Source organism: Mirounga angustirostris, unplaced genomic scaffold, assembly GCF_029215605.1.
Source record: "Mirounga angustirostris isolate CCGP_5_RB_7025 unplaced genomic scaffold, mMirAng1.0.hap1 SCAF_4, whole genome shotgun sequence".
Lineage (NCBI taxonomy): Eukaryota > Metazoa > Chordata > Mammalia > Carnivora > Phocidae > Mirounga > Mirounga angustirostris.
In genome coordinates this window covers 135555159-135660456 of record NW_026991712.1, presented here as the reverse complement: position 1 = coordinate 135660456, position 105298 = coordinate 135555159, and the positions used below count along the sequence as shown (strand labels likewise).

At 38.1% G+C, this 105298-nt stretch overlaps 2 protein-coding genes and 1 non-coding gene across 3 annotated transcripts; 2 read left to right on the top strand and 1 right to left on the bottom strand.

Annotated features, from left to right (window-relative positions):
* Positions 1-46669: 46669 nt before the first annotated feature.
* Positions 46670-104654, top strand: IL23R (interleukin 23 receptor). The gene is made up of 11 exons (XM_045897448.3): positions 46670-46845; positions 48163-48265; positions 51241-51537; positions 56453-56576; positions 69759-69919; positions 74409-74554; positions 81081-81237; positions 93486-93575; positions 96462-96567; positions 99295-99385; positions 103098-104654. The coding sequence occupies exons 2-11, from the start codon at positions 48196-48198 to the stop codon at positions 103749-103751; spliced, it is 1896 nt and encodes a 631-aa protein (XP_045753404.1). The 5' UTR covers positions 46670-46845; positions 48163-48195; the 3' UTR covers positions 103752-104654.
* LOC123859507 (large ribosomal subunit protein eL42-like) lies at positions 64496-64955 on the bottom strand. Its single transcript, XM_045897447.3, has one exon. It carries the CDS (start codon positions 64838-64840, stop codon positions 64496-64498), a length of 345 nt encoding a protein of 114 aa, XP_045753403.2. The 5' UTR covers positions 64841-64955.
* Positions 66576-66686, top strand: LOC123860675 (U6 spliceosomal RNA). Its single transcript, XR_006794793.1, has one exon. It is a non-coding gene; the product is annotated as a U6 spliceosomal RNA (small nuclear RNA).
* Positions 104655-105298: the final 644 nt, after the last annotated feature.

Genomic DNA, 105298 nt, shown 5'->3' with positions numbered 1-105298 from the left:
GAACCTTAATCCATTTGACTGGTGGTATGTAAGAAGGGATTAGGACACAGACATCATGCACAGAGGAAAGCCCATGTGAGAACACAGCAAGGCAGGCATTCCCAAGCCAAAGAAAGTGGCCTAAGCAGAAGCCAACCCTGTAGACACCTTGATCTTGACCTTCTAGCCTCCAGAACTGAAAGAAATAAATTTCTGTTGTTTAAGCCCCCCTAGTCTGTGGCATTTTGTTATGGCAGACCCAGTAAACTAATAAAGCCCACAAATCATGAGTACTAATTTAAAAGCTCACTATCAGAAGATTTAAGTATTAAATCTGGCCCATGTGCTTAGATCTATACCACACATTTTCTTGTCTTTTTGTTATGAGAGAGGGAGAGAAACTTCACTCTTCATTTTGAAACTTTACTAAAATTTGCCTATCACCAACTTGATGTTGGGTAGGAGGCTTCTAAGGAAAAATATCAAGGATGTTTAAAAAATTAAGAACAAGGCAGAGGATCATAGGGAAAGAGAGGAAAAAATGAAACAAGATGAAACCAGAGAGGGAGACAAACCATAAGAGACTCTTAATCTCAGGAAACAAACTGAGGGTTGCTGGAGTGGAGGCGGGGGGGGGTGGTGGATGGGGTGGCTGGCTGGTGGACATTGGGGAGGGTATGTGCTATGGTGAGCGCCGTGCATTGTGTAAGACTGATGACTCACAGACCTGTACCTCTGAAACAAATAATACATTATATGTTAATAAAAAATAATAATAAAAAAAGAGCCTCAAAAAAAAAAGACTCATGAATCAATGAATCACAGACCTGTACTCCTGAAAAAAATAATACATTATATGTTAATTGAATTTAAATTAAAAATAAATAGTTACCAAAATAAATAAATTAATTAATTAAATAAAAGTCTGGAAAAAATATGTTGTACAGGATCTGGGGAGTATTATTGTGAGCAACCAATCAGATAACACTTGGGAGAAGCTCAAAATTCTACAAGTATTGCAAGAGTGATCAATTCTCACCATCCCATTCCAGGTAGTTTCTGTCTGGCAAGTTTGGAATGAACCAATTAGGTCCCCTCAAGCGGGCTCACACCTTGTGCCCACCTCACCCCCACCTCGTGCCCACCTCACCCCCACCTCCGACCCCCTCCCCAGGTTCACCTTCCAGGTGGCTCCTCCACCCCCAACTGGCCTGCACAGGGGGGGAGGGCGTGGCTAGAACATAGGGAGCCCAACTAAAACACTCTATGCCTTTGTCCTTTAATGGAAAGTCAAAACTAGGAGCAAAAGAGGAAGATCCTTAATACTAAGTACAGAAGATGCAAAGGTTGTTTTCAAAGAACCTGGAAGAGCCCCAGACCAACCTCCCTCCTCCATCCTACACTCACGTGAGAAACCATGGTGGGGGGAACCCAGGAGCCCAGCTTTATACATGCCACTTTTCACATCTGCTCAATCTCTCTCTCTCCCCAACTAGATCCGGCTGGAGATAGTTCCACTGACTGGGGGGACAAAAAGGGCCTAAGATTTAATAAAACTATGTGTTTCCTAGCTCATCTCCCATCTCCACACAAATTTTAATTTCTGGCCTTCCAATACCACTGTCTCTACTTCCTTTTTTTCTCTTCTGGCTCTAGTAGTCCTTCTCTCCCCACCCTGCCACCTCCAGCCCTGTTAAACACATCCTGTGTCCATCGAAAGTTTCCAGAACTTTCCCTACCTTGAAAAGATCAGCTTTCTCTCCCCAGGGAGAGGTTTCACCCATAAACTTAAGTCACTAAAAGCTAAAGTGACTCACCACATATTATAGATATAGAAACAATTATGCTGAAAGAGTAGAAGAATAAAGAGGTTAAAGAAAAGATCAAGTACAAAAGGACTGGGAGTAGTGACTTCGCTTTTCTTTATTTCTTTCTTCTTTTTGTACTTTCCTGGAAACGCAGAATTCTGAAAAGAAGCTTAAAACTTCTTCCATGCAGCCTGCAGGTCTGAGTGGAAGTCAACAGCCTGTATTTGAGTATTTGTTGAAAGGTTGCTTTCATGACTTAGGACATAAAAAGCAATACAACAACAACAAAATTCTTATTCCTAATATCAAGAAGTTGCCCATGTAATTAGTAAGATCACCCTCGTATTTTATTAGTCAGATAGCAGGATTGGGCACCACCACCACACATACACATACCATTCATATACACCACAGAATCATAATTAAAAAATGACTGACTTGAAAATGTTCTTGGTTTGAGAACGGTGGAGCATTTCTACATTAATTAAGCTGTTAGTCAGGAGTCATGTTGGTAAGCATTTCAGGAATTCACCTCATCATACAAAGCAAAATAGAAATAAAAGTTTTTAAAAACAGCATTAACATCCCAACACAAGTCCATGCCAGTGGCAATGGGAGAACTTTTGCAAAAAATGTGCTTTTACTATGTAGTAATCAAAATTTGGCTAGACATTGTTATTCATAGTCTGCATGAAAACATTGGAATCAATTTATTTCACACACTTAAAATATGAGAAATACAATAATAAAAAGTATACAGTAGTTTAATTCTATCACATTTTAAAACCATGTACATTCAAGTACATGATTTGTAGGGAATTGGTAACTAGAATCTAGTTGATTGTGGAGTTTTGCCTAAGATTATTATAATGCTTTCAGCTCATAAATTTGCACAAAGGTAACATTATCTTAAATAAAGGGGAACTGAATTCAGAAATGTTAGCTACTCACCAATTTATAAACAATAAAATTTATAAAGCATGAATCTTATATAAAATTCTTAGAATATTACCATTATCTCAGTTAATATTTATGGGATGCATACTATGTGCCAGATGCTACACTAGAAATTTTTAATGACATATCTCATTTCATCCTTCATCTTTCATTAATCTATAATCTTTAATTAGTATCTATGGGAAAGGTATTATCTTCAGTTTTAGAAATGATAAGACTCAAAGAAATTACATGATTTCCCCAACATCATACAATTAGTAATTATTAATATAATAAAAAATATTTTCTCTTTACTAAAAAACATTTGGTAAAATGTACCCTAAAACAATCAGCAGGAAATTACTGAATGAGATCATGAAACTATTATAGATAAATATTGAGTAAAAGAGCTTAATGAATGTTTTATTTTAAAAGTATACAATTTCTTGGGGCACTTGGGTGGTTCTAAGCACCTGACTCTTGATTTCAGTTCAGGTCATGATCTCAGGGTCCTGAGCTCCAGCCCCGTGATGGGCTCTGCACTGAGCATGGAGCCTGCTTCAGATTCTCTCTCTCCCTCTCCCTCTGTCCCACCCCCTGTGCACTCTCTCACTAAAAAAAGGAAAAAAAGGCAAAAGTATACAATTTCTTAAAATATAAACTGAATTCTATAAGAAAACAAGGAAAGTAATATCTGCAGTCTTTTTCCTGCAAAGAGTTTAGACCAACCACAAAGTTAGAGGGTACATTCCCAAGACCACTCTCACTTCTGACACCAAGTTCAAACCCCTGGTTCAATAATTAGCTAGGACTTAAAGAACTCACTGAAAGCTATTATACTCAGGATTATGGTTTATTACAGGGAAACTATACAGATTAGAATAAGCCAAGGGAAAAAGTACATAGGGCAGAGTCTAGGAGAAGGACTAAATGCAGAGCTTCTGCTGTCTCTTCTAATGGAGTGAGGACAGGTTACTCTCCTGGTATGGTTGTATAACAATACATAAGGAGTACTGCCAACAAGGGAAGCTCACCTAAGCTTCATGTCCAGAGTTTTTAATGGGGCTTCATCACATAGGGATGTTTGACTGATTGCCTGCATGGTTAATCTCAGCCATGTTGACCTAAAGCACCCACCTTAAGTCACATTGTTGGTCTTTCTAGAGTGGCCAGCCCCCACCTTAACACATATGGGTGTGGCCAGCCCTCCATCCTAAACCACACTGTTAGACTATTCAGTATGACCCAAGGCCCTTGAGCAAACAAAGACATTCTATCAGGCACAACATCCCTAGGATCCAAAGATTACCCCCTAGAATAGCCGAGGGCAAAGGCCAGAACTTCTCTTTGGGCAAGAGATTCTTTACTATAAATTCTTTCCTACACACTTACTTTATTTGGTTTAGCAAGTATCTAAATTTTTATTTACCCATTCTGAAATGGTGAAAAGCCTGTGATTGTCCACTTCCATCTTCTGTCCCCTCACACAAACCATGAGGTCTGGGAGACGTGTCAATATTCTTCAGCCTTCTTATTGTCCCTCTCATACCATTATTATTCCTCTTCCTTCGGAGAGGCCTCCTTTTATGAGGTTCATGTCAATCATCTCTCCACACCTACTTACTAACAAATTTCTAGCCATTTCCCACTTGTACTAATTTAGGAATGTTCTCAGTCTTCCTTTCCATATTAAATCCATGAAGACAAAAGTTTTGCCTCTAAACTCATTAACTTCCCATATTAAAGCTACCTTTAGGGGCGCCTGGGTGGCTTAGTCATTAAGCGTCTGCCTTCGGCTCAGGTCATGATCCCAGGGTCCTGGGATCGAATCCCACATCGGGCTCCCTGCTCCGCGGGAGGCCTGCTTCTCCCTCTCCCACTCCCCCTGCTTGTGTTCCCTCTCTCGCTCTATCTCTCTGTCAAATAAATAAACAAAATCTTTAAAAAAAAAAAAAAGCTACCTTTACTTCTTTATCCTCTAAAACTATGAGTCTAAAATCTTGAGCTCTGATAGATCATCTCTGATCACAACCTCTTATCCCTTTAGTTCATTACCTCTTTTCTTCCAGATAATAGGCTCTTTGGTCCCTTAATCACCCCTTAATTCCATCTCTTTCATTTGCAAACCCAATGGACGTCTTTCAGACCCTATATTATTTGATCTCTGTTTTGAAATTGACACTTTAATTCTGGTTCTTTGAAACGTTCCCATCCCTTGGTTTCAAGGATCCCACTCTCTCCTACTTCTCCTGCCTTACTGACAATTTCCTTCTTACCCTCCCTTATGAACTCCTAGTTCTCTGCTCACTCCCTGAGATTCTTTCTTGTTTTCTTCTCCCTTCATTCCCTTCCTGGGCTTGACGTTGCCTTCAGAATACGGTCAAAATTACACAGCATAGAATATGGACCCTTGTATCATCCGAGTCTTGTCTATGTTGAACTGAGTTCTGATTTCCTTTCCAGCTTTGCCTCAACCCACCTACTATACACAAAGTGACAACCTCATCAGTTAATGTAAATTCTTCCGATGTTCCAGGTCTTTCCTGTCCCTCTGTCCTTGTTCATGCTGCTCCCCCTGCACAGGCACTTTAAAAGAACTAATTCAACACTGTGGCTCCAGGGAGGAGCACTTCATCTGTGCAATGCCCGTGAGACCCCGGGGCACGACTCTCTGACCACAGTGGTTGGCTCAGCAAGAGGCACATGGCTCAGGGCAGGCCAGTTAGGACCCAGAAAGTTCAATTCCGGGACATGGAGCCTCCAGGAAAGCAGATTCTCCCTCTTCTCCTAGTCTGTTTTTGGCTTTGGGGGCCACCATAAATAGTCTGAGGATGGAGCTGATCCAGAGGAAACAGACTGACAGATGGATACTGGTGGTATCATCTGAGCCCAGGCTAAAGCTACCACTGATGCTAGAGCTACTGCTAGCCTTTGTCAGCTCACGTGATGAAATAAATTCTCCTTGTGCGTATGAAGAGGAAAATTACCCAGAGCAGGCCCAGGCCAGCAGGCCCTAGAGGATGGAAAGTTGCTAGCTCAGTCAGTAGAGCAAGGGATAACCAGAAGCCCCACTGGGAGCAAGAGATAACCAGCCGTTTCTGCTTCTGTGAACAGGCTTCCCACCACAATCTCCCTGACCACTGCTCCTGCCTAAAGCAGCCTCCCCTCCCGTGGGGGACCCAGTTTAAACCCACCTACCTGCAGTCAGCATGGCCCTTGGCCCTTGGAACCTGACTGCCTGCGCTCCCCTATAAAAGCCCTGCAACCCCGCTGCCTGGGGCTCAGAATTTCCAGTGCGAGCTCATCTGCGTCCGCTGGCTTAAAATAAACCCGAGTTCTCCTACTTCTCTGAGTGTCACTTGGTTTCTCACCAGTCTGATTATTTTTCCGCAACACATAAACTAGTTTGGATTTATTTATTTATTTTTTACTTTCTATAAGAGGAAGTCTAAAAACTGATACTGTGCTCAACAAATACTTGTCAAATAAAGGGAAATGGTAAAGTTAGGAGATTAATGATCTCATAGGACTAAGCTGAGAATTAAGTAATTTACCAATCTGAAGCACCAAGCACAGCACCTAGCAAAAGGCAGATACTTAAAACTTTTTGTTTCTGTGCCCTTAGCCCTCTCCCTTTCCCCACAAAGTCCACACAACACAATTCAAAATTGCTACCAGCACTTGATTTTATAGTGCTAAGAAAATACATATTCTCAAACATTTCAATTATCAAATCCTAGACCTTTTTCTCCATAAATCCTTTCCTCCTATTAAAAACCACAACTGTAACAGCATCTTAAAATGTTTTTCCTGCTTTCCATGCAAAAACATAATATTTAAAGTAAAAGATTGCTAGATCTGACTTTATATTTAAAATTTCTGCATGTTAAAAAACATCATAACAAAATTTTAAAACATATTGAACTTGGGAAACTGCCCAATATATGTAAACACAGAGTATCTTAAAAATCTTACAAATCATTAAGAAAAGGACCCATAATGAAAGCAAAATATGTGTTGGATATAAACTGTCCATTTGCAAAAGAATAACTACAAATGACCATTAATTATATGTTTAATATCAACAAAGTATTCAAAGGCATATATATGCATTAAACCAACAAGATATGAATTTCTCCCTTATATTGGTAAGTTGGAGAAAGGAGCAGAGAAATATGTATACATATGTTCCCCTGGCACAAGAGTAAATTGTTAGGGTGGTAACTTACAATTTACAGAAACCCTTTAAAAATATATAATCTATGACCCCACAATTCCACTTCCAAAAATTTGTATTTAGAAATTAATCATAGAAATCCACAAAGAATTAGAAATGATATAAATGTAACAATAGTCTTTATAACAGTGTGAAAAATTAAAACTAGAATAATGGCATCTATTATTTGTTTACTTATTGTCAAATCTCAATTTCACACACATTGACTTATTCCTTATTCTATAGATTTAAAAATTGGATTCAGAGACGTTAAGCATCTTGGTCAAAATCATAAAACTATTAAGTGACAGATTCAGAATTGAAGCCCAGTTATATTTGTTTCCAAAACCTAGATCTTTACTACTATTTTTAGATTTTCTTGTCTAAATTCTTGTCTAGCCATACGATGTTATATATAATGCATCTATTAAAAGTGATATAAAGGATATTAATGACATAGGAAAATGTTTATGGTATTTGTGTTAGTTGAAAAAAACATATTGTAAGACTTTACATATAGAATTATTTTCTTCTTAACAAAATAAAGTATGGGTCTCTGTTCACACAAGATCTGTGATAAAACGTCTTAAAAGATGGTTATCTTAGGTTGGTAAAATTGTATCTTGGAATATTTTTACTGCTTTATACTCTTGTATTTTCTAAATGCACAAAGACTAACACATAGAGAATATATAGGAATATGTACTATTTTTGCAGCCAAAAAGTTATTTAAAAACTTCAATGTGGCCAATATGGCCTCTTCTTGTGAGATTTGAAAAGTCAAAAGCCTTTTTAAAATAAAAAAATTAAAATGTCTTTCCATTTAACACCCAAAAAAGTTTTTACAAAAGTACATAAAGCTAAATACAATAATAACTTAATGATTTCAAAAGTTAAGGATAAACCAGGGAAAAATAGAAAAGCTGAAAGTAGACAAAAGAAAGATTGTTGATAATTTTCGAGCAAACCCCTTTAAAATCCTTCTGTTCTCTTCTTTCAGGCTGAGGCACTTTTTCCAGAGGGAGGGGCCAAGACATGCTTCTGTGAATAAGAGCTGGAGCCTCTCCAATTAGCCTGCTCTCTAAGATGGTTTACAAATACAATACCATCTGTTTTAATCCTAAAGCAGGAAAAATCTGAAATGAGCAAGACATTTTAATCTTGACTTCAAGACTCCTGGGGCGCCTGGGTGGCTCAGTTGGTTAAGCGACTGCCTTCAGCTCAGGTCATGATCCTGGAGTCCCGGGATCGAGTCCCGCATCGGGCTCCCTGCTCGGCAGGGAGTCTGCTTCTCCCTCTGACCTTCCTCCTTCTCATGCTCTCTGTCTCTCATTCTCTCTCTCTCAAATAAATAAATAAAATCTTAAAAAAAAAAAAAGACTCCTAAGTACAGATTGTATCTCAGAGTGGAAATAATAGATTAGTTGTTCCTATGACTCAAAATCAGATATAAATATTTTTATTGTAATAACTAGTGAGGATTCAACCAACTGAATTAACATAGAATCTCTAATGCTGAATTAAACATAGAATTCCTGCTTAGATTAACTTAGTGTTGGGAACCTTATTATAACTCCAAAATCAGTTTTCAACTTTTGTAGAACAGTAATAGAAAGCGAGTTTAACATGATTTTGAAATATTTCTATATTCTTGGGTCACCTGAGTAGCTCAGTCATCAAGTGTCTGCCTTCGGCTCAGGTCATGATTCCAGGGTCCCGGGATCAAGCCTGGCATTTGGGTCCCTGCTCGGGGGGGGGGGGGGGGGCATGCTTCTCCTTCTCCCTCTGATACTCCCCCTGCTCATGCTCTTTCTCTCTCTGTCAAATAAATAAAATCTTAAAAATATATATATTTATACATTTTCTTTGAAATTTTGCAAAGGGATTCAGTTACTTTTTTAAAAAGTTCTCAGAAATCTGTCTTAGTATCTTAAACTACTTAAAAAAATACTTTAAAACTCAGGCACCTGGGTGGCTCAGTCGTTAAGCATCTGCCTTCGGCTCAGGTCATGATCCCAGGGTCCTGGGATCGAGTCCCACATCGGGCTCCCTGCTCCGCGGGAAGCCTGCTTCTCCCTCTCCCACTCCCCCTGCTTGTGTTCCTGCTCTCACTATGTCTCTCTCTGTCAAATAAATAAATAAAATCTTTAAAAAAAAATAAAAAAAATACTTTAAAACTAAATGAGAAAAATATTATTATTATAGTCCTTACAAACAAGGGACAAACCACAATCAAAGGTGCGCAGAGGAGTGTAGGTAGGAAAGGTAGAAAGAAGAGAAGAAAGAGAGAGAGAAATCAGAATGAATTGAATGGGAGGGGGAGGGGATTAAAGAGCAAATAAATTATTTATAAATAAAAAATAATCATGAAAGGTTTTATTATACAAATAAGAATATGTTGTAGATATCTCTTTTATTTTCTTTTTGGTACCATGTAGAGAAAGAAGGTAAAACTTTAAGAGAAAGGCGGTAGGGAGAAAGAGCAAAGACACATGTGTGAGGTATGTTGCTAGATGTTTTATCTCCATTATTTCATTAAGGAATAAACCACTTTTAATGGGACTGTGTTAGGGCATAACCTCATTCAATCTTCCCCACAGGCTTAAGAAAGAGGTATTATTATCCCCATTTTATAAATGAAAAAAAACTGACACTCAGATAGATTAAGTAATTTGACAAAGTTCCTTAGGTAGTGAGAGGTTAATTTTTCTTTTCCTTTCAAAGCCAGGATCTTTCTACTGCCCCTCAGAGCATAACAAAATCAAAAGCTATACATGTGCTTCATGGGGAGAACCCAAGCAGAGTGAATATCATGTCTGTGATTCAAGACAAATTTGACAGTCTGCTAAGAGATAAACAATCTTTAGATTGTTTGAAAATGAGTAACATAACTTAGGATACAGTGCTGGGAAGAATTTTTGCTTCAAAAGTAAAATTAAAAGTGAATAGATAAGGGGGCGGAGCAAGATGGCGGAGGAGTAGGAGACCTGGATTTCGTCTCCTCTCAGGAATTCAGCTGGATAGGGATCAAACCATTCTGAACACCTACAAACTCAACAGGAGATTGAAAAAAGAAGAGCAACAACTCACTCATCAGAAAAGCGACCACTTTCTGGAAGGTAGGACGAGCGGAGAAGTGAATCCGAGGCGATATTCGGGAGGATAGACGGCGGGGGAGGGGCCTCCGTCGGCCGCTTCTGGCAAGTGATAGAGCCGCGGAGCACAAAATCGGAACTTTTAAAAGTCGGCTCCGCTGAGGGACGTCACTCTGGTGGCTAAGTGGGGGGTGGAACCCTCCGGGACAGTGTGGTCTCAGGACCCTCGGGGTCACAGAAAGACCGGGGGTGCCTGAGTGCGGCAGAGCTCCCAGGTATCGGAGCGGGGAAGCCGGCTGCAGAGGCGGAGCCCAGGCGCGGGCTCTCAGCTCGGGGTGGCCATGAACCGTGATCCGCGGCACAGTCGGGCCCCTGCTCCTCCGGCAGGGACCCAACAAGCGGCAGATCCGGGGACACTCACCTTCCTCCCCCGGGAGGAGCCGCGCGGGAGTGCACAGCAGGGATCTGCTGGGTTTGGAGACTCCACCCCGGGTCGGGTACCGGAGATAGAAACGCGTGGTCACAGGCCGGTTGAGCACGGAGTGCAGCTGCAGACCGGGGAGACGGGAGTGACTGGCGGCTTTTCTCTGGGGGCTCACTGAGGAGCAGGGCCCCGAGTTCTCAGCTCCTCCGGGGCGGAGATTGGGAGGCCGCCATCTTCACTCTCCGCCTCCAAAGCTGTACGGAAAGCTCGCAGGGAACAAAAGCCCCGGAGACCAAACCCGAGCAGATTACTTAGCCAGGAGGGGGCAAGGGCGGGGCAATTCCGCCTCCGGCAGAGACATTTGGAAACCACGGCAACAGGCCCCTCCCCAGAAGACCAGCGAGAACAGCCAGCCAAGACCAAGTTTACCGATCAATGAGAACAGCAGAACTCCAGCGCTAGGGGAATACTGCACATAGAATTCATGGCTTTTTTACCATGATTCCTTAGTCTTTTAAAGTTAATTTTTTTTTAACTGTCTTTTTGTCTTTTTATTTCTTTTTGAATTTTTCTTTTTCCCTTTTTCAAACAACATCTTATCAATCCCTTTTTTAAAAAAAAAACATTTCTATTTTTCATTTTTAGAGTCATATTCTATCCCTTCATAGTAGTTTCCCGTATTTTTGGCTTATATATATAAGTTGTTCTCTCTTTAAAATTTTGAGATAGTTTCTTCTAACAGATTAAAATATACCCTAAATCTCTAGTATATGGTGTTTTCTATTCCCCTGCCTGATCCATCCTCTCCCTTTTTTTTTCTTTTTCTTTTTTCTTTTTTTAAATCCTCTTCTTTCTTTTTTCAAACAACTTCTTATCAATTCCTTTTATAAAATTTTTTATAATTTCCATTTTTACAGTCATTTTCCATCCCTTCATCATATCAACCCTTATTTTTGTACATATATAAGTTTTTCTTTCTTTAAAATTTTGGGAGACACTTTCTTCTAAAAGACCAAAATACACCCCAAATCTAGTGTGTGGCACTGATCTATATACCATATAGATCATATTTGATCACATTCTGGTTTTTCTTTTGTTGTTGTTGTTTTGTTTTGTTTGTTTTTGTTTTTATCTTTATCTTTTTCTTTTTTTTTCTTTTTCTTTTTTCTCTCTTTCCCCTTCTTATCCCACTGCTTCAGGTCTTTTCTGATTTGTTTAGAGTATATTTTCTGGGGACGTGGTTACTCTGCTAGCATTTTGTTCTCTCATTAATCTATTCTCCTCTGCACAAAATGACGAGACGGAAAAAATCACCTCAACAAAAAGAACAAGAGGCAGTACCGACTGCCAGGGACCTACTCAATACGGACATTAGTACGATGTCAGATCTAGAGTTCAGAATCATCACTTTAAAGATACTAGCTGGGCTTGAAAAAAATATGGAAGTTATTAGAGAAACTCTTTCTGGAGAAGTAAAAGAGCTAAAATCCAACCAAGTAGAAATCAAAAAGGCTATTAATGAGGTGCAATCAAAAATGGGGGCGCTAACTGCTAGAATAAATGAGGCAGAAGAGAGAATCAGTAATATAGAAGATGAAATGATGGAAAATAAAGAAGCTGAGAAAAAGAGAGATAAACAACTACTGGATCATGAGGGCAGAATTCGAGAGATAAGCGATACCATAAGACGAAACAACATTAGAATAATTGGGATCCCAGAAGAAGAAGAAAGAGAGAGAGGGGCAGAAGGTATAATGGAGCAAATTATAGCAGAGAACTTCCCTAATTTGGGGAAAGAAACAGGCATGAAAATCCAGGAAGCACAGAGAACCCCTCTCAAAATCAATAAAAATAGGTCAACTCCCCGACATCTAATAGTAAAACTTACGAGTCTCATAGACAAAGAGAAAATCCTGAAAGCAGCTCGGGAGAAGAGATATGTAACCTACAATGGTAGAAACATTAGATTGGCAACAGACCTATCCACAGAGACCTGGCAGGCCAGAAAGGACTGGCAGGATATATTCAGAGCACTAAATGAGAAAAATATGCAGCCAAGAATACTCTATCCAGCTAGGCTGTCATTGAAAATTGAAGGAGAGATAAAAAGCTTCCAGGACAAACAAAAACTAAAGGAATTTGCAAACACAAAACCAGCCCTACAGGAAATCTTGAAAGGGGTCCTCTAAGCAAAGAGAGACCCTAAAAGCAACATAGACCAGAAAGGAACACAGACAATATATGGTAACAGTCACCTTACAGGCAATACAATGGCACTAAATTCCTATCTTTCAATAGTTACCTTGAATGTAAATGGGCTAAATGCCCCAATCAAAAGACACAGGCTAACAGACTGGATTAAAAAACAAGATCCATCGATATGCTGTCTGCAAGAGACTCATTTTAGACCCAAAGACACCCCCAGATTGAAAGTGAGGGGGTGGAAAACCATTTACCATGCTAATGGACACCAAAAGAAAGCTGGGGTGGCAATCCTTATATCAGACAAATTAGATTTTAAACCAAAGACTATAATAAGAGATGAGGAAGGACACTATATCCTACTTAAAGGATCTATCCAACAAGAAGATCTAACAATTGTAAATATCTATGCCCCTAACATGGGAGCAGCCAATTATATAAGGCAATTAATAACAAAAGCAAAGAAACACATCGACAACAATACAATAATAGTGGGGGACTTTAACATCCCCCTCACTGAAATGGACAGATCATCTAAGCAAAAGATCAACAAGGAAATAAAGACTTTAAATGACACACTGGACCAAATGGACTTCACAGACATATTCAGAACATTCCACCCCAAAGCAACGGAATACACATTCTTCTCTAGTGCCCATGGAACATTCTCCAGAATCGATCACATCCTAGGTCATAAATCAGGTCTCAACCGGTACCAAAAGATTGGGATCATTCCCTGCCTATTTTCAGACCACAATGCTTTGAAACTAGAACTCAATCACAAGAGGAAAGTCGGAAAGAACTCAAATACATGGAGGCTAAAGAGCATCCTACTGAAGAATGAATGGGTCAACCAGGAAATTAAAGAAGAATTAAAAAAATACATGGAAACCAATGAAAATGAAAACACAACTGTTCAAAATCTTTGGGATGCAGCAAAGGCAGTCCTAAGAGGAAAGTATATAGCAATACAAGCCTTTCTCAAGAAACAAGAAAGGTCTCAAGTACACAACCTAACCCTACACCTAAAGGAGCTGGAGAAAGAACAGCAAATAAAGCCTAAACCCAGCAGGAGAAGAGAAATCATAAAAATCAGAGCAGAAATCAATGAAATAGAAACTAAAAGAACAGTAGAACAGATCAACGAAACTAGGAGCTGGTTCTTTGAAAGAATTAACAAGATTGATAAACCCCTGGCCAGACTTATCAAAAAGAGAAGAGAAATGACCCAAATCAACAAAATCATGAATGAAAGAGGAGAGATCACAACCAACACCAAAGAAATACAAACAATTATAAGAACATATTATGAGCAACTCTATGCCAGCAAATTAGATAACCTGGAAGAGATGGATGCATTCCTAGAGATGTATCAACTACCAAAACTGAACCAGGAAGAAATAGAAAACCTGAACAGACCTATAACCACTAAGGAAATGGAAGCAGTCATCAAAAATCTCCCAAAAAACAAAAGCCCAGGGCCAGATGGCTTCCCAGGGGAATTCTACCAAACATTTCAAGAAGAATTAATACCTATTCTTCTGAAACTGTTCCAAAAAATAGAAATGGAAGGAAAACTTCCAAACTCATTTTATGAGGCCAGCATTACCTTGATCCCAAAACCAGACAAAGACCCCATCAAAAAGGAGAATTACAGACCAATATCCCTGATGAACATGGATGCAAAAATTCTCACCAAAATACTAGCCAATAGGATCCAACAGTACATTAAAAGGATTATTCACCATGACCAAGTGGGATTTATCCCTGGGCTGCAAGGTTGGTTCAACATCCGCAAATCAATCAATGTGATACAGTACATTAACAAAGGAAAGAACAAGAATCATATGATCCTCTCAATAGATGCAGAAAAAGCATTTGACAAAGTACAGCATCCTTTCTTGATCAAAACTCTTCAGAGTATAGGGATAGAGGGTACATACCTCAATATCATAAAAGCCATCTATGAAAAACCTACAGCAAATATTATTCTCAATGGGGAAAAACTGAGAGCTTTCCCCCTAAGGTCAGGAACGCGGCAGGGATGTCCACTATCACCACTGCTATTCAACATAGTATTGGAAGTCCTAGCCACAGCAATCAGACAACAAAAAGAAATCAAAGGCATCCAAATTGGAAAAGAAGAAGTCAAACTCTCACTCTTTGCAGATGATATGATACTTTATGTGGAAAACCCAAAAGACTCCACCCCAAAACTGCTAGAACTCATACAGGAATTCAGTCAAGTGGCAGGATATAAAATCAATGCACAGAAGTCAGTGGCATTCCTATACACCAACAACAAGACAGAAGAAAGAGAAATTAAGGAGTCGATCCCATTTACAATTGCACCCAAAACCATAAGATACCTAGGAATAAATCTAACCAAAGAGACAAAGGATCTGTACTCAGAAAACTATAAAATACTCATGAAAGAAATGGAGGAAGACACAAAGAAATGGAAAAACGTTCCATGCTCATGGATTGGAAGAACAAATATTGTGAAGATGTCAATGCTACCTAGAGCAATCTACACATTCAATGCAATCCCCATCAAAATACCATCCACTTTTTTCAAAGAAATGGAACAAATAATCCTAAAATTTGTATGGAACCAGAAAAGACCCCGCATAGCCAGAGGAATATTGAAAAAGAAAAGCAAAGCCGGTGGCATCACAATTCCGGACTTCAAGCTCTATTACAAAGCTGTCATCATCAAGACAGCATGGTACTGGCACAAAAACAGACACATAGATCAATGGAACAGAATAGAGAGCCCAGAAATGGACCCTCAACTCTATGGTCAACTAATCTTCGACAAAGCAGGAAAGAATTTCCAATGGAACAAAGACAGTCTCTTCAACAAATGGTGTTGGGAAAATTGGACAGCCACATGCAGAAGAATGAAACTGGACCACTTCCTTACACCACACACAAAAATAGACTCCAAATGGTTGAAAGACCTCAATGTGAGACAGGAGTCCATCAAAATCCTAAAGGAGAACACAGGCAGCAACCTCTTTGACCTCAGCCGAAGCAACTTCTTCCTAGAAACATCGCCAAAGGCAACGGAAGCAAGGGCAAAAATGAACTATTGGGACTTCATCAAGATAAAAAGCTTTTGCAAAGCAAAGGAAACAGTTAACAAAACCAAAAGACAACCGACAGAATGGGAGAAGATATTTGCAAATGACATATCAGATAAAGGGCTAGTATCCAAAATCTATAAAGAACTCATCAAACTCAACACCCAAAGAACAAAGAATCCAATCAAGAAATGGGCAGAAGACATGAACAGACATTTTTCCAAAGAAGACATCCAAATGGCCAACAGACACATGAAAAAGTGCTCAATATCGCTCGGCATCAGGGAAATCCAAATCAAAACCTCCATGAGATACCACCTCACACCAGTCAGAATGGCTAAAATGGACAAGTCAGGAAACGACAGATGTTGGCGGGGATGCGGAGAAAGGGGAACCCTCCTACACTGTTGGTGGGAATGCAAACTGGTGCAGCCACTCTGGAAAACTGTATGGAGGTTCCTCAAAAAGTTGAAAATAGAGCTACCATATGATCCAGCAATTGCACTACTGGGTATTTACCCCAAAGATACAAAAGTAGGGATCCGAAGGGGTACGTGCACCCCGATGTTTATAGCAGCAATGTCCACAATAGCCAAACTGTGGAAAGAGCCAAGATGTCCATCGACAGATGAATGGATAAAGAAGATGTGGTATATATACACAATGGAATATTATGCAGCCATCAAAAGGAATGAGATCTTGCCATTTGCAACGACGTGGATGGAACTGGAGGGTATTATGTTGAGTGAAATAAGTCAAACAGAGAAAGACATGTATCATATGATCTCACTGATATGAGGAATTCTTAATCGCAGGAAACAAACTGAGTGTTGTTGGAGTGGGGGTTGGGGTGGGAGGGATGGGGGGACTGGGTGATAGACACTGGGGAGGGTATGTGCTCTGTTAAGCGCTGTGAATTGTGCAAGACTGTTGAATCTCAGATCTGTACCTCTGAAACAAATAATGCAATATATGTTAAGGAAAAAAAAAAGAAGAAGAAGAAGGTAGCGGGAGGGGAAGAATGAAGCGGGGGAAATAGGAGGGGTAGACGAACCATGAGAGACAATGGACTCTGAAAAACAAACAGGGTTCTAGAGGGGAGGGGGGTGGGAGGATGGGTTAGCCTGGTGGTGGGTATTGAGGAGGGCACATTCTGCATGGAGCACTGGGTGTTATGCACAAACAATGAATCATGGAACACTTCATCTAAAACTAATGTTGTAATGTATGGGGATTAACATAAGAATAAAAAAATGAAAAAAAAAAAAAAGTGAATAGATAATGAAAATATAAAGATCATTATAAAGGGTTCCACTGTCTTATTTGGATTCTTCCAAAAGCAGAACAAGCAAAGACAAGGGTTTTGGTACAAGGAGTTTATTCAGCAAGTTATCTTATAAAGTGTGATGAGGAAGTAAAGCAAGAAAAGATGAAAATTTAGTATGTTAATGAGTGGGTCACTGCTCCTGGCAACTGGAGCTCAGTTCCCATGGGTAGCTCTGAGAGTTGATGGAATTGATGTAGAACACACAACAGAATTTTCTCTTCCATGGGTAAGGAAGCTAGGGTATTTATCTGCAACACCCATCCCTCATCGATTAATGGTTATTCTGTGTCATTATATCCCTGGCACTTCCATTCTGCCCACAAATGGGCTAAGCTCACTCTTGAAACCAGAGAAAGTCTCCAGGCAGAGAGCACAAATGCTTGAGGTAAGATGCCATTGACATAGAAAGGAATTCTCCATGAAGCTGCAGGTGACCTAAAGAGTGGACTGAGGGAATATAGGCAGGACATCAACAGAGTTGGCCATAAGGACCAATAAATAATACCATGTGTGTCTGTGCATGTGTGTGTAACTTTGGTAAATAAAACACAGTTTCAGAAATAGATTCAATAGAATAAAATGAAGAGAAAAGTATAGTCTCTTACTTGTATACATCCTCCTACAACTTGGTGGCAGTATACCAAAGTTTAGATGGAAGACAAAGGAAAAGAAAAGAAGAAAGAAAGAAAGAAAGAAAGAAGAAAGAAAGAAAGAAAGAAAGAAAGAAAGAAAGAAAGAAAGAAAGAAAGAAAGAAAGAAAGAAAGAAAGAAAGGCTTAAAAAGAAAGAAAGACTGACTTGAAATGACACCAAATATCCCATGATAATGGCTGCTAAACAACTTCCTCAAAATGTGCCCTTGGAGATTAAGCTACTACTATATTGTAGGGTTTTCAGAAAGGTTTTCTCCAATGCTTCCCTTCTGCCCCTGGCCCTGACCATTTCTACACCTATTACAGTCATGAAATTACTATTACAGTCCAGTGAAACTATTGAATTAATACTTAAATGACTTTCTTTGTATGTCTCTTTACTCTTTGCTGCTATTTGAGGTCTGATTTGTTTCTTTATATTGGCATTCTTTATTATAGAAACAGAAAGATCTTTCTTAGTAAAAGAGGAGCTGTTTTCCTAACAAAATTCTGGCCAAGAATAATTATAAATGCTGATAAAATAACCATTTTTTAATTCACTTCTTGTGTTATACTCACATTTCTTCTTAAGCTAATTACAATGATTCATTTAAAAACCTAAATAAATGTAATTAAAAGCTTGTATAAAATACCATCATTATTTTTGAACTAAATGCAAAATTAAATATTGGTAAATTGTTATTAGTCCTAAAAGGATTGCATACTCTCACACTCCCCTTCTACTTTCTTTTTGGTTTCCTCCTACTGATTAGATTGTTTCTATAGTGGGCTCTTCTTTCTCTCCTCACTTTTTAAATGTTGATATTATCCAGGGTTTTGTGTTCAAACTTCTATTTTCCCTCAACCTAGTCACTTCCCCTAAGCAATCTTACTCATGACTAATGTTCATCATCTTCCACTTACTGACAATTCCTAGACTTATATTCCTAGCCCCATCACTCCCCAAAGCTCCAGTTTTATTTTCTGATTGCCTATTAAACATCTCCACTGGAGGTCCCACACACTGCAAATTCAACATGTCCAGAAGTTATTTTTTTTAAAGATTTTATTTACTTATTTGAGAGAGAGAGAGATAGCGAGAGAGAGCACGAGCAAGGTGTGCGAGGAAAGGGAGAAGCAAGCTCCCCACTGAGCAGGGAGCCCGATGCGGGGCTCAATCCCAGGACCCTGGGATCATGACCTGAGCTGAAGGTAGACGCTTAACTGACTGAGCCACTGAGGTGCCACCAGAAGGTAACGTATATCCCTTCCCAAACTTGTTCCATCCCACAGCCTTTTCCCTTTCACCTGGTCATTGAGAATGAAATATTGAAATCATTTTAATGTGAATAATCATATTACTAATTGAGTTCCTACCTTGTCCCAGGCACTGAGTCTTTTATGTGCATCACCTTATTTAATGCTCAAAACAAGCCTATGAGGTAAGTACTATTGTTAATATCATTTTACAAACGAGGAAACAGAGACTTGTCCACAGCAACATGGCTAGTAGGTAGAAGAACTGGGATTTAAACTCAGGCAGTACGTTTTCAGAATCCATACTACTAATCCACACTGGTAATGATAACAGCACCAAATATCCATATGTGCCTAACCCTTTTCCCACCTCCCTCACAGTTAGGTTGGGGCCATCCATCTAGTTCTGGCCAGTGAAATAAGAATGGAAGTGATGCATGTGTCTTCCAGGCCAATGTATTTAAGAAATGGTAGTCCTCTCAATGTCTTTTTTCCTTAGCTATGGCAACCTTAGAGGCCATGAATTGCAGATGGCATAGCTACAAGATGAAGGAGACTCCATATGAGTAAGGATAAAACCTCTGCCGTAAGCTCTGGAGGTTTCAGGGTTTGTTGTGAGCATAGTGTATCCTAGCCTATCCTTACTAATACAGGTAATATGCCAATAAATTTCTCCCTCTCCTTTACTTTCCACATTCAATCAATCAGCAAATCTCATTCCTCCCTAATTCTTCTTCCTCTCTGTTCTTTGCACAGTGCCTAAGGCTAAGCCCTCATTGTCTCTCTAGTTGGGACAGCTACCACAGTCTCCTAAATAACTGATCTTCTTGCCCCCATCCTCAGCCATCTCCAATCCATACTCCACAGTGCAGCCCAGAGTGCCCCTTCTAAAATAATATTATATTAATGCCCTGTTCTCCCTTGAAATTTTTAAATGGCTTCCCATGCCCCAGTAGATAAGGCCTTAATTCTGCAGTATGGGCTACAGGATCCTTGGCCACTAACCTCAACTTATATTCAGGTTCCCAAAGGTACCTTATTCTGCTTTTCTAATATGCTTCTCCTCCTGGGAATGCCTCTTCTATGCATCTTTAGAAATTCAACTTAGGGGCGCCGGGGTGGCTCAGTCGTTAAGCGTCTGCCTTCGGCTCAGGTCATGATCCCAGGGTCCTGGGATCGAGTCCCACATCGGGCTCCCTGCTCGGCAGGAAGCCTGCTTCTCCCTCTCCCACTCCCCCTGCTTGTGTTCCTGCTCTCGCTGTCTCTCTCTCTCTGTCAAATAAATAAATAAAATCTTAAAAAAAAAAAGAAAGAAAGAAATTCAACTTAGGCGGCACTTGGGTGGCTCAGTTGGTTAGGTGTCTAGTTCTTGATTTCGCCTCAAGTCATGATCTCAAGGTTGTGGGATCAAGCCCCGTGTTGGGCTCCACGCACAGCACAGAATCTGTTTGTCCCCTTCCCTCCCCCACACTTGTGCTCTTTCTATCTAAAACAAATAAATAAAATCTTAAAAAAAAAATAAATTCAACTTAATTGTTGCCTTTTAGGAAGAAATCCTCCCTGACACTTTGTTCCATCTCTTTTTTTGTGTGTTCCCATGGCCCTCTTTTTTCTAGCCCTTATGCACTGCGTGTAGCTTTTTATTCCCATGTCTGTGTTCATCTCACTAACTGTCCGATTCATGTTAATGCCTTCACTACCATGCACAAGGTCTGGCACATATTAGATCATTAAACATCTGTTGAATGAAATAATGAATATGTGAATAAGTGAATAATACTTTTAGCTATAATGTATTTCTTACATAGCTTGTAGGAAAAGCAAGATCATTAAAAAAGCCATAAAATTGCATTCTCTGGCTGTGGTATAGTTTGCCGAAATAGCCCCTAATGAACTATACCTCCCAGTACTCACACTTTATGTAAACCATTCCCACATTGAATCTGGACTGGCCTTGTGGTTAGTTTTAGTTAATAGAATGTGGAAGAAGTGATGCTGTGCAGGTTTTAAGATTGGGCTTAAAATATCTGCAGTTTCTAACTTCTCTGCTTCAGAGACTCCTCTTTGGAAACCAGGCAACATGCTCTGAGCAGCCCAAGCCGTGGAGAACATACAAGGAGGAAAACTGAGGCACTCTGTTTAGCAGTCCCAGCTGATTTCCCAAATGCCAGCCAGCACAAGCTACGAGCTCCATGCATGAGCCATTTTGATATTCCAAATAAGATGACTGCATGCCCCATCAATATCATGTGGGACAGAAGAACGTCTCAGCTTAGCCTAATCAACAGCTTCTCTCCTATTCTGGCTTAATATGGTCATGTCTTCTATGCATGTAATGACCAAAGTAATGATTCTGCTGCCTTGCAAGTCCTTACCATGCCAGGCTGATTACCAGTGCCTGCCAATGTCTTTGCTAATGCTGGTGGTACTTAATGCTGAGAGTGCGGATGTCTACACTGGGGTGTGTTCTCAGGTCACTACAGAAATTTTGTCATGGATACTGCTGACTTCTTGCACTTCAGTGTCCCACAGAGATCATTGTAAAACAGCTCTTCTGATTGACTCACATTTTTATTATACTCCTTTCACTCTAGGACTCAGGCATGAATCTATGGGGTCGTGGCCAAAAACCAATCTGAGAGATAGACAGAAATAGTGCTACATTCATAATCATTTCTGTCCTTTATCCTGGACATTGTCCTTAAACCATACTTCTCTGCCATGACATTCCCTTCCCTTGGATTGAAATCTTTCCAAACAGGCACCAAGGTCCTTGATGGAAACAAATCCTAGGATGGAAGCTCACCAGACCTTCAGACATATCTAGAGAAGGCCAAAACCAAGAGGTTCAACATGCTCAGATTCTAGTGAATTAAGACCGAAGACTGTTTGTTTGTTTGTTTAATCAGTGTGGAGTACCTCTACTCATCTTCGTTTACTAACAGCTACCCTTCTGCTTGGGGAAACTGCCCTTCCCTCTTCCCAATTAGCTGTGGTTGGACTGTCAATTATAGTACAGGGATACTAGCCCACAGGGATAGGAACACCACCCTGTTCTGGTCAATCATAGTACTTCATCTCTCTAGGCAAAGGGATTATTCTAAAGGATGAGTAAAGGCCCCATGATAGGGCAATCAGAGTCCTTCTTCGAGATTTTTTTCAGGAAGACCACTCCTTCATTCTTGAGGCATAAAATAAGGTAATCTGGGCTTCTATGTGAAAGATATTTGGAGAGAGCAAAGTCTAAAAGAATTAAGCATATGAGAGATGAATGATATGAAAAAGAATGAGTCCTGGTCATGTCAAGTTAGAAGTCCTCTCCCTGAGATACCTGAAATGATCTGCTCCCCATAGAAGTTTCATTAGTTCTATAACATGCCCCATTCTTTCCCCATTCTCATTTTTTACTTAGGTAGTTTGAGTTGGATTTCTATCAGGTATAGTAAAAAAAATTCTGACTATTGCAAATACAAGTATGCCAAAGTGATAAAAATATCTTTTTTTTGTTTTTAAGGGATTTGCCTTTTATTCATAATGGGAAAATGACTTAAAGTAAAAAGAGCTGAAGTTGCACATATTTAGAGTTATCTAATAAGAAATCAATGTGCCATATATAACGTGGTTACTATGATCTACTGTGGTTCACAGACTGTTCAAGAAAAGGGAATTAGATTTTCAGAGTTTTTTGTAATGGAAAAATTTATGGAAAATATACGCTTTGTTGGAATAAAATAACAAAGTTACTGAGCTTTACTATTTTCTCTTGTAATTCCAATTTGAAATTTTGTTTCTTTTTTTTTAAAAAAAGGAATGTATCTATAATTTTGCCATCCAGAAAATAAGAGATATAATATACAATATGAAATATTGAAACTCTTTGAGAGTTCTTTACCACTGAAAAATACTATGCTCTGGATTTAATAGTTTTCTATTGGCTTTAGAGTGAAACATGAACAAAGATTTAACTTTAACACAGTGAATCATTCTTTTTTTTAACAACTGATCAGTATTAAGTGAAGAAGGATATCTCAGCCAAATATAAAGGTTCTTATAAACAAGGCTGTATGAAATGTGTAAAGTATAAAGATGTCTAAAGAAGACAAATTACTTAAATTCATCAGCCAAGATTTAGTCTCTCAAATGAGAAAGTAAAAATTTGACAACTTAATTTATACTAGACATAGCCTTTTTAAATGTGTTTACAAGTGTGAACACTTTGACTTCCCAATACCAGGAGGAAAAGGAAGCACTATGCTGGTGACTTTGTCTCTCAGACATAAAGCTAGATCAAGGCACGATCTACTCCTAAAGAAGCAGCAACTGGAAAAAGAGACATTAACTCAGAATCCTCAAGGATGCTTTCTTTAGAACCTAAGAGAGTTTATAGGCAAAATGACATTGTTTCAGGTTAAATATATCTTTTGTGTTTCTTCTTTGAGATTCTATCTGTAAAATTCTTAGTATAGTACTTGTTATGTTGTAAGACTAACTAGTTCGCTTCTAATTGCTCTCTACTTTAGCATTTTGGGATTGATAAAATCTACTACTTGGTTTTATTATGTTTGTATCTATGTAATAATACTATATGGGATACCTATTGTATCCAGTCTTTCTCTGAGAGCTGTTTCTCACATTTACCCCCTATGGTGGATGAAATGATTCAGCCTCATCCTTCCCAATCCTCTGCATCCCACTCTGACTATAGCTTCACCATGGGCAGAAAGTATTTTTCTGCCCCTTGACTTATTGTTTAGCTGTGTGATTTACATTGACCAATGGCATGAGAGTAGGAGTGGCAGCATTAAGATGGTTCTCAGTCTAAACTTCAGAGGCCTCCCACGAGCTCTGGCTAGCTTACTGGCCCCAGGGAGGATGACCAAGGTGTGGAATACAGATATCCTGGTCACCACAGTCTGAAGTAGAGCTGCACCAGCCAATCAGCACATCATGGAAATAAATGACAGTTGTTTTAAGCCACTAGTTTGGGATGTTTGTTATACAGCATTAAAGTGATAATAGCTAGCTGATATACCTGTCACCCCACTCCATTCCCAATCATATGGTTCCCAAAGGACTTACCAACTTCTTATAAGATCTGTAATATCTTCTTACAAGATCCTGTCATCAGTTGGTCCAGAGGCTGACTGGGCTACTTAGAACTCCTCTCAATGTTTTGAACTTGGAGGGAGAATGTCAGGCACTCTTTCTATGGCAGAACGTCTAAGGTGTAAAACTTGGGAGTTATCATCAGCCTGTAGAGAAAGTACGTTTGCAGAAAGAAGAGTCAGGAGGCAAAGAGCGACACCTAGTGGCTTTTTAGAGTCCCTGGTTGGCAGTTTTTATTAAGGCTTTGCTGCATCCTTACCCTTCCTTATGTTCTCTGAACCAATAAATTCTCCTTTGTTTGACTAAGCTATTTGGGTTGGGTTTAATTACAGTCAAAGGAGTATGGGCACATTCACATTTTTTTTTATTGTGGTAAAAAACACATAGCATAAAATTTACCATCTTAACCATTTTTAAGAATGGAGTGCAGTAGTGTTAACCAAATGCATGTTATTATACAATAGATCTCTCAAACATTTTTGTCTTGCAAAATTGAAATGCTATATCCATGAAACAACAATTCTTCTTTTCCATCTCCTCTCTACCCCTGGCACTACCATTCTTTCAGTTTCTGTGAAACTTTAGATACCTCATAGAAATGGAATCATTCAGGGGCACCTGGGTGGCTCAGTCGTTAAGCATCTGCCTTCGGCTCAGGTCATGATCCCGGGGTCCTGGGATCGAGCCCCGCATCGAGCCCCGCATCGAGCCCCGCATCGAGCCCCGCATCGAGCCCCGCATCGGGCTCCCTGCTCTGCGGGAAGCCTGCTTCTCCCTCTCCCGCTCCCCCTGCTTGTGTTCCCTCTCGCTGTGTCTCTCTCTGTCAAATATATAAATAAAATCTTTAAAAAAAAAAAAAGAAATGGAATCATTCAGTATCTGTCTTTTTGTGACCAGTTTATTTCATTTAGCATAATGTCCTCAAAGTTCATCCATGTTGTAACATCTGATGGAATTTTCTTCTCTTTAGACTGCAAAATGTCCCATTACATGTATATGCCACAATTTCCTTATTCATTCATCCACTGATGGCCATTTAGATTGCTTCTACCTCTTGGCTATTGTGAATAATGCTGCATTGAACATAAGTGTGCAAATATACACTTATTTTCTTAGTGGATTCAAGCTAATAATTATTTATACAATCTTTTCTTTTGTTCTTTGGAAGGAAAAAAATGAATGGATAATAATAACAGTGGTTTGGGGACACGACTACCTACCAGTGAAACATACTCCTGAACTTTCCCACCTCAGGGCCTTTGCTCATACCATATCTTCTACCTGTCAATATCCCATTCTACCCATATTTTAGGGGCTATCTTAAATGCCATGTCCTCTATGGAGCTTCTAAGATGCACCCAATGGAGAAGCACCTTCTTAAGCTTGAACCTCCATGAGATGTGCTTGCCTCTCTATATCTCTTACCATGTTTTACTTAGCTCATTGTCCATTTTTCTGTTGGAATCTTTCTGAAGAAATAGTGTCTAATTTAAATTATCTGTATTTCCCCAATTACCCTTTCAAGTGATAACACGCACTGAATAAATATTTGTGAAATTGTGTGGTTCCTCATCCAAACCCTTGAGTTAAAACTAGATCTCTTTTATTTTTTTGTTCAAGTAAGCCCATTTATTCTAATTCACCTACTTTAGACAGGAAGTTCATATTTCAATCATTGCCCATCATTTGACTGAAATTAAACCCCTAAGTTAGAATTTGATTAATGACTCAGCTAGTTTTTTTAAAGGTCAACGTATTTGTTGCCAAAAGGTCAACAGGTTGAACGTCATCATCCCTTAGGTTAAGGTCTATGTTAGCATCAAGATTCTTTAGCTTTGTGATATAGGCAGTTAATTATTTTTCCAATCATAAATAAATGCATTCCCTAATAACCTTCTTTGAATAGTTGGTAGAAAATTTGCCCTGGTTTATTTTTCCTGATATCTTTGCAGAGCAATGTTCTGGGCACTGTCCTAGGGCTTCTCCCCATTTCGATCTCTAGTTTATATCTACTTTCTTGGTAATCTCAGTCATATTTGTGGCTTTAAATTCCATCTGTGTGCAGGTGACACTCAAAATTTTATATCCCACCTGTTTCTCTCTCCTCTGAATTTCAGCCTGATGTGACCAGCTGCCTACTGAACATCTCTGTCTGGAGGCATATTAGGCACTCTAAACTTAACATGTCCCAAAACAAATTTCTAATTCCCTTCCCCATTCCATTGCAAAATATTTTCCTCTTCAAGTTTTACCCCATCTCAAGTTTTACCCCAACCTTACTATTTGCTTAGGCCAGAATCACTGGAGTCAAATCATTGTCATTCCTCTATTTAGACCCTCCAATGGAGGTTGGGTCCAAGACGGCAGAGGAGTAGGAGACCTTAGTTTTGTCTGGTCCCAGGAATTCAGCTAGATAGCTATCAAATCATTCTGAACACCTGTGAACTCAACCAGAGATTGAAGAAAAGAATTGCTGCAATTCTACAAATAGTGACCACTTTCTGTAAGGTAGGAGGTGTGGAGAAGTGAATCCGAGATGACATCTTAAAAGATAAACCACAGGGGGAGGGAGCTTCCATCAGCGGGCTACCGGAAAGTGATATAGCAGTGGAGCACAAAATCAGAATTTTTAGAAGTCTGCTCTGGTGAGGGACTTCTCTGCCTGAAAGACACTCAGGTGGCATAGTGGGGCAGAAACCTAGGTGGGACAGTGTGGTCTCAGGATCCCCAGGGTATCAGGAAGACCGGGGGTGCCTGAGTGCAGCAGAGTTCCCAAGCATCGGAATGGGGAAGCTGGCTGTAATCAGTGAGCCCAGGAGTGGGCTCTCAGCTTGGTGTTGCCATAAACCATGAACCAGGTCGGTTGGGCAACCACTCTCTGAGCAGGGGCCCAGCAGGCAGCAGGACTGTGGCTAGATTCCCCTCCCTCTCCCCAGGAGGAGTGGTGTGGGGACAGGCCACAAGAGTCTGCAGGGTTTGGAGACTCAAAGCAGGGTCACATGCCTGAGATAGAAATGGTCACAGGCTGGGTGAACCTGGAGTGCAGACTGCAGACGGAGACCAGGGAGATAGGAGTGATTGACTGCTTTTCCCTGAGGGTGCACTGAGGAGTGGGGCCTGGAGCTTTCGGCTCCAGGGCTAGAGATTGGGAGGCTGCCATTTTCATTTTCATTTTCATCCTCTAAAAGCAGTGTGGAAAACCTTCAGGGAACAAAAGCCACACTGAGCAATCCAGAACTGCTTACTTGGCCCGGCCCCCTGGCAAGGGCGGAGCAGTTCTGCCTGGGGCAAAGACACCTGAGAATTAGCAACAGGCCCCTCCCCCAGAAAATAAGCAAGAACATCTGGCTAAGACCAAGTTTACCAATCATACAGAACTGCAAAACTCTAGCACTAAGGGAAAATAGTATAAAGAATACACAGTTTTTTGTTCATGATTCTTTACTCTTTCAATTTTAATTTTTTTTCTCTTTCCTTTTCAACCAATTATTTATTTTATCAACTTTTTTTAAGTCTTTTTTAATTTTCATCTTTACGGTTACATTCTATCCTTTCACTGTATTTAATTTTACTTTTGTGTGTATATATACAAGTTTTCCTTTCTTTATAATTTTGGGATGTAGTTTCTTCTAGCAAGCAGACCAAAACACACCCAAGATATAGGGTATTGCTCTGTTCTTTTCACCTATTTGTTTATATTCTTTCTTTTTTTTTGTCTTTTAATTTTCATTTTTACAGTTACATTCTATCATTTCATTGTATTTAATTTTATTTTTGTATATATACAAGTTTTTCTTTCTTTACAATTTTGGGATGTAGTTTCTTCTAACAAACAGACCAAAATACAGGTAGGATCCAGTGCATTGCTCTGTTCTGTTCACCTCTCTGATTATATTCTTCCTTTTTTTTTTTTTGCCTTTTAATTTTCATTTTTAAAGTTACATTCTATCCTGTCAATGTATTTAATTTTATTTTTTTGTATGTGTATATATATATATACATACATACATATGTTTTTCTTTCCTCACAATTTTGCAATCTAGTTTTCTAACAAAAAGACCAAAATACACACAGGGTCCAGTGTATTGCTCTGTTCCATTCACCTATCTGATTATATTCTCTTCTTTTCTTTCTTTTTTTACTTTTTACTTTTTACTTTTTTTTTTTTGGTTTCAGGTCTCTTCTGATTTGTTTAGTGTATATTTACCTGGGGGCATTGTTACCCTTTTAGTATTTTGTCCTCTCGTTCATCTATTTTTCTCTGGACAGAATGACAAGATGGAAAAACTCACCTCAAAAAAGAAAACAAAAGGCAGTAGTACTGGCTGCTAGGGACCTAATCAGTATGGATATAAGTAAGATGTTGGAACTAGAGTTTAGAATAACTATTATAAAGATATTAACTAGGCTTGAAAAAAGCATGGAAGATGCTAGAGTATCCCTTTCTGGAGAAATAAAAGAACTAAAATCTAATCAAGTCGAAATCAAAAAGCTTTTAATGAGATGCAACCAAAAATGGAGGCTCTAGGGATGCCTGGGGGCTCAGTCGGTTAAATGTCTGCCTTTGGCTCAGGTCATGAGCCCAGGGTCCTGGGATCAAGTTCTGCATCAGGCTCCTTGCTCAGTAGGGAGCCTGCTTCTCCCTCTGCCTGCCACTCTCTCTCTCTCTAACAAATAAATAAATAAAGTCTTTAAAAAAAAATGGAGGCTCTAACTGCTAGGATAAATGAGGCAGAAGAGAGAATTAGTGATATAGAAGACAAAATGATGGAGAATAAGGAAGCTGAGAAAAAGAGAGATAAACAACTACTGGATCATGAGGGGAGAATTCAAGAGATGAGTGATACCATAAAGTGAAATAATATTAGAATAATTGGAATCTGAAAAGAAGAGGAAAGGGAGAGAGAGGGGTAGAAGGTATATTGGAGGAAATTATAGCAGAGAACTTCCCTAAACTGGGGAAGGAAACAGGCATTTGAGTCCAGGAGGAACAGAGAACCCCCCTCAAAATCAATAAAAATATGTCAACACCTCGACATTTAATAGTGAGGCTTGCAAATCTCAGAGACAAAGAGAAAATCCTGAAAGAAGCTTGGGACAAGAGGTCCATAACCTATAAGGGTAGAAACATTAGACTGGCAACAGACCTATCCACAGAGATCTGGAAGGCCAGAAAGGCCTGGCATGATATATTCAGGGTGCTAAATGACAAAAATATGCAGCCAAGAATATTTTATCCATCAAGGCTGTCATTCAACATAGAAAGAGAGATAAAAAGCTTCCAGTACAAACAGAAACTAAAAGAATTTGTGATCACTAAACCAGCCCTGCAAGAAATATTAAACGGGATCCTTTAAGGAAAGAGCCCAAAAGTAACATAGACCAGAAAGGAACAGAGACAATATACAGAAACAGTGACTGTACAGGTAATATAATGGCACTAAATTCTTATCTTTCAATAGTTACTCTGAATGTAAATGGGCTAAATGCTCCAATCAAAAGATACAAAGTATCAGATTAGATAAAAAAGCAAGACAGATCAATATGCTATATGCAAGAGACTCATTTTAGACCTAAAGACACCTCCAGATTGAAAGGGAACTATGGAAAACTATTTATGCTAATGGATATCAAAAGAAAGCTGGGGTAGCAATCCTTATATCAGACAAATTAGATTTCAAACCAAACATTGTAATAAAAGATAAGGAAGGACACTATATCATAATTAAAGGGTCTATCCAACAAGACGATCTAACAGTTGTAAATATTTATGCCCCTAACATGGGAGCAGCCAATTATATAAACCAGTTAATAACAAAATTAAAGAGACACATCAATAATAATACAATAATAGTAGGGGACTTTAACACCCCACTCACTGGAATGGACAGATCATCTAAAGAGAAGATCAACAAGGAAACAAGGACTTTGAATGACACACTGGACCAGATGGACTTCACAGATATATTCAGAACATTTCATCCTAAAGCAACAGAATACACATTCTTCTCACATGCACATGGAACATTCTCCAGAATAGATCACATACTGGGTCACAAATCAGGTCTCAACTGGTACCAAAAGATTGGGATTGTTCCCTGCATATTTTCAGACCACAATGCCTTGAAACTGGAAATCAATCACAAGAGAAAATTTGGAAAGAACTCAAATACATGGAGGCTAAAGAGCATCTTACTGAAGGATGAATGGGTGAATGGTTCAACCAGGAAATTAAAGAATTTAAAAAATTCATGGAAACAAATGAAAATGAAAACACAGCTGTTCAAAATCTTTAGGATGCAGCAAAGGCGGTCCTAAGAGGGAAGTATATAGCAATACAAGTCTTTCTTAAGAAACAAGAAAGGTCTCAAATATACAACCTAATCTTACATCTAAAGGAGCTGGAAAAAGAACAGCAAATAAAACCTAAACCAAGCAGGAGAAGAGAAATAATAAAGATTAGTGCAGAAATCAATGAAATAGAAACCAAAGAACAGTAGAACAGATCAACGAAACTAGGAGCTTGTTCTTTGAAAGAATTAATAAAGTCGATAATCCCCTGGTCAGACTTATCAAAAAAAAAAGAGAAAGGACCCAAATAAATAAAATCATGAATGAAAGAGGAGAGATCACAACTAACAATGAAGAAATACAAATTATAGGAACATATTATGAGCAACTATATGCTGACAAATTAGGCAATCTGGAAGAAATGGATGCATTCCTAAAGACTATGAACTACCAAAATGGAAACAGGAAGAAATAGAAAACCTGAACAGACCCATAACCAGCAAGGAAATTGAAGCAGTAATCAAAAATCTCCCAACAGACAAGAGCCCAGGGCTGGATGGTTTTCCAGGGGAATTCTACCAAACATTTAAAGAAGAATTAATACCTATTCTTTTGAAGCTGTTTCAAAAAATAGAAATGGAAGGAAAACTTCCAAACTCATTCTATGAGACCAGCATTGCCTTGATCCCCAAACCAGACAAAGACCCCACCAAAAAGGAGAATTACAGACCAATATTCCTGATGAACATGGATGCAAAAATTCTTACCAAAATATTAGCCAATAGGATTCACCATGACCAAATGGGATTTATTCCTGGGCTGCAAGGTCAGTTCAACATCCACAAATCAATCAATGTGATACACTACATTAATTAAAGAAAGTACAAGAACCAAATGATCCTCTCACTAGATGCAGAAAAAGCATTTGACAAAGTACAGCCTCCTTTCTTGATTAAAATTCTTCTCAGTGTAGGGATAGAGGGAACATACCTCAATATCATAAAAGCCATCTATGAGAAACCCACAGCAAATATCATTCTCAATAGGGAAAAACTGAGAGCTTTTCCCCTAAGGCCAGGAACACGACAGGGATGTCCACTCTCACCACAGTTGTTCAACATAGTACTAGAAGTCCTACCCTCAGAATCAGACAAAAAGAAATTAAAGGTATCCAAATCGGCGAAGGAGTCAAACTCTCACTCTTTGCAGATGACAGGATAGTCTATGTGGAAAACCCAAAAGACTTCACCCCAAAATTGCTAGAACTCATACAGGAATTCAGCAAAGTGGCAGGATATAAAAATCAATGCACAGAAATCAGTTGCATTTCTATACACTAACAATGAGACAGAAGAAAGAGAAATTAAAGAATCTATCTCATTTACAATTGCACCTAAAACCATAAGATTCCTAGGAATAAACCTAAACAAAGAGGCAAAGGATCTGTACTCAGAAAACTATAGAACATTCATGAAAGAAATTGAGGAAGACACAAAGAAATTGAAAAACACTCCATGCTCCTGAATTGGAAGAACAAATATTGTAAAAATGTCTATGCTACCTTGAGCAATCTATACATTCAATGTAATCCCTATCAACATAACATAATAAAAAAAAAAATACCCTGCTCTGTGGGGAGCCTGCTTCTCCTTCTCTCTCTGTCTGGGCTCCCCCTGCTTGTGCTCCTTCTGTCAAAAAATAAATAAAGCCTTAAAAAGAGAGAGAAAGAAACAAAACCGGATCATAGGGGAAAGGAGGGAAAAATAAAACAAGAGGAAATTGGAGAGGGAGACACACCATAAGAGACTCTTAACCACAGGAAACAAACTGAGGGTTGCTGGAAGGGAAAGAGGTAGGGGATCGGATAACTGGGTGATGGACATTAAGAAGGGCACGTGATGTAATGACACTGGGTATTATATGAGACTGATGAATCACTGAACTCTACCTCTAAAACTAGTAATACACTATATGTTAATTAATTGAATTAAAAAAAAAACTCCAATGACTTCTCATCTCAATCATCAGAAGAGTTGAAGGCCCTATGGAGCCATACACTATTGCCCATCACCCCTCACTGCAGTTACTTCAACTTCATTTCCTCCTGTTTTCATCTCTCACTGTTCTTCCCCTTGCTTACTTTGCTCCTTCCACACTGACCTCCTTCCTGGTCCTTGAATGCATCCCAGAGCTGCTTTTTCTCCCCACCTCCCCCGTCTCCTACTGTTCTTTCTGTTCTTCTTCAAATTAACTCCATAGCCTCTCCCTCATTTCTACTAGATCTTTGCTCGAGTGATATATTCTAGCAAGATCTTTGAGCACATTGAACTCTGTCTGCCTTTCCTACTTTATTTCTCACCAAACGCTATCATCATCTAAAACTATACTTTATTTATTTTACTTACCATCTGTCTCCTTACACTAGAATGTAAGTAAGCTCCATGAGGACGATTTTTTTTTTCTGTTTTGTTTACCCGTTTATTCTCAGGAGTAGAATAATTACTGGAATATAGGAAACACTCAATAAATATCTCTTCAATAAATGAATGTTCTAGAAATAGATAAGTACAGAAGGTCAGAACAAAATGAAGAATAAGAATTTTCTTTTCCCTTGAATTATACCTCTCAATGCATTTATAAGGCAAGAATGATTCCATAGTATATTTTACATTGTTAATAAAAAACACTCTCATTCAGTTATTTTAAAATATATATGGGTAGAATAGCAGAGAAAGGGGCACCTGGGTGGCTCAGTTGGTTGAACAACTGCCTTTGGCTCAGGTCATGATCCCGGAGTCCCGGGATTGAGTCCTGCACTGGGCTCCCTGCTCAGCAGGGAGTCTGCTTCTCCCTCTGACCCTCCCCCCTCTCATGTGCTCTCTCTCTCTCTCATTCTTGCTCTCTCAAATAAATAAATAAATAAAATCTTAAAAAAAAAAAAGAATGGCAGAGAAAATATGCCAAAATAAAGCAATTTAAAAAGAAAAATCTTTTTGGTGCTCTAAAAAAAATCAGCTTGTTATAGGGATACTCTAAAAAAGTTTCTTTAGTGCAGTGTGTGTATTTCTGGTGATAAATGAGTAATTTTAAATTGTACACAAACATTTCCATTTAATAGCCATGTGCTTATTTTAATGTGTATTAGGAAAAATAAAACTAGCATAACAGAAATGTGATTTTTCTGGATGTGACTTCTCCAGATAAAGCTAAAGCAAGTAGAGCAGTGCTAATCTGAACACTACATGAACACAGGAGTGGGATTCAGGCCGCCCATGATTGCTGTGAACCTCCATGACTGAATTTTCTCCCTAGAGCTGTTCATGGAATGTGTAACTTGGATGATGATGTTCACTAGTATGTTTTCTTACATACTGAATTTTCAAGCCCATTTCTGAACTCTTTTTAGCACTTAACTGACTTGTCACTTTGAGAAGCTCATGAGTGGTGCACTGAAATGGTTGCCCTGAAAGCATAATCTAGTCACTGTTTAGATGTACCAGCAAAACAAACAAACAACGCTGAGCACACATTTGCAAACTGAAGATGAGTATTTAAATGATTCTTTTCAAGTGTTAATTGTATCATCCAAAGTCCTCTTAAGTCTTAGATTTTTCCTTTCATGGAGATGAGCAGAGGCAATGAAAATCACTGAAGATCATTAGCTTTCATGTAGTGGGGTCCTCACTCTTTCATTTGAGTTGATAGGGCTCTAAATCTTACTGGAGGAAACTTCAATTTTCAAAACTGTTTTTATGAATGGATTTGAACATTAAAATATCTTATTGATATCTCTGATAATTTGAACAGCCTAAAGTCACCCTTACAATGTGAGCCTCTATCAGAATTACATGTGAAAACCAGGGGAAGGAGGGGGTCTGATTCTGCAAAACAGAGTAATGAATGTGTGCTTTGATCATGCTGAGTTATATTTTTATCTATCTGAAAAATTCTCTAAAAATATCTTGAACATCATGAAAGAATTCATAAATATTTTTCCCATCAATTGACAGTAGTGAATGGATAAGGAAAACTATTTTCTTCTAATAACTTCTATGTTTTTAGCAAATGATATAAATTTTCCATCAAAGCCAATATAATTATAATAATAATCAATGATAAGTTTCATTGTTCAAATTATTATTATAGCAATAAGCACCTACATTAGGAAAAAGGACAGATCACAAGTAAATAATCTAACTTTACGTTTGAAGGACCTAGAAAAGAAAACAAACTAAGAGCAAGGTTAGTAGAAGGAAGGAAATAACAAAGATCAAAATAGAAATAAATGAAACAGTCTAGAAAAACAATAGAAAAGATCAAAAGTGAAACTAAGAGCTGATTTTTGAGAGATAAACAAAATAGACAAACCTTTAGCTAGATAAAGAAAAAAGAAACTCAAATATATAAAATCAGAAATGAAGGCGGAAACATTTTAACTGATATTGCAGAAATACAAAGGATCGTGAAAGACTACTATGAACAATTATATGCCAACAAATTAGATAACCTAGAAAAAATAAATTCCTAGAAACATACAACCTACCAGGACTAAATCATGAAGAAATAGAAAATACGAATGACCTAAAAGTAGTAAGGAGATTGAATCAGTAATCTAAAATCTTCTAACAAAGAAAAGACAAGAAGGCTTCACTTGTGAATTCTACCAAACATTTGGAGAATTAATGCTAATCTTTCTCAAATTCTTTCCACAAAAGTGGAAAAGACTCATTTTATGAGGGTAGCATTATCATGATAACAAAGCCAGACAAGAATACAAGAAAAGAAAATTACAGGCCAATATCCCTGATGAACAGAGAAGCACAAGTCCTCAACAAAATACTAGCAAACTGAATTCAACAGCACACTAAAAAGATCATATACCATAATCAAGTGGGGTTTATCCCTGGAATGCAAGGATGGTTCCAAACACACACATTAATAAATGTAACAGAATGAAGAATAACTGAAGAAACAGTAACAGAATGAAGAATAAAAATCATATGATCATCTCAATAGATGTAGAAATAGCATTTGGCAAAATTCAACATTCTTTCATGATAAAAACTCTCAACAAATTAGGTATAAAAGAAATGTATCTCAACATAATAAAAGCCACAGGTAACATCATCCTCAAGAGTGAAAAGCTTTATAAAATAAGATGAAAACAGAGAGGAAGACAAACCATAAGAGACTCTTAACTATAGGAAACAAACTGAGGGTTGCTGGAAGGGAGGTGGGGGGGATGGGGTAATTGGGTGATGGGTATTAAGGAGGGCACTTGATGTAATGAGCACTGGCTGTTATATACAAGTGATGAATCACTAAATTCCTCCCCTGAAACTAATAATGTACTATGTTAACTAAATTGAATTTAAATAAAAAATTTTAAAAAACAAACAAAAAACAGTGAAAAGCTTTTCCTCTAAGTTCAGGAATAAGACAAGGATGCCTGTTATTGTCACTTCTAGCCAAAAAGCCAGAGCAATTAGGCCAGAAAAAGAAATCACAGGTATACAAATTGGAAAACAAGAAGTAAAATGGTCTCTGTTTGCAAATTTCATGATATTTTTTGATCCCAGAGTCCTGGGATCGAGCCCCACACCGGGCTCCCTGCTCAGCGGGGAGCCTGCTTCTTCCTTTCCCTCTGCCTGCCACTCTGCCTACTTGTGCTCTCTATTTCTCTGTCAAATAAATACATTAAAAAAATATATCTTAAAAAGAAAACCCTAAAGGCACCACCAAAAAACAATTAGAACTAACAAATTCAGTAGTTTCAGGATACAAAAATCAATATACAAAACTGAGTTGCATTTTATATAGTAAACTATCTAAAGGAGAAATTAAGAAAACAATTCCATTTATAATAACATCAAAAATAATAAAATACTTAGGAATAAATTTAACCAAGAAGGCAAAAGATCTGTACACTAAAAACTAGAAGACACTGATGAAAGAGATTGAAGATACAAATAAATGGAAAGATGTCTTGTGTTCTTGGATTAGAAGAATTAATATTGTGAAAATGTCCATACTACCTGAAGCAATCTACAGAATCAGTGCAATCCCTATCAAAATTTCAATGGCATTTTTTCACAGAAATAGAAAAAAGAATCCTAAAATTTGTATGGAACCAAAGAGGATTCCAAATAGGCAAAACAATCTTGAGAAAGAACAAAGCTGAGAGCACCACACTTCCTGATTTCAGACTACAGGATAAAGCTATACTAATCAAAACTATATGATACTGGCTTAAAAACAGACACACAGGGACACCTGTGGCTCAGTCGTTAAGTGTCTGCCTTTGGCTCAGGTCATGATCCCAGAGTCCTGGGATCGAGCCCCACATTGGGCTCTCCCCTCAGTGGGAGGCTGCTTCTCCCTCTCCCACTCCCCCTGCTTGTGTTCCCTCTCTCTCTGTCTGTCAAATAAATAAAATCTTAAAAAAAAAAAAAGAAGCCATACGGATCAATGGAACAGAATAAAGAGCCCAGAATTAAACTTATGTGTATATTAATCTTTGACAAAGGTGCTAATAACACACAATGGGAAAAGGATAGTCTCTTTAATAAATGGTGGTGGGAAAACTAGATATCTACATGCAAAAGAATGAAACTGGACCCCTATTTTGCACAGTCACAAAAACTAACTTGAATTAAAGAGTTAGATGTAAGACTCCAAACCCTAAAACTCCTGGAAGAAAACATGGAGGACAAATTCAACATTGACCTTGGCAATGATCCTTTGGATATGACAACAAAAGCACAGGCAACAAAAGCAAAAGTAAGCAAGTGGGACTACATCAAACTGAAAAGCTTCTTCACAGCAAGGAAACAGTAAAAAGAATGGAAAGGCAACCTATGGGATGGGAGAAAATATCAGCAAACCATGTATTTGATAATGGGTTAATATCTAAAATGTATAGAGAACTCCTGCAACTCCATAGCAGCAAAACACATAATCTGATCTTAAAAATAGTCAAAGGAACTGAATAAATATTTTTCCAGAAAAGATATACAAATGGCAACAGGTACATGAAAAGGTGTTCAATGTCACTAATTGTCAACAAAATGCAACTCGAAACCACAATGAGCTATCACCTCACACCTGTTAGAATGGCTTTTATAAAAAGACAACAGATAACAAATGTTATGGATATGGAGAAAAGGGATCCCTTATATACTGTTAGTGGGAATGTAAAATGGGACAGCCATTACGGAAAACATTATGAAGTATCCTCAAAAAATTAAAAATTGAGCTGCCATATAATCCAGCAATCCTACTCCTGGGTATAAATCCAAAGGAACTGAAATCACTGTCTTGAAAAGATACCTATAACCATGTTCACTGCAGCATTATATACAATAAGCAAGATATGGAACCTAAGTGTCTGATGAGATGAGTAAAGAAGATATGATACACACGTGCATGCACACACACACACACACACACCAGAATATTATTCAGCCATGAGAAAGAAGGAAATTCTGTTCTTTGCATCATAGATGAATCAGAGAACATTATGCTAAATGAGATAAGCCAGAAAGAGAAAGACTAATACTGTGTGGTATCACTTATATGGGCAATCCAAAAAAAAGTCAAACTCATAGAAAAAGAGAATGGTATTTGCCAGGGACTATGGGGTGGAGGAAATGGGGAGATGTTGGTTAAAGGGTGAAAACTTTTAGTTATAAGACGAATAAATTTTGAGGATTGAATGTACAGCATGGAGATTATAGTTAATAATAATGTATTACACACTTGAAATTTAGGGACACCTGGGTGGCCTCAGTCAGTTAAGCGTCTGCCTTCAGCTCAGGTCATGATCCCAGGGTCCTGGGATTAAGCCCTGTGTCCAGCTCCCTGCTCAGCGGGGAGCCTGGTTCTCCCTCTCGTCCCCGCTCATGCTCTCTTTCGCTATCTCTGTCCCTATCTTTCTCTGTCTCTCTCAAATAAATAAAATCTTAAAAAAAAAAAAAAGAAATTGCTAAGAGGGTAGATCTGAAGTGTTCTCACCAAAAAAAAAAGTATGTGTTAATTAACTTGATTTTTGTAATCATTTCATATATATGCATATGTATATACATATGTATATACAGCAAATCATCATGTTGTACACTTGAAACATATATAATTTTATTTGTTGATTTTACTTCAATTTAAAAAATAATTATTGTTGCATTTTTCATTGGCCTTCTTTTCTTTGAGTCATAAAGGCTTAAGGTCTATATTAAAAGGTGTGAAAGAATTCATTTTTCTTCTATAGGAAGAAAAACTCTTCTCATTCCTGCCCCTTATAATTAAGTTTGCATAAATGAAATGCATACATCAGTAGACTATCAATAATTCCCTCCAGCTGTCACATATTTTAGAATCAACTAGGAAGGAAACTTCCCTTTACATCCCTTCATTTAAAGTTTTCCTTGTCCTTAATGTATTTAGAATTTTTTCTTTGGGGTGTGTGTGTGTGTGTGAATAAAGTGATAAAAGTTTATTAAGTGAAGACACAGAAAAAGCTCTCAAGAGTGAGGGGTCCTGACAGGGTTGCCCGTATTTAGTATTTTTTCAATGTTTTAAAATTATCATATATAATATATTCATCCTAAAAAATGGAGAGTTACAGAAAAGCAAAAGGAAGAAAAAATAACCATAATTCAATAATCCAAAGAAACCACTATTGATATTTTGATATGTTTTTTTCCACCATGATTTTTGATTGGCTTGTATAGTTGATCTCTAGTACAGTGGTCTTCCAAATATTTTCCTTAAATACTCTTAGAAGAAGCTTTTAAAAATATGTACCCACTGGCATATTTTTAATTAATATCTAAAATATTAAACATAAGTCTAAAAAAGTTTATTTTCTTTTATATAGACAATAGAAATTATTAAACATTTTAGATGATGAAACAGGTTCAACTAAACTATAATAGGAACAAATATGCCATGAACTACCTTATGGAATGAAGTACATTAAATCTGAAAAAAATCAAGTAAAATTTTAACACATGAATTTTATACAATGTGTCTAGAAAAACTGCGATAGTCTATCAAAAATTTCATTTACATTTCAGAAAATAACTGGGGTGCCTGGGTGGCTTAGTTGGTTAAGCATCAGACTCTTGATTTTGGCTCAGGTCATGATCTCGGGGTCGTGAGACTGAGCCCTGCGCCAGGCTCTGAGCTCAGTGCAGAGTCTGCTTGAGTTTCTGCCTTTCCCCCGCTCACTCTCTCTCTCTAAAGTAAATAAATAACATTTAAAAAAAAAAAAAAAGAAAAAGAAAAAAGGGAACCATAAGTCCCCATATTGCTTCTGATGCCTGGCACTCAAGATTTATTCCAAAATGGATTCAAATATCCCCAAATTGGCTAACGTTCAGAGAGCTCAACATGGGCCGAAATACAAGTATTTTGGTAAGCTTCACATTTCTAAAAATACATATAAAATGCAGGCAAAGACTAGAGAAGACTTAAGTGTTTACAGCACCTGCAGCTATTTATACCCAGACTCATTCTCAGAGGCATCAAATTTAGGAAAGGGCACGTGATGGAAATCGAGACTCAGGAAATTGACCTCCTTAAGTGTACATGTGTCCAAGAGCTAGAAATAAGGTTTTGAAATCATCTCCACTTCTAAGCATTCTTAAGTCTCTAACACACTCATAGGAAATAAGGTAAAGCTGACTTTTAATGCACACCTCACAGGAGATAGCGATGATTCAGCCTGTGCATATGTCAACCTCCAACATAGCTGAACGTGCCACTGGGCGTTTGATGCTGAGAGGAATCGGGCAGCTGCATGTAGGTACCATCCTCTGGATGAGTCATAAGATTTATGGTATTTATTTCTCTGCAAAGAGTCTACATATCTCTTTATGAATGATGGGGTTATTAATTCAGTGGTTGAGAAAATTAACAAAATGACACCTCATTTATCCGGCATAGTTGAAGAATGAGTTCTTCCAGGTAAAACTACCCTCAAGATAATTAAAACATAACTTCAAGGCCATGTAGTTAGAAACAGAAGTTCAGTACTTCTGATAAAAAGCTTTCTGAAATGAATAACATTTTCTGTTACCTTCTTAAATAAAGGCTGCAAACCTAAAATTGTACTTTTCATAATTACTCAGAGTTGTGAGTGTTGAGAAGCAAGGCAGGCCCAGATGCTGAGTTGCACACCACTGGTGAAGCAAAGTGGGCACGGCATGGTGCACACCCACTGAAGGATGATGGGGGCAGCAGGAGAGGCAGTTGGAAGAGATATGCTGATACCATAAAATCAAGTTCAGAGGCACAAGGATGATCAAACCGGAGGGAACATGCAAGAAGCAGCCTGAGTCCTTGACCCAGGTCAGGTAAATTTTATCCTACAGGAGTTGGCATTCAGGCCTGAAGCTTGCAAAAGTGTGGACCTGAGGCTGCTGTATATTCCTCTCTGCTCCCTCAACTGTTTTCATATCTTCCCATTAGCATTTTATTCTTTTGCATTTTAATTTTTAAATACAATCTTCTTTCCCACTGAAGGGTCCTTGAAAGCCATTAGCATCCTCTCTCTAGTCACAGCCCCAAGTACCGTGTATGCTGGTACATGGAAGGCACTCAGGAATATGCAGCCCTTTCATTGGGCCTATAACAACAGAAAGGCAGGATGTCACAATATATTAGCAAAATAAGTCTTCACTTCAATTACACATACGGTCTATAGTATATAGGAGAGCGCAGAAGAGTTCTTTACCCCAGGATCAAGCCCCTTAATGCAGTATATACAGAAATGATCTTAACTAGGCTATGAAGGGTGACTCACTGTACATGTCCATCCACAGTTCACAGTGGGCTTTTCTGCTTTTTTCCTCAATTTCTGGGGACCCACCCATGCAGATGCAGTCACACTTTACCCATTATAGTACTGTAAGCCTTCTCAAACGGGGATCCCTATTTTTCACCCAGGTATAGAGACAGCCTAGGCTGTACCACTGCACCCTCCCTACCAAGAATTGGGCAGATATGTACAAAGTATCTTACCCCAGCATACCCATATATCAAGGGACTTCTTCTGGCCCCTATGAGTAGCTGTTGCCATCTTCTCTGCTTCAAAAACCAACTCATCCAACCACCCATCACCATCAGTTTCCCTACCCTTCCATGATATTGATTTCTTTATTTCTTACAGAATTACTGGATCACTCTACAAAATCTTTTTTTTTTTAAAGAGTTTATTTATTTGATAGAGAGAGACACAGCGAGAGAGGGAACCACAAGCAGAGGGAGTGGGAGAGGGAGAAGCAGGCTTCCCGCCGAGCAGGGAGCCCGATGCGGGGCTCGATCCCAGGACCCTGGGATCATGACCTGAGCCGAAGGCAGACGCTTAACGACTGAGCCACCCAGGTGCCCCTAGATCACTCTACAAAATCTTAAGCCTCCCAAATTAAGTTTATCTAATGGGATCTGCTAATTTACTGGTGCCTCCAATGGAATGTCTGAGGAGCTTTACACAACGATAATATTCAGGGGTGAGAGACTGAATTATCGTGTGTAAACACTCCTACTAAAGCTACCACAAAGAAATGCTGTAATCTAAGTAAAAACAGTGTACCCTCTATGCAAGCACAAACTCAGGACTAGTTTCCTACTCCCCTTCTCTAACCAGATTACCAGCCCTATTAAAAACGTGAGGGCTGCTGTATCACTTCCCCATATAGAGGTGGCAGGTTTTCCATCTCTCTTCAGGGTCAAAAGTCACTAGGTTCCCATTTCAGGGGTCAACAGTCCACTCCCTGTTCTGCTCATTCCCACCAACATACGACATCTGTGTCCTGAGGCGAGGTAGAGCCCTCTAGGCCTGCTCCTCAGTGGGAAGATCAGCGTTGCTGGGCAACCAGCTTAACATTCCAAGTCTTGGTCCAGCTATACTACTTAAACTGGGAGATCCTAACTACTTCAAGGAGTTCCTTCTAGTAGCCAGTTAGTTTATGACAATGTTTGTTGCCTCTGGATAGGGAAACTGGAGATATTTTCAATCCACAATAGGCAGGTCAATTTATAGAAAAGCACAATTACGTAAGTACTACAGTTCTAGCTGTTTTCTTCGGTTCTAGCCTTAAGTGCCCTAAAGAGGATTTTTTAAAATTTGGGAAAAAATCTTAAATGTTCCATTATGATGTATTTGCCTTGATGATGTGCTAACTCAAAATATGATTACTAATTTAATATGATGTTTTCAGGATCATGCATTTTATACTCAATCGCCCTTTTCATTCCCCTCAGCCAACAACTATTCCAAACTTTTACCAAATACCAGAGAAAACTCAAAATAGTTTTAGGAAACAAAGTCTATTACTTGTAGGCCTATAAAAGAGTGACAATATATCTTCTAAACTAGAATAATTTTGAAAATAAAATGGAGTGTTCTTTATAATAACCTGGGACACGTTTAAATTAAACTGTCCTGGTATGCCCAGATGGCAATCTTGTCTATGGTGAAAAAGCCAAGACAGTGGGTCTTTGATTAGCAAATGAAGTCAAACCACTTACATATGAGATTTGATATAGTTGATCCTCATCATTCCCTGATTCCACATTTGTTAATTCTTTGACCAGCTAAAATTTACTTGTAACCCCCAAATCAATACTTGTAGCATTTGTCAGTAATTTGCAGACATGTGTAGAGTGGTGAAAAATTTGAGTCACCCAATGTGCAAGTTCCCAGCTAATAATACTTGTTTCAGCTCTCGTACTATAAACAAGTGTCTTTTGGGAGGTCTTCTTAGTGCCACATTTCCCCCCATTTTGTACTTTTTTGGTGATTTCACTGTTCAAAATGACCCCCAAGCATAGTCCTGAAGTACCATCTAGTGTTCATAAGTACAATAAGGCCACAATGTACATTACAAAGAAACTTCATGTGTTAGATGAGCTTTGTTCAGGCATGAATTATAGTGTTGTTGGCCCTGAGTTCAATGTTAATCAACAATATAGATTAAGTAAGGTGTCTTTAAACAGAAACATACATAAGACAAAATTATGTATTAATCCGTTGATGAAAATGTAAGCAGGACAAAACAAATGAAACAATAAAATAATGAATTAGACTTGATCAAAATTAAAAAATTTCTGATATCAAAAGACATTGGTGGGGCGCCTGGATGGCTCAGATGGTTAAACATCTGCCTTCGGCTCAGGTCATGATCCCAGGGTCCTGGGATAGAGCCCCACATCGGGCTCCTGGCTCAGCGGGGAGCCTGCTTCTCCTTCTCCCTCTGCCTCTCTCCCTGTTCATGCTCTCTTTCTCTGTATCTCTGTGTCTCAAATGAACAAAATAAAATCTTTAAAAAAAATACATTGGTAAGAAAATGAAAAGATAAGCCACAGACTAGGACAAAATATTTGTAAAATATATATGATAAAGGAATGGTTTCCAAACCGTGTAAAGAACTCTCAAAACTCAATAGTAAGAAAAACAACCAACCAATGAAACGGATTAAAGATGAGAACAGACTGCTCACCAAAGAAGAACCACCACCACTGGTCCCCACTAAAAAAATAAATGAATCCTCATTTGCATTGAGCTCTCTATCAATCTCATCTTCACTGTTCAAATTCCCGAAAGATTAGCCAATATCCTCTTTATTTTTTATTCTAACTCACTTCAATCCCCTTTCTACCTCCATTTCTTTTCTGAAACTGTTCTAAGGGAAGACTACTGTCAAATCCAATACTTTCTTTTAGTTCTTATCATATTTAATCTCTGGCCATTTGATGTTGGCCACACACTCCTTGTATCTCTCCTTGTCCTTTGGTAAGATTTTCTGGTTCTCGTCACCTATTTCCTTCCCTTATCATTCTGGATGTCCTCTCTCAGTTTTCTTATTCTAATCTTAGTTTTAATACCACTGACATGCTGAAATCTTCCAAATTTAGATCTCCAGCTCAAACTTCTCTCCCAAGTTTATCTGTATCTACAATGGCCCACCAGACAGTTCTCTCTGAACATATTGTAAGCTCCTCCAAATCAACATAACCAGAATCAAACTCATCACTTCCCCACGACTCCTCCATTTGCATGCTCAGTTAACGTTGTTATCTACTGGGTCAACAAAAATCACCACCAGAGTCACTCTTCATGCTCCTGAATTCTTACCCCCCCATACACACATGTGTTTTCACTACATAACTCCAGGGGTTTCCATTCCCTTACTCGTCACAATGGCCTGTCCAATCTTCCTCCACATAGCTCTCAGTTCCATTTTTCCTCTCAGTTCTGGCTGCCTCGGCTTTGCTTTGGACCCGCATTAGCTTTTGCTTTTTTTTTTTTTTTTTTTTTAAGATTTTTTATTTATTTATTTGACAGAGAGAGACACAGCGAGAGAGGGAACACAAGCAGGGGGAGTGGGAGAGGGAGAAGCAGGCTTCCTGCGGAGCGGAGAGCCCGACGCGGGGGCTCGATCCCAGGACCCTGGGATCATGACCTGAGCCGAAGGCAGACGCTTAACGACTGAGCCACCCAGGCGCCCCTAGCTTTTGCTTTTCAGTAGCCTCCTAACTGGGCTCTTCATCTTCATTCAATTCTCCACACAATAATTAGAATTATCTTCTAAAAATCCAATCTGATTATGTTATTTCTCTGCTTACCAATCTTGGCTATCTCTGACTGACTTCAAGACAAAGGTTAAACTACTTAGCAGGAATACAAGGCCCAGTAATTAATTACATTCTGCCACTGACCTTAGTTTTCCAGCTCATATCCTACTCCCTTCAACCTGAAGAAACAACTAGCCAGTCCCAAAACTTCTCTATTACTTGCACATTCTGTTCCTGTATGTGAAATGTTTCCCACACCCTCTCCTTTACAGCTTGGAAAATTGTTACTAATCATTAAAACCCAGGTGACAGTCCTTTTTTCTGTGTGGTCTTCAAAGACACTCTTATTCTTATATTCCAGTAGTTCTCTACCCTGACTCTTCATTATAATCACTTAGGATTAAAAAAATTGATGTCCAGGGCGCCTGGGTGGCTCAGTTGGTTGGGCGACTGCCTTCGGCTCAGGTCATGATCCTGGAGTCCCGGGATCGAGTCCCGCATCGGGCTCCCTGCTCGGCGGGGAGTCTGCTTCTCCCTCTCCCACTCCCCGTTTGTGTTCCCTCTCTCGCTGTCCTTCTCTGTCAAATAAATAAATAAAATCTTTAAAAAAAAAATCGATGCCCAGCCTTCACCCACAAAAATTTTAATTTTCATTGTCTAGAATAAATCTGAGCATAGAAATGTTTCAGATGTTTCCCCAGAGTATTCTAATGTGCTGGATACCAAAGATATAAACATTTAAAAGGCAGGATGGAGTTTCTGGTTTTAAGAATTTCATTGATGGAACAGGAGGGGATTATGCTAAGTGAAATAAGTCAAGCAGAGAAAGACAATTATCATATGGTTTCACTCATATGTGAAACATAAGGAATAGCACAGAGGACATTAGGGGAAGGAAGGGAAAATTGAAGGGGGGGAAATCAGAGGGGGAGATGAACCATGAGAGACTGTGGATTCTGGGAAACAATCTGAGGGTTACAGAAGCGAGGGGGGTGAGGGGATGGGGTAACCAGGTGATGGGTATTAAGGAAGGCACATGTTGTAATGAGCACTGGGTGTTATATGCAAATAATGAATCATGGAACACTATATCAAACACTCATGATGTACTGTATGGTGACTAACATAACATAATAAAAAAATTTTTTTAAAAAGAATTTCATTGAAACAAGTAACTTAACTGTCATTTACAGTAAAAAGAAATAGAGTAAAAAGAGATTCACATAGAAGCAATAAAGGATGTGGGAGGAAAGAGTAGGCTGGGAAAAGCCTTTGGTGATGCCGACTATAAACACACCAAATATTTGGTAATTTTTTATTTGCTTGTAGAATCCTGTTAAAGCATGGGTGATAGTTAAACAATACAACAAAAGAGCTGTTCAGTAATTAATCACCATTATATCTTTAATGTCCAGAACAATACCTGACACATATTAGATACTCAAAACGCTTGGTAAATAAATAAATGGTCAACAGTAGCATTTAAACTGCCTTAAGAAACTGGTTCCTAATAAATATCTATGTTAATTGCAAATTAAAACTAAGCATTATATTTTTGTATATTTTGGTGTTATATTTTGACAGAGCCTACGTATGTGCTCTACTTCTTGGATGAGACAGATCATTTTAAATTAAAATGAGAAAAAAAGTACTGACAAAGCAGTACTTTCAGTAATCTGGGTTTTCCCAAATACTGACATGTGAGCCAGTCATTTCAAACTGGACAGTTTTTGAGTTCCTCTTCAAGAATCTGAAATGTAGGTCAGGGTTTTGCTGACATTTCCATTTGCCTCGTTGCTGAAAATCTGAAGTGATTATTGGCAAGCAGGCAGTGGGGAAGGAGGACATGACGCAGGCCACAAGATAGCAACCTGGCTCTGAAGTGGAATTATGTGCTTCCAGCAAGTTGAAAGGTAAAGAGACAATGATCACCCAAATACTTAAAAACAGCTATATTTTCTTTTGGAAATATATGGGCCAGGTTGTTTTTTCTTATAGGTTCTTGTGATATTTCATATAGTGGTTACTGATGAAAGTTGAATCTAAAATACTGTCTGATAGCACATCACTTTAAATAATAATTATTGCATATATTCTCTTGGATGAGTAGTTAACTTCTAACCAGGAACATTTTAGGCTTTTTTTAATTATTATTATTTATAAAAAGAAGGCCTAATATTGCTAACAAATTATGAAAGGGATTCCTATATTCATGGGGGTCATGGGGACCCTAGTTTTTAAAAATGTTATCACATATGGGGTGCCTGGGTGGCTCAGTCTGTTGAGCACCTGACTCTTGATTTCGGCTCAGGTTGTGATCTCAGGGTCCTGGGATCGAGCCCCATGTTGGGCTCTGTGCTCTGCATGGAGTCTGCTTCTCCCTCTCCCTCTGCTCCTCCCCCTGCTCGTGCTCTCTCTCTCAAATAAATAAATAAAATCTTTAAGAAAAAAGTGTTATCAGATATTTTATGCTGTAAGATGAGTCATGATTTTGTTTTGCTGTTTTATATGAAAAGTTCAGGTTTTATTAAACAGATAAAAATTAACTAGATAATGTTGGTCATTGAGTAACTGATTACTCAATAATGTCGGTAACCAATTAAATAATGCAACTTTAACTGTAAACTTATGGCAATACTGTTTGGAATTTATATAATGTGTTTCTTTTGAACTGTCTACCGATGAAAAGGCTTTTTTATAAATTTAACTGGTGAGAGCACCTATGACTTTGTCTCACTTCATCTTTCGTCATTTTGAATGCTTTCTGGAAGTTCTGCAATTTTTGGCTTTTCCCAAGTTTAACTCATCAAAGACTGATACTTCTGGAGCTTCTTAGGGACAGAAATCTGGCCAGGAGAATTTATCATCAGGAGTTAGAGCAGAGGTTTCTGATGAGAGAGACAAGATTAAAAGAAAGTGTATTTTATCAAGGGTCAAAATGTCCTACTAAGGTAATTCATAGTGATTTGAAGGGTATAAAAGGCCATTCTTTCACTTTATTTCTCCATCTGTATTATACCTCTTCACACACCACTGACTTTTCTTTGCCCTGTTTCCTCTTCCCTTCTGTTCTCCCCTTCTTTTTTTCCTTCCCTTCTTCCTTAGTTTCTTCATATTGAAATGGTCTCATTAAAGGCAATAACTGTTAGGAAAAAATGGAATGCCTTTTATTATTGTTATTTTATTAAAATATTATAATTTAAACAATTTTCATATTTTTTTTTTCCTAGAGGGCAACAAAGAGCTTTTTCTTGCTTTCAGGAATGAATCAGGTCACAATTCAATGGGATGTGGTAATTGCTCTTTACATATTCTTCAATTGGTGTCATGGAGGTATAGTATTTTTAGTACCTATTGTTATCTTTTATTCAAAAAAATGTTGAGTGTTCATTATTTTCAAGGCATTATTCTAAGATCGCTGAAGAATCAAAAATTATTAGATTGGGAAAAACTATATGCACATAAAAATTATATGCATGAATGAAATAAAAGAATCCAACCTCCCTCTTAATGGCAGGATTCCTTTCTCAAGCATCCCTAAGGAACAAACCTCTAACTCATATATGAACATTTCCATGAAGAAGCTAATTATTCTGAGTTGGCATGTTCTATCTTTGAACTGTTATAACTGTTACATGATAATCCATCAAACATTTGAATTTAATTCAACTCCACAAACCATTTGTTGACAGTTACTATGTATCAGGCACTGTGCTAAGCCTTTTATTCTTCACAACTTTGTGCAATGGTATTGTGCTATTATTCTTCCCATCTTATAATTCACACAAACATCTGGCACTATTACAGATACAGGCATAAGCAGCTTTGAGGAATCCAGGAGGGGGATCATCAGAAATTCAGGCAGGATAACTTTGGCATTTGAGAGTTTCGACTGGGTTTTGTGTCCTGGGCAGGTGGCAGAAATTCATTTATTGGGAGACAAGCAACACCAAGGTAGGCTTCTAGACCTTGAAGAAAGCTTTGCAAATCATGCAAGTTACTCAGAATAATGACAAAAGGAAACTGTCTTCTGCAGGTTGAAACACGATTATATTGGAGATGTAGAGGTAGCCCTATCATCAGAACTAGAATCCCTCCAGCAGGTATCAGACACTCCCAGAGTCAGACCACAGCTATCCAAGAAGATTTAGAAGAAACAGGTCACTAGCTAACTTTTTCCAGCTTCTTGAAATATGCAAATAAGTAGGACTTGTGTTTATACATTCAAGTAACTAATATAGAGTGTAGAGAAATGAGTCAATCCCCTCTGATATGGCATTAGAGACCCTCAAGCTGTTCCTTAGAAATTATTTTATAGGGACACCAGGGTGGCTCAGTTGGTTAAGCATCTGCCTTCAGCTCAGGTCATAATCCCAGAGTCCTGGGATTGAGCCCTGCATCGGGCTCCCCGCTCAGGAGGGAGTCTGCTTCTCCCTCTGCCCTTCATCCTGCTTGTGTGCTCTCTCTCTCTCTCTCAAATAAATAAAAAAAAAACTTTAAAAAAGAGAAAAGAAATTATTTTATGTATTGTTCAATCTATGAATAGTTTTAATATCATCCAGACTACATTTTTTTCAAGTTCCCCCTTTTCAATATCTCTGCTGAAATTAAAAAAAAAATTTTTTTAAAGTTTAACATTCCTCTGATCAATCTACTAATCCTATTAAAAAAAAGAAATTAACATATTTGTATAACTTATTCTTACACAATCTGTGTTGATTCCCACTGACTACTGATTTTTTTTAGGTACTGAGAAATCATTGACTTACTAATTTTTTCCTGAATGTAGTAAAGCTCAGTGGTCCAAAGTTTCTGGGGTTCTTCTTTATTCTATTTTTGAAAACCAGGACACCATTTGTCCAAATCTGAAGTCTTCTGACATTTTTCATATTTTCTATTTTTTTCAAACACTACTCATAATAATTCCATCATAGTATTCACATATTTTTTTAAAGTCCTGAGGATTCAGTTTGTCTAAAATTGAATTGTTGACCTTATTTAAAGCAGTCGGATGCTTTCATAAAACTTCCTTTTCATGTCTTTGGCTTCAATATCCTCTTAATAATGATGGAATTATTTTATCAGTACTTCAGTATTTAAATACTTATAATTTATACATAATGTTCATTATGTAAATGGAAATATTCAATTACATTTGTATTATACAACAAGTTAATTCTTTAAGTATTGAAGTCTAAAGATAGGACCTTTTAAAATCAAATACTTACCTTTATCACTATTTTGATAAGATTTTAAGATATTTTAATGCAAGTATTTCCAGAAAAAGACAGTGATAAATTTTCCTTAATGTGAATTTAATTTAACTGATACTGCATTGCACTGTCATTTGAGCTTATGAAAATGACTTTAAATTATTATTCTGGGTTATAAAAGTAATTACATTCACTATATAATTTTTAAAACACAGAAAAATGAAATTAAAAATGAAAAAAATAGTCTAACACACAGAGATTATCAATGTTAATATCTTAGTGTATTTCTTTTCATTCATTCTTCTATTTCTGATATTGAGCCTATATTAAATATGTTGTTCTGCAATTTGCTTTTTAACAAAATATATTCTGAACATTTTCCCATATTATTCAATTAATGATGAATTTTAAGTGGTTATCAAGCAATAGATTTTTGTCATTAGTAAGAGTATGATTTTATTCATTAAACTCATAATTTTCTTTTTTTTAAGATTCTATTTGAGAGAGGGAGAGAGCACAGGCAGGGGGAGCAGCAGAGGGAGAGGGAGAAGCAGGCTCCCCACTGAGCAGGAGCCTCATTGGGGAATCTATCCCAGGACCCTGAGATCATGACCTGAGCTGAAGGCAGACACTTAACCAATTGAACCACCCAGGCTCCCCTAAACTCCTAATTTTCTGATAAAGTAGCCATTATCTACAGAACAATGAAAGATTGATTGAGTAGCTTGAGAATGGGGTTTGGATTCTGCAGTGCCAAGTGTTATTTCTAATCTTACCTTTGAAAAATGGCATAGCCTCATAATGCCTCAGCTCTCTACTTTAAAATAGGAGAGCTAATTATATTTGCTCTTTAGACAGAGTAGCTTAAAGGCTCACTCTAGTTTTGTATGATGTTGCTGAGCATCAACAGAAGCATGGTAAAAAGCACATTATAATAAACTAATCAGTTAATAGATACAGTTAACCCTAAAACTTTTTTCCAATGAAAATCATTTAGTTAATAGAAAAGAATAAATTTAAATGCAACAGTATATTCTTTTGAATCTCTTGTTTTAATGTTTTACATGGAATTTTTAAAATTTTATCTGTTTCCAGGAATTACAAATATAAATTGCTCTGGCCACATCTGGGTAGAACCAGCCACAATTTTTAAGATGGGTATGAATATCTCTATATACTGTCAAGCAGCAATTAAGAACTGCCAACCAAGGAAACTTTATTTTTATAAAAATGGCATTAAAGAAAGATTTCAAATCACAAGAATTAATAAAACGACAGCTCGGCTTTGGTATAACAACTTTCTGGAGCCACATGCCTCTATGTACTGCACTGCTGAATGTCCTGGATATTTTCAAGAGACACTGATATGTGGAAAAGACATTTCTTCTGGATGTAAGTGTTGGGGTGCATTCAAAATTCAAATGAAAGCTCATCTAGCAAACTAGCCTAAAATCTAGTGCCTGGGGTGCCTGGGTGGCTCAGTTGGTTGGTTGGGTGTCTGCCTTTGGCTCAGGTCATTATCCCAGGGTCCTGGGATTGAGCCCCTCATCAGGCTCCCTGATCAGCTGGGCTCCCTGCTCAGCGGGGAGGTTAGGTTCCCTGCTCAGCGGGGGGCCTGCTTCTTCCTCTTTCTCTGCCTGCCTCTCCGCCTGCTTGTGCACACTCTCTCTGTCAAATAAACAAATAAATAAATAAAATCTTAAAAAATAATAAAAAAATAAAATCTTGTCTAAAATTAGAGACAAATTAATATAGTTTACTTCTTTCATTAGTTTAATATAGGAATAGCAAACCCAAATGCTTCCAGGGGCTAGGTTGGTAAAATACGAGTCAAGGAGGCTAATGGGATCTATGCAGAGAGGAAAGCACATAGATGGTCTACTGGGCACAGCCACTGCCCAACTCCATCATTTATGAGGATCTTGTATTCCTAAATCTTTTGAGTCTTTGAAAGAAGACAGAAATATAAACTTTCAATATCAACTCTACTAACTTTTAAATGTTGCTGATGCATTCAAAAAACAGAATTTTAACACTAGCCTGTCCAAACAGCATACATGATTTTAAGTGTTGTACTTTTCATCGGCTCTACACTTATATTTTTTGTTTATTTGCTTTCCAAACTAACATCATCTGCCTTGAAGCAGATCCCATCAAGAAATTTTGAGGCTAAGATTTAGGGAGAAAAAAATAGTTGCAAAACTAGCTTTGTGTTCCTGCTATACTTCTTACGAGCTGTGTGACCTTGGGACGGTTAATCTGTCTGAGCCTTGATTCCATGTCTGTAAAATGAGGCCAATTATTCCAGCTGTAGTAAGCACCAAATTTTAATAAACTATTTGAAAGCATATTATACACTTTAAAGTACAACACCAGTGTGTTAAATGCACTTAAAATTGCATGCTTTTGATAAAACATGAAGAGATTCTGATATAATTCCCTGCTCCTAGTCCCACTGCCTCAAATGTGAATCATTTTTTGTAACTGTGATTATTGAAAAAAAAATTAGGGGGCGCCTGGGTGGTTCAGTCGGTTAAGCGGCTGCCTTCGGCTCAGGTCATGATCTCAGGGTCCTGGGACAGAGCCCTTGCATCAGACTCCCTGCTCAGCGGGGAATCTGCTTCTCCCTCTCCTTCTGCCCCTCCCCCTGCTCCAGTATGTACATGCACACAGGCTTTCTCTCTCTTTCTCAAATAAATAAATAAAATCTTTAAAAAAAAAGAAAAAAATCACGTTCATCTTAAAAATAATTGCTAAATTCAATTTGTATTTATAGTATTCTGAAAATGTGTAAGTTATCATAGTAATATGAGCTCACTTGTATAGTTATATACTTAATTCTTGGTTCTAGTATTATGAGAAATAGATCAATACATTCAGCACTGTTTTAACCCAGAGATTCATTCCCTAGAGCATCTGGACCCAACTTCAGTGAAGAACGATAGAGGGCTTTGGGGTCTTTGTCATGTTCCCTTCATCCATACTTTTGACAATCAAACATGAGTTCTTATTCTTCCTCATCTCCAGACCTTAACTAGCAAGAGCAAGACCACCTGGTGGTCACCACTTGCCCCTAGAGTGAACACCTGAGAAGCAAGAGGCTTCCTTGTTCTAAATAAGGCCATTGTTGTACTTAATTCTGGGAACCTGATCTTGCATGATTTTCAAAAGAAAGAAGAGCTATGGGAGGTGGTAGAGGTGAACTGAGGAAGGACCGCAGTAACTTCTGGGGTCAAAGAATAAAGTTGGCCAACTCATGACTTACACTGATAATAGCATACTAAACTTGCCCTAAATTGTGGGAATTGAAGGCATAGGCGGACATCTTATCTGATGTATGAGGACTCCTTAGCTTGTCCACATCCTCAGGAAACATAAACACTTAATGCTTAAATATTTTACTATTTATCCTTTGGTGGGTGGAGGTGGGGTGTTGAGAGAAGATACAATTTCTTTGGAGGGCAAAGCAATTTTCACAGTTATGGGCAAAGGTTAGCTTTTAATTTGAGCCAGAGGAAGAAAGGAGGCAAAAGAAGTATGGCCTCCTTCCTTAAGTTGCAATTTGAGTGACAAATTACCCCCAACAGCTTCTTCTAGTGTTGCCCCCAAACACAACCACCAGGCCATGTTTAGGGTCAGGGAACAGCCTTTGCTCCCCTTCTGGGACGACATCATAGAAGAATTTAGATTCTCTGCTGCTGGCTGCTTAGAAAGAACATCACTCTTTCCATTTATTTACTTTGTGAGTTGTAACTTCTTACATAGGGCTCTGGTTATGAGTGTGACATTGTAACTGCCAGGTAAGAATTTACTCTAACTCTTGGACCCAAGAGCCCCTATGTTCTTGGGCTCTGCATTCTTAGCAAACAAAACTTCCTATTTAAGTAAGTCAAAAAAAGGTTTTTGAGGGTTTTTGTGGTACTCTAGAAATCACATTGCTTTCACTGGGTTACTTTGATCACAGGATATTTGTCCTGTGAGCTTTACTATGCTAACTTATCATCACTGTTTTGAATAAAATGATTCTGTGTATTTTTTTTAGACTGGAAACAAAGCATAAAAGAGAGAGAAAATAAATGAGTCAGTGCTTTCCCTGAAAAGAAATCCAAATATATTTAAAAGCTTCTGTACTTTAATATGTAATCTGTGAAATATAAACTATTACTATCACAATTTCCATTTTTAGTCATCATTTTAAACACTTCCGAGAATCTCATCTGTGATTAAATGCACAAATATTATGGGAATTTTGTTTTATCAGTTTCACACCAATCATGGGATAAAATATTATAAGATGTCTTTATTCATTTAAAAATACCAAATTAAAGTAAACCATACATGGAACAATCTGTTTCCACTTAATCATTTATTTAAAAGTTTAAATATCTTTGACTTAAATTTTGACCATCTTTGATTTCTACTTATTGTGAGGAAAGCATACTTTTTATCCAATAAAAGTCCCTGAATATTTGTCTTTAACATTGCTATCTAGTATCATTCCTGGCACAATTAGGCTGGCCTGTGCTCTCCTTGGGAAAAGAATTGCAGTGATCTTTGCCAGAAGCACTGTGCCTCTGTTCATTTTAAATTCTCTTCATTATCATTTTATTAATCAAGCCAATCAAATTATGAGAAAAACTTTACTGAGTGGTTGCCATGCACCAAAAATGTCTTAAATGCTAGAAATTCAAAGAAGAGGAATTCTACCTTCAAGAAACTCTCAGTAGAAAATGATCCTTGGCTAGACTCTGAATTAACAAGAAATCTGCCCTGTGATTAGTAAGTGCTCCAATAATAGGGGAGGGGTGGGATTGGCAGAAAAAAACAAACACATAAGCCTCATCCTTGTATATTTCAGAGTATTCTCTGATACCTGGCTGGATAGCGGGTTTTTCTCCTTGACGTTGGATAAACTGGCAATGAGATTAACAACAACCCGGTCTTACTCTCATAACTAATCATACTCCCATCTTTATATATTTCACATTAACAAATATTGCACTTATTCGCATGTGAGTATATAATCTATTTGATCTTTTGCAAAGTTAATTAACCACGAGTCATTTATAACCCTGAGCATTCACTTTATATAGAATGCTGTGGAATAACATAGCCCAAAAGATTGACCATTGTCTTTTATGATGGCCAAATCAATTGTACTCTGTCTAAAACCAGAAGGGAAAAATAACTTTAGCACAAATCACTGTAATCAGTGAGGGACCACAACTCAATCAATATTCAAAATGACTTAAATTTATGTTTCCAGACCTACCTCCTTTAAGACTCAAATAAAACTTAAGTATTTCTTTTCAATTATTTGGAGTCCAGTTTCTCCCCATTGTAACACAATGCTACAACTCATCAAAATGTTTTAAAGTACTTTAGTATGTTCTTACTGCTTGAAATTGTTTTTTAATTATAAAATCAAATTGCATACAACATAGAAAGTTTTTAAAAATTTAGACCAGCAGAAAGGAAATACCCATTATCTCTATAATCCCATAATCTCACTACTAACAACCCTGCTTTAATATTTTGAAATATGTCCTTCAAGTTTTAGTTTCTCTCTCTCTTCCCTTTCTCCCTCTCTCTCCTCCTTCCCAACCCCTCTCTCTCTGTCTCTCTCTCGAATGAGATCACTATATTACACTATTTTGCAACCTGCATTTTTCACTTTATCATATGGCCAGAACTTCCTTAATTAAACATATTTCTAGTGCTTTCCAGAGGCTAGATACTTAAATTATCATCTACAACTTTTGGGGGGGATGTATTTTAAGAGTGTATTATAGTTTACTTACATATGCTGCAGAAGTCAAGCTCAATGGTGATTGCACAGATATCTTGGAATTCATTGATTAGAAAGTCATTAATGACCTTAGCAACAGGGTTTTGATGGAATTGTAGGTCTGAATCTTGATTGCCTGGGGTTGAAGAGCAAATGGGAGATGAAGTAAAAGACCAGTATAATATAGGACCCTTAGTTTAGCTGTTAAGAAAAGGAGATACAGTGGTAGATGAGGATAGAGGATTTGAGGAGTGATTTTTTTTTGTGGGGGGGATGGGAGAAACTTGATCATATTAGTATCCCCAGAGGCGTGGAGAATATAGTAAAGTATTACAAAGGACAGTAGCGATGCCAGATGGCAAAGTAGGTAGTAAGGTGAGGTGAACGGGATGGAATGAGGGAGGTGCTGAGTGCTGACTGGGCTGGTTTCCTAAATAAAATGGAAAGTTTATCAACTAACTACTTGATAAAGAACTTTATGTTTCTAGGGTGGCTTCTAAGTGATACATTTTGTTGCAGATCCACCAGATGTTCCTGACAAGGTAACCTGTGTCATTTATGAATACTCAGGCAACATGACTTGTACCTGGAATTCCGGGAAGCCCACCTACATAGGCACAAAGTATGTGGTGTATGTGAAGAGGTAGGTTCCTACAACGGTTTAACATGAGCAATTCTATTCCAGTCCAGCCAGTGTTCTGCCTCCAGCAGGGATCCAAAAAAACGAACCATAAACAGTAAATGTACACACTGATTTCCCCCAATTCCCTACTTATCATCAGTGAAGCTACCCAAACCCTTTTAGGGCCACTCATATTTTCACTCTCTGGGACAATGCGTTCTATAAACTTTCTGTCCTTTGATTCATTGGTATGTAACTGGGGGCAGAAACCTAATGGGAATATAGCACAGAATAGTTTTAAAAGGACCTTTGCTTTCATCTCAGCTCTATCCTCTTTCTAGGGTTTAGGCAACTTAGTCAACCTCTCCAAATTGCCTTTCTTTTATCTTGAAAACGGGCATAAGAATAGAACCTAAGGACAGATTTATTCTAATTATTTCAGTGGAATTTGGTTTTTAAAGTATGTAGCACAGGGAAGCCTGGGTGGCTCAGTTGGTTGGGCAACTGCCTTCGGCTCAGGTCATGATCCTGGAGTCCCGGGATCGAGTCCCACATCGGGCTCCCTGCTCAGCAGGGAGTCTGCTTCTCCCTCTGACCCTCCTCCCTCTCATGCTCTCTCTCTCTCATTCTCTCTCTCAAATAAATAAATAAAAATATTAAAAAAAAAACTATTAAAGTATGTAGCACAGCGCCACGTCCACCATTAGCACGAAATTCATGGAATCCATTAGTTATTAATAATGATCTCGAAATCTTAAATTTGGTGTCTGTACAGACTGACCATCTCTTCTGGTTTGTCTGAGACTAAAGGAAGTTCCCAGGACACAGGACTTTCGGTTTTAAAAGTGAAAGTAATAACTGAGTGAAAATGATAATTTTCTACTTGGAGTCCAGAAGGGCTTTGAGGAAATACTCTTTTGTCACATTCTTACAATAACCAGACTTCAGGATGACCACACAGCCAAAATCTCTTAAGTTTTATGCTTACAGAAAAATCGTTGGTCATCAAAGTTGTACTACTTTGTACTAAATTAAATTGGGAAAACATGTATACTTGTTCAGAAACAGCAAAATTGGAAGAGGTTGATATGAAAAAATCCCCTTCCCTCCAATGTACATAGCTGAATTCTTTCTTTGTTACATTTAAACTATTCTCACATATATTAGTCTGTTTTGGAATCCTCTTTTAGTGTTAAAGTTGGAAATAAAACCGTCAATTAAAAAAAAAAAAGGTTAAGTTGGTCACCCATCCATGTTTCTCATTTTGTTTAGTTTATTTTTTTTTTTAAGAATGCTTTCAATGGTGTATTTGAAGTATACTTTTTTCTGTTTGTAACTCTCAAAAAATTTCCCAAACTACTTATTTTTTAAAAAGCATGTATGGGACCCTTACTATTTGCCAAGTATTCAGCCAAAAGCTTTATATGTGTTACTTCATTTAATCCCTTACACAATCTTGTGAGGTATATATGATTATTTTTCTGATTTTTGTAGACAAAGTGACTGAGGCTCGATGGGGTTAGGCGATACGTCCAGGGCCACATAGCTACAGAGAGGGTGAGGTGGGATTTGAAATTGGGCTGGCCTGACTGCCTTCTTCCCAATTTAGTTATTTTTTGCTGATGTGGCATGGGAACCAGATCACAGAGCATGTTTGAAAGACGATAACCAGGTCTCATCACAGTAGAAGAGAATAATCTTCCAATCGTGCTCTCTCTCTCCACCTGTGGCATACTCAGAATAATTTTGATTGAAATATAAAAGGTAACACTTCTCCATTCAAGAAATTCTGTGTAAAAACGGGGCAGATTTTACGAATACATTGCTAAGCCTGCAGTCACCAGCTATATGCCATGGGCAAGACGCTCACACCTTTCATTCTAAGCAGGGGTTACACGGAGGCAAGGTCGGGTATCAAAGAGATGATGGAAACATGGAGATTAGGCATAGGTTATGTTGTCATGTGCACTACAGCTTCAGTCCTCAACTCCACCTTGTGAAATAACTATCATTACTGTCCCCATTTTACAGTGCTCATATTACCTCTCCCAAGTGACTTAGCTAAGATGGTAAGGAAGCCCCGGTTCTAACACAGGTCAGAGACTTAACCTTTACCCTCTGCTTCTAGGGCAAAGTAGTCCTTTTGAGATGAAAAGGGGACAAGAAAACTTAAAGAGTCTCCTTATAAAGTCAACTTTAGTTTTGAAAATGAAAGCAGTATGGAAGCAACTCCCACAATGGAAGCTCACAGAAAAGCTAGATAGTGCCAGATAGACAGAGAAAGCATGGTACCTTGAGGATTTTACTATCTCCTGGAACTTTTACTACCTCATGGGCCCACTGATCCTCACTGGTTGGTTTTTTTCTTTCTTTTTAATATAACAGCTTTATAGAGTATAATTCACATACCATACGATTCGCCTTATTTGAAGTATAGCATTCAATGATTTTAGTATATTCACAGAGTTGTGCAACCAACACCACAATTTTAGAACATTTTCTTATGCCAAAAGTAAATTGTATCCATTAGGAATAACTCCATTTGCCTCAACTTTCCCATCCCGAGGCATCCTCTGGGCATTTGCCTGCTCTGGACACTTCTTATAAAAGGAGTCATATAATACGTGGTCTCTTGTGACTGTCTCTTTCACTTAGAACAAGGATTTCAAGTTTCATCCTTAGTCTAGCATGTATAAGTACTTCATTCCTTTTTATGGCCAAATAATGTATGAATGTATCACATTTACTTTATCCATTCATTAGCTGATGGACATTCGGGTTGTTTCTACTTTTTGGTTATTATGAGTAATGCCTCTGAGATATTCATGTACAAGATCTTCGGTAGACACAGGTTTTCATTTCTCTTGGGCATATACTTAGGAATAGAATTGCTGGGTCATACGTAATTCTGTTTAACCTTTTGAGGAACTACCATACTGTTTTCTAAAACAACTGCACTATTTTACATTCCTACCAGAAGTATATGAAGATTCCAACTTCTCCACGTTCTTGCCAACACTTATTATTATCTTATTGGTTATTGCCAATCTAGTGGATATGAGTTAATTCTTTCAGGTGCCACTTACTTGCTGTCTCAAGTTCCTGACAATAAAATTGCATTATAAATTTGGAACAGGCATACCACAATTTGAGAAGATATATTTGTTAAACAAAAACTTGCCAACCACCACCTAATTTCCTATTTAGTATCATAAAAAAAAATGTTCTCCAAGTATTTTGCCTATTTATTATAGATTTTTCTTAAAATCCATTAATGCATTTAGTTACATATGTTTAAATTATTTACACGTGGCTTTTTTGAGAAATACATCTAGCTTATAAAGTGAGAAATACCTGTAGTAGTTATGAGTGTTGAGATTGTTCTCAGTACTCAAAAAGTCACCTTGAAAGTATTAAGAATACATTTATAAAAGAGCATGCTTCCAGAACTATCCATTGGAAAGAATGGGGGGGGGGGCTGTGTTGAGTTTTACTTTTGATTTCCAGTTCTGAAATTTATCCGTTAGGTGTTTTTATCATGCAAATATCAGAAAACCTAAGTGCAGTGACTTAAACAGATGGGGCTTTACTTGTATCAAGCCATAGTGGTAGGAATTACAGAGCTGGCATGATTACTCACTGATATCCCAAAGGCTTTTTCCACCTTTCCCCTCTATAAGCTTTAGTGTGTTGGCCTTAATCCTCAGAAGCTGCACCTCTAGGCTTCTCATCCAAGTCCCAGGCAGGAAAAGTGGTGAAGGAAAAAGAACGTCCCCCCTCGGACTTCCACTGGCATCTCATTGGCCAGAACCGGGTTACATGTCTACTCTATCTGGATGGGAACCTAGGAGAAGGGCATTGTTGATAGAATCTAGCACTGTCATCTAACAGTATCTGGCATAATTTCTACCTGTGTGATGTTGGAAAAGTTATTTAGCTTTGCCAAGCCGTAGCTTCCTGTGAAATGAGGATAATACCATACTGGGTGTTCCAAAGCTTATACGACATAAGCTATAAAAAATGACTTGCAAATAGGAAATGTTTAAAAACAACAACAAAAAGGCAGAGTATTATGGTGACACTCAAGGCTGACATCCTAGGCTTGTTTGATTTTGATTTGTTCTTACATCAAAACCTGACTGATTTGGGTGAGGAGATTAACATAAGGCCATTAAAAAATGATCATTTACAGGATATTATAAACAATAATTTTACTACATTATTTTCAAGTAACAGTAACTTTAAGCAGATGACTATCTAGAAAGAGATGTTAAATGTGCTCTAAAAGCAAGACTTTCCTGGAGAAAAATAAACTAAAAAAATACAAATAAGACTAATTTTTTAGCAGTGGTGCATCTGTCAATAGTAAACTCATTCATTCAGACTAGAAATGTAAACTCAATATGGGCAAGAATTTTTATTTTGTTCACTGCTGTATCACTTGAGCCTAGAATGAGGCCTGGTGCATTATAACTGCTCAATTAATATTTATTGAGTAATTACTCTGATAAGTAGAAATAGACATTTCCCACATTCTCCCTTCACAGTCTAGTTAAATAATAATAATACAAAGTCTTACCCATTAGAAAAACGTTTTCACTGTATTTTCTAAGATCCAACAGTAAATTATAGTCAAACTCAGACAAACCTAACTCAAATTCTGAATTAAGTCCAGATTAATGGAATTTTATCATATTTTAAAAAGGACCTAAAAGTTGTGAAGGATTAGCATAAAAGCGAATGTTCTCCTGTAGCAAATTCAAATGAGCTCATAGAGGCACAAATTGGAAAAGGGAATAAACATCTGTTCATCTTAAAATTAATTAAAAACACACAATGAGTTGAAAAAAGTAGAGAAAAGAAAGTTAATTTTTCTAACTATCAAAAAGGTCTTTCCCCCCCAGGAAAAAGTTTGTGGTTGAGGTAGTTTAAAAAGGTTATTCTGGATCCTTGGCTCTCAGGGTATTTTCCACTTTGGCAGATAGGTATAGAGATCAGCATTTGCAAGGTTTCACTTACAACCCATGTGGTTCTGTTTTCCAGTAAAATCACATATACAGGAGAGGTATTTTACCTCATTCCACCCACTTGTTCCACTAGTGACAGAAAGGTGGCATTCCCTCTATTGCAGCCTACAGATCATCAGGGCTTCCCTTCTGGTGTTGGGTTAAAGTTGTAAAACAGAGGAATTTATCTGTGTTAAGAGCTTTCTTTCCCCCTAGTATCTTGTGGTGACCCCACCAGCAGAGCTACATGGCCATTCACATACCTTCCTCTACCCTCTGTATTTTGCTATATATATATATATATACTTATACAATAAGTGGTGATAGGAGAAACCAAAGAAGAAGAAACTCTGCTAATAAACATCTACTGACTATTGTCTATTACCTCAACAGCTTCATGTAAATATGTTCTTTCTTAGAAATTCTTGCAATGTCTGTTGTAGTGTCTTCTACTCAATAAATACTTGCTGGATAAAAATGAATGCATGATGGCCCTTCATTCTATTCCATTCAAGCCAATTTAGCAAATATTTATTTAACATTTTGTGCCTTCTTGTTACTATGTTAAACTCTAGAGATTTTTTTGTGGATAGGCACCATCTCTGTGCATGACAAGGTCATAAAGTTATTAGAATAACACCAATGATGGGATTTTCAGGCACTGTGAAAGGCCAGTAGGGCAATTATTTTTAGATGAGATATCATTTTAGACCCCCTAGGGTCAATTGCCTATTCTGTCAATTCATATGACCTGTTTGTTTTTGCCATTTCTTCTTCTCCTCTATATGCATATTCCTAATAATCAGAAAGAGTTCTTTGGCATGATTCCAAATATTTTTAAGGCTGTGATGTTATATTTCAATAATTCTTCTAGGACTTAAGCAGTTCATATTTTTAAATCCATGTCCTCACTGATTCTGCACCTATACTAGGAAAGCTAATTCTGGCTGGGGACAAACATAGACTTACTAACTGATGCGACTTTATATCCATAACCATTAATCTCACTGGGGCCCAGATAGCCACCCAGTATCCTGCCACCTATCACTGGCCAAGTCATTCCTCCACTAAGCCAATAATTATTTCATTACTTGTTCTCTCATTTCTGGTCTCCTGCGGGCTTTTCTCCCTCCTCATTCTCTATTGATGACCTGCTTTCTAATTTCACTGAGAAAACAGAAGCAGTAAGACCATAAGCCTCCCCCATCTACTGATGCATTGATATCTGTACCCTTATACTTGGTCTTCCTTTCTGCTACTGTGGATGAACTACAGTTGCCCTGAGGCCAACTCTCTGCTTTGTGTGCTAGATCTTACCCCTCCTGTCTCCTGGAGAAAATTGCTCCAACAATGCTCCTCTCTTTTCTGCATGATCACCTCTTCTATCTTTACTGGATCATTCCCACCAACTTTCAAACAACCTGCAGCATCTGCCCTCTTGAAAAATGCAAAATCCCTTCGTCCTTCCTCTCTCCACTATCCTATTTCTCTGCTCCTCTTTATGGCAAAACTCAAGAGTTGTCTGTGCTTTTTGTCTCTACTTCCTCTCTCATCTTTTCTTGAATCTAGTTTAGTCAATTTTTTGCTGTACACTGAGACAGGTCTTATCAGTGTCACTGACGACTTCCCCATTAGCAAATTCAGTGGTTTCTCTCAGTCCTTATCTTCCTATCAGGAGCATTTAATTAAGCTTTTCACTTCCTTCTTTTGGCTTGGAGGACACCACTCCTCCAACTTTCCTGGATGCTTTTTTCTCAGACTCTTTAGCTGATGCCTCTTCATTTCTAGTAAAGTAATAGGTCCCATAGCTTTATTCCTAGGATCTCCTTTTTTTCTGTCTATACTCATTACCTAAAAGACATAATGCAAATTTATAGTGTAAAACTTCCTAATTTATCTACCTTGAGTCTAGACATCTCCCCTGCCCACAGCTACCATATATCTAACATCTTATTCAGCACTCTCTTAGACATCCAAAAGATATCTCAAAGCTAACATGTTCAAAACGAAACACCCTGTTTCTTTTACCTACACTGCATTCCCCTTCTCAGTAAATGGCAACTCCATCTTCGTAGTATTTAGGTCAAAATCACTGGAGTCCTCCTAGATTCCTCCCTACCATGCCCTTAACAAAATTAATCAGCAAAACCTATTGTATTTGACCTCTTCTCACTATCCACTTTGCAGTCCTGAGCCAAACCATATCATTTCTCATCCGGGTTAATAAAAACTTCCTAACTGGTGCCCTACCCTCCACTTTTGTCTTCCTACAGTTATTATTATATGCAAGTAGCCAGAGTAATTCTTTTCACATGCAGCTCAGATCATGTCACTCCTCTGCTCAAAACCTCCCATTTCTCTCATAGATCAAAGCCAGAGTCCTTCAATGGTGTGACCTTATAATAACTTTGAAATCTCTCCCTCCTCCAGACTCTCTGATCTCATCTTTAATCCCTTTCTATCTGCCTCAGCTACACCAAAAAACATCACTGATGTCCTTGCTGTTCTTTGAACAGGACAAGCAAGATTCTGCCTCAGGGTCTTTGCATATCTCTAGAAAGCTCTTCCTCCAGAGAGAAGGAAAGTCACCTTCTTAGACAGGCCTTCCTCATCTTCATCTTCCTTAAAAAAAAAAAATCCCCACTCCTACTTCTAGCACTTCCTAACCCCTTTTTGCTTTATTTTTCTTCTAAACATTTATCACCACATGGTATATCATATATTTATTTGTTTCCACCAGAATGTGTGCTCCATGAAGGTTGGGACTTCATCTGTTTTGTTTTTGTTTTTGTTTTTTCCAGCATAAACTGCCCCACAAGGGGAATTTTATTGATAGCACTAGTTTATTTCCCTCTTAAAAGACCAACTGCAACCAAATGAAGTAAAAATAACCTCAAGATTTTATTGTCTTCATGATATAACAAAATACGAAGCTTAGAACTGGATCACTTGGCCCTTTCTTTTCTCATATCCTCCCAATTCAAAATGCTTGCATCTCTTAATAGCCAGCATTCTCTTAGATCTGCAGTTGGGCTCAACACATTCAAACCTCAGCACAATCTTCTTTGTAGTTTTAGGCTTTTTCCAGAAAATTGGCTTAGTCTGCCCACCATAGCCACTCTGCTTCCTGTCATAACACTGCTTTCCCTGGGCATAAAGAGAATCTTTGCCTTTCTTGTACTGTGTCACTTTGTGGGGTTGGTCCTTGCCACACTTGCAGAAAGTCCGGCGGGTTTTAGGAACATTCACCATGTTTTGAATGGTGAATGTTCTTGCCATTCACCATGTTTGTGAGAGCGCTATGGGCTCAGAAAGAAAGAGTGGGACTTTTATCTGTTTTGTCCATTGTTGTATTCCCAGTGTCTAAAGTAGCGCTTGGACCATAGTGGATGCTAAATAAATAATCTGTTGAATGAGTGGCTAAATAAATGGAAAACACTATTCACCATTATCATCATAAATTGTCAGTGTTTATTGAAAATCTATTAAAAACTAGGGTGAGATGCATGGGAAACTTCAGAGACATATAAATCATGCTGACTCCCTTCAAAAAATAATCTGGTATGTATTAGTAAGCACACCGAAACCAGAAATAGAAATAAGAAATTTGAAAACTTTGTAATATATGGTTTTATATTAAAATAGCCCCAAAGTTATAGTCATTCATTCATTATTACTGATTCTTCATCTAAAACAGTGTTTGTGATCTAGGTGCTAACATGAAGTTAGACTTTAAAAGCAGAATTAAATTACCTAATAACTATGGTTAATGTTGGTTTAAGAATATATTTTCATTTTGACTGTGGTCTCAATATAAAAGATAAAAGAATTAGCCACAAACCAAGGACACGCATGTGGTTTTCTCTAACTGGAAAATACTCAGAGATGCCCTACTTGCTACTTAACCCATATTTGCCATTTTCTTATTTTCACATTTGAAATCTTATTGAGCATGAGTTTAGCATATCTTAAAACAAACTCTCCATAATTTATTTACATTCCATCTTATTTCAAAAAAATATATAAGGGAACTATGCAAACACCTGAATTTAATGGAAGGATTTGATTTCAGATACAAGTAATATAAAAGAAATTTTGCTTGTTGAAATATAACAACTTTTAAGGTTTCATTTGTATTCTTTAGAATGTGTAAAAGTCTTATCATAAATACCTTTTAATCCACAGTAATAATTGTGTGTTTAATAAACCCTTTATTGTTGTTAAGCCATCGGCTCCATGCTTCCTTACTCACTTATCCTATTTACTCATGATTACATCGATGTTATTCTTTCTGTTGTATGGATAAGTCAACTGAAGTACATAGAGGTTAAGTAACTGGCTCCAAGTCCCACATTTTATTGAAGGGCAGAGCTGGGATTTGAACCTAGGTTTTTTTTCTAAAACCCAAGCCCTCTGCTTTTCATCACTATGATATGTCCTTGTCCTCTCCTGGTGTTCATAGTGATCTCCCTGCTGTTGAGAGGAAAGAGGCAGCACTGGAAAATAGGCACTGAGGGTTAAAAACCTACGCTGAACTAGAGTAGCAGCTGCCACCTTCATTCCAGGTAGACCCCTCACCCCTATCCACGTATCCCTGTCAGCCTTAGAGAGATTCCTTGGTTGCCTGCTGAGATTATCCTGCTCTGGTGGTGGCAATAAGTTTAAAATACAGATGTGTAAATTCTGTAGTATTTTGATTCATAAATGCATTTATTGCTTGGTAGAGTGAGGCTGGTTCCTCTTTCCCCCCCTGGAGTTCTGTGTCTCAGCAAGCATGCCACTTTGGATTCTAACAGATCATAGTGGCCAGCAAGTTATAATCCGGGCTGGGGTATTGTGGGGCTGGAGAAATTCGGGCCATTGCTAAATAGATGCATAGTAGTAACAGGACCTGAAGTGCAGCTGTAGAGATGAAATGATTGTGATTTTTCAACTCTTCCTTTCCCATAAATCCTATCAAGTCAGTCCCCCAGGACAGAAAAAAGTTGATGGTATTAGATAAAGAAACCGAGCAGTGCTTGCCTCAGCAGCACAAATACTATATATAATTGTAACAGTGCAGAGAAAATGAACATGACCCCTAATCAAAGATGACATACAAATTCGTGAAGCGTTTCTGTTTGTTAAATGTAAGAATTTAGGGTACTTGTCTTTTCACTTTTGTTCAAATTCCAAGGTTATTTCCCTCCAAGTTAGTAGATGTATACTAAGTTAGGTTTCACGATGTAATACAATTAACGTAGGAATCTACAAGTAATATACCGAACAGATAATATAGAGCTAGGGCTTAGACCATGGCCACAGCTATCAAAGCAGGAACAAAAGATAAGAAAATAATAGCTAAGGAAATACTTCACCTTCTTTGGTTCGCTCTTAAGTGATGGAGGAAAAGTTGTTAAAAATGGTAAACTGAGGACATCAGAAAGGCAGCATGCTGTTGACAAGAGAGAAACGGGCAAGAAGAAGAATTTACAAGTTGTAAATATGCTACAGTTCTGGTCTCAGGCAGATCTCCAAATGCAGCTCCCAGTGAGAGTACAGATACTCAGTAGCTGTATGTGTGAAATGTTTTGTCCATTGTTGTGATTGAAACCAGGAAGATGAGTGAGCTGAGGGAAAAGGCAAGCACTAAGAGCTGACCCTCACTGTGGTGGGGTTAGAGGAGTAGGGAGGGCAACCCAAGTGGACGGTTGGAGGAGAAAAGATATCACTAAGCAGGTGTGAGAAAAAGATGTAGGCTCTCTCACCCAGAAGACAGGGTCTGGGTAGCCAAGGGAAGGAAGACTTGTAAGTTATCAAGAGGGATGGATGCTACAAAGAGGATTCAGAGGACTTCACCTTGGAAAGGATGCCATTTTAGAAGAGTAGTTTCATGGGAAAAGTGAAGGCAGAAATCACAACAAAAAGCTTAAAGAACAAGTGGAAATGGTAATTTGGATGTAGTTACCAGGGATGTAGAAAATCTGACTGAAAAGCTTAAGAAAAGGAAATAAAAAGAGTTGGTAGTTCAAAGGGTTCAAGAAATGCAAACTTAGTGAAGTCTAGTGAAAACCACTTTCATGTTATGAATGGATCTGACTATAGGTAATGGTGTATAAGAGTCTGAGGTGGCTCAATATTTATCTCTGCAGATTTTCCTCATGAGTTCTAAACCAACTGAGAGAAATCAAAAAGCCAATAGGTGAAAATAGAAATATAAAAATAGTTATGTTTAAATATTTTAAAATATATATTTAAATAACTAAACATTTAAAATATTTTATAATATTTATTACTGAAGAAGCTTGTTAATGGAGGGCATGGTTTTGGTATGTGGCAACAGTGAACTTTCTAATACTGATCTTCCCAGACTAAACAGATTTACTGCCCTTGCCCTCAATCACAGCCAGTATTAGACAGCTGCACATCCCCACTTGAGGGCCAACTCCTCTAAATCTTACAGCTTATTGGAGAAGACCAGAAAAGGTCATTTCTGTGGTCTTCTGACTCCCAAGGGAAAACGGGAGAGAGGAAGGGACTGTGAGGTATGCAGTCCAGTTCTTCATAAGTAGAATCATGCCCACCTTCAAGAGGGATGAGAGAGGGAGGGACAAGACAGAACAGAGGAGTTTTGAGGACAGTTTCTCCTCACAGAAACCAGAAACCAGAAAAGGATGGAAGAAACATTTCCCAATACTCCCCTCACCACTACCTCCAGCCCCTACCCCCTAAAAATATTGTGGAGTAGAAATTTTTAAGACTGATTAAGTAATCTCTCCACCCAACATGGGACTCCAACTCAGGACCCCCAGATCAAGAGTTGCATGCTCTACTGACTGAGCCAGCCAGGTGCCCCAGAAATTTTTAACAGACTTACAAAGAGGCTCAAACTTGCTAACCAAAGTCAATGGAAATTAATAAAATTTAAAATTTTAGCCTTAACAATGACATTTGAAATTTCACTAAGCTAAATTGGCTGATTAGAGATCCTCACTCATTCAATGATAAAAACTTAAATGAACATAATTTGAAGTGATGATTTAGTAGCTCTATCTCTCACTCCAAACTGTGCCTCTCCCCTCTATCTTCTCCATCCTCTTTGGCAGCAAATGACTTCCTTTCCCCTTACCTAATCAGCCCCCAGATCTGGTCAGCTCTGGTTTCAAAGTCCACAGGAAGTCTTTTTGATCTTGTCTGCTCTACTTCAAGTTACTTCTTGCACATTCATGCTCCAGAGGATGAACTTTCTGAACTTCCTTGAAAATGGCATGCCACTTCATTTATTCATTTTAGAACATGCCGGGGGGGGGGGGTGTTGTTGATGTTGTTGTTGTTTTCCCCCAGAAGATCGGTCTTTCTCTACCCCATCCAGATCTCTCACCCTATCCTGATCCTTCCTGCCATTCTTAACCCTCACTCTACACCTGGTAGAAATGTCTGACTCAAAGCCCTTGTACTGAGTTCCTATGCATTGCTCCTTCCCAGAGGGTACTCATTTATTTCAAGCTCTGTCTAGAGTCGACTTATCTAGTAGGCATAGTGGGCACAGTGCCCAGGGCCCATGATACTTTCAGGAGTCCATGAAAATGCTTAATTTAATTTAAAATCAGAAGAAAAGGGGCACCTGGGTGGCTCAGTTGGCTAAGTGGCTGCCTTCAGCTTGGGTCGTGATCCCAGAGTCCTGGGATCAAGCCCCACATCGGGCTCTTGCTCAGCGGCGAGCCTGCTTCTCCCTCTGCTTGCCGCTCCCGCTCCCCCTGTTTGTGCTTGCTCTCTCCCCTCCCCTGTGTCAAGTAAATAAATAAAATCTTAAAAAATAAATAAAATAAAATCAGAAGAAAAAATAAACCATTAGGTCAAAGAAAATGTTTAAGATGTAATATTAATATATTTGCTTTTATATCAACTGTTGTAAAACATAATCTGTATGAACATATATATGTATCTATATAAACATACACACACCCACACACATATATACTATTTTTTTCTTGATGGAAGAATGAGTCCGTAAAGGCAAAACGACTTAGGGCCCATGAAAGTCATAGTGTGACTCTGAACAGTCTTGAATTTATTTTTTAAAATTTTCAAAATGAAATCATTTTTGTATTCTGAAAGCAGGCTAAAAAAGTAGCATAAAAAATTGAGGAATAACTCATTCAAACCAAATGTAACTGGTCATCATAATCTTTTTTTTTTTTTTTTTTTTTTTTTTAAGTTTAGAGACAGAAGAAGAGCAACAATATCTTTCTTCAAGTTATATTAACATCTCCACTGATTCATTGCAAGGTGGCAAGAAATATTTGGTTTGGGTCCAAGCTGCAAATGCACTGGGCACGGAGAAGTCAAAACAACTGCAAATTAATCTGGATGATATAGGTAAAGGATGAGAAATAGTATGTCTTTACAACTAAACAATTTATTTGTGCTGACCTAGACGAATGAAGTCTAGATCTGAAAGGAGTTCCCCTGAAGTTCCTGCAGGTCATGATATAGAAAACAAGAATTACCCATAATTGACCAGCCCCAAACAACTCAAAGATAAGTACTGCTACCATTTTGTTGTATATCCTTCCAGTCTTATTTCTACAGGGGTGCCTGTGGTTTTACACATATTTATCGAGAAGTTCTTATGTTCAAGCATTGTTCTAAGGGCTAGGGAGAGTAAGATAAGCAAGGTATCTGCTGCCCTAAATATCTTGCAAATCTACCAGGGAAGATGGAAAGAAACAAGGATTATAATAAACTGTGATGAGTCTTACATTGTGAGAAGTACAGCATAATAAATGATTCTACTGAACATACTATTTTGGAAGTTATGGGCTTTTTTTTTTTTAATTTTACAAAAATCATAAAAAATGGTGAATTATGCGGACATCTCTGTTTTTACCAGCCAGATTTTACAAATGTTAACATTTTTGCTTCAGATATTTTAGACATTGCCTTCTAAAACTTATAGAATAAATACTTCTATTGATTTAATCTACAGTATAATTTTTAATGAATGTCTTTAATTAGTCCCTTATTGTTGGAGATTTAGGCTGTTTTCAAATTTTCACCATTATAAACTATACTGCCATAAACAACCTTTTGGAAAATTTTTTCATAGTAGTTGTTTTCTTTTTCCTTTTTTTTTTAAAAAGATTTTATTTATTTATTTATTTGAGAGAGAGAGAGGGAGAATGCCTGTGAGCATGGGGGGAGGGGTAGAGGGAGAGGGAGGAGCAGACTCCCCACTGAGCAGGGAGCCCAATGCAGCTCCATCCCAGGACCCTGAAATCATGACCTGAGCCAAAGGCAACTGCTCAACCAACTGAGCCACCCAGGCACCCCTGTTTTCTTTTTCCTTAAGATAAATTCCAAAATGTAACTGCCCCTGAGCCTTTTACAGCTACATCCCAGTCCTAAAGCCAAAGTTCAGCCAAAGAGCACCAAGTGAATCACCCTCTGTTTGGATATCCTAGTACCAATTATTTCTGTTTTTATTATTAAGGATGATTTCAGTTAAGCTCACGTTTATGGAGCATTTTTTCAGTGCTACCTGCTTTTACATAAATTACCTCATTTAACCTCTCACAACAACCCTAGTAGAAGAGATTGTAATTTCTACTTGAGGGAACCAAGGCTAGGTGACATTAAAAATTTTGAGACTGTGGAGCTAGGAAGCTCTAATTCCAAATCCTCATCTTCTATCCTCAATCTTTATTTAAAAGCATGTGATGTGTCTGACAACTTCCCTGCTGATTAGTGATCTAGGGGATGTGACACCTTCTTGGGTATCCTTTGGGGACCACTGGGGTCTTTCATTGGAACTAATATCTCAACTTCTCAACTTCTGCCTCAACCAAACTCAACTATTCCAGCTAACAGGATTGGCCTAAAAGTCTGTCCTTATGCTCTGAATATTGGATTTGAAAACAAACACTGCTCACTATGATGATATAGTCCTCCATGTACAGTTCTCTTGACCATGGTGCACATGTTTTTGTAAATTTACCATTAGAGGTAGGATGCCATAAAATGTCCTTTTCTTAAAACAGATTCCCCTCAGTGGATTAATGATGTTTAAAGGCTACCATGTTCTGTATCATTTTGGCAATATCATTTTTTAGAACTAATGTATTAGTAGTAGTATTACTGCTATTATTACCATTGTGATCTTATGATCTTACTATCATCAATCAATTTATTAAACACCTACAGTGTTCCAGACAATTAGCATGCAAATCACACTTAATTCTGGAGACAATCATACATGGTACTACTGTGCCCATTTTACAGATAAAGAAAGAGATAAAATAATTTGCTCAAGGTGCCACAGCTAGTAAGGAGGACAGCCAGATTTCCTTGCAGACTTGCTGACTTGCGAATAAGGTTAATCACCACCCCGCCTCCCACAAAGGGAAAATCTCATCTGGCCACCACCTCCAAATCTGACTTCTCACACTGCGAACCAGGGAGCTTCTTATTTGGAGTTGTTCTTCCACCTGCTTTTTTTTCTTTTCTAAACCTCAAAACAGACTCTTCAAAACTCAGGTGGAAAAACAGGTTGATTGTGTAGGATGTTCCACCCAACAAAGCCACCAGATAAATAAACATGCTATATAATAAATGAGCCATACTCATTTGTGACACTTTTAAGAATGAGACATTGCATGTTAGATAAATGAACTGTTCTATGAAGCTGGGGACAGAGGACTCTCCTGAGAACAATTTTCACATAACAGCTACAGGATTGGGTTTTAATTAAGTTAGGGAGGCTGTGCTGAAAGGCAGTCCCGAGCTCATAGCACAGTAACACTGTGCCTAAGTGACTGTGAGAGGGATGCTTCAGCTTCTCCTGTGGAGAAATAAATGGCCCACAGTGTCTTCCAGCTGCCATTTGTGAACGTTAATCCTCATGTAGGTAAATATGTGCTGTTGGGAAGATACCAAACAACTATAAATCTGGTTCTTCATTTCAATACAAGTGAAAACTAAACACATGGCATCTATGACGGATTTGACAGTTTTTTAAAAACCTAAGATATGATGGGAACATTTGAAACCTAAGCAATGAGAGCAAACATTCAACGTTTGAGTCATTTAACAAAGTATATAGTCAAGTATTTATTATATAGCATGTTTATTTGAAAACATATGAGGTCATGCAAACTTAAAGCTTAGTTCTCTACTGCATTGACCTGCCCTGTGCTAAGACTCTATCCTAAACAGGACTTACTATTCCATCTGCATTTCTCATAAGACTAAACAGACTTTTGCTTCATCCCCAGAGTATTTCTTTCTGCAGAAGGGTCTCAGGAATGCTTGTGCTACTCTACCAAGAGCAGGCCAGACTCAGAGATGAGAGAGAAGATTGGGTGGGTAATTTAGCCTCAGGGTGCTTAAATGGTCCCAAGTGGTCTCAGAGCCCTGGGAAACACTTCCCTGACTATAGAAATCTGCAAATACTGATCCTTATTACAAGAAGTCTACACTACCAAAAGGAAATCAACTGTGGCATTCAGATAATAGAAGTTAAGTACAGTAAGCTCTTTAATTAGACTGATTTTGCTACTTCCTTCCTATGTTAGCTTTAGCTATGGAAGAAAAGTGAATGAAAGAAAAGCCAACCCACATGATCTATTTTACATGTTTTTATCTGTTTGTCTGATACTCAAACCACTCTAGTTTGTTGGGTTTTTGTTTTTGTTTTTTTTTTTCAGTAATCTCTACGTCCAACATGGGGCTCGAACTCATGGCCCCGAGAACAAGAGCTGCATGCTCTACTGATAGCCAGCCAGGCGCTCCTTAAACCACTCTAGTTTTAACATAGGAAGCTAGGATTTTATTATAGCACTGTGCTACTAAACAGAAAATCTTTTAATTTTTATATTTCTCTATAAATCATATACCAGGGCATATAATTTTAGATAATAAATCATTAATAATAAAACAATCATATTCCCAAAGAATACTTTACACATCTAGAGTAAATGAAAAGGAAACTAATCCATAGAGAATATTAAGCTATAATAATGGTCCTTAAAAACATATACGTAGGCTCTTCAGTTCTTTGTTAAATAATATGTCTAACAAAACCATAGGTTTTCATCATTCTGTGGTGCCATAGGAGAAATGGGAAATGCCAGTGATTTCATTCTGTTCAGACAGAACAAATGTATAAGAATTAATACAGTTTAGAAATACAGAGATTCCAGTTACACCATTACTCCTAGTACAACAAAACGATAGTAATATAACCCATCAGAATTTTAGTTTCCTTTTGAAAATTATTATCACAGAGCATGGCAATAATTTGTAAAGTCTTAGAGTCTTAGGAGACTTGCTTTGTTCAAATCATACTTTCAAGTACAGATTTATTTTAATAGAGAACAAAATAAGTTAGCAATAGATTTAATTATTCATATGTTTCCCTATGACACAAGAGAATAAAAATATTGTGAAAGGTCTCAATTTAATATCTTATCAAATCAGATTCTCTGAACTAAATTTAGAAGGCAAAACATCATTTTTCCCTAAACAGATGCAGGAAGAAAGAGATATCTCCTTTATCTCTTTTTCACTCTCTTTTGTTAATAAGTCCAGGCTTTGGAATTTCATTAGTTAGGATTAGAAGGGAATAGGGGGTGGGGGAAAGGTGGACTATAAGAGTGCCACTTAAAAGAAATGGAAAATAGGTTGAATAGAATTTCACTTAACAAGCTTTCTCCTACATAATAGCTTAGAAAACCAGAAAAAATTCATTAATTGTTAATTAGATCATGAAATTGTTTAGTTTTAACATGTCTATATATTGATGAAAAGATACTGATCTCTCCCAAGGCAAGTTTTAAACTGCTGAGTATTTATTTATTTATTTTTCTAGTGATACCTTCTGCATCCATCATTTCCAGGGCTGAGGATATAAATACTACAGTGCCTAAAACTGTAATTCACTGGCATAGTCAAACAAAAATTGAAAAGGTTTCCTGTGAAATGAGATACAGGACTACAACAAACCAAACTTGGAAGGTAAGCTAACTTCCACTATTCTTTAGCCCATAAGTGAATGAAAGAAAAGCCAAACCACATGATCTATTTTACATGTTTTTATCTGTTTGTCTGATACTCAAACCACTCTAGCTTGTTGGTTTGTTGTTTTTTTTTTTTCAGTAATCTCTACGTCCAACATGGGGCTCGAACTCATGGCCCCGAGAACAAGAGCTGCATGCTCTACTGATAGCCAGCCAGGCGCTCCTTAAACCACTCTAGTTTTATTTATTTTTTTTAATTTTATTTAATTTATTTGAGAGAGAGAGGAAGAGGGGGAGGGGCAGAGGGAGAGAGAGACTCTGCAGCTGACTCTGCACTGAGTGCGAGCCCGACTCGGGGCTAGATCCCACGACTCCGAAATCATGACCTGAGCCAAAACCAAGAGCCAAGACTCAACCGAATGAACCACCCAGGGGCCCTAAACCACTCTAGTTTTAATAATCATTTCCGTATGCTTCCAAATGGAGAGATGTTTCCTAAAAATGTCCTCTTACCTTAAAGTTGCTAAATAGACAAGTGTCCAACTAAGAGGGATCTATTTGGCTCCTTGTAATTCCATGCCTCCTAGAGTGAAATTTCCATCAGTGATGATATATAAGATGTAAGCATTCCATGCTGATATTTAAAGGCATCTCCAGTAATAACTTCAAAAAAAAGGACTTCAGATTTATGAGAGTCTCTTTTTAAATTAAAAATGCAACTCAAAATGTAAGATTTGTTACTAATATAGGCCTCAGTCTTATATGAGGCTAAGGTAAAAAGTGAATGTCTAGACAAACTAACTATCCTTAAATACCAATGGTAAGTTACCAATTGACTTAGGAGAGGCATAGGTACAAGGTTCATGAATGAAATCACGTCACGTGACAGCACCTGTGAACGTTATAATAAAAACTAATTTGAACTATGGAAGAACACTAGTCTGAGGAAAAAGCTCCAATTCTGGTGTATTTTAAAAGAAATGCCCTTTTATTATTTTTAAGTACAATAAACTGCCATTTAGTCAAACTAATTAAGGAGTGGAGTTTCTAGCTTTGTTTAATTAAGAGTTATGTAACATGTTTGACTTTATCTGTTTTCAGGGAGTTAAAAAAATGGTATATATTTAATACTAATCTTTGGAGTCATGCTAACCATCAGTTTTGCTGCAGAGCAATGTGTTTAGAGTGTCAAGAAGGTGAAGGTAAAACTATACTGATTTCATGACATACTTTAAAGACTATTCTCTAAAAATAAATCCCTGACATCAACTTGTTTATTTACCACCCTTCATTTAAATCAGAAAAGTGATATGAACTTTACAGTTTAGATTACATTTAGATGTGAGCCCATGTTCTGCATCATTTGGTCAATTACCAAGTGAAGATCCTGTTGGACTCACTGACTAAACAGTTGTGGCATCTGTGTGCCCAGCAAGCCCGTGCTTAAAGCCTGGGACAAGCGGGATAAAAACAAAACACAACTCCACAGTCAATCTTCTTGCAAATGTGGAATTTAGGTAAATTTGAAAACAACCCAACTGAAATCCTCTGAGTCTTAGATATTGAGTCAATAGGATTTTATTCTAATAGGACACCTGGGGCCTTTTGTTTAGTGTCATGATCATAGGATGATATTGATAATACAAAACTCCCTTATTTGGCATAATTAGGAGGAGATTATAGGCTATGAGAATGTTTAGAAAATAGAAAGTAGGGGCGCCTGGGTGGCTCAGTCGTTAAGCGTCTGCCTTCGGCTCAGGTCATGATCACAGGGTCCTGGGATTGAGCCCCGCATCGGGCTCCCTGCTCCGCGGGAAGCCTGCTTCTCCCTCTCCCACTCCCCCTGCTTGTGTTCCCTCTCTCGCTGTGTCTCTCTCTGTCAAATAAATAAATAAAATCTTAAAAAAAAAAATAGAAAGTAATTACACTATCAGTAACTCAATAGGTTTTCAGAAACCGTTTTCTGGTTCAAACTCTTGTTCTCTGCTCCCCCTGTTGGTGCTTCTAGGCCATTGTGAGACTTGGTAACTCAGAAGCAGGCAAATCAAGGAGTTGAAAGAGTATTTGTTTTGTTTTGTTTTAAAGATTTTATTTATTTATTTGAGAGAGAGAATGAGATAGAGAGAGAGCATGAGAGGGGGGAGGGTCAGAGGGAGAAGCAGACTCCCTGCTGAGCAGGGAGCCCGATGCGGGACTCGATCCCAGGACTCCAGGATCATGACCTGAGCTGAAGGCAGTCGCTTAACCAACTGAGCCACCCAGGCGCCCGAAAGAGTATTTGTTATCTCATCTAATGTTCATAACAATCCTTTGGGACAGGTAAGTATCAGCTCCGTTACACAAATGAGGATGTAGAGCTCGAAAGACCTCAAGCCAGGTTTTTTCAAACTTACACTGTTAGTAACTAAATGCCTCTCACAGACCCTATGTCACTTTAGGCACCCCAAAAATATTTGGGAAATGAAAGAACAGGCTTCAATCCAAAATCTGTATCCTATCCCTTCTACCATGCTTCCTCTAAATATAATCATTGAACAGAAAAATGTGAATTACCATTTCTATCCAGATGACCCAAGTCAGTAAGAGCCAGAATGAAACTTTGATTTTTAACATTTACTACCTTATCAATTTCATCTGGGTCATGCATAAAGTGTTGTCTTTGCCTCCTTGTAGGGAGACAGAAAGTCAGAGGCAAGGAGAGGAGGAGATATAAAGGACTACAGGTTTGATCTTCTACTTCATCTGTGCCTCCGTCAGATATTACTTGAGGGAGGTTCTTTACTTCAAAGAGACAGGCAGCCATGCAGGAAAGCCATGTGGCTAAGAACACAGGTTCTAGAATTTAAGGCCTGGTTCTGCCACTTTCTAGTTATGCAACCTTGTACAAGTTCCTTATCTTCTCTGTGCTTCATTATTCCCATACCTAAAGTAGGAATAAGACAATAACTTACCTCATATGGTTGTGGGGACAATCATATAATCTAAGAAGTTAGCTCAGAGTCTGGAATAGACTTCAAGTTTAGTAAATACTAGCTGTTGTTACTGTTTAACTTAACCTCCAGGAAAGCCATGCAACAAGTTTGGTAGAGCAAAGGAAGCCCTCCCGAAAAATTAAAATTACTGAATTGAGGTTGCTTTTCATCCCCCTTTAACTAAGCTACATAGACTTTGAGGTATTAATGGGAACCAGCCAGTCCTTCAGGTGATCCTGCAAGGGTGATACCATGGGGAAAATATTCATCTACTTGTTGCTTATCTTCATGGACCTTCTCTTTGGCACCTCAAACTTGTGTTAAAAATAAAGCTCATAATCTTCACCAGTAATCCTTGCCCACTTCTGTGTATCCCATCTCAGGAGCATTACCACGTTGTGTATATATTTACCGGCTCCCTCTTCTATTTCCTCATCCTTTAACTATAAGCCCCTGAAAGGCAGGCTGTTCCATAATCGTTTTTTGTATCTCCATTGATTTTTATAATGTGTAGTTCATGTAGATAACATTTGAAACCTTAGCTATTGATATTATTGTTTGCCTTTAATAAGTGCCCAACAGTAGTGACGGTAAGGCAGAAAAGTCTTTGCTGCACATTCAAGTAAGTGGATTAATGGTGGCTCATTTCTCTAATTAAGCTCGACTAGGGTATTGGCAACCTGTTTGTTTTTTTAACATAACCTTAAGATTTTATTGTCTTCATAATAAAACAAAATGTGAAACTTAGAACTAGAACTTGGCCCTTCCTCCCAGTTCAAAATGCTTGCATCCCTTGATAGCCAGCATTCTCTTAGAACTGCAGTTGGGCTCAACACGTTCAAGTCTCAGCACAATCTTCTTTGTACTTTTTAGTGTTTTCCCAAAAAATGAGCTTCATTTGTCCATCATTGCCACTCTATTTCCTGTCATAAAGCCACTTTCCCTGGGCCTAGAGAGAATCATTGCCCTTCTTGTACTGTATCACTTTGTGGGGTAGATGCTTGCTATACTTCTTACCGAAAACTCAGTGGGTTTTAGAAACCTTCACCATGTTTGCAAGAGAACTATCAGCACAGAAAGTGGCAAACTTTTTATTCAAGGGCCAGAGAGTAAACATTTTAGGCTTTGTAGGCCATAAGGTCTCTGATCCAACTCCTCAACTTTGCTTTTGTAGTGTGAAAGCAGCCATAGGCAATATACAAATGAATGGGCATGGTAAAATTTTAACTTTGGAAACGGAAATTTGAATTTCATATAATTTCCATGCATCACAAAATATTCTTTTGATTTTCATACAACCATTTAAAAATGTAAAAATGATTCTTAGTTTATGGAGTGCATAAAACCAAGCATTCATTCTTTTCCAGGTAAGGCTAATAGAACAGTACACAGATAGCAAAGGGTCAAACCTTTGACCTTCACATTTCAAAAGTGTAAATGCTGGTGTAAGACGAAGACTTGGAAGAACTGTGGTTAGTCATGACTAAGTTTCTTAATCATCACCCCACTCCCTCCTCCACCAAACACTAGGTAAAGATTAACTGGGCAGAGAGCAGGGGAAGTTGGAAGGGTGGAGGGAGTTAGGAAAAGGAACCAGAAGAGTTTAGACAGTGGTAGGTCTCTGAGAAGGACCCCTTCACCCTGGGCCTTGCCCCAGGTAGGGGGCTGGAGGAAGTGGGGATTAGATTCTCCTTCCCTCCACCCAATGATGCTCCCAGAAACTTAATGTAACCCTAAGAGAAGAGGGTACCTCAGATTGATGGAGAATAAGTTTCTATGCCTCACCTCCATTCAGAATTGAGGCTTTAAGTGGAAATTAACTGCTATAAAAAATAAAGTCATTCTTGCACTCAAGATCATACCCTCTACATAGGCACTCAATTACCTCTCTCAATGTTTCTTTTTAGCCTCTGAAAGTATCTTGAGGTATCATCTTGTGCCTACAAGACCCTAATCACCTGGTTTGCCTCATGGTAGAAACAAGTCTGTTAACAGTTCTATAAAATTCTTCCATTTTAGAATTCTGGCTGTGCTTTAGTGTATTTCTCTTCTTCAAGGGGACTTATCTATAAATGTAATGGCAAGAGACATATTAGAGAATAACAATTCCCTTCCAAGAGAAGCAAATAGAAGCAGAGTGCATTTGAAAGTCAAACTTCAGCTACGAGTAAAATCTTTCCTGGATCCCAGGAGACCCTAGATGCCTGCCCGTCATACTTACATGGCCAAAAATTCCAAGGACCAAGGGTGGAGACATAGCTTATGGAAACTCTGAATGGTACTTTAGATGGAGCATGACATCCCCCAAACAGATATTTTCATGAATTTTATATTTTCAATACATTAAAGGTTTTAAAGATTTATGTTAAGATTGGGTTTTCACAGGTGGCGCCTGGGTGGCTCAGTCATTAAGCGTCTGCCTTCGGCTCAGGTCATGAGGGTCCTTGGATCGAGCCCCGCGTCGGGCTCCCTGCTCCGCGGGAAGCCTGCTTCTCCCTCTCCCACTCCCCCTGCTTGTGTTCCCTCTCTCGTTTCTCTGTCAAATAAAGAAATAAAATCTTAAAAAAAAAAAAAAGAATTGTCTTAAAAAAAAAGATTGGGTTTTCACGGAAGAATCCCTCAGTAGGGTTGATAGTTTGCTCTTTTTTTTTTTTTTAATCTTGACAGTTTCAACTTTCTTTTTCATGAGTGTCTGGTAACTGTTGCCTCCTGGTTGTTGCCTAAGTGCATTTCTAGACATATTTTATGGTTAGTTTCAATCATGCTTTACTTTTTTTCAGTCAATCCACTTATCACAACATACGGAAGATATGTAAATACTCTGGTTTCTCTCTCCTATTTGAACCAGCTTGTTAAGGGGTTGTCTTTCATTACGTTTTATAGCAAACCATAGTGCCCCAGAAAATGATTTGTAAGTTTAGACCTCAGCTATGTTCATGACTATCTTCCCCTGGGTTTTCATAGCTCAACATCCTTAAATGTCTTATTTTCTCTCTCACACAAACATATATATATATAATAATAGGCTCTATAGAATCAACAAAAGTCTACAATAAGGACCAATTTAACAGCTTAGTTTATGAATAATTTTTTCCAAAAGTCATCACTAGAAAGTGAAATTATTTCATCATTCATGAAGAATTATTGATGTAAATATGCAACTGCAGAGGGAATGAGAGAGAGAGATTGAGGGGCAGGGTGAAAGAGAGTCTAGATTCAAACGATTGCTCTTAGGTCCCCCACTTCTTCCATCCCATTAAAATCAGCTACTCCAAAACTAAGAATATATTACATTTTGGACTTGACTTGAGCTTTAAAAGCTTGAGAGCACCGTCAAACACAAAGCAATGTATATTTCACTTTAATGTTAAATAACATGTATTTGATTATTTATGGTCATGTTTTATATAAAGTGCCCTCTTCTTTGTTTTCCCAGGGTCCAAAGGAGTGCCTGGAACATAATAGGTGCTCCATACATTTCTGTCTGAATGCAATAATTGCTTGTTTTCAAAGCACACTGTATTTTTCATCGTTGTTATTCATTCATTTTAGGTTAAAGAATTTGACACCAATTTTACATATGAGCAACAGTCAGAGTTCTCCTTGGAGTCAAATATTAATTATATATTTCAAGTGAGATGCCAAGAAACAGGTAAAAAGTATTGGCAGCCCTGGAGTTCACCCTTTTCTCATAAAACAGCTGAAACAGGTGAGTGTATTTATACATTTAATCTCTTAGGCTTTTCTTTTGACCTCTGTCTTTTATATATATATATGTATATATATATACTTTCTTCTTGATGTAACAAAATTGACAAAACTATTGTCAGGCAGGTGGTTACATTTAAATTGTCATTTTGTTTTGATTTTGTTAAGGCTGACTACAATTTATGTAATGGTTCTCAAACATTCTTGGGCATAAAACCCAATTAAAACCACCTGGTATGAATGTTCATTGTCCCTGCTCCCAGAGGGTCTGTGTCCACCAGTCTAAGGGAGTGGGTGGGTGGGGGTGCTAAGAGTAAGCATTTCTTACAAACATCCGGACTGACTATGAAGCATGTAATTATCTAAGACTTTCTTTTGAAACACATTATTAAGAGTTACTTTAACTCTTTAGACCACTCTGATGAAATATATTCTCCTAAGAGAGACACAAATCAAATCATATCAATAAATATTGATTACCTACTGTGTGCAAAGTAATCAGAAAGTTAATGGGATTATCTAATTCTCTTCTCAGCAAAATCTAGCTGACCTATTGTTTAGATATTTCCCTGCTCTTAATATGATTAGTTTAATTTTCTATCCATTTACACATGTCATTCAATAAAATCTTGGCTAAATAGACTTCAATAGTAAGCAAACAAAGTGAATCTATTGTTAAGCGTCATAATACTCCATAATGGCTCCCATTAACCTCATGATGTTTATTGAAGGGAGCTTATATCTTAGATTGAAATTTTTCTTTTCAGAGCTGAAGCACTTAATTATAATCACAGGATTGTTAATACCATCTTTATTATAATAATATAGCATCTTAGAACTGAGGTTTTTGGTTTTTTTTTTAAGCACTTTGGCATACATTATAAACGTTGATGGCTGCCACATCAGCAGAGGGAATGAAATGGCAGACTAAACAATTCTTTTGGCGCCCCCTAATGCCCAAATCTTAGAAATGCATTATCAAGGGAATAATTTGCAATGCCATCAGTTCCTTTTTATTTTTATTTTTTATTAAAGATTTTATTTACTTATTTGAGAGAGAGAGAGTAAGAGAAAGAGAGTACAAGCAAGGGGGAGCGGCAGAGGGGGAGGGAGAAGGAGGCTCCCTGATGAGCAGGGAGCCTGATGTGGGACTCGATTCCAGGACGCACGGATCATGAGCTGAGACGAAGGCAAATGCTTAACCGACTGAGCCACCCAGGCGCCCTATCAGTTCCTTTTTAAAAGTTAGTTTTTAAATTAAATATTCTTTTTAAAATTTATATTGCTAAAAGTTCTTAGGACTTTAGGTGCCATTTTATAACAGTGAGAATTTAGTTGATAACTCAGTTATTTTTAAATGAAATTTAGAATTGTCCATCAAGATGATTCAAATTCATAACTAATATTTACTTACCACTTGCAAAGTACTACTATGTATAAGCTTGTCTGATCTTTACACCAGCCATATTTGGTAGTCAACTTGGCACCATTTTACAAATGAGAAAACTGAGGCATGACTTGCTAAATAGCACATTGCTAGTGACTAATAGTGCCTAAACAAGAACGCACGTTTTCTTAGTCATCACCAGCTCTCAGCAATTTCATCAATTTCTTTCTTTAACTGATTACATCAAAGTAAAGGAACAGCTTATTAAAATATTCTTCAAGTTAAATATAGGACCACAAATGTTCTCCTTTAAAGGCAAAGGTCCTAAATCTCAGGTGGAAGAAAATAGAAACCACAGCCACCCTACAATGAGTCTAAATGTAAAGTCTTTGTTTCCTAATGGGAAAAAAAAATCACTTAAGAGGCAAAAATGCTAGTTAAAATTAAATATCCCTGAAAACCTGCATCTATCCAATTTAATACGTAGGTAAGAGGAACCATAAACTTCTTCTGGTACAAATTTCTTCCAAGACACATTAAATGAAAAACGGTGACTATGTGTAGGGAAAGTGCTAATATTAAATCTTTTCGAAATTTCTTTTTTTTTGTTGTTAGCAAAAGCAATGCAAATTTATTGTAATCTACAACCTAGAAATAACTGCTGTTTACATTTTTTCAGCTAATGTTTTTCCTGTGCACATATTTTTATTATTGAAGTATAATTAACATACAATGATATATTAATTTTAGGTGTATGGCATTGATTCAACAATTCTACACATTAATCACCATAAGTGTAGTCACCATCTGTCATCATACAACATCCTTATAATATTATTTACTATATCCCCTATGCTGTAATTTTCATCTTCATGACTTATTTATTGTATAACTGGAAGTTTGTACCTCTTAATTCCTTTATCTATTTTACCCATCCGCCCCCCCACCTCCCCTCTGGCAACCACCAGTTCTTTGTATTTAAGAGAGAGGTTGTTTGTTCATTTGTTGTGTTTTTTATAGTCCACATATAAGTAAAATCATAGGTATGTGTCTTTCTCTTGTCATTTTTTAAATGATTGATGTTGTGGTGTATATATTGTTTTATATCCCGATTTTCTTACTTAGTCTCCCTTGTTAAGTTAAAAAAATCTATTTAATGGCCACACAGTGTATGGATGTACTATAATACATTGAATCCTTTCCCTATTTCAACAATATCTAGGTTATTCCAATTTTTCCATTATCAATAAACTTCTTGGAATAGCTCTTTATATAAACTCTCCTTATGTGTTTAGATTTTATTGTATCAAGACTTAAGCACATTTTAAGATGCTTGATGCAAGTTGCCAAATTGCTTTTTAATAAATCTTTAATATTAATTGCTTTTTAAAAAGATATCTGGGAAAAGACAGTCGTTCATGTAGTCATTCATGAAATATTCAAATAGCCTCTACCATGCACCAGCCACTTGCTATGTACTTGCAGAATCTCCGTGAACAAAGGAGACAAAGATCTCTGACTTTTAGAGAAGACAGTAAAAACGATCATAAAAAAATAAATTACATAGCACTATAAATACCTTATAAATAAAAGCAGTAAGAATCAAACCTCACAACTGAAGTTTGAATTGCTTCACAATTGAAAAAATTAAAAGATACAATTTCTGGAATACTTTAAGTAACCAACCTGTTTGATAATGGGGCTTTTTGACCAGCCAGTTTTCCCACTAATTAAAGGTTCATTTATTTATGAAGAAAGCTCAGACAATAATGATCCTTCTGTAGGAATTTGTTATTTTACTTTCTGAAATCCTTATGTATGTATCACTGAGGTGATTTATCTCAAAGCAATGTGTTTTCAAAGTTATGCTGAGATGGTACTGCAGGGCAAATCATGCAGTAGATATGGCTTGTCCTGCAAACCCCTAGCATTCTTCTGTATCGCTTTCCTTGGTCTTTAAAAACCTAGTCTCCAAACAAACAAACAAACAAACAAACTCATTTATAGTAAGAGTTAAATGGTTTATTAGCCTTATTTTCTTTTTCTTCCTTAGAGTATTTGGACTTTATTTTTTTTTAAGATTTTATTTATTTATTTGACAGAGAGAGAGAGCACAAGCAGGGGGAGCAGCAGACAGAGGGAGAGGGAGAAGCAGGCTCCCTGCTGAGCAAGCAGCTGGATGCAGGGACTCCATGTGGGGCTCCTTGTGGGGCTCCATCCCAGGACCCCAGGATCATGACCTAAGCTGAAGGCAGACACTTAACCAACTGAGCCACCCAGGCACCCCGTGTATTTGGACTTTGATGGAAAGCAAAGTCTTATACTAAAAAAGAAATAAATAAACCTCAGAATATAATATCAGGCTTTAGCAAACACACAGGAGAAGTTTCTCTAGATTGGAGATGCATATTTTTTATCCTGGTGATAAATAGTGTATGCAAATAATAGAAAATAAAATAGTATAATATAACTTATATATTATATAATTTATATATAGTATATGTGAATTATAAGATATAAATATAAATTATATATAATACATAAATTGTATTATATTATCTACAAAATATATAAATATAAATAATATGACATAAATAGATAATAGTTAACATCTATTGGATGCTTACCATGTGTTTGGTACTGTGGTAAGCATTTTACATATGAATTGTCCTTTACTTATCACTAAAGCCCTATAAAAGTTTATTTCAATCGTACAGATGAAGATGAGGCCCAGGGAGGTTAAGCAGTTTTGCCAAACATTATAAAGCTGGTAACAGTAAAGCCAGGGCAATTCCAGCACCCGCATTATAGCTTTGCTGGTCTTCCTCAGAGACCTAAGAGTGTCCTGTGTCAACCTCCTCCCCTCAGCCACTGAACGAAATCCTCCTCTATACATTAGCTAAAAATAAGACAATGCCAGGAGAAGTTCACTTTTAATGTAATGTTTGTTATGAAAATGCAAATACATGAGAGAAGAGGGAACCACAGGATGCTATCGACTAATTCTATATTGGCCTGAAGACAAGATGTGGACGCAGGTTTGTGTTATGGCAATGAAAATGAAACCACAGGACTCCAGGAACCTGGAGGATAGGGAATAGGATGGAGCAGTCTGAGATAAAGACATAGTACAGGTGGAAAAAGTGGTTCTCTTAAAGACAGGACCTCCATGGGCAATTCATAATGTGTTTTTCCAGCTGATCCTGGTCCAATAAAATGTCTAGAAAGCAGTGCTTCTTAGAGTGGAGTCTGCGGACCATCTGCACTGGAAATGCTTGGGTACGAGTTTAAAATGCAGATTGCTGAGCCTCTAGCCAAGTGATACTTCTGCAGTGAAGTGTAAGGACCACTGCTCTAGGGGTTAGACACACCCTTTAAGAGAGAGAAGCATCATGAAAAATGACGTAGGGTGTGGGCAGGAAATGTGGACAGAAACGGGGAGACCTGATTGCCCAAGCTACTGCCTTAGTAATAGTGGTTTTGGGGGTCAGAGCAGGGTGGGTACATGAGAATTTCAGGCCATTATCTCTAGTACTCTCTGGTCACCTCTCTGCTTCCTCTTCCTCCTGCCCACTGCTTCCTGAGTTACTGAGCACCCCAGCCCACCTGGGCAGCCCAGGATCCCCAGAAGCACAGGATGCAGGACCGTTGTGCCACTGAACCATCATGTCCCATGCTACCCCCTCTGCCCAGACCCTGCCCTGCCTCTGGATGTGAAGCTTTGGTTGAAGCTCTGAGAACCACTGAGGGCTGCTGAAGTTGGAGCTTCTAGACTCCCAACCTGGAAAGTCACTATAAAAAATTCCTGGGGTCTTTAAACAGTACAGAAAGAGCCCCAAAGGGGAAAAGATCATCTGTGAGTGTAGAAAGCCAACACTGAAAATGTGGAAGTCAATTCCCTAAATTCCATAATACTGATTAAAAAAAAAAAAGGTGAACAGATGACTTTTGAGCAGGAGTGTTGTCCAATTCTGCTATATAAAGTCTCTTTGCAATGAAGGAAAGGCACAGGATCCATAATCCCTTTAATGACAAGTCAGAAGCCTGAGGGAAGGGCAGTCATATTTCATAATGATTAATTAACTTGCTTGAACTGCTACTTGAAGTAGGAAAGTTTCCCAGAGAAATCATATTATTCTTTTTTTGACAATTCTCCAGAGGAAGGCAAGTATGAGCAAGATATTAAACCACACTGTGTTTTGTTCTCACCCAACACCATTGGTTGTTGCATTACTAATGACTCCTTAAAGAGTCTCATTAATTTTTCAGAACTTTTAGGGACTACAAGAGGAAAAAGAAACAAAAATTATGTCAATGGAACTAAATGTAAGTGATATTAAATAGAACGCAGATTAGAGGCTGGTACACAGAATTGTACTTTTTCAAAAATTCTGTTACTTGTAATTAGAGGTTTCGGATTCATTCACATTGAGATGGATTATAAATGTATAGATTGATGATTACTAAACCAGGTTAAACAGACACACAGTGTTCCCTGAAATACTATCAGTTTAATCATCTGGATTTATTTAATCTTCTTCATGTCCTATTCCTAATAAAGAATCAGAGTTCTGTAGAATAGAAAAAATAATGCATAAGAGTTTTACAATCTCTCTGAGGTTCACTATATCCACTAATAAAGAATAAAGATTATGCTTTTCTATGAGGAAGTAATAATCTTCTGTATCAGTTTCCTATTGCTGTTTAGCAAGTTATTACAAACATAAGCCACATGCTATGTGGCTTAAAACAATACAAATTTACCATTTTATAATTCTGGAGGTGAGAAATCTAAAATCAGTATCACTGGGCTAAAGTCAAGATATCAGCAAGGCTATGTTCTTTCTGGAGGCTCTAGGAGAGAATCAGTTTCACCGTCTTTTCCAGATTCTAAAGGCTGCCCTCATTTCTTGGCTGGTGGCCCCATCTTCCATCTTCAAAGCCAGAAGCATAGTGTCTTCCAATCTCTTTCTCTCTGAACCTCCTGCCTTCTTCTTGTAAGGACTCTTGTGATTTCATTTGGACCCACCCCTACAATCTAAGATAATTTCCCAGTCTCAAGTCCCTTTTGCTATATAAATTATATAAATGTATATTTGCTATATAAATTATATAATATATATTTATTTATAAATATTTAATATAACCACAGAAAATAATTATAAATATAGCTAAATATAAATATAACAAATAAATATTTGCTACATAAATTATATAAATATATATATAAACTCAAAAGTTCCAAGGATTGGGACATGGACATTTTGGGGGATGTAGGATGATCACTATTTGTCCTACCACATCTCCTCACCTATCTAACCCCAGCATCTATTACTGCAATTTTTACTGTCATTGTGATTTGATGCCAGCAAAATAATAATAATAATAATAATAATGAATAAGTTGATTCTCTCAACAGAAAAGGAATTATTGGAAAGATAGCTAGAAATCAGTAGAAGGGTGGGCAAAATGGTACTAAGTAGGATACAAGGGAGAGCGGGAGCCAGAACCACAGCCAAAACTGCAGCCCATGAAGAATCTGGTGAGGACCCTGTAGCTGGCACACGGCCACTGCCTGCCCTGTGCCCTGCTTGGACTCCCCATGGTGTTACTGTTACCAGACCTTGAACATAGATGCTGCTATAAGAAATTTCTTGGAGCTGAGTGTTCTGTGCCAGTGGAGGGAGGAAAGCATCTGATCGGGTAGGTTTAGGTCATCTGCTTGTAGCTACTTGCTGGCAATGGGGAGAGGGAGTCTTTGTTCCATTGAGGCTTCCACAGTGGGAAGCCTTACCTGCTTCTTACCTATTTTAGGATGCCCACAAAGAAGTACGTCCAGGTGCTGGGCAACTAAAAAATGATAAATGTCCATGAGACTATTCAGACTCAGGAATAGGCACATGCTAGGTTGCACTTTTGAAGAGTCTTAAACTACTGAGTAAGACTTGGAAGCTGCCCATTCCTGCACATAGAGTTTTGTTACACGTTGACATCAGACCCATGCCTCTGTGTATTCCATGTCACTTATGAAAATTTCCTGGGTTTGCCACTGCTTTTTGCTTTTTCCTCTTCTTAATCTTTTTCTTTAAACATGTGATCACAATACATATATTTCTCTTTCTTACCTTCTTCTCCCTATACATACCAAGTACTTAGAGCCTAGGAACATAAGCATGAAGATAATCCCTTGAATACATCTAAGCACACCCTCCTATCCTTAATACACAAGGATGACACTGTAACTCATTAAATGATTCATCGTTTGACTTATTTTTCTAGGTGTGGTAATGAGTCTGTTCTGACATATGATTTTCCCTGCCTTGTGCTTCCGGTGCCTATTCGATAGGTCTGCCCATTGTCTTCTGCTTTGCCAACTGACTCAGACTAGTGTGAAATCCTTATCCTTACCCTTAGCCCAATAATGTTGAATTCCAACCCTAGAACTAAACTGGCCTGGGGAAATAGCACGTAAACACTGTGAAACAGCTGAGATTATTAGAAGAAGGAGATTAGAAAGAGAGAACACAAAAAGAGATGTTTGTTTTTAAGAAAAATAATTTGAAAAACACCCGTTGTCTCTATTAATATGACACCTCTTATACCTAGAACCTACTGAAAGAAGGATCTAGAAAGGTTCTTGTGTCAGCTCTGGTCAAAGCCTTTAAGATATAGGCCTCAGGTAGCATGGCTTTGACACCAAGATTGGCAAAGGCAAAAGTAAATAAAGAAGACTTATAAATGTCCATACCCTCTGGACCAGTAATTCCGCTAACAGAAATCTAGCCTTAGGAAATAAAGAGAGAGACAGTTAAGCATCTGCCTTCCACTCAGGTCATGATCTCAGGGTCCTGAGGTTGAGTCCCACATCGGGCTCCTTGTTCAGTGGGGAGCCTGCTTCTCCCTCTGCCTGCAGCTTGTCCTGCTTGTGCTCTCTCTCTCTCTCTGACAAATAAATAAATAAAATCTTTTTAAAAAAAGGGAAATAAGGAGAGATATAGAAAAAAGATTTATGTACAATGATATTTATCCAAAAACTAATTATATAATAAAAATTTGGAAACAATCTAAAAGTCCAATAATAGCAATAGCTAATGCTTATTAAGCTTCCAATCTGTGTGAGGCACGGTACTAAGTGCTTGATATGAACTATCCCATAGATCTCAGGGGTGAAGTGCTGTTATTATCCCGTTCTACAAATGAAGACACTGGTCACAGAGGGGTTAAGCAACTTACCCAGAGCCATGCAACTCCAGGTGGTGGAGCCAGGATTTGAAGTGAGTTTTGTCTGAATCCAAAGATGGCATTTGAAACCAACAAGCCAGGCAGTTTCTCAACAGGGCAATGACTGAATAAATACAGTACAAACATGATGAAATACTAAATTGTTATTAGCATGACAGTTCTGAACAATTTTTAATAAAATGAGCAAATGTTCATGACATAATATTGAAAGAAAGAAAAAAACAAGACACAACACTTAGTAAGGAGAATGATCTTCACTAGGGTACAGAGATACACAAAAGACTGTTAACAAATATTTTTTTAAAAAAATGATTGCTTCTAGTCTGTGAACAAATATAAAATTGTACTTTCTTCTCCATACTCTTCCGTACTCTTCAAGCATCCTACAATTAGTGTGCCTTGCTTGCATAATCAAAGAAAATAGTTGGCTTTCAGAAGGGAAGTAACTGTAGGCTGGAAGATTCTAGGAATCCATGCTGCATGGGTCAGCCCAACCAGAGCCCATTGTGCTGTGGGCTGGAGTCTTAAAAGGCCAAGCAGCTCTAACAAACCGTGGCCAGCCCCCAGAGGAGCAATGGGTAAGTCTCAGCATGGGGGCAGCTGTAGCAGGACTGACCGAGCTGCCCCATCCAGAGCCATCCTGCTGTGGAAGTGAGGTTATTAATTAATGGAGCCGGTGACCGGCACAAACTACGTGTCAGGACTGGATGGGAATTTTCACTCTTTGACCGCTACCTAGGTGACTTCAGTTAAGCCATCTATCCTGTTTACACCTTTGTTTCTTCATCCGTGAAATGAGGACAATAATATTTTCTGCCTGATTAGGTTGTTGTAAGGATTAAATGAGAGAAAGCATGTAAAGTCTAGTGCATTACCTGGAGAATATTCAGTACTCAATGAATGGTCACTTAAAAAGAATAATAAAATACACTTTGCCCCACGGTATAGACATAGAGTGAAAAGACTCAGGAGACGGATTTGGTGTCATCCCTCAGATACAGACGAAATACATTATGACTAAAACCAAGCACTTTTGAGCAGATCTGATTAAAACAGGCTGGCATTTGATAGGGTACAGAATGTAGCTATGTTATATGTTTCTAGTCTTGTTCAAGAATAGGAGACTACATTTTTTTGTTTAAAAACTACTCTAACTTCTCTCTAAATTTCGTTGAAACGCACTGTCTTTGGCAAGACTAATTCTAAAGTCTGATACCGGTTTGTATAAGATGTATAAAAATTCTTACCAAATTAGAGATAATTTGAGTTTCTGAGTATACTCAGGCATGTGCTGGGAGGGAAACAAGCAGGGACAGAATTGTCTCATTATGAATATAGCACCATAGATATTAAATTAATAATGAAAATATCATGAGATTTTTCTAGCACATTAGGCAACACACTGATGATTAGAGCTGATAGACATAAATGTTTTTTAGTTACAAAGTTTCTGTGTGTGTGTGTACATCATTCTGCGTCTGCGAATGCTTTTCTGCGTCAAAATACTTGGAAATACTATAAAATACGGCAAGTGGATTAAGAGGATAGGATCAGGGATGGTTCTTTTTCTCTCCCTTTTATTTTTCCTCTTAAAATTCTTCTCTCTATTAAGGTTACTGCTTTTATAATGTTAAGTATTAGGTATGATTTAAAAGAAATGACCCTAGCCACTTGGTGGCAGTATACCATGAAAAATATACAATATACAGCTTCATTTCAGTCCTATGCTTAAAAATTTTGTCATTGGCTTGATTTCTTCTCTGACAATCTTGTTTGTAAATTGTCTTACTTCAGATATCTGATTCTTTGTGAAATTACCCTCTGATAATTAATCATCTCTTTTAAATGACTTTAATCTAATTTAAATTAATGCACCTGGTTGATTTGACACTATGATAACAAAAAGACCCTAAAGGATGATTGTGTTTATTCTCCCTATCAGGGCTAATAAAGCCCTAGTTAGATATGAACATTATGTTTATGTGAAACAAGTTAATAACTGAAGTTTCACTGCTAAATAATCACCTGTACTTTATACAACAGAATTAAGTTAACCTGCATTAAAAGCCACAGCACCACATATTACTTTTAAATAAAAATGCTAATTATAAAATAATAAAAGTGAAAACAAAAATAATCTAGCAACATATGCTATAAACCCGTGATCTTGCCAAGTTGAAAACTGCGTTACATTTTAATGTAATATGTCTAGTCTTAAAATTTCAAAATAATGTAGATGCAGACTCCTGCTTGGGCTCCCGAAGACTGAACATCAGCCTACAAAATACTAATTTAGATGAATAAACCTGGCTGGGGACCACTGGGGCATAACCTTGCTCCCAGAGTTTGATGGAACCTCATACTTGGAAACAAAAGAGACTTAGTGAAGCATTGAGAAGCCAAAAAGAATTTCTGATTTGTCACAATTCACAGTGCAACATTTTCCTCTCACTGTAGAGAAGACAGAATAAAAACACAGAAAAGAACTTTTGGCTCTTCTGATGTTTTCATCTTCTAAAATTCCCTACCCATTGTTCTTAGAAAACTACTGAGCCCGTGCCTGCACCCAGGTCAACCTTTTTCAAAAATTTCCAAAGACCATAGGAATCTTTTTATTGAAACTCCATGATATTTTTCTCAAAGAGAGCTGTCTGGGCCACTTAGCTTGTTATACAAGCCTGTGATATCGTGGTGGCAGTTAAAGCTGCCTCAAGTTGTGATTTCTCCCTGGCCCCATGAGTAATTCTTCAAAAAGAAAAATCTGAACACTAAAATCACAATAACTGAATAAATAGGGCTTGAGGCACTCTTGGGAATCCAGAGCTTAGAACCATTTTCAGGAATGTCTCTGTCAGCTGGAAGAACAGTGTCCTTGAAGTCACCTCTGGAAGCTTTTAATTCTCAGGAGGGAGGAGATGAGTAAGAAAGCTCCAGGACTCTTTTGGGTTCAGACTGAAAGTGAGTTAGCTGCCAAAGCTGCTCACCACACCCCAGTCAGAAGCTTTCATTAGCCGTGTCCTGACAGTCTTTATGACTAGACAGCGCTGGCCAGGATCTTAGCCAGTGGGAAAGGAGCAGAGGGAAGTCATTAATAGCATTCCACCCCTGTGTTATAACCTCAAAGTGTCTGCTAATCAAAATTGGGCTTCTTCTATGGAGCCAAGATACTGTTCACCAACAGTATGTCAAAGATTGTGCAAAGACAAAAGTGACACATCTTGGAGTCTCTTTAGTAAACCTAAACTTTATTGCATCATCTGTTGGAAGGAATCAAGTAGAGACCAGTTATTGTGCATTTTTTGGTCAGTGAACTAAATAAAGCTCCTTGGTATTTGTTGCCTAGAAGCCTCATGAAATTAGAGGACACACCTTGAAGTTTTATAAACCCTAGGTAGTTTTTATTGTCCTTTCAGTGTTTCCTTCTTTAGGATTTGCCCAGTTAAATAAAAAGGAGAAGAAAAGCCATTAACACATACTTGAAGGCCTTTGCTTTTATTCAACTTTCAAGCCTATTAAAGTGTACTTTAATCATCTCCAAACAAGTGAAGAAACTCTTATAAGAATGTGGGTAACATGAATGCAAAATGTAAGAAGCTCACCCTATTTTCGTTTTATTGAAGTTCTCCAGGTCACACAGAAATCATTCCAACATGATACTCAGAATTCTGGGCATCTAATTGCGTCCATCTTTAAAGGACACCTTACTTCTGGTAAGAAAATACTACTTGGGTTTTTTGGGTAGTCTTTATTAATCATCCATTTGAATCCTCCAACTGAAAAATCATGTGTCAGGCATAAATTTCTTGATAATAAGATATGCTATATGATTTCTATAGGAAAATAATCAATAAAGATCCACTTAAAACTGAATTTAAAGAATGATTTAGGTGGACTTTTCCAGCTTTTGCTATGGGTTGAATACATTTTCATTTCAACGGGTGCTGGGACTCAAGACCCCTAAACTCCTTCTTAAAAAAACATTTTTTGAGTGTCTACCATGTGCTAGGAGGTTGTATAAATCATTTATTCAATCTTCAAAACAATCAGATGAGACAAGTGTCATATATCTATTTTATAGATGGGAAAACTGGAGCTCAGAGTGGCTAAGGTCACACTAAGTGACACTAAAATTCAAGTCCTATTTTTCAAATCCTGAAATCTGTGTTCTTTCTCTTGTATAAAACAGCTCCCGTTTTGTTAGTATGACTCAGTATTTTCCTTTGATTAGCTTACCTAAATGTTTGAGGCATAAAAAGTTATGAGATCAGGTTGTGCAATGGACAAATATAACTCTAAATAGAAATTTCAAATTGAAAAACTTTAGGCATAACTATTTCACCTCTGACCACTGGTAGACCACTTATCTCCCTGCATAGAAATCTGGCAGGAATAGTATGAGAATTTTTGCAGGTTACATTGACATTCTTGGGACTTTCATTCACTTAGTCAACAAATATTCATTAAGCAACTACTATGTGCCAGGCACTGTCCTGGGTAGGGAATCAGCAGTAAAAAAAATGAACACAGGCCCTGTCTTCATGGAGCCTCCATTTTGGACAGATGGGGAGAAAAACAATAAACAGAACAACAACAAGAGAAGAGTCAGGTGGCAGTTGAGTATTATAAAGAAACATGAGGCAAGGTGAGGCCACTCTGAATGTGTACATGTAAATCAATGAGCAAAGTGCTTAGGCCCCATACAGACACCTACCAGGTCTGCACCTTGATATTTCTGTGGGAACTGGGGAGGCCAGGAGCTCACAGCAGCCCTATTAGATAGGTGTTATGATCCCTATTTTACAGAAGAGATAGGTGTTATGATCCCTATTTTACAGAAGTTATGTTACAGAGCATTTGAGTTTCAGTGAGTTTATAATTATGCCTTGAGGTTACAGGGCTGGTAAGAGGCAGAGCCCAATATGAACCCACATACCTCCGGTTGTCTCTTGATGACTCTGCTATATCCTTAGACCCCTATGCCTGGCAGCCTGGCCCCACTTATTGTGGGACTTCTCTATTCTCTCCCAGGCACTAATGCCCAAAGGTATGTGGCACCATTAGTTGTATGAAATCTTCAGCAATAGAGTTTTAGTCCAAGAAAAACACTAATTCCATATCTCCCTTGGGATTTGGCAGGGGGGGGTGTTGTTGTTGGTTTTTTTTAAGACTTATTTATTTGAGAGAGAGAGAGAGCACGTGCACATGCAAGCTGGGGGAGGGGCAGAGGGCGAGAGAGAATCCTCAAGCCGACTCCCCACTGAGCAGGGAACCCAACACAGGACGGTCCCAGTGCTCAATCCCAGGACCCTGGGATCATGACCTGAGCCAAAGTCGGATGCTTAACCGACTGAGCCACCCAGAATCCCCCACCCCCACCCCCAGGACTTTGGAGTAAGCTAAGCTATACTGGCCTGGCCCCTGCTCACCAGTTGGCTTTAGGAGAGGGACCAGGCAGCCTGGAGACCCCCAGGTGCATGTCAGGTGCAGCTGGGAAATAATGAGGGCAGGGCCCGTGAAGTGTCTGCCACATAGTAAGTATCTGATAAATATTTGCTAAAGGGAATGAGGAAGGAAGGAATGAGAGATGGAAAGGAGGCCAATATCCATCATCACTCAGAACTCCAGTGTGATAGTCATGTCTCAATGATAGTTTATATTTGAAAATAGAAAACAAGGGACACCTGGGTGGCTCAGATGGTTAAGCGTCTGCCTTCAGCTCAGGTCATGATCCCAGGGTCCTGGGATCGAGTCCCACATCAGGCTCCTTGCTCAGCGGGGAGCCTGCTTCTCCCTCTGCCTTCTACTCCCCCTGCTTGTGCTCTCCCTCTCTATCTCTGACAAATAAATAAAATCTTTAAAAAAAAAATAGAAAACAGGATTTTTTTTATAAACTAGGGAGAAAATGTGATGAGCCTAGTAGGTAACATATGTTGAATATATCATATTAATTACTTAAAGATTTGGGGTGATTAAGCAATGCTTCAAAACGCAAGAAAAGCATTGTTTTTAAGATAAAATGTGAGCGCAAGATATATAGCAACTTGAATTTCTTTCTCATATATTGTTTTAAGTAGAGCAAATGTCCTTTCTCGGCAGAAAAAATTCATGAACAATACATTTTGAAGAATGGTGACAAGTTCTACATAACTTCTGTCTTGCTCGAAAGGTTAAAAAGAAAACCCAATAAACCTCAGTTGTGATTGTGGCCAGCTTTAGACTCTGTTACCAGCAATTGGGAATTCTCACTTGTGTCAGACAAAACAAATGAGGTTCATCACTAAACCCTTTTATAAAATATGCATGCACAAGCTCAGAAAAAATGTCTAATGCTGACCACATCTGCCAGAGATGCACTTCTAGAAACCCACTGATACCAGATACGTGCGGCCCAATTTTCTCAGAAAAAAAGGTATTGTCGTGCATTTTGGAAGGACAGTCACTATACACACAGCCCAAGGTAAAAGTTAATTTTGTTCTCCCCTTCCCTTTTTCCTTTGAGATCAATGAATTTTGCTTTGCACAGAGTAGAGAGAACAATGATTCTGACATCGCATGGACACTAATGCTTAGCTAAAGTTATTTTTTCTTTCTTTCAGACAACAGGCAACAAGACATTGGACTTTTATCAGGAATGGTCTTCTTTGCTGTTATGTTGTCAATTCTTTCTTTGATTGGGATATTTAACAAATCACTCCGAACTGGGTAGGTTTCTGTAGAATTTCTATTTTCTGATTTAGACCATATATAGCAAACCTAGTCAATTCAGTTATTTACTAGGAAAACCCATCAACATTTTTTTTTAAGATTTTATTTATTTATTTGAGAGAGAGAATGAGATAGAGAGAGCATGGAGGGGGGGAGGGTCAGAGGGAGAAGCAGACTCCCTGCCGAGCAGGGAGCCCGATGCAGGACTCGATCCCGGGACTCCAGGATCATGACCTGAGCCGAAGGCAGTCGCTTAACCAACTGAGCCACCCAGGCGCCCCAACCCATCAACATTTTTAGTCAGAGAAAGAAAAAAATAAAATGAGCAGTGTTTAATGATTACCAACCCATGCCAAACTCTTGACACATGTCATTCATTTAATCCTCATGATGACCCTGCTGGGAAAACCCAAAGGCTTATTTTACAGATCACTAACTTTAGGCTTCAAGAGGTTAAGTGGTTGGCCCAAGGTCACTAAGCATTAAGTCAAGAGCCCAGACCCGGCTGACATCACAACCCACGTTCTCTCCTTTGCTACATAGTCTGCTCACTGTGCCTGGATTCTTTAAAGTGGTTAGGTCATAATCTGCCTCAAATCCTACCCAAACAAATCCTCTGAATCAGTGTGAAGAGAAGTGTGGCAACATCTGAATTCATCACTTTGATACCAGTTGTGTTGGGTGTTAGCAACCAGCTCCCATGACCATTCTCCTTGGCCTTCGATCACTGTTTTCCAATATGGAATTAGTAAAGATCAATGCCTAGTTATGGATAAATGAGGCTTTGAGGAAAGCAAAGCCTTCCATTTTCTAAATTTTACTAGATGTGTTGAGTATTTCTAATCTGTGAATAGACAGTTGTTTGATGTGGCAGTCTCCCTGTACAGCTAACAACTCACAAATTTTAACCATACGAATGTTCTTTAACTGATGGCACTGAGTTTATCTTTCTTGCCATCACTTGCTTCATGAGATTATTTTTCTTTCTTTTAAATTTATAATCAAAAGGCAGTAGGAAGATTTAGAATGAGCTATTCTAAGTAAGGTGCACTTGTGATTTTTTAAATTTACGTAGGCTTTTCTTCAGAAGTTAGTGATATTTCAAAATTTAAATTACCCATTAATAAATATATCCCTGATATCATTATGAGGTGGGCAAACTAATATAAAACTTTGTTTCAGGTAGTTTTAAAAACATACTTGATTATAAAGCCCCTCTTAATGTTTGAACTTGTATGACATAAAAATATTAGTATTTATGTTACTGTCCAAAGATACTGTGAAATTTTAAATAGCATTAAGCTTGTTATAATAACCTAAAAATTAATTTCCAGTTGGCAATTACAAATAAGAAAATAGGACAATTCTTTGCTGATTTAATTATTTAAATAAGTATTCCTTTTAACCAACTGAGCCACCCAGGCATCTATAAGTATTCCTTTTAAAAAGATAAATGAAACGAGACCATTTCAATACAACTATTTTATATATAAACAGACACTGTTATTTACTATAACTATACATTACTTATAAAAGCCTTACTTCAGAAACAAAACTGGAAAACATTTTAAACTGAAACCAAAAATGGGTAAATATATATATGTGTATATGTATGTATGTGTGTGTGTGTGTGTATATATACACACACATATATAGATGTTCTCACTGTTATCAGCAGGCTGTATAAAAACTTTTCTGTAATAGCATGAACTTACTAATCTGTTCTAATTTTAAGTATATAAAGAGAATGTGAACTAGTAAAAAAGCTGAATCATAAAACATTATATAAATATGTGTAAAGAAATTATTTTTACCCTACAGTTCAAGGTCAAATCGAGTGAGCAAAGTTCATTCAGCATTTTGGTTGTTACTCAGTAGAAGTCCTTAGAAAACCTGCTGAAACAGATAAACAAGTCTGACCTGTTGCTAACAGGTACTTTGTTTACAGGTAAAAACGTGCTAGAGATCAGTTTAGTCTAAGTTCCTGTTGCAACCTCCGCTCAAGTCAATTTGTACTATAAATACAGAAAGTGCTTCTGACACAGTGGCAGGGCCAAGGGTAGCTTGGGGAAGAGGTGGCGTGTTCACAGCTTCTCCCTTTTCTTTCCATCACCCCACCCCAGTGTCCTTAATAAGCACACAGCCCAAGGAAAAACCAGTGTTCTCACTGTCCCACACAACTGCAAGACAACTTCTTCAGCCTCCTACTCTATCCACATAAACAACGTTTGGACCCACCCCTATCACCTCAACCCTATATGGAATCAGTACAAATTCAGAATTAGAGGAGCTAGAATTATACCTTTTTATTATATAGCATTCTCTTCTTCAATATTTTTCTGTGGCTATGGTCAACTTGGAAAGCTCTGCAAAATATCCCTTACATTTTCCAAACCTTTCCACACTGATATCTACTTATAATGGTTAACCATATTTAACATGCATACAGTTTTACTTCCAGGGTGGTTCTCCCACTTATTGAATCTAGTGTGAGTGTTTTGAAATGTTCTGCCTCATTAGAGAAAAGCAGAGCAATAGAGGGAGGAGGAAATCTGAAAAGATACTGAATCAACTTCCCACTTAACTTTCTAAAGTAGGAGATGGAAATCTGCATCAGGAAGTTTTATGCATTCCATTCCAGTTGATTTCCTGGCCTCCTATGTGATGGCCTGCACCAATCTTTAAGTAAAATGCTTTTTCTAATGTGTCATTTTTATTTCCTAGAATTAAAAGAAGAATCTTATTGCTAATACCAAAGTGGCTTCATGAAGATATTCCTAATATGGAAAACAGTAATGTTGTAAAAATGCTACAGGTAACCAAATACGATCAAATAAAAACTAAGTGGTGGCTAAAAGTGCAATCCAATAATTAGAATAGAATTTCTGTTCAAATATATAAATGTGTGTACATTTTAGCATAATCATATAAACATATGTCAAGGCAGAATTATACATATTTCAAATTATACTTAAGAGAGATGAGGGCATGAAGTTAGGGGAAGGAAAGAGAGAAGGACGAAAGAAACAATGCTATTCAAAAGAGAAAAGAGAAGAGGAAGCTTGTGGGCCAGGTGTCAGTCACCTGGTGGCCAATAGTTGATAGATGACTTTGGGGACAAAAGGAGAAGGGTAGAAAAGCTCAATGAAATGAGGCTCAAAGACACAAAGAGGCTTCTGTTTTACATGAAATTGGAGAAGCAGGTGAGATCCGCTTCACTCCTGAGGTCCAATGGATTTGAGAAAATAGATGTGAGAGGACTGTGGGAGATGGTGTCACCAGGGCTGGGCCAGGTTTCCATCTCAAAAAGAAGAGAAAGGTGTGCTGGGAAGACCCAGAGACTATAGGGGACTTTGCCAATTATGGAGGAACTGCTGCTGATTATGGAGAAGGGAAAAGATTCTGCTATGTGTGCTCCTTCTACTTTTTGGCAGTCTGGTTCCACCAGTAAGGGGCTCAAAACCCAGCTGATGGGACAGACATATCATCCAAGTATTGCAGTGCATCGACGTAAGTGCAGTGACAGAAATGAGACCAAACATGATGGGGGTATACAGGAAGCACATGGAAAGATGAGAAGGAGTTGCTTAGGAGAAACAGAAAATATTCAAAATAGAGAGGACAGCATGAACAAAAGCAGAGTGAGAAGAGCTTGTTAGGTGTTGCTTTATTGAAAAGCTTGATGTGAGGAGTGGTTGGTATATTGCTGGAATGGTGACTGGGATCAGATCATAGAAGGTCCTGTTATAGAACTCAGACTTCATTCTGTTGACAACAACGTTCAAACTTTAAAAAAAATTAATTTTGCCCTAGAAACCCTTTGTTCTTTTCTTTCATTTTTAAGAGTGGAGGGGGAGGGGCAGAGAGAGAGAGATTGAGAGAGGGAGAGAATCTTAAGCAGGCTCCATGCTCAGCACAGATCCCAACATGGGGCTTGATCTCACAACCCTGAGATCATGACCTGAGCCGAAACCAAGTGTTGGACATTTAACTGACTGAGCCACCCAAACACCCCTAGAAACAGTTTGTTCCAAAGATGTGAGGACGACAAGTATTTATAAAACAAATAAAAGTGGCTTTGTTTGGCACTCTTATGAGCCCATTAATCAACTCCTTACCCAACCCCAGAGAAGTCCCCAAGGTAGTAGTTCTCAGCCTTGGTTACATATTGGAATCCTGATGCCTGGGCTACATCCCAGGATCTCTGAGAGAAGGAGGGCATGGAGAGACCCAGGCATCAGTATTATCCAAAGCTTCCCAAGTGATTCCACTATGCAGCTGAGGTTGAGAACACTGTTAAGGGGTTGAAAACTACTGCTAAAGACAATGAGGAGTAACTAAGGCCTTTTCCATTGGAATAGACAAGGTCCTAGGAGAGAAGCAGAAGAGGAAGGTCAGAGAATGAGCATCATGAGGTTAAGAGCAAAGCGTCAAGAAGCAAGGACCCATGGTGCTGACCACTTTGTAGAAGGTCTATAACATTCCATGGAACGTGGCAAGGGGGAGATCACTGGTGAGTTGAGAAGTGATTAGGAAGTGAAGAAGCAGAGGTTGAGAATGAAGACAATCTTCTAAAAGGGAGTAGAGAAAGGAGCTATGCTGACACGTGGTCAGCTCTCATATCCTCGTGCAGTGAATGAACAACAGTAGGTTCAGAGGGACGTGAGTCAGAAGCATGTTTATACTAAATTGGACAGGCTTAAGAGGGACTATTACAGAGAAAGAGGGAATATTGATCAAACAAGACTGTGAAGAGGAGGGGAGGGGATGGTCTAAAGGGGTGAGATGGAAAGGTTCGCCTTAGGCAGAAGGGAGGATTCCTGTCTCTGGATACTTGAAGGTGAGAAAGGGTGTGCACATGGCTGATTTTGAAGGAGGTAATGTTGCCTAATAGTGGAGGGGTGATTTAGAACAATTGAACCCACATATGTGACGAAGTACATAGTTAACAAGTAACTGAAGGACAAGCATACGTTCATCAAACTACAGATAATAAATACTGTAATCTTATATTCCTTCCACTTGGTAGTTCTATCTTGTTCCTCCACTAATTATTATCCAAGGGGACTGCGGATTTTCTGTGGCTCAGAGAATTGTCCCTGACCTTGTTGTGGTCAGGTCCTCTTCTTCCTTTATTGCCTTCATTCTGGAATGGTCCCTGTTGCTCTTCTGTGTCCTTCACTACAGTCTGACTCCCACCCACATCACTCAGTTGCCAGCCTGAAGTAAGGAAAATACCTCCTTCTACGGAACACAGCCACCTTGCATTCTTCGTTTCTTATTGCATGTCTAGTTTCTTTGACTTTCATCAGAACTTTGACTACATGTCTGCCCTTCCCAACCCAAACCTGGCATGTTCCCTAAGGAGGCTGAGTCTGAAGAAAATTTGAATGACACTTCATGCTGCTTTATTCAAGGTCTTTCTTTTTGCCAGAGTTCCTTCCCATTCTGGGCTCCTGGAATTAGAAAGAAACCTTCAGATGAAGTTTTGTTTTCTGCCAAAAGACTAAGGGGTAGTGTTCTACTCAGCTTGCAATGCTATCACAGAATACCATAGACTGGATGGCTTAAACAACAAACATTATTTCTCACAGACCTGGAGGCTGGTAAATCCAAGATTAAGACACCAGGAGGCTGAGTTCCTGGTAAGAGCTCTCCTGAAGATAGCCACCATCTTGCAGTATCCTCACAGGGCAGAAGGAGAGATCACAATCTCATGTCTCTTCTTATAAGGGCACTGATTCTATTCATGAGAGCTCCATACTCATGACCTAATTACCCACCAAAGGCCCCACCCCTTAATATCATCACACTAGGGATTAGGGCTTCAACATATGAATTCTGTAGGAACATGAATATTCAGTCGATAGCAAGTGGCTATAATTTTATAACAGCATTGGGTGGGAGTTATTTGCCTTCAGAAGCCAGCCATCAGGTGTGAGGCCTCGAGTCATTTTCTTACCCAGAAGAGTCATCAGGCTTTTACACAAATGAAAACCTTCTTCACTGACCCTCCTGTTCCTGTCTGAACTGTAAGTAGCTGCACATCTTTAGAACCTCAGCACAAAGCATTTATTACTACCTTATTTGAAAATAGAAGCAAAACAGGATTCTTCGACCTTCCTTTCTTTTATTTAAGCAACGAGATATTTTCTTGTAGTAATGCTCCATGATATTAAGAAATATTCCAACACATTAAACTTCCAAATATTAAAAGGCCCTGAAATCATATGCAAGTTAATATGCAAGATACATCTTTCTCTTTAAAATTTTTAAACCAAGACATGTGCGCAAAACAGGGATTATTTTTATTATTCCTTTCTTCAGTCTCTTCGTGGGAGAATTTAATAAAGACTTGGAATAGAGGAGGATAACAAAAGGAGGAAACTGTATGGGAAGAGAAACAATATCAGAAGAGGGAGGGGAAAGGAAAGCTGAGGGAAAGCAGGAGTCCAGTCCTTATTTAATTATCCAGTTAGCTCCTTTAAATGCCTTTTGTAAAATAAAAATAAAATCTTTCTTCCTAGGAAAAAAGTGAATTTATGAATAATAATTCCAGCGAGCAGGTCCTATATGTTGATCCAGTGATTACAGAGATAGAAATCTTTCTCCCAGAAGAAAACAAGCCCACAGACTACAAGACAGAAAAGAATACGGGATCCCTGGAGACAAGAGACTGCCTGCAGAAGTCACTACTCACCAACACTACAGTTGTGTATATTCCTGGTCTCAGCACTGGGTATAAACCCCAGATTTCAAATTTTCTCACGGGAGGAAACCATCTCAGCAAAAATGATGACACATCTTCCTCAACTCTCAAACCACCGGCTGATACCTTAGACCTGGGGGAAAATGCCAGGTTTAAAAGATACCCTAATTTTGCTTTTTCTGTCTCAAGTAGGAATTCGCTAAGCAACACACTATTTCTTGAAGAATTAAGCCTCATTTTAAATCAAGGAGAATGCAGTCCTCTCGACATACAAAACTCAGTTGAGGGAGAAACTGCCATGCTTTTGGAAAATGCTTCACCCGATGAAACTATTCCAGAACAGACCCTGTTGCCCGATGAATTTGTTTCCTGTTTGGGGGTCATGAATGAGGAGTTGCCATCTATTAATTCTTATTTTCCACAAAATATTTTGGAAAACCACTTCAATACGATTTCACTCTTGGGAAAATAGAGCTGCATAGTCAAAGTTAATATAGGAAAGCTGCCTTGCAATCTGAAGTTGGGTCTCCTCTTTAGTTTAATTCTGCCCTACTTTTTAAAGTTAGAGAGTTAAGATCCAAAGATGGAACATACTTCATAGTCACAAAGGAAGCACCAATATTAGGTACACCTTCTGTATTTTTAAAAAAGTATCAACAATTATATCCTTTTTATTTCCCCTCATTGCAAGGCACAGAACAGATCTCTCTATTGTACGAAGTATAAATAATACAAGATATGTGGTGGTGAAATAAACATTGAAAATTGTTCTTAAAAATTGAGATATTATGGGGTGCCTGGGTGGCTCAGTCGTTAAGTGTCTGCCTTCGACTCAGGTCGTGATCCCAGGGTCCTGGGATCAAGCCCCACATGGGGCTCCCTGCTCTGTGGGAAGCCTGCTTCTCCCTCTACCACTCCCCCTGCTTGTGTTCCCTCTCTTGCTATGTCTCTCTGTCAAATAAGTAAATAAAATCTTTAAAAAAAAAATTGAGACATTAGTGTTTGTTTGCAAGGGGAAAAGCAAGTTTAATTTTCATGTTATGGCTTAAAATTCTCTTGGGTAGGTAAAAATATAGTCCCCAACAACAAAATAAGAATAGAATCAGAGAGCATTAATTAGCATGTTTGTTGTATTATTTTTTTCTACTACTTTCTTTTCAGGTATTAGGGATTGATTTTTCTTTATTTTGATTTTGGACTAAGAGTTATAAAACAATGATGTGATGACATGATGAAACTGTTGTCTTCATTCAAGTTAAGCGTGATGGCACTGTTGACCTGTGGTGTAGTTGGTGTATTAATTACACTATGGCAGAACTGAAGTAGCAGATGCAGTATCAGCAAGGTGTAATTATTCCTTTTGTAATCAACTATATATATATATATATATATATATATATATATGTCAACTTATATGACATATAAGATATATGTCAGAAAATTATTGTTAAAACAAGTATTTGTCCAAATCTGGGATGGCAATTCTTGCCACACCTACCATAGCCCATGTCTCCTGCAGACATCACTAACCGATTACCACAAGCCTTTCTGCTAAGCCTTAAGGTAACCTCAGAATCCTCTCAACATGGTGCTCCTGACAGCTACACTCAATAAGGTCTAGGACTGGAAGTGAACTGTATCTGCCACCCAGGTCAATACTGAGAGATAGGTGATCTTAAAATATGAAATGCATATTTTCAGCGGAAAATGGTACTCAGCAGACTTCTCTATTTTTTTTTTTTTTTTTTTAAGAGAGAGTGCGTGAGCAAGGTGCGGAGGGACAGAGGGAGAGAGACAATCACAAGCAGGCTCCACACTTAGTGAGGAGTCCAATATGGGGCTCAATCTCAAGACACTGAGATCATGACCTGAGCCAAAGTCAAGAGTCGGTCACTTAACGGATTGAGCCACCCAGGCCTCCCACAGACTTCTCTATTCTGATTAATTTTTATGGTCCAAGGAAAAAATGTTCTAATGATCAGAATAATTTGAAAATAGGGTAGATTATGCACTGAGTTT

Bases quoted from the DNA above. Each gene is read 5' to 3' on its own strand.
- IL23R (XM_045897448.3), top strand. From the start codon at position 48,196: ATGAATCAGGTCACAATTCAATGGGATGTGGTAATTGCTCTTTACATA. The intron at 56,577-69,758 runs GTAGGTTCCTAC...TTTTTTTTTAAG, and splicing joins TATGTGGTGTATGTGAAGAG to TTTAGAGACAGAAGAAGAGC. The intron at 96,568-99,294 runs GTAGGTTTCTGT...TTTATTTCCTAG, and splicing joins AACAAATCACTCCGAACTGG to AATTAAAAGAAGAATCTTAT.
- LOC123859507 (XM_045897447.3), bottom strand. From the start codon at position 64,840: ATGGCAAGAACATTCACCATTCAAAACATGGTGAATGTTCCTAAAACC.